This window comes from Nerophis ophidion, linkage group LG02 (assembly GCF_033978795.1).
Source record: "Nerophis ophidion isolate RoL-2023_Sa linkage group LG02, RoL_Noph_v1.0, whole genome shotgun sequence".
Lineage (NCBI taxonomy): Eukaryota > Metazoa > Chordata > Actinopteri > Syngnathiformes > Syngnathidae > Nerophis > Nerophis ophidion.
The window spans coordinates 57,173,212-57,304,902 of record NC_084612.1 but is presented as its reverse complement, the minus strand read 5'-3'; the positions used below and the strand labels follow the sequence as shown (position 1 = coordinate 57,304,902).

General features: G+C 39.6%; 1 protein-coding gene across 2 annotated transcripts; it reads right to left on the bottom strand.

Annotated features, from left to right (window-relative positions):
• Window positions 1–11,395: 11,395 nt before the first annotated feature.
• nckap1l (NCK associated protein 1 like) lies at window positions 11,396–95,096 on the bottom strand. Of its 2 annotated transcripts, XM_061887108.1 has the most exons (31): window positions 94,895–95,096; window positions 89,593–89,703; window positions 89,438–89,530; window positions 87,462–87,518; window positions 87,246–87,388; window positions 85,019–85,109; window positions 84,802–84,939; window positions 82,623–82,671; window positions 82,378–82,534; window positions 79,845–79,901; window positions 79,681–79,777; window positions 79,478–79,587; window positions 77,843–77,975; window positions 77,685–77,766; window positions 71,294–71,352; window positions 66,677–66,822; window positions 66,479–66,611; window positions 61,273–61,392; window positions 59,456–59,595; window positions 57,654–57,785; window positions 50,004–50,222; window positions 48,778–48,908; window positions 43,906–44,003; window positions 40,292–40,385; window positions 38,343–38,425; window positions 33,591–33,671; window positions 26,887–26,980; window positions 26,691–26,807; window positions 13,670–13,779; window positions 12,069–12,158; window positions 11,396–11,897 (listed from the first exon to the last, which is right to left on the bottom strand). In XM_061887108.1, exons 1-31 carry the CDS (start codon window positions 94,982–94,984, stop codon window positions 11,781–11,783), a joined length of 3,372 nt encoding a protein of 1,123 aa, XP_061743092.1. In that variant the 5' UTR covers window positions 94,985–95,096; the 3' UTR covers window positions 11,396–11,780. The 2 variants fall into 2 exon arrangements, with proteins under 2 accessions (XP_061743092.1, XP_061743100.1); XM_061887116.1 differs by lacking the exon at window positions 33,591–33,671.
• Window positions 95,097–131,691: the final 36,595 nt, after the last annotated feature.

Below are 131,691 nucleotides of genomic sequence, written 5' to 3'. Positions count from 1 at the left end.
ACAATTTCTCCATTAATTTGAGCGAGGATATAAGATTTGTGGATAATTATATTGATAGCGAAGGACTAGAAAAAAATAAAAAAATTAAATAAAATAATAAAGTTAAAAAAAAGGCGATTGCATTGGGACGAATTCAGATGTTTTTAGACACATTTACTAGGATAATTCTGGGAAATCCCTTATCTTTCTAGTGTGTTGCTAGTGTTTTAGTGAGATTAAATAGTACCTGATAGTCGGAGGGGTGTGTCCACGGGTGTCTTGAGGCCAGTGTCTGAAGGAAGTCGACGCCAGCTGCATGGACGGCGCAAACTCCAGAGATCTCCGGAAAGAGGCGACTTTTTAACACAATTTTCTCACCGAAACCTGCCGGTTGACAAGTGGTCGGGATCCATGTTCGCTTGACCGCTCTGATCCATAGTAAAGCTTCACTTCCGGGAATTTTACACAAGGAATCACCGTGTGTTTGTGTGGCTAAAGGCTAAAGCTTCCCAACTCCATCTTTCTACTTTGACTTCTCCAATATTAATTGAACAGATTGCAAAAGATTCGGCAACTCAGATGTCCAGAATACTGTTTAATTGCGTGTTGAAAAGAGACAACTTTTAGCCACAAATAGTGCTGCGCTAATATTTCCTGACAGTCCGTGATGTCACGCACTCCGCGACGTTTTCAACAAGAAACTCCACACAAAATTTAAAATTGCAATTTAGTAAACTAAAAAGGCCGTATTGGCATGTGTTGCAATGTTAATATTTCATCATTGATATATAAACTATCAGACTGCGTGGTCGGTAGTTGTGGGTTGCAGTAGGCCTCTAACCAATGTTGATTTAGGTTGCACCTTAAAATGAAAGGAAAACGAAGGGAGTAATTTGCTTTCATAAAAACGATAGCATTATGATATTATGGTTTGACAAATTGGTCCAAAAAGTATTTGACAAAATTGTTATTAAATACTTTTTGGTCCCATTTTCTTTTAACAAAATAAATCAAGTATTGTGAGTGTATCTTACCTTTCTGTATTTGTACCAGAAGTAGCAATAACACCCACAAACGCTGGCTTTCTCTAATAAAAATACCATGTTTGTTGTAAATACAGTTTAAAAAAAAAAAAGAAAAAAAGCTGGCTTCCGCTGGAGAGACATGTGTCTGCTAGTTTTAGCGCCCCCATTTCTCCCAGTGTGGCGAGTCAGATTACTGCTGAGGCATTGAACAATGTATCGCCCTCTACTTTGAGGCAGAGGTACTTGCTGCCTCATGGCCTGCCTGTTCCTCTTGGCATTAAGCACACGCCCCTCTCACGCACACACTCAATACACTTTGTGTGTAGCCCTGGAGGCAAAACCTGTGTCTGCCTCACTTCTGGTCTGCTGCATTATTTTGATCAGGAAACACAGAATTTCCGCGATTTTGACCATGAAAAGTATCCAAATATACAGGAACCTCACCAAAATCACATAGAAAGCATCGACCAAAATATAAATATTCAAACTTATTATATTGCTCTGTTTTTGAAGATCTCATAGTTAAACTTTTCAGCCCTCCTGGTGGCAAGGTGAGGCACTGAGGCACTGCCTCACTTGCCTCCCCTGACTGCACGTCACTGACATACAGCAATGTTAATATATGCTTACATGTCCCTTGGCAAGTTTGACTGCAATACGGCGCTTTTGGTAGCCATCCACAAGCTTTTGGCAAGCTTCTGTTTGAATTGTTGACCATTCCTCTCGACAAAATTGGTGCAGTTCAGCTAAATGTGTTGGTTTTCTGACATGGACTTGTTTCTTCAGCATTGTCCACACGTTTAAGTCAGGACTTTGGGAAGGCCATTCTAAAACCTTCATTCTTGTCATGTCTTGTAATCATGTTTTGTGTAGTTATGTTCTGTTTTGTTTAAGACTCATTTAGTTCCTGTTTGTGCACCTCCATTAGTTTGTTTTGGTTGCCATGGTTGCAAATTATGTTCACCTGTCTCTGATTAGTGTTCGGCCGCTCACTTGCTACCCGAGCACTAATCAGAGGCATTATTTAAGCCTGCCATCGCCGGTCAGTAGGCCTGGCGTCGTTGTTGTTGTTCCATGCTCGGTTCACTATGGTTATGTATCGCTCTGCTCATTTCCTTCCAAGTAAGTTTTGTTTATTCATGTTACGTTTAGCGAGTCTTTTGTTTCATATCCATACTTTTGCCTTTGTGGTAGTTTTTTTTTTTTAGCCAAGTTTGTTCTCCGCCAAATTTTGAGTACTTATGCAGATCCCAAATACAAATCAGCAGGTACCAGAAGGTAAGAAAAGTTTGTTTTCCATAATATTGTGAAACAATACGTCAGATAATGTCTGCTATTAGGTGCCATTTTTCGGTATTTATACACGCGTCATAATAATAATACTCCTATGTTTAATGCGCTGACAATCCATCAAGCGGTGTGGCTTCATAGCTTACCAAAGTCGTGCTAAAAAAAATTTTGACAGATTTTTTGATAGCTGTGTGTAATGTTCTATATTCTCAATTAGAGATGTCCAATAATATCGGGCTATTATTGGCCAATAAATGCTTTAAAATTTAATATGGGAAATTGTCGGTCTTGGTTTCAAAAAGTAAAATTTATGACTTTTTAAAACGCCGCTGTACGAAGTGGTACACAGACGTAGGGAGAAGTACAGAGCGCCAATAAACCTTAAAGGCACTGCCTTTGCGTGCCTGCCCAATCACATAATATCCATGGCTTTTCACACACACAAGTGAATGCAAAGCATACCTGCTCAACAGCCATACAGGTCACACTGAGGGTGGCCGTATAAACAACTTTAAAACTGTGACAAATATGCGCCACACTGTGAACCCAGACCAAACAAGAATGGCAAACACATTTCGGGAGAACATCCGCACCGTAACACAACAGAACATATATGCCGTACCATACCAACTTTATTTGTAAAGCCCTTTAAAAACAACCACAGTTGAATAACGAAGGGCTGCACACCACAAAGAAATAAAGGCAAAGGACAAACTAAAAAAAAAAAATATATATATATATAAAAAAATAACATTTAAAACAGAGGTAAAAAACACATTGAAATAGCAAATACAAATTACCATGATAACAATTTGTTAGATAAAAAGCAGTTATAAAGTTAAAAACAGTTAAAAAAGTTAAAAGTTAAAAACAGTTTAAAGTCTCATGCTGGTTTAAAACCCAGTGAATAAAAATGGGTTTTAAGAAGGGTCTTAAAAATAACCAAAGAAGGGGCCTGTCTCACATGGAGACAGGGAGATCGTTCCAGAATTTGGCACCCGCAACAGAGATATGTATAACATATAATCCCTTGCAGCACTAACTCTTCCGGGACGCTACAATATACACCCCCTGAAGCATGTTGAAAAAAATAATGCACTTTATGAATTCAATAATAAATATGGCAGTGCCATGTTGGCACTTTTTTCCACAACTTGAATTGATTTATTTCGGAAAACCTTGTTACATTGTTTAATGCAGTGGTTCTCAACCTTTTTTCAGTGATGTACTGTGAACATGTTTTTAATTCAAGTACCCCCTAATCAGAACAAAGCAATTTTGGTTGAAAAAAAGAGATAAATATGTAAAATACAACAGTATGTCATCAGTTACTGATTTATTAAATTGTATAACAGTGCAAAATATTGCTCATTTGTAGTGGTCTTTCTTGAACTATTTGGAAAAAAAGATATATAAATAACTAAAAACTTGTTGAAAAATAAACAAATGATTCAATTATAAATAAAGATTTCTACACATAGAAGTAATCATCAACTTAACGTGGCCTCTTTGGAGATTGTAATAGAGATCCATCTGGATTCATTAACTTAATTCTAAACATTTATTCACAAAAAAAGAAATATTTAAAATCAATATTAATTGGAACATATCCACAAAAAATCTAGCTGTCAACACTGAATATTGCATTGTTGTATTTCTTTTCACAGTTTATGAACTTACATTCATATTTGTCAAGGCAAGGACTGTGGTGAGGGTTGTTTTCCCGAGGTGCAAAAAGATTGGAGCGGAGACGGCGTGAAGGTAAGGACATGATTTAATCCAAACTCAAAACAGGAACAAACAAAAGGCGCTCACAAGGAGGTATAATAACTTGGCTGTGAAAAGAAAACTTGCGCTAAGGCCAAACTATGGAGATAAACTAAAACTTGCACAATGGCAGAACTATAACAACTAAAACGAAAACACTTACTGTGACCGAGAAAAGGGTATGAAAAAAGGCAGCCTGGATATCATGGGTTTGTCGAGGGTGATAGATGGTGTGTAGGAGGTGATGTCGTCAGGGTGACTACCTGGCAACTACAGGTTTAAATCATGCTGTGGTGATTAGTGAAAACAGGTGCGTGACATGGGGACAGGTGAAAACTAATGGGTTGGCATGGAAACAAAGCAAACACGGAAGTGCAAAAACGGGAAACAGTGGAGTCTTGAGCAAAACAGAACATAACTAAAAAAAACATGATCACAAGACATGACAATATCAATAAATATATTTATAAAGGATTTTTGAATTGTTGCTATTTTTAGAATATTTAAAAAAAATCTCACGTACACCTTGATATACCTTCAAGTACCCCCAGGGGTACGCTTACCCCCATTTGAGATCCACTGGTTTATTGTATTTCACAACAAAATTAGGCATAATAATCTATTAATTCCACGACTGTATATATCGGTATTGGTTGATATCGGACTCAGTAATTAAGATTTGGACAATATCGGAATATCGAATATCAGCAAATAAGCCATTATCGGACATCTCCATTCTTAATGGAACATTTAAAGTTTTGTTGTTGTTTACTGCCATCATATTGCAGTTGACACATATCCCTTATGTGTGACTGCCATCTACTGGTCACACTTACTATTACACCATGTACCAAATAAAATGTCTTCGAGGTCATTAAGCACAACTCGAATTATGCTTTACATTAGGTGTACCGGATTATAAGGTGCACTGTCTAGCTTTGAGAAAATGAAAGGATTTTAAGTGCGCCTTATAGCGAAGTGAAGTGAATTATATTTATATAGCGCTTTTTCTCAAGTGACTCAAAGCGCTTTACATAGTGAAACCCAATATCCAAGTTACATTTAAACCAGTGTGGGTGGCACTGGGAGCAGGTGGGTAAAGTGTCTTGCCCAAGGACACAACGGCAGTGACTAGGATGGCACAAGCGGGAATCGAACCTGCAACCCTCAAGTTGCTGGCACGGCCACTCTACCAACCGAGCTATGCCGCCCCGAAAAATATCATACACTTTTATACAGGGAAACCCAAACTCTTGGACCTATATGTATACCAAAAACTGGTGTTAAATGTACACTCATAGGGTACAATGTACACTGGGAATGTTGCTGTCTAAGCAGGCTTAATCAATTACTAATAACTCATCTCTGTCTTTAAAGCGGCACATTATCACCAGACCTATGTAAGCGTCAATATTTACCTTGATGTTGCAGAAAAAATACAAAATGTTTTTTAACCGATTTTCGAACTCTAAAAGGGTGAATTTGCCGATTTAAACGCCTTTCAATTGTTCGCTGTCGGAGCGTTACAATGAGAAGCTATCCGCCATTTTCTCAAAAACATTACACACACCAAGTCAAATCAGCTCTTTTATTTTCCGTTTTTTCGACTTTTTTCCATACCTTGGAGACATCATGCCTCGTCGGTGTGTTGTCGGAGTGTGTAACAACACGATCGGGGACAGATTCAAGTTGACTTACGTAGAGTGTGCACCGATTAGCACGGCATGCTAATAGATGCTAACATGCTATTTAGGCTAGCTGTATGTACATATTGCATCGTTATGCCTCATTTGTAGCTATATTTGCATCCAGCCTTTCCCTCCATCCATATTTAATGCCAAACAAACACATACCAATCGACGGATTCAAGTTGCACGAGTGTCAAAAGATGCAAAAGTCCCTTGTTTGGTCTGCACATTTTACCGACGACAGCTATGCTACGACAGATGGCACAGAGATGTGTGGATATCCTGCGACACTCAGAGCAGATGCATTTCCAACGATAAAGTCAACGTAATCACAAAGGTGAGTTTTGTTAATGTTATTGACTTATGTGCTAATCAAACATATTTGGTCACGGCATGACTGCCAGCTAATCAATGCCAACATGCTATTTAGGCTAGCTGTATGTACATTTATAGCTATATGTGCATGCAGCCTTTCCCTCCACCTACATTTAATGCCAAACAAACACTTACCAATCGACGGATTTAAGTTGCTCCAGTGGTCAAAAGATGCAATCGTTGGTTAGAAGGCGATCGCCGAATAGCTTCAATAGCTATTCGCTCAATAGCTTCAGTTTCATCTTCAATTTTGTTTTCGCTATCTGCCTCCACACTCCAACCATCCGTTTCAATACACGCGTAATCTGTTGAATCGCTTAAGCCACTGAAATCCGAGTCTGAATCCGAGCTAATGTCGCTATATCTTGCTGTGCTATCCGCCATGTTTGATGTATTGGCGTCACTATGTGATGTCACAGGAAGATGGACGGGTGGATTAACAGATAGCGAAAATCAGACACTTTAAAGCCTTTTTTCGGGATATTTCATGATGGGTAAAATTTTGAAAAAAACTTCGAAAAATAAAATAAGCCACTGGGAACTGATTTTTATTGGTTTTAACCATTCTTAAATTGTGATAATGTTCCCCTTTAAAAACACAGTCTTAGCAGTGCATGTTTTAATTTATACATGTTAGGTTCCACATAGTGGTGTTTTTTTTGTGTTTCTTCCACTATTGTTTCTGCAGCTCACACTCACTCACTGCCTCTGCTGCCAATCAACCGCTCCCTGTTCCCAGCTGCTCCTCATTTCACCTGTTCATCAGCCAGCCAATCCACATCTACCATTCATCCATCAGGGTGATACTTTTTCTGCCATGCTGTGTTGGAGCCTTGATAGACTTTACTTGATGTTGCTAGTGTAAAAACTACTTTCAGTTTTTATTATTTTTTTATTTTTTTACCTTTCAACTGTCCGTGTTTTGTAATCATCTGTATAGTGTGCAGCCTGGTCTTGGGAAAGGTTAGACAGAGGCCTCTGTACCCTACACATGCAGGACTTGTTGGTGTATAGAGAAACCAGGCTTAGTTGTGGCTGTCACCCTTGTAGGTTTTGGACTCCCTTTTTTGTCCAGAGTAGGTAGGTAGTAGTGTAGTCCCCATACCAATATTTTGGTACCGGTACCTTTTCTAAATAAAGAGGACCACAAAAAATGTCATTATTGGCTTTATTTTAACAACACATCTCAGGGTATATTAAACATATGTTTACTATTGCAAGTTTGTCCTTAAATGAAATAGTAAACATACAAGACAAATTGTCTTTTAGTAGTAAGTAAACAAACAAAGACAGCTAATATAATGAAGTAACATATTACGCCATTTTCTATTATATTATTTAGTCAAAATTACTAAAGACAAGTGGTAGAAAATACATTGGTTTTCTACTTGTTCATTTACTGTTAATATTTGCTTATGTTCTGTTATAACATGTTCTATCTTCACTTCTGTTAAAATGTAATAATAATGTATTTTTCTGTTATTTGGAAAATTAAGTAGTGTTGTCCCAATACCTAAATAATTGTGATGTTTTTCGGTACTTTTCAAAATTGAAGGGCCCACAAAAAGTGGCATTTTTGGCTGTAATAAAAAAAAAAAAACATCTTAGGGCACAGTTTGTCCTTAAAGGGGAACATTAGCACAATTTCAGAAGAGTTAAAACCAATAAAAATCAGTTCTTGTGGCCTATTTTATTTTTCAAATTTCTTTTCAAAATGTTACCCGCCCCGGTATATCCCTAAAAAAAGGCTTTAAAGTGCCTGAATTTCGCTATCTGTAAATCCACCCGTCCATTTCCCTGTGACGTCACATAGCGATTCCAATACAAACAATGGCGAATAGCACAGCAAGATATAGCGACATTAGCTCGGATTCAGACTCGGATTTCAGCGGTTTAAGCGATTCAACAGATTACGCATGTATTGAAACGGATGGTTGGAGTATGGAAGCAGTTAGCGAAAACTACATTGAAAAAGAAACTGAAACTATTGAGCGAATAGCTATTTGCTTTAGCATCGCCGGTAAAATGTGCAGACCAACCGATCAGGACTTTCGCATTGACACTGGATCAACTTAAATCTGTCGATTGGTAAGTGTTTGTTTCGCATTAAATGTGGGTGGAAGGAAACGCTGGATGTAAATATAGCTACAAATGTACATACAGGTAGCCTAAATAGCATGTTAGCATCGATTAGCTGGCAGACCAAATATGTCTGATTAGCACATAAGTCAATAACATCAACAACACTCACCTTTGTGATTTTGTTGACTGTATCGTTGGGAATGCATCTGCTTTGAGTGTCGCAGGATATCCAGACATTTTTGCCATATCTGTGCCATCTCTGTCGTAGCATCGCCGGTAAAAACCAAACGGGGCACTTTTGCATCTCTTGACACTGGAGCAACTTAAACCCGTCGATTGCTAGGTGTTTGTTTGGCATTAAATGCGGATGGAGGGAAAGGCTGGATGCAAATATAGCTACAAATGAGGCATAATGCTGCAATATGTACACACAGTTAGCCTAAATAGCATGTTAGCATCGATTAACATGCCGTGCTAATCGATGCACATTCTACGTAAATCAACTTGAATCCGTCCCTGATCGGGATTGTTATACCCTTCGACAACACACCGATGAGGCATGATGTCTCCAAGGTATCGGAAAACAGTCGAAAAAACTGAAAATAACAGAGCTGATTTGACTCAAAAATGGCGTTGAGTACCGATGTGACGTCACGTTCTGACGTCGTCGCTCAGAAAGGGATAAACCGAAAGGCGTTTAATTCGCCAAAATTCACCCATTTACAGTTCGGAAACCGGTTAAAAAAATATATGGTATTTTTTCTGCAACATCAAAGTATATATTGACGTTTACATAGGTCTGGTGATAATGTTCCCCTTTAAATAAAATAGTGAACATACAAGACAATCTGTCTTTTAGTAGTAAGTAAACAAACAAAGACTGCATACGTCAGCAGACTAATTAGGAGTAAGACATTGTGTCATTTATCAGGTCTATTATTTTGTCAACATTATTAAGGACAAATAGAAGAAAATTAATTATTAATCTACTTTTTCATTTACTGTTAAGATCTGCTTACTTTTATCTTTTAACATGTTCTATCTACACTTTTGTTAAAATGTAATAATCACTTATTCTCTTCTTTGATATTTTACATTAGTTTTGGATGATACCGCAAATGTTGGTATCGATACGATACCAAGTAGTTGCAGGATCATACACTGGTCATCATTTAAGTCTTCATGTGTCCAGGGACATATTTCCTGAATTTATAAACATAATATGAATTTTAAAAAAACGAATGAAGATGTTGTGATGGCAAAAAATATTCACGTAATCATAGGAGGATCGACTCGATAAACAATAGTACTTGGTATTCTTACAGTGGATGTCAGGTGTAGATCCACCCATTGCCTTTGTGTACATTTTGACACCGGTGAGCAACGATGTGTAGTGACGCATGTTAAGCTATTCCTCGTCCTTCATTGATAATGATACTTGTAAGAAACTTAACGCCATGGAGGACATGATCCCTAGATTTGGAGCCATCTGGGAACGTAACAATACAGTATATATATATATATATATATATATATATATATATATATATATATACACACACAAATATTTTAATTAATTTTTTAATTGTATAATTGTATTTTGATTTAAAGTGCATCACGTCCGTTGTGTCCTGAGCAAGACACTTCACCCTTGCTCCTGATGGGTGCTGGTTGGCGCCTTGCATGGCAGCTCCCTCCATCAGTGTGTGAATGTGTGTGTGAATGGGTAAATGTGGAAGTAGTGTCAAAGCGCTTTGAGTACCTTGAAGGTAGAAAAGCGCTATACAAGTACAACCCATTTATCATTTATTTTATCCTCCAGTTCATGGCTATTAAACTACATACACTATATTGCCAAAAGTATTTGGCAACCTGCCTTGACTCACATAGAGTTCAATATGATGTCGGTCCACCTTTTTGAAGCTAATGCAGCTTCAACTCTTCTGGGAAGGCTGTCCACAAGTTTGCGGAGTGTGTTTATAGGAAGTTTCCACCATTCTTCCAAAAGCGCATTTGTGAGGTCACACACTGATGTTGTTCGAGAAGGCCTGGCTCTCAGTCTCTGTTCTTTTTCATCCCAAAGGTGTTCTATCGGGTTCAGGTCAGGACTCTGTGCAGGCCAGTCAAGTTAATCTACACCAGACTCTGTCATCCATGTCTTTATGGACCTTGCTTTGTGCACTGGTGCTCAGTCATGCTGGAAGAGGAAGGGGGCCGCACCAAATTATTCTCACGATGTTGGGAGCATGAAATTGTTCAACATATTTTGGTATCCTGGAGCATTCTGAGTTCCTTTCACTGGAACTAAGGGGCCAAGCCCAACTCCTGAAAAACAACTCCACACAATAATTCCTCCTCCACCAAATTTCACATTTGGCACAAACCAGTACGAAATGTAACATTCTCCTGGCAACCTTTAAAGCCAGAATACAATGTTTAGGAGTAAGTAAATTTCATGACTCAATTTTTTGCACAGGTGGCATCCTATGACAGTTCTCACTGGAAATCACTAAAAGGGGCCCATTTTTTCACAAATGTTTGTCGAAACAGTCTCCATGCCTAAGTGCTTGATTTTATACACCTGTGGCCGGGCCAAGTGATTAGGACACCTGATTCTGAACATTTGGATGGGTAGCCAAATACTTTTAGCAATATAGTGTTACGTTTTGGATTGCATGGCTGCGCTGGTAGTGTTCCCTCCAAGGCAGAAAACAAGCTGGAAAGTTTCAGCTTTTAAAACATTAACACAGGACAAAAATACAAAAACTGAGAACGCTATCAAGTGTGGAGCTAAAAAATCCAAATGTCACCAAGGGTGAGAAACGAGGAACTAGTGAGCAGAAAAAAATCATGAGAGCACGGGGAAAAAACAGGAGAAGGTAAATGTTGCATGTAGCAAACATTGACCCTGCCACTAGTGCTGGGTGACAGAAAACTATAAAGGGGAGTGATCAACCAAAACACCTGGTGGGAACACTAATTGCTAAACCAAGACAGGTGAGGAGAATCAGTCTCCATGGAAACAGACAGTAAACAGGGAAAGATGGTGCACCCAGGAAACAGACTAAAACAGGAAAATATATATGTAGAGAGGAAACACCCCTTGTGTGGTGTTCGGGTCTGTGGGACCGTTTTTTATTTTTTATTATGTTGTCTTTGTAGCATATTCAACTTAATATAGGTTGAAAATGATTTGCAAATCATTGTATTTCGTTTGTATTTACATATAACACAATTTCCCAACTCATATGGAAACGGGGTTTGTACTTTTGCAATGACAATAAAGACCTACCTACCTACCTACGACTTGCTCAGTGTATACCGTCCCTTCCGCCCGAGTGTAGCTAGGATAGACTCCTGCGTGCACTAGTTTTGCTGGTGAAATATGAGTTAAAAAAAGAAATGAAAAAGCGATGCATGGTTTGAAACAATTACATTCGTAAATTAAGGTTCCACTTTAATTATTTTGATCATTAGAAACTGTTAACAATCCTGGATATTCTGAAATAAACTTAATGCACATTTAAAAACACATTATACGGTAAATCAAAGTTAAATGCAACAAGTGATGTCTTCACCCGAGGGTGATGATGATGGACCTGTACATTTCTCTGTAGGCGTTTCGGAGCAGGACGTATGGGAAGCAGCTCTCCAGCATGTCTTGGCTCAAGAAAGGAGACTCCTCCACAATCTAAACAGACAGCAAGTCATGTGCGGGTATAAAGATGGTGTTTTTTTCAAATAAACACAAAATAATGACGCCATCCATTGTTTTCCTTTGTTTACTATGTCTCTTTTTCCATAATTGTTGACTTTATCTTCCAAAGTTTTCTGTCTCAAGATCACATCAGAGTTAGCCTACCATGTGTAGAAGCAGGTAGATAGAATCTCGGTTTTTGTTCTCGGCTTTCTCCAAGTTTTGTCCCATCTGAAGCAGACAGGAAGACGCAAGCTGTGTGCGGGACAATGAAACACGGATTGGAACAACTCTGTGAAAACAACAATGCTTGATCTCTATCAGTGATTCAGGCACACTAGTTGTTTGTTCGATCGCAAAAAGCCACTGCCTGACCAGAGCTCAGAAAATCTGTACAGATTTTACGCAGCTTCCGTAGCAGAACCTACATGTTCTGTAACAGATTTTTCCCTCAGGCCATAAGACTCTTGAACGCATCACAACAAACCCCTAAATTCTCCTCCAAAAACAGATTTAGTCGTTGGAATATAAAGACAATATGACATACATCCGTAAACGTGGATACATTTGCAAAAGTACAATATATTTATCTGTACAGTAATCTATTTATATTTGCACCTTATTGCTCTTTTATCCTGCACTACAACGAGCTAATGCAGCATAATGTTGTTTTTATCTGTACTGTAGTAAAGTTAAAATTTGAATGACAATAAAAGGAAGTCTAGGTCCAAGTCTAAGTCTTGTTTCCAACATTCAGTAGCTAACAACTAACTCACAAGCGATTACACAAAGAGCTTCAAGCTGAGTTATTGCTGGTCGTAATTTTACGACACAGGATAAAGTGCAATAATATGAACAAACGTAAAGTAAAAAGACACTTTTTTTTCTATCCATCCATCCATCCATTTCCTACCGCTTATTCCTTTTTGGGGTCACGGGGGGTGCTGGCGCCTATCTCAGCTACAATCTTTTTTTTCTAAAATGAGATAAAGTTGTCTGTCCGAGACTTTTTGCCACATGTCAGAGCCTGGATACTATAGTTTTGCAAACAACCACTAAAACAGTTTTTAATATGTTTTAATATATTTTGTTGCTTTTTGATGCAGTACCGCCTGAGGGATCGAAGGTCCGTAATATCATCGCTTACATGCAGTGATTTCACCAGATTCTCTGAACCTTTTGATGATATTATGGACCGTAGATGGTGAAATCCCTACATTCCTTGCAATAGTTGGTTGAGAAACGTTGTTCTTACACTGTTGTACAATTTGTTCACGCATTTGTTGACATAGTGGTGACCCTCACGCCATCCTTGTTTGTGAATGACTGAGGATTTCATGGAAGCTGTTTTTATACCCAATCATGGCACCCACCCGCTCCCAATTAACCTGTCCACCTGTGGGATGTTCCATATAAGTCTTTGATGATCATTCCTCAACTTTCTCAATCTGCCAGCTTTTTTGAAACATGTTGCAGGCATCAAATTCCCCAAAAAAATAACAAAGTTTTCCATTTCGAACATTAATTATCTTGTCTTTGCAGTCAATTCAACTGAATAGAAGTTGAAAAGGATTTGCAAATCCTCGTATTCTGCTTTTATTTCCCATTTACACAACGTGCAAACTTCACTGGTTTTGGGGGTTTGTAGATGCCACTTAATCCGGAGTTTCTCTGGGTCAAAGGTCATATCTGTGAACCATTTTTTTTTTTTGACGAATGCATTTTTTTTTCAAGCAGCATATTCAAGCATGCTTATGACTACTCACCAGGAGGAACTCTTTGAGGTGCTGCTGTATGTTCTTGTTCTGCACGGTAAACATTGCAGCAGCCAGCTGGTTGATGGCCAATGCTAAAGAGTGGCAGTTATTGTTGAGGCCTGACGAAAAGGAAAACGTTAAAACACATTAACAACACAACATCTGTCACTTTAAGCAAAGAGGTTGTATTTTGTTTTTCTTTATCAATGATCCGTAACGCTTAGGAGGAAGCAGGCCGGACATATTTCCTTGTTTAGAGTTTGCCAGTGGAAACATTAAGTGCAAAATAACACTGTTTGCTACTTTGATAAAACAATTTGTTGCTCTTAATGTTTCCGTGGAGACTCAGCCAAATAGTTTGGGTCAACACAGGCCAACAGTCAAGGTGGTTTTCATTAGGCAGAATGCTCGAGGCCCAAAAGTATCAAAGGCACAGATGTTTAAAACCGACCCAGTTCTCAGGCTTTTCACACGCTCACAGGACCCACTCTTAGGTACACCTGCACAATCAAGCTGAAAATATGCTGGGACAAAAGAGTCACAAAGATACACCATATTGCCAAAAGTATTTGGTCACCTGCCTTGACTTTGATTGATTGATTGAAACTTTTATTTGTAGATGTGCACAGTACAGTACATATTCCGTACAATTGACCACTAAATGGTAACACCCGGATAAGTTGTTCAACTTGTTTAAGTCGGGGTCCACGTTAATCAATTCATGACTCGCATATAAACTTGAAGTGCCATCCTATGGAGTTGTCTAAAATGTTTTGGTATCCTGGATAATTCAAAGTTCCATTCACTGGATCTAAGGGGCTACGCCCAACTCCTGAAAAACAACCCCACATCATAATTCCTCCTCCACCAAATTTCACACTCGGCACAATGCAGTCCGAAATGTAGCCTTCTGCTGGCAACCTCCAAACCCAGACTGGTCCTTTAGATTGCCAGATGGAAAAGCGTGATTCATCAGTGCAGAGAAAGAGTCTCCACTGCTCGAGATTCCAGTGCTTTACACCGGTGGTCCCCAACCATGAATTAAAAATGATTCTGCGGCCCGGAAGAATTTTTAATTCATTTTTATTAAAAAAAAAAAATAATAAAAAAAAAAAAAATATATATATATATATATATATATATATATATATATATATATATATATATATATGTGTATATATATATATTTTTTTTCAATTAAATCAACATAAAAAACACAATATACACTTACAATTAGTGCACTAACCACAAAAACCTCACTTTTTCATGACAAAAACATCCCTTTTTCATGACAAAGAAAAAAAAAAAAAAAAAGGACCCCCTCCCCCCCGGGCCGCGGGACAAATTATTAAGCGTTGACCGGTCCGCGGATACTGCTTTACACCACTGCATCCCGCGCTTTGCATTAGTATGTGGGCTAATATGAAGGTCACATAAAGTTTGGAGCTCTGCACTATGCGCTTCAGCATCCGCTGACCCCTCTCTCTCAGATTACGTGGCCTACCACTTGGTGGCTGAGTTAATGTTGTTCCCAAACATTTCACTTTTCTTACAACAAAGATGACTTTGGAATATTTAGGAGAGAGGAAATTTCACGACAGGATTTGTTGCACAGGCAGCATCCAATGAAAGTTTCACGCTGGAAATCACAAATGTTTGTAGAAACAGTCTCCATGCCTAAGTGCTTGATTTGATACACTGGGTCAAGTGATTAGGGCACCTGATTGTCATCATTTGGATGGGTGGCCAATTACTTTTGGCAATATAGTGTATAAGAATGATGTTAATTAACGATAAAATGCAACTTTCAGAGATTAAGGGCATATTTTTCAGAGAAAAAAAGTTGTTGCAATGAGAAACAAATTGTATTATTAGAAGAAGAAAATGTAATTATTGTAAAAATAATAAAGACCTAAAATGAGAAATGTAACTTTGTAACATTGAAAGGATATTTTTATCTCAATGAAGCCTTGCAAGGAGAAAAAAGTTGGATTATTTTTGGGGAAAAAGTCAAATACTGAAGGGATAAGTCATAAATACAACTTTCAGAATAATAAAGTTGTATTTTTAAAAAGGAATAGATGCAAGGTTTTGTTCGGTGTGCTGTCGTGAGTGTTGATGTTATTGACTTATGTCGTAATGTTTTGAAAATAAATGTCACAAAGTTACCTGATTAAAGTCATGATAATTTACAAGAATGTAGACATTATGTTTTGAAAAAAATCTAAACTTTTTAACACAATGGTGCAAAACAAAATAAAATTGTGACAAGACTAAAGTATTTTTTATGCACATGGAATACAAGAGAAATTCTACTCGATCAAATTGACGTGGGCGAGAATATCTACTCAGTAGTCATTGTGGTGCTCGCACAAGTCTTGGGAATGGCTTCTGATGGCGCGGAGAGCATCCATGGGCTGGCCACATTCATGGCCGATGAGGAGGCAGGTTATGAGTGTCTGACAGATGCCCTTGTGCAAGGCAAGTAGACCGCTGTGCTGGATGTAGAGCTGACTGCAGAGCCAGAGGCGAGGAAGGAATCGGCATCCGACCCGCTTGAGGCGAGGCAGTAAGCAGCGTCTGAGCCAATTGAGGCGAGGCAGGAGTTGAGTGCAAAGCTGGAGGCGAGGCAGGAGATGACTCCAGAACTGGAGGCAAAGCAGGAGATGACTGCAGAGCTGGAGGCGAGGCAGGAGATGACAGCAGAACTGGAGGCGAGGCAGGAGCTGACTGCAGAACTGGAGGCGAGGCAGGAGCTGACTGCAGACCTGGAGGCGAGGCTGGAACTGACTGCAGAGCTGGAGGTGGTGGTCAGCCTGGGCGGGTTGCTAGAGGTGACGGATCTGCTGGACATAGGACAGGCACCGGAGGCCGTGGAGGAGGTGTCAGCCTGGCACGACGCAAGATTGGCGGTGGACACTGCGCAGGGGCTGTAGGCTTAGCTGGAGTCAAGACTGGTGGTGGTGGTTTGAGTCAGCGGCGAAGCTACTCAATACCTGCTAATCAATACCTTACGGTGACACTTGTCTATCCATTCAGCGCTGTACTCCTCCAGAGGAGTCGATGGCGCCCATGCTGGTGAAGCGACAGGCGGCGCTTTTGGATAGGATAGGATAAGATAGATCTTTATCGTCATTGCACAAGTACAACGAAATTTCATTTTCGGCACAGTCCCGCTAAGAGCAGACATATGTTACAGGGGGGACAAGACGAGACCGCCAACGGATCAGCCACATATGGCGCTCCTTAAAAAGGTGAGAAAAGGGTGACATTGGGAGAGGGGGGGAGTAAATAAAATATCAATCCAAGGCTAGACCCTCAGTAGGGGTCCAGACTGAGTCCAAGGAAAAAACCTCACATAGCATGGCACACATTAAACATGGTACGTATATCACATCAACTTGCAACAGAGGGAGGGGTGGGTTTGAGGGAACACCGCTGCCGCTATATAGCGCTGCTCAGCCATCCACAGCCCCAGAGGAATTAAGCGGTGGTGAAGGCGTTGATTCGAGGGTGGGGGTCGTGTGTGCATATATACCCAATTAACTTGCAGGAGGGAGGGCTGCTGCTGGAGAGAGCTGTACGTTCTCAGCTGCTACTCTTTGTTCCCACTCAGGAAGTGGAGCGTTTGACCCTCAACCTCGGTGTGAGAAGACACCAGGGGTGTGTGGGCTTTAGGTACCTGAGCTACAGAAACAGGAAGAGCCTGAGCTTGCGTCTTAGGGAGCGGAGCTTAAGTCTTAGGGGATGGAGCTTGAGTGTGGGGAGGCATAGACTGTTTTGCTGCCTTAGCCCTTAGAAAAATGTTCTGATAATCCACAATGGATAATTCAATGTCTCTTGTGGGAGGCTCACATAATGAATCACGAACAAAAGTGTTTGGAAATGCAGTATCTGTGTCTGCTGCACTGGTCAGAGAACAGGAGTCTTTGTTGGGCGTGACGTCACCTGTAACATGATGCCATCCAAGCGCGCCTGTGGAGTGACGTCATCAACGCGTTCAGTGTCCTGGCCAACAGCCCACAAGGTGAAATGTTTGGCAAAATCAGCAATGGGATTACCGAATATAGGCAGCTAGGAAGAAAAGGCTGTTTGTGGCGTGCTTCGATCTGGTGAGGCAACTTGAGGGGTCGGCTAGTCTTGGAAGTGAGTCAAAGATTTATGGACGGCTCACGTCTTGGTCGACGCGCAAGGGACAGCAGTGCGAGGATATCTTCGGGCCAATCAGAGTGGATGGGGACCAGAGCACCCTCAGAACCCCACATCAGATTCTCATTTACTTCGGTTAGAATAACGGAGAGTTTCTGCCCCCATCGCCTTCAGCACCAGCCAAGTCCCTTCTTGTCTAACACCTCCATGGCTTGCAGACAGATATTCTGACTGCAGGAACGTCCATGACAACTGTTGCCTGTGAATTGATTGATATATGATTTCACCCTGGGCTTCACCGTGGCAGAGGGGTTAGTGAGTCTCACAATACGAAGGTCCTGCAGTCTTGGGTTCAATCCCAGGCTCGGGATCTTTCTGTGTGGAGTTTGCATGTTCTCCCCGTGAATGCGTGGTTTCCCTCCGGGAACTCCGGCTTCCTCCCACTTCCAAAGACATGCACCTGGGGATAGGTTGATTGGCAACACTACAATTGGCCCTAGTGTGTGAATGTGAGTGTGAATGTTTTCTGTCTATCTGTGTTGGCCCTGCGATGAGGTGGCGACTTGTCCAGGGTGTACGCCGCCTTCCGCCCGATTGTAGCTGAGATAGGCGCCAGCGGCCCCCGCGACCCCAAAAGGGAATAAGCGGTAGAAAATGGATGGATGATTTCACCCTTTGTTGTCTCCAAAGGTGTTTCAGAGAATTTGGCAGAACATTCAACCGGCCTCACAACTACAAACCACGTCTGAACACAACACATCTTCCACATCTAGCATCTTCACCAGTTTGTTGTCGTGACCGACATGAGTGTGCAAACTCTCACATTCGATAGTGCCTGGCACGTTGTAGATGTTCTCTTGAAGATGAAGAGAACTTAGATGTATGTATTGCTTAATATTCACAACGCAACAAAAAGACGAGAGACAGCCCATATCTCAAATTACTCGTAATTTAATGTACTCATACGTTGAGGTACTACTGTATTATTTAATTATTGCAACATTGTGATGTTTTTCTTGTAATATGACAACAATATACTTCTTAAAAATCCTAGTGCATTTACATTTTGGTTTATTGCATTTTATTGTTTGTGAAGATTATGCTCAAGTTTATATACCTTCAGCGTAACAAAAGTACATTGGAGATCCCAAACATAGGATCAGATCAAGATATTACCCTTTTTTAAGGGATTAGATGCAATGCAGTAATTGCTTTTTTTCTTAAAATAAAAAAATATATAATGAAATGAAAATCATTTTTTATTAACACAATAGGATTATCAGATAAAAGTTGTACTGAAAGACAATTTTATTTTCATTAAAATGGAATTGTAATTATGAATGTAGTCCTAATTTTACTCGATTAAAGTCTTACATTAAAAAGAATGGACACGTGCCTCGAAAAAAGTAAACAATGCTAAACTGGTGTTTTTACCAAACCGATGTGACAATTAAGAAAAATATGCTGAAGACCAAAGTAATTGACCCATCTTATTTTTAATGCATCTAAAGGATGTACATTTTTGGGCTGCGAATCTTTGGGTGTCCCACGATTCGATTCAATATCGATTCTTGGGGTCACGATTCTATTGAAAATCGTTTTTTTTTTTTCAATTTAACCTGATTCTCGATTCAAAAACGATATTTTTCCGATTCAAAACGATTCTGTATTCATTCAATACATAGGATTTCAGCAGGATCTATCTACCCCAGTCTGCTGACATGCAAGCAGAGTAGTAGATTTTTGTAAAGAGCTTTGATCATTGTAAAGGACAATGTTTTATCAACTGATTGCAAAAATTTTAAATTGTTTTAACTATTAAACGAACCAAAAATATGACATATTATATATTTGTGAAAATATTGGACACAGTGTGTTGTCAAGCTTATGAGATGCGATGCAAGTGTAAGCCACTGTGACACTATTATTTTTATTCATTTATTTTTTATAAATATCTAATGCTAATGTCAATGAGGGATTTTTAATCACTGCTATGCTGAAATTATAACTAATATTGATACTGTTGTTGATAATATTCATTTTGGTTTGTTCTGTGTCGTGTTTGTGTCTCCTCTCAATTGCTCTGTTTATTGCAGTTCTGAGTGTTGCTGGGTCAGGTTTGGTTTTGGAATTGGATTGCATTGTTATGGTATTGCTGTGAATTGTTTATTTGGATTGAAAAAAAAACAAAAAAACTATTTTTTAAAAATAAGAATCGCGATTCAAATTCGAATCTATTAATTTTCCCACACCGCTAGTAAATATCACTATATGATGTGTCATTTTCTAAATAGTTTAAATCAGTCATCCATTTCCGAACACATGCTTCAATTGCATACCTAGTATGATGTTAATTTATTATTCCATAAAACCTTTTTCACAATTTTTTTTCTAAATTGTGTCCATACTTAAAACATGTATCCTCCAGTTGTGGCTAATATAATGCTTATTTCCAAAAGATATGTATTTTTAAGGATATCATATAAAAAAATGAATTCTGGGTATATTATATTGAAGTGAATTATATTTATATAACGCTTTTCTCTAGTGACTCAAAGCGCTTTACATAGTGAAATCCAATATCTAAGTTACATTTAAACCAGTGTGGGTGGCACTGGGATCAAGTGGGTAAAGTGTCTTGCCCAAGGACACAACGGCAGTGAATAGGATGACGGAAGCAGGGATCGAACCTGGAACCCTCAAGTTGCTGGCACGGCTACTCTACCAACCGAGTCATACCGCCAATAGATTGATATTGATCAACCAATTCTTATTAAGAGGGCTTTGTGGGTGGAAAGAGGTGCTCCCATTGGCTCCATTGTTATAATTAGGATAGTCTAGATTTTACTAAGGATTATTGACGAGTTAGACTGCATAAATAAAGAAAACATGTGTGTTCTTGTCTTACAAAAGGATTTTGAATGGTAAACAAAATTAAAAAGAAAGGTTCAGATCCCTGTTAATCATTTTTCTACAATTCTGTAAACGTGCTGATGCTCTGGCGGAAGTGACAAAATGAATGTATGTTGGGGAAATGGGAAAATGCAAATGTCAGCAAATATAGCTGGCATGCTAACTTTTGAAAAACTTGATTCAATCTCGACAATGGTAAACGCTAAGAGGCATGTGTATGTTGTAAAATTATCTTGTGATGAGCTTTATTATTTGGGTTATGGGGCCCGCTATGACTTGTTCTGGAATACAGCAAAGACTTACACGGCAAAACGTGTGGTTGGAAAAGCGTTCTCAAAGTACATCCGTACATGACAATTATGACAAAGTCCCGACAAAGAAAGAAAGCATTTGCTAAACTGAAATAGTCGTGATTGCTAACACAAAGCGGGTGCGGGAATAGTGCTCAAATGCAGACGTGAAAGTCCTGCAGGGAACAGAAAACAGTTATTAAAAACTACAAAATAAGAACACAGGACAGGAACTAAAACACTGCAAACAGAAAAAACCCAACAAACTCAAAATAAGGCATGGCCAGGCCGTCACAATTTCTGCACTGAATTTAATTTTAAACTGAATTTTTATACAATGATCTTGTTTCATTTAACATTTTTCTGCACTGATTTTTTTTCTAAGGGAAACATTATCACCAGACCCATGTAAGCGTCAATATATATACCTTGATGTTGCAGAAGAAAGACCATATACTTTTTTAACCGATTTCCGAACTCTAAATGGGTGAATTTTGACGAATTAAAAGTGTTTCTGTTTATCCCTCTCTGAGCGACGACGTCAGAACGTGACGTCACATCGGTACTCAAAGCCATTTTTCCCTACCACATCACACGCATCGAGTCAAATCAGCTCTGTTATTTTCAGTTTTTTCGACTATTTTCCGGTACCTCGTCGGTGTGTTGTCGGAGGGTGTAACAACACGATCAAGGACGGATTCAAATTGATTTACGTAGAATGTGCAGCGATTAGCACGGCATGCTAATCTATGCTAACATGCTATTTAGGCTAGCTGTGTACATATTGCAGCATTATGCCTCATTTGTAGCTATATTTACATCCAGCCTTTCCCTCCATCCACATTTAATGCCAAACAAACAAATACCAGTCAACGGATTTAAGTTGCTCCAGTGTCAAGGGATGCGAAAGTCCCTCGTTTGGTTTTTAGCGGCGATGCTACGACAGAGATGGCACAGAGATGGCAAGAATGTCTGGATATCCTGCGACACTCAAAGCAGATGCATTCCCAACGATAAAGTCAACAAAATCACAAAGGTGAGTGTTGTTGATTTTATTGACTTATGTGCTAATCAGACATATTTGGTCGCGGCATGACTGCCAGCTAATCGATGCTAACATGCTATTTAGGCTACCTGTATGTACATTTGAAACAATATTTACATCCAACGTTTCCTTCCACCCACATTTAATGCGAAACAAACACTTACCAATCAAAGGATTTAAGTTGATCCAGTGTCAATGCGAAAGTCCTGATCGCTTGGTCTGCACATTTTACCGGCGATGCTAAGACAGACAAACATGGCCGAATAGCGTCAATAGCTATTCGCTCAATAGCTTCAGTTTCTTCTTCAATTTCGTTTTCGCTATTTGCCTCCATATTCCAACCATCTGTTTCAATACATGCGTAATCTGTTGAATTGCTTAAGCCGCTGAAATCCGAGTCTGAATCCGAGCTAATGTCGGTATAATCTTGCTGTGCTATTCGCCATTGTTTGTATTGGAATCGCTATGTGACGTCACAGGGAAATGGACAGTGGCTTAGGCAAATAGCGAAAATCAAGCACTTTAAAGCTTTTTTTAGGGACATTCCGGGAAGGGTAAAATTTTGAAAAAAACTTCGAAAAATAAAATAAGCCACTGGGAACTGATTTTTATTGGTTTTAACCCTTCTGAAATTGTGATAATGTTCCCCTTTAACTCAATTTCTTTTGCACTTAATTTCTTATACTGATTTTGTTTTACACTGAATTTTTACAACTAAATTTTAAAACACTGGATTTTAAACACACACATTATGTGCTCCCACATTTATATTCTGTGAAATTATCAGCAATATTAGATTTATTTCACACAATGCAAATGCAAAAAATGTATATGCATAAATTCCGTTTGAAAAAAAAAGCTTTGTAAAAAAGGAAAAAAAATGACCTCCTCGGTTGGTAGAGCAGCTGTGCCAGCAACTTGAGGGTTGCAGGTTCGATCCCCGCTCCGGCCATTCTAGTCACTGCAGTTGTGTCATTGGGCAAGACATTTTACTCACCTGCTCCCAGTGCTACCCACACTGGTATATATGTAAAAATCAGATATTGTGTTTCACTATGTAAAGAGCTTTGAGTCATGAGAGAAAACGCGCTATATAAATATAATTCACTTCACTTCACTTCACTTCACTCACTTTCATCTATAATTTCATACTGAAATATTGCAATATCGTTCCTTGTAACATGACTGCAATATCCATCCATCCATTTTCTACCGCTTATTCCCTTTTGGGGTCGCGGGGGGCACTGGTGCCTATCTCAGCTACAATCAGGCGGAAGGCGGCGTACATCCTGGACAAGTCGCTACCTCATCGCAGGGCCAACACAGACAGACAGACAACATTCACACTCACATTCACACACTAGGGCCAATTTAGTGTTGCCAATCAACCTATCCCCAGGTGCATGTCTTTGGAAGTGGGAGGAAGCCACAGTACCCGGAGGGAACCCACGCAGTCACGGGGAGAACATGCAAACTCCACACAGAAAGATCCCGAGCCCGGGATTGAACCCAGGACTACTCAGGACCTTCGTATTGTGAGGCAGACGCACTAACCCCTCTTCCACCGTGGTGCCCTTGGAAATGTAAATATAAACGAAATACAATGATTTGCAAATCCTTTTCAACCCATATTCAGTTGAATATGCTACAAAGACAACATATTTGATGTTCAAACTGATAAACATTTTTTTTTTTGCAAATAATCATTAACTTTAGAATTTGATGCCAGCAACATGAGACAAAGAAGTTGGGAATGGTGGCAATAAATATTGATAATGTTGAGGAATGCTCATCAAACACTTATTTGGAACATCCCGCAGGTGTGCAGGCTAATTGGGAACAGGTGGGTGCCATGATTGGGTATAAAAACAGCTTCCTAAAAAATGCTCAGTCTTTCACAAGAAAGGATGGGGCAAGGTACACCCCGTTTTTCCACAACTGCGTGAGCAAATAGTCAAACAGTTTAAGAACAACGTTTCTCAAAGTGCAATTGCAAGAAATTTGGGGATTTCAACATCTACGGTCCATAATATCATCAAAAGGTTCAGAGAATCTGGAGAAATCACTCCCATAATGGCCGTAAACAAAAATTGAATGACCGTGACCTTCGATCCCTCAGACGGCAGTGTATCAAAAACCGACTTCAGTGTGTAAAGGATATCACCACATGGGCTCAGGAACACTTCAGAAAACCACTGTCACTAAATACAGTTCGCTGCTACATCTGTAAGTGCAAGTTAAAGCTCTACAATGCAAAGCAAAAGCCATTTGTCAACAACATCCAGAAATGCCGCCGGCTTCTTTGGGCCCGAGATCATCTAAGATGGACTGATGCAAAGTGGAAAAGTGTTCTGTGGTCTGACAAGTCCACATTTCAAATTTTTGGGGAAATATTCGAAACCGTGTCCTCCGGACCAAAGGGGAAGCGAACCATCCAGAGTGTTATAGACGCAAAGTTGAAAAGCCATTATCTGTAATGATATGGGGTGCATTGGTGCCCAAGGCATGGGTAACTTACACATCTGTGAAGGCACCATAAATGCTGAACGGTACATACAGGATTTGGAACAACATATGCTGCCATCTAAGCGCTGTCTTTGTCATGGTCGCCCCTGCTTTCAGCAAGACAATGCCAAGCCACATTCAGCACGTGTTACAACAGCGTGGCTTCGTAAAAAAAGAGTGAGGGTATTTTCCTGGCCCGCCTGCAGTCCAGACCTGTCTCCCATCGAAAATGTGTGGCGCATTATGAAGCGTAAAATACGACAGCGGAGACCCCGGACTGTTGAACGACTGAAGCTCCACATAAAAACAGGAATGGGAAAGAATTCTACTTTCAAAACTTCAACAAATAGTTTTGTCCATTCCCAAACGTTTATTGAGTGTTGTTAAAAGAAAAGGTGATGTAACACAGTGGCGAACATGTCCTTTCCCAACTACTTTGGCACGTGTTGCAGCCAAAAAATTCAAAGTTAGTTATTATTTGCAAAAAAAAAAAAAGTTTATGAGTTTGAACATCAAATATCTTGTCTTTGTGGTGCATTCAATTGAATATGGGTTGAAAAGTATTTGCAAATCATTGTATTCCGTTTATATTTACAACTAACACAATTTCCCAACTCATATGGAAACGGGGTTTTTATTTTATACGAAAAGACGTCATCCATGGTGCATTTCCTCGCGCTTGAGTCATTCAAGATGCACAAATGCGCTGGTGATGCAATCCATATCCTGGCGCACAGGTTTAAGTGTCGGTGTGCACATGTTCTTGGTGTCTAAATTGCAAATCAAAAAAGGGTGTTACAGATTATAGATGTGTGCTGCTGGTTTAACACATGGCACACAGCATGACAACATTAATGTCGAAAATATTACTCAATCACTTAAAATCCTTTCATTTTCTCAAAACTCAACAGTGCCCCTTATAACGTAGTGCGCCTAATGTACAGAATAATTTTAGTTGTGCTTACAGAACCACATAACTATTTTATTTGGTACATGGTGAAATGATAAGTGTGACCGGTAGATGGCAGTCACAAATAAGAGATATGTGTAGACTGCAATGTAATGGCAGTCACACATAAGAGATACGTGTAGACTGCGATATGACTCAGATAAACAACTCCAAAATTGTATAGGTTCCATTTAAAATATAGAACATTACCAACGGCGCTAAAAATATCTATCAAAAAGTTTTACTACCACTTTGGTAAGCAATGAAGCCACACCGCTTGATGTATTGTACTGTGCTTCATCATAGGAATATTATTATGGTGTGTGTATAAGGTAAGAGATATTTTTGTTTTGTTTTGCAGTATTATGCAAAAGCAACTTTTCCTACCTTCTGGTACCTGCTGATCTGTATTTGGGATCTGCATAAATCCTGAAAAATTGCGTGTGTCCGCCCTTGTAGTCTGTGTCAACGCCGTAGTCGATAAGCTTCTTCTTTCCTCTATCTTCTTGTTAGGTGACATTCATCGTACGCTGTTGCCATTTTTTGATATAAAGTAGTGTAAAGTTCTTATTTATATCGGTCAGTCAACTCGCCATGAAAGCGCTAAAACATACTGGTGTAGTGAGTTTATATTATTCACCCAAGGAACTTTGGTTATTAGAGAGTAATGGTCGGACAGTTTTTCATGGGACACATTTCCGGCGTTGTTGTTGTTTTTTGGATGAGGAGATGCTGCGCCGTTATTGATTGAAGTAAAGTCTGAATGTCATTTAAACAGTTAACGCCATCTTTTGACACTTCTTCCACACCTGTCCTTGCACGCTACACCGCTACAACAAAGATGGCGGGGAGAAGACGCTGTCGAAGGTAAGACACGTAAATAAGGCCCACAAAACGCCGCATCTGAGTGTCAGAAAGTGACTTGAAGATGGTCTGTAAAACATCATCCAAGCAACATTTTGACCAAAGAACCACAATTATAAGTTATATAAACCATAATAAAGAGTTTTACATTTAGAAAAAAAAAAAATATGACTCTTTTAATGCGCCTTATAATCCGGTGTGCCTTTTGTATGAAAATAGACCTGAATAGACCCGCTCATCGGCAGTGCGCCTTAGAATTCAGTGCGCCCTGTGGTCGGGAAAATACCATCAGCTTCTTATAGTATCAGTGATTACCTGCGTGCACGCGGCTGTAGGTGGAGTTTGGGTCGAGGGCCAAACCGGGCAGAGACACTGCGATGTAGACGAGCAACAAACATGACAGCTTGTACTCCTCTTCAACAGAAATATTATCTGTATATTTTAGGAATAGGGATTTTTTTTTAAACAAATGAACAGTGCACAGATGTATGACTCAAAGTTTGACGTTTACCTGTCTGCATGCTGCTGATGGCTGATACTAGGGCGGGATCAATGTCGCAACTCATACCCGCTGCAGTCGCCAGCTCGAAGACACTCAGAGTCACCTGGAATTACAATGAGGGCGTTAGCTCTGTTTAGCCTTTTACTGGTTGTGTAAGAGTTGTCCAGGTACAGATACAGATAGAGCTCCTATATCAAATAAAATGTATTATTATTATTATCATTAATATTATTATTGTTATGAACTTCCTGCCTTCTTAAGCCAGTACAAATCTGCGTAAGCGACTCATATCAACCTCTATGCTCTCTCTCTCTCTGTTTTCTCCTCCTCTGTGTTCATTGTGCGCTGTCCTGTGTTGTGTGTTCCAGCAGCCTTCCTCCGTCCCCAGGTTACGAGCTGTGTGCCTCGTCTCCCCGTGTTCCCCTCTGGTTCTCTGGCTGCCCTTCTTGGATCTCGACCTCCCGTCTGGACACAGACTTTTGGTGCCCCGCTATCTTATATATATATATATATCCATCCATCCATTTTCTACCGCTTATTCCCTCTTGGGGTCGCGGGGGCGCTGGCGCCTATCTCAGCTACAATCGGGCGGAAGGCGGGGTACACCCTGGACAAGTCGCCATCTCATCGCAGGGCCAACACAGATAGACAGACAACATTCACACTCACATTCACACATATATATATATATATATATATATATATATATATATATATATATATATATATATATATATATATTTATATATATATATATATATATATTAAATTATATGCTTCCTGCCTATTATCTGGACCTTCGAGCCTTCCTTGCCCCTTTTGGACTTCCGCACCTCGCTCAACACTACCGGTAACACAGCTAATATCTACTCATAGTCACACACCACACACATTTTGAATTAGTTCTATCACACTCCGTTTTCTTATATACATTTATTGTGCATATATATAAACAAATATAGAACAAAACAACGTCCCGGCTGTCTGTGCCGTTTTCGTCGCCTGAACACACGTAACATCAGATCCTCAATGTGAAGGAATATTTGGTAAGATGTCAGCTGGCAAGGGTGGCGAGGAACATGCTGGGTGGACTACGCTACAACCAACTAAGACCGTTATTACTACAGGTAAAAATGATTACCTATTATGGTAACTACTTAAAAGATGACTGCAATGCTGCATGTTATTGGAAAGTTATTTGCAGCTGGCCTTTTATGTTTAATTTATACAGTCATCCCAAAATGTTAAAAGAGCCATTATTGGACCAAAAATACAACAACAAAAAAATCTGTTTGGAGCCGCCAAAAAATTAAAATCCTTATATAAGTGTTATAATCAAGGCAACACATGAAGTAAGTGTCTATATTGGCTATATTAGCCTACTATCAAATGTTGACGCGAATCTTTGTTGGCAGAAATGTTGTATTTTATTTTTTATTCTACACATGTTTTCAACATTGGAAATCAGTCGTAAAAAGGAGGCTTCTTGCAGGATGTGATAAATTCTGGAAATTACTTGCTCAAAATGGCCAAAGGTTTAGATCTGTGTGTCCAAGTTTTCTTCTAATGGATTTATTACCATCTTTTCAAGCTTGGTAAGGTTTGCTGTGGTCTGGAACAACATGGCACACAAACAACTATCAAAAATGCAGATTTTCTTACAGATAATGTGTCATGAGACAAGCAAATATGAATTATTAAATACACAGAGGACATAAGTAAAGAAAATTAAATAAGCTCACATATACCTACAATAAAGGCATAATAATGTAATATGTACATATAGTTAGCCTAAATAGCATGTTAGCATCGATTATCTTGCAATCATGCATTGACCAAATATACCTCATAAGCACTCCAGCAAATCAATGAAATCAACAAAGCTCACCTTTGTGCATTCACGCACAAAATAAAATGTTTGGTAGACAAAATGAGACAAAGAAGAAGTGGTATAAAACATGTCTTTCTGTGGCAGCGAGAAAGTTGTACATGTAAACAAACTACGATGAGTTCAAGGATCGCTGAATTTAGTAGGACAAAACGGTGCTTGCCAAATACTCTCATCAGTGAATGGGATTTCTAACAATTAGGAATGTTTGTTTCATGTTTGTTTTCCTACAGAAAATATATTTAATCAAATAATTGTTTTTTTTCTTCATCTTTTTCCATTTTCACACATCTCTGAAAGAGGTCCAGGGAGCCACTAGGGCAGCGGTAAAGAGCCGCATGTGGCTCAAGACCCCAGTATACATCAGGCATCAAGGTACTTTAACTTTAAATATCGTGACTTCACTACATCGTGGATTGAAAAAAACTAAAAAAAAAGACATCTAAAAGAATGTATATTCTACATTGTTTTGGCCTGAATTAAGTTGTATTTATGTATTATGGGCCTGATCAATTAAGCGTGTGTGCAAGCCATAAAATTGCATGTGATCTACTAAGACTGTGTGAACAATAGCCCCTTATGTACAAACAAGTTGGCATGTTGTGTAAATGGTGAATAAAAACAGAATACAATGATTTGCAAATCCTTTTCAACCTATATTCAATTGAATAGACTGCAAAGACAAGATACTTAAAGTTTGAACTGGTAAACGTTGTTATTTTTTGCAAATATTAGCTCATTTGGAATTTGATGCCTGCAACATGTTTCAAAAAAAGCTGGCACAAGTGGCAAAAAGACTGAGAAAGTTGAGGGATGCTCATCAAACGCTTATTTGGAACATCTCACGGCTGAACAGGCTAATTGGGAACAGGCGGGTGCCATAATTGGATATAAAAGCAGCTTCCATGAAATGCTCAGTCATTCACAAAAAAGGATGGGGCAACGGTCACCACTTTGTCAACAAATGCATGAGCAAATTGTTTAAAAACAAAATTTTTTCAACCAGCTATTGCAAGGAATTTAGGGATTTCCCCATCTACGGTCTGTAATAGGTTCACAGAATCTGGAGAAATTACCAAAAACCTACAGTGCATGCCCGTAACCTTTGACCCCTCAGGTGGTACTGCATCAAAAACCGACATCAGTGTGTAAATGATATCACCACATGAGCTCAGGAACACTTTAGAAATCCATTGTCAGTAACTACAGTTGGTCGCTCAATCTGTAAGTGCACGATAAAACTCTACTATGCAAAGTGAAAGCCATTAATCAACAACACTCAGAAACGCCGCTGGCTTTGCTTAAACTGTACATCAAGCAAGAATGGTAAATAATTGCCCCTGTGCCAACTTTTTTGCAATGTGTTGCTGCCATTATATTCTAAGTGAATGATTATTTGCAAAACATAAACAAGTTCCTCTGTTTAAACTTTAAATATCTTGTCTTTGCAGGATATTAAATTTAATATAAAGTTGAAAAGGATTTGCAAATCATTATTTTGTATTTTTGTTTACCATTTACACAACGTGCCAACTTCACTGGTTTCGGGTTTTGTAAATGAGGTTTTTGCGACTGGCATTACGTGCCCTCCACATTCATGTTATCATACTCTCCAACCTGTGTGCGATGTTGAATGCAATCTATCGACAACTATTTTTAGCTCTCTCTAAGAAGGCGTTGGACCATCTGAAGAGCAACACATTCATGCGTCTGCAAGGATTGTGTTCCTATTTCTGGGTGATTAATAGAACTTTCAGCCTCCACGGAGCATCTTTTTGTGAATAAAGGACTTTGGTTTGGTCCTGGTGTTATTATTGTGTGCATTTTACTGCACTTTACTGGTTTATTTGTGGGTCATTGCATAGCTCTCTCAAAATAAACTTACATGTCTGTCTTGTGTCACCTTACATTCTGATAATACACATGTCGACCTACTCGTCATGTGTATTGGCTCATTTCCTAATTTCTCTCATTTTTTCCACAAACTGTTTTTTAAGCTCAAAATGGCTCATTTGAGTAGTAGGACAAAGCAACAGGAGTGAGTTTTTAACATAGAACTAGCAGACAAATAAAATGTAGCCACATAGCAATTACACATTACAGTGATTTAACAAAAATATTCCGGGTGCTAAAAAAATAAAAATAAAAAATACTATCCGGATCGGTATTTTACTCATGTCATTTTTAACTCCCTTCATGGTTTTGGAGAATCTATTTTTTTTTTTCAAACTATCATTTTTTTTTTTGTGCCCAATAACCTCTTTTTAAAATGTTCTATAATCATTTTAAAACCAGATAATATATTGAGAGAATCGGTTTGAAGTAAGAATTTATTCTAAATTGGATCGTGAGTTTTTGTAAGATTTACATTCCTTTGTTTTTGTATTTCAAAAATAGAAAAAACATTTAAAAAATATGAATGTCGTTAAAATATTATTGAATATCCAGAAAACAAATTCTCCCATGACCTGCAGTGGATCTGAATGATGCAACTTCCTGCCGACAATGTGACTTGTGGAATGTTGTGTTCCTGGGTTTCATGCAGGCCTAAACAACTGAACAACTAAAGTGGAAATCTGTTTGTTTTTGAAGAAAATTAATGTAAAATACAGTTCGCATAAGGTGTAACACAAATATGCAAAAGAAAAAGACAATTTCGGGATTGTAATTATTAATTTATTTCAAAATAACATTTGGGGAAAATCCAATAAATGCTATTTTTACAGTGTTTTAAGTTGTTTAAATCCTTTTTTTTAAATTGCCTTTAATAAATATGTGCAGGATACATAAAAAAATACTATAGGATTTTACTCTTGAAGAGCAGGGAAACCTGAGAAACAGGGTTGTAGGGATGGAATAGCCTGCGTTTTTTCCTGACCTAACGTTTATAGATATAGCCATCCATCAATTTTCACGGGGGGTCGCTGGAGCCTATCTCAGATGCATTTGGGCGGAAGGCGGTGTACACCCTGGACAAGTTGCCAACTCATTGCAGGTGTACATATTGGCCAAAACTTTGGACACAACTTCCCAGTGGCCCAGTGGTTAGAGTGTCCGCGCTGAGATTGGTAGTTTGTGAGTTCAAACCCCGGCCGAGTCATACCAAAGATTATAAAAACTGGGACCCATTCCCTCCCTGCTTGGCACTCAGCATCAAGGGGTTGGAATTGGGGGTTAAATCACCAAAAAATGATTCCCGGGCGTGGCCACCGCTGCTGCTCACTGCTCCCCTCAGCTCCCAGGGGGTGATCAAGGGTGATGGGTCAAATGCAGAGAATACTATTGTGTGTGTGACAATCATTGGTACTTTAACTTTAATTATTTTTTTTTTATTATTTTCAAGACTATTTACATCGAAGATTGTGACATCAAGTACTTAACAAAAAAGAAAAAATGTTTTATATTCTAGTTTCTACAAAATAGCCACCCTATGCTCTGATTACTGTTTTGCACATTCTCTGCATTATCTCCTTGAGCGTCAATAGGTAGTTACCTGAAAGGGTTTTCACTTCACAGGTGCCATAGCTATGATGCCTTTAGTGACAATCTACAATGTAGGTAGTCATGGAATTGACATGGGAAGGTGTGTGCAAAGTTTGTACTGAATATTAATATATATATATATATATATATATATATATATATATATATATATATATATATATATAAATATATATGTATGTATATATATATATATATATTTATATATATATATATACATATATATACGTATATATATATATATATATATATATATATATATATATATATACATATACATATATATATATATATATATATATATATATATATATATATATATATATATATATATATATATATATATATATATATATATATATATATATATATATATATAAATATATATGTATGTATATATATATATATATATTTATATATATATATATACATATATATACGTATATATATATATATATATATATATATATACATATACATATATATATATATATATATATATATATATATATATATATATATATATATATATATATATATATATATATATATATATATATGTATATGTATGTATGTGTGTGTGTGTGTATAAATATAATCAAAATATAATAAAAAAATCTCGTGATGATTGAGGGAACCCCTCATGAAACAGTTCTGTAGAGATGAAGTAGTCTTGTGATTTTTCCCACACATACATATATTGCGCTCTACCACGGTATCGAGCACTATTCTCTGGATGATCTAATTAAGACATATATATATATATATATATATATATATATATATATATATATATATATATATATATATATATATATATATATATATATATATATATATACATTGTCTATTATAATTTTATGACCAATGATTACAAATATTATGTAACATTGTGGTTTGAGAACTGTGTTGGACTTTTGAGGTTCTATTGTCATTTAGAGAGTATACATGTATTTTAGTGCCGATGTTGTTTCCTCTAATGTGGTCTCTCTCATGGAGGTTTGGGGGATTTTGCTGACGTTTTTGAGGTTATTCTGCCTTAAGCCGTGGCACGACTGCTGTGCCTTCACTCGGAGGCCAGACGTAAGCATGCGAGGGAGGGCATGGCGGGGAAGTTATTCACGTCACTGCACTCCACAGGGAGATAAGGAATTTTATTTGCCTGGTAATAGCGGGCACACAATTGTTTTCTTCTCCAATATGCTGTTCTTCGTCTCCCTACATTCTTAACCTTTCCTTATTCGGCGTGTCAAACATGCAGTAAAATACTTTGATCAAGCTAAATAATGTGCACAGTGAATACAAAGTGATGGGTTTTTTCTACCTTGATGTCTGTGTCAGGGGACACGCAGTCCTTCAGGCTTTCAATGGGGCCCATCAGGTAAGGGCAATGCTTTTGCAGCACCTATTAGACACGTTCCAAAGTTAGTAAATATGGTAGAAATCACACTATTCAAGCACTACACTGCAAAAACTGAAATCTAAGTAAGATTAAATTTCTCAAATAAGGGTGATAATTGCTTAATTTTAGTCTGATAAGATAATTCTTCTGACTAAGCAGATTTTATGTTAGGGTGTTTTACCTGTTTTAAGTGTTTTGGTCCTAAATGATCTCAGTAAGATATTAAAGCTCTTCGCTGAGACTGTATGACCTACATTGAGTAAAACATGCTTGAAACTAGAATATCAACTGTTGCAAAGCTGTGTCATCAACACTCACAGGTGAAAAACTACTTTTTCAAAGTATTAATTTCTTATTTCAAGCATGAAAATTAAATCATGATTTTGACACAATTGTGTCTTAAAATTGAATCAGATGACAGCCAAATGGACGTTGCTGTTTTATTTTTAATGAAAAATTAGAAAATAGGTACTCATATAGTAGTACAGTTGGCACAGTTCATTAAACGGACAGTTCATATTTAAACATTGAAAGGCCAACTGAAACCCACTACTACCCACCACGCAGTCTGATAGTTTATATATCAATGATGAAATATTAACATTGCAACACACGGCAATACTTTTTGGTTTACTAAATTGCAATTTTGAATTTCCCGGGAGTTTTTTCTTGAAAACGTCGCGTAATGATGACGTGTACGCTTGACGTCACGGGCTGTTAGTAAATATTAACGCTGTGCACACACACAGCTAAAAGTCGTCTGCTTTAACGGCATAATTACACAGTATTTTGGAGATCTGTGTTGCTGAATCCTTTGCAATTTGTTCAATTAAAATTGGAGAAGTCAAAGTAGAAAGATGGAGTTGGGAAGCTTTAGCCTTTAGCCACACAAACACACGGTGATTCCTTGTTTAAAATTCCCGGCGGTGAAACTTTACTATGGATCACAGCAGTCAAGCGAACATGGATCCCGACTGCATGTCAACCAGCAGGTTTTGGTGAGAAAATTGTGGTAAACAGTCCTTTCTTACCGGAGATCAGCTGAGCTTGTGCCGCCCATAAAGCTGATGTCGACTTCCCTGAGACACTGCGCGTCAACAACCGGCCGTGGACACACATCTCCGACTATCAGGTACTGTTAAACTCACTAAAACACTAGCAACACAATAGAAAGATAAGGGATTTCCCAGAATTATCCTAGTACGTGTGTCTAAAAACATCTGAATCCGTCCCAATGCAATTGCGTTTTGTTTTTTTGTTTTGTTTTTTTCTAGTCCGTCGCTATCAATATCCTCAAACATGAATCTTTTTATCCTCACTCAAATTAATGGGGAAATTGTCATTTTCTCGGTCCGAATAGCTGTTTTTGTTGGAGGCTCCCATTAAAAACAATGTGAGGATGTGAGGAGCCATCAACGGGTGACGTCATCGTCTGTGACTTCCGGTAGAGGCAGGGCTTTTCTGTTAGCGACCAAAAGTTGCAAACTTTATCGTGGATGTTCTCTACTAAATCCTTCCAGCAAAAATATGGCAATATCGCGAAATGATCAAGTATGACACATAGAATGGACCTGCAATCCCCGTTTAAATAAGAAAATCTAATTTCAGTAGGCCTTCAAATGTGACATTTCAAACAATTTTGAACAGAGATAGTTCAAGCACATTCATATAAATATTTCAAAATTACAATTTAAAACAATTTGACCGGGGGCCGGGCTTTATATATGTGCACTAATTGACTAAAAGAGCACGCACTTGGCGCGATGATGTCATGTTGTCGATGGAAAAATGTTTAGACCATATGATTTGCCTGAGCGGCTAGGAGACCCCGAGGATAACAAGCGGTTGCCTTGTTGCATTTCCATTAAGAACAATAAATGTGTTTTTAGTATAAGTTTGCTAGTTTCAAGAAATGTAATGCGGCGTGCATATCATGGTGTCAAGATAATGGCACTAGCGTTTACTTAATTTAAGAATATTTTTCAACATATTGACAAAAAAATGTTCTTTTTTCTTTTTGTACCTAGAAAAGTGCACTTGTTATTAGTGAGAATATACTTATTTTAAGGTATTCTGGGTTCATTTAGGTTAGCTAATTTTACTTGTTTTGGAAAGTCTTGACATGCCAAATTTTCTTGTTCTATTGGCAGATCATTTTGCTTAGGTCAAAAAAATACCCCTCATTTTTGTATTTTTTTTTCTCTTCACATAATATATGCAGCTTTTACACACACACATATATATAAGTGAATGCAAGTCATACTTGATCAACAGCCATACATGTCACACTGAGGGTGGCTTAACTAACTTAAAGGGGTTGGCTGAACAGCTATTAAGGTACGACACAATTGGCGCCCATGTTAACTACAAAACCGTAACTTAGAAGGGTGGGCTGAACAGCTATCAAGGTACGACGCAATCGGGGCCCATGTTAACTACAGAACCGTAAGTTAAAAGGGTTGGCTGAACAGCTATTAGGGTACGACGTAATCGGCGCCCATGTTAACTACAGAGCCGTGACTTCAAAGGGTTTGTTGAACAGCTATTAAGGTGCGACACAATCGGCGCCCATGTTAACTACAGAACCGTAACTTAGAAGGGTTGGCTGAACAGCTATTAAGGTACGATGAAATTGATTCCCACGTCAACTACAGAACCGTATCTTAAAAGGGTTGGCTGAACATTCTCGAAATTCAAAACTTCCCCTTTTCCAAGTTAAAAAAAAGTCCAGGATTTTCCAGAATTCCTGCTTTTCCAAAGCCTTATTTCGACCCTTTTTTCTGGCGACTACTCCTTCCACATTTTTCGACGCATTTCACCTGTTCTACCATCAAAACATTCCTTTTAATCAGAACTGGAAAAATTCCCAGGAATTCCGCAATACCATTCATCATTTCATCATGTTATTACTTCAACAATTCTCTACCGATTTAAGAAATTTAAACACCGACCATTTCAACTAATTCAGACCCTTCAAGTGTTTTTTTTATTAAAAACAAAAAATGACTCAATTCCTGCCCATGTTAACTACCGAACCATTATTTAAAAGGGTTGGCTGAACAGCTATTAAGGTACGACGCAATTGGCGCCCATGTTAACTCCAGAACTGTAACTTAAACGGGTTGGCTGAACATAACCACAACACCAGGGGGATTTCGACAAACCACGTCAAACCCAGATTCCGATCTAACAAAGGTCTTAACTTATCCTCCTTCAATGCCACATCAATATGGAATGCGCTCCCAACAGGTGTTAAAGAAAGTGCATTTCTATCCTCCTTCAAAAACTGCACTAAAAGAACACCTCCAGTCAACTTCATCTTGAACTTCAACCCTAAACTAACACTCTCCTCCCTCTGCATCCCACCTCCCCGGATTGTAAATAATCAAATGTAAATAATCAAATGAATGTACTTGTTCTTATGCATTCTGATCTCTCTATGTCCATTACTTGCTGTACATATCCTACGAAGTCAGACCTACACTGTTTCAATGTCCATTTCTCAGATGATGCAATTGTTGATGACTGAAGTGCTGATGTCAACCAAACCTTGGCAGTACATCCAACCGGCCTCACAACCGCAGACCATGTGCAACCACACGAGCCCAGGACATCCACATCTAGCAGGTGAACAAACCTCCATCATAGTCCTAGACCGGCCACCCAGACAGCTGCCAGTACAATTGGTTTGTATAACCAAAAAATGTTTACACAAACTGTGAGAAACCATTTCATGGATGCTCATCTGCATGCTTGTCTTCCTCATCGGGGTTTCGACCTGACTGCAGTTTGTCGTCGTAACCGACCTGAGTGGGCAAATGCTCGCATTCGATGGCATCTGTTACATTGGAGAGGTGTTCTCTTCATGAAGACACTTTTATTTTGTTAATGTGGTTATAAACAAGATCTACTTTGACGCCATTAAAGTGTGATTGGTTTAGGAAGGTTTCTTGACTTTTTGCAAATAAATAGTCCTGCGTACCGTCTTTACTTTCTGTTGAGCTTTTATGCCATCTTACTAAAGCAGCCACAGTAACAATCCACATTTTATGTTATAAATGCACAAACACGGAAGTAAAGCTCCTCCTCTCCGAAGAAGCCATGCATGTCAGCAGCGTTCGCTCCAATGACGCAGTTCATAAATTAGTCTTTTCTCGCCTGGAGAATGACTCGCCATGGCTTTGAATCTTATATTTCCATTATTTCCCCTGTATCTTTGTGCATTTCTGCTTGCTGTTTTCCAGCTTGTGGCTCAACAGCAACTGACGACATTATACTTCCTCAGGCTACCGAACGGCCCGGGGGTCAAAAAGGAGTCGCTGCTACATTATATTATTGCGTTAACTTTGAGAGCCCTAATTTTTAGACTCAAAAGTTGGTTTGTTGTGTTAAACTTTGACGTTCATTTTGATATCCAGATGATGTGCTTTTTAAATCAATGGTCATGTGTGGCCAAATGTTCAAATGGTAGACTGGTAGAGAGTACAGATTGAGGCATTTACCATCATGTTTGCAACAAAGTGTTTGCAATTAATATGAATGCTGTAATTTGTTGCCATTTTGGATACAATAAAATAAAGCTGTCTAATAAGGCAATGGTGGCATGAAATCAATGTAAAATATACTATTCTTATAATAGTTTAATTAGGTGAAGAGTGGCGTGGTAAACATGACCTCTTTCAGGCAGTCCTGTGTCATTGATCGGAAGGACAAGATGACGCCGATGATGGTCATCCTTTTCAACAGGTTCTCTCCTCCTGCGGTGAGGAAGAACCCAAAGTGAGATAAAGATTAAACATATTTTGGGCAATTGTGAAAATCGTTTTGGGAAGGCGCTTTTCCTGCCCCAAGAATACAAAACCCAAACGCAGTGAAGTTAGCACGTTGTCTAAATGGTAATTAAAAACATAATACAATGATTTGCAGAAACTTTTCAACTTATATTCAATTGAATAGACTGTAAAGACAAGATATTTAATGTTCAAACTGAGAAAAAATATATACATATACATATATCTTAAAATAATCATTAACTTAGAATTTAATGGAAGCAACACATTGCAAAAAAGTTGTCACAGGGGCATTTTTACCACTGTTTTACATGGGCTTTCCTTTTAACAACACTCAGTAAACGTTTGGGAACTGAGGAGACACATTTTTGAAGTGGAATTCTTTCCCATTTTTGCTTCATGTACAGCTTAAGTTGTTCAACGGTGTAGTATTTTAGGCTTCATAGCGCACCACACATTTTCAACGGGAGACAGGTCTGGACTACAGACAGGCCAGTCTAGTACCTGCACTCTTTTACTCTGAAGCCATGCTGTTGTAACACATGGCTTGGAATTGTCTTGGTGAAATAAGCAGGGGCGTCCATGATGACGTCGCTTAGATGGCAACATATGTTGCTTCAAAACCTGTATGTACATTTAAGCATTAATGGTGCCTTCCCAGATGTGTAATTTACCCATACACCCCCATAACATCACAGATGTTGGCTTTTCAACTTTGCGCCTATAACAATCGGGATGGTTCTTTTCCTCTTTGTTTCAGCAGACAAAACGTCCACAGTTTCCAAAAACAATTTGAATTGTGGACTCGTCAGACCAAAGAACACTTTTCCACTTTGGATCAGTCCATCAAAGATGAGCTCGGGCCCAGCAAAGCCGGCAGTGTTTCTGGGTGTTGTTGATACATGGCTTTGCCTTTGCATAGTAGAGTTTTAACTTGCACTTATAGATGAAGCGACAAACTGTAGTTATTGACAGTGGATTTCTGAAGTGTTCCTGAGCCCATGTGGTGATATCCTTTACACACGAATGTTGCTTTTTTGATGCAGTACTGCCTGAGGGATCAAAGGTCTGTAATAATATCGCTTACGTGCAGTGATTTCTCCAGATTCTCTGAACCGTTTGGTGATATTACGGACCGTAGATGGTGAAATCCCTAAATTCCTTGCAATAGCTCATTGAGAAATGTTGTTTTTAAACTGTTGGACAATTTGCTCACGCATTTGTTGACAAAAGGGTGACCCTTTCCACATACTTGTTTGTGAATGACCGAGCATTTCATGGAGGCTGCTTTTATACCCAATGATGGCATCTACCTGTTCCCAATTAGCCTGTTCACCTATAGTGTTTGATTAGCATTCCTCAACTTTCTCAGTCCTTTTTGCCACTAGTGCCAGCTTTTTTGAAAAATGTAGCAGGCATTAAACTCCAAATGAGCTAATACTTGCAAACATAATGATTATCAGTTCGAACGTTAAGTATCTTGTCTTTGCAGTCCATTCAATTGGATATAAGTTGAAAATTATTTGCAAATCATTGCATTCTGTTTTTATTTACCATTTACACAACATGCCAATTTCACTGGTTTTTTGGTGTTGTATTACATAGCACTGTGCCTGCAACTCAACAATTAGACTGTAGTTTTTTTGGTCGTCCTCCTACATCTTGTTGACAAGTCATCCCAAAGGAACGGAAGCTGCAGAAATGGTGACTAACTCCATCTTTTCTTCCATTTTCACTTCCAGTAAGGTGTCATCCCGAGGTCTCCCAGTATTTTTGTCTCCTTCCCCTTTCACTTTCCCTGCGCCTTACCTTATCTTATCTTCCTCCTCTCACCTGTCAGCCTCCTCCTCAGGTCGCTCGTTTCCTCCGCCTTATTATAGCTGCTCCTCATCTGCACCAGCACGTCCATGTTTTCTCTGACCAGTTTCTGGCAGGAGGAGAAAAAGTGATATAAGTTCCCATAACGGCAGGATGGTGCAGTTGTGACCCATGTGCAAAATGTATGACTTATGTCCATCATGTTGGAGGTGCCAACATGCAATACAAGAGGTTTGTCGGCACGTTTAGCCACTTTAAAGACGACCCGATTTCTTCTGGTGTCAAGCGAGGTATTATTTAAATAATTTTAAAACAATAGCAAATATAAATGTATCATTGTAATTGAGTTTTTGTTGTTGTTGCTGGAATCCAAAAAGATAAAAATGGCTACAGTTGTAAACTTCTTGCATTGTTTACATTGTTATAGGTTTTTTACTATAAAAAATTATTTATTTTGGAAACCTTAATTCAAAATGTTTTTTATTTGAAATTATTTTTGAATATATATTGGTACCGTCAAAGTGCAATATACATCATTCTTTATTTATATTTGTATTTTAATTTATTCATTTTGAACTTTCTTTTTGTACCTGGCTGAGTATATTTGTACTTTAAATTTGTTAATTTAGAATATATGTTTAGTACTAGAAAAGTGCTATATAATTATTTTACATATTTTCCTTTATTTTTCTTTTATTTAGAAAATGTATATAAATTAATATTTCCATTAATATCAATCAATCAATCAATGTTTCCTTATACAGCCCTAAATCACTAATGTCTCAAAGGGCTACACAAACCACAACACAAACCACTACGACATCCTCGGTAGGCCCACATAAGGGCAAGGAAAACTCATATATATAATAAATAAATTATATTATATTGTAATAAATTGATATTTCCATGTATATAAATGTATATGTCTTACTTATAATTTACATGTTTAATGTACCTGAAAAGTGCTATATAAAGCCCTCGGATATATAATATTTTGATTTTACATTTATTTGAAGAAAAAAAAAACAGTTTTGATTTTATTTGTTGTGGTAGAGGAGTTTGCGTGTCCCAATGATCCTAGGAGCAATGTTGTTCGGGCCTAATAGGGTTTCCCAAGGGGAACAGGTCCTAGGTGAGGGATCAGACAAAGAGCAGCTCGAAGACCTTTATGAAGAAGAGATATTGAGGATCCAGATTTCCCTCCCCCGGACTTGGGTCACTGGGGCCCCCTTCTGGAGCCAGGCTCGGAGGTGGGAAACGATGGCGAGCTCCTGGTGGCTGGGCCTGATCCAATGGGGCCCGGCCGGGCACAGCCCGAAGAGGCAACGTGGGTCCCCCCTCCAATGGGCTCACCACCCATAGCAGGGGCCATAGAGGTCGGGTGCGATGTGAGCTGGGCAGCAGCCGAAGGCAGGGCACTTGGCGGTCCAATCCTCGGCTACATACAGTAAGCTTGCTCTTGGGACGTGGAACGTCGCATCACTGGGGGAAAGGAGCCCGAGCTAGTGCGCGAAGTGGAGAAGTTCCGGCTGGATATAGTCTGACTCACTTCGACGCACAGCAAGGACTCTGGAACCACTTCTCTCGAGAGGGGCTGTGGTGTGGTCTTGGTTGACAAGACTCTGCAGCGTCGCATGGACATCGGGGGGTGTACCTCTGGATTGGCAGACGGGGGTGGTGGTCCCTCTCTTTAAGAAGGGGGACCGGAGGGTGTGTTCCAACTATCGTGGGATCACACTCCTCAGCCTTCCCGGTAAGGTTTATTCAGGTGTACTGGAGAGGAGGCTACGCCGGATTGTCAAACCTCAGATTCAGGAGGAACAGTGTGGTTTTCGTCCTGGTCGTGGAACTGTGGACCAGCTCTATGCTCTCGACAGGGTTCTTCAGGGAGTTTGCCCAACCAGTCTACATGTGCTTCATGGACTTGGAGAAGGCTTTCGACCGTGTCCCTCGGGAAGTTCTGTTGGGAGTGCTCAGAGAGTATGGAGTATCGGACTGTCTGATTGTGGTGGTTCACTCCCTGTACGATCAATGTCAGAGCTTGGTTTGCATTGCCGTTTCCAGTGAGGGTTGGACACCGCCAAGGCTGTCCTTTGTCACCGATTCTGTTCATAACTTTTATGGACAGAATTTCTAGGCGCAGTCAAGGCATTGAGGGGTTCCGTTTTGGTGGCTACAGAAATTAAGTCTCTGCTTTTTGCATATGATGTGGTCCGGATGGCTTCATCTGGCCGGGATCTTCAGCTCTCACTGGATCGGTTCGCAGCAGAGTGTGAAGCGACCAGAATGAGAATCAGCACCTCCAAGTCTGAGTCCATGGTTCTCGCCCGGAAAAGGGTGGAGTGCCATCTCTGGGTTGGGGAGGACACCCTTCCCCAAGTGGAGGACTTCAAGTACCTAGGAGTTTTGTTCACGAGTGAGGGAAGAGTGGATTGTGAGATCGACAGGCGGATCGGTGCGGCGTCTTCAGTAATGCGGACGTTGTATCGATCCGTTGTGGTGAAGAAGGAGGTGAGCCGGAAGGCAAAGCTCTCAATTTCCCCGTCAATCTACGCTCTCATCCTCACCTATGGTCATGAGCTTTGGATCATGACCGAAAGGACAAGATCTCGGGTACAAGCGGACGAAATTAGTTTCCTCCGCCGGGTGGCAGGGCTCTCCCTTAGGGATAGGGTGAGAAGCTCCGTCATCCGGGAGGAACCTCAAAGTAAAGCTGCTGCTCCTCCACATAGAGAGGAGCCAGATGAAGTGGTTCGGGCATCTGGTCAGAATGCCACCCAAACACCTCCCTAGGCAGGTGTTTAGGGCACGTCCAACCAGTAGGAGGCCATGGGGAAGACCCAGGATAAGTTGGGAAGACTATGTCTCATATATATATAGATACATATATATATATATGTAGGTGTGGGAAAAAATCACAAGACTACTTCATCTCTACAGATCTGTTTCATGAGGGGTTCCCTCAATCATCAGGAGATTTTTATATATATTTTATATATATATATATTTTATATATATATATATATATATATATATATATATATATATATTTATATATATTTTATATATATATATATATATATATATATATATATATATATATATATATATATATATATATATATATATATATTTTGTGCATTTTGTGATGTGTTTTTATTCTCATGTATTTATTTTGAAATTCATTGTTATACCTTAATATTTGTATTTTTACCTTAATGCATTAATTTAGAACACACTTTTAGTACTTGAAAGGTGCTACATAAATCATTTATATCTATGTTTTACATAGTTTTTCTTGTTTTGTTTTTTTTATTTTTAGAAAATTACAAATGTTTCCATTTTTTTACTTGTACTGTATTCTTAATCTTTTTAAAATCCATGTTCATGTACCTAAAAATTGCTTTATAAATTTATCAGATTAATTTCAAATGTATTTGGGAAACTTATTATTAAATACTTCTGATTTGATTGTAATACTACATCAATCATATCCATTATTTCTTTTTCTCTTTTTACCTGAAAATGGCAGCACTTAGAAAAATGTATGAAAACAATTTTTATGTTTTCTGTATTCATTTGATGTCGTGCATGCATACCTAATATCGTGGCTGGTGTGTGTATCATACCTTCAGCTCACTGACTTGAGAGGTGATGTGCCACATCAGGTTTTCGCTCAGGAACTTAACTCCGTATGAACCGAGTAGTTCAGCCAGAGCTTGTAATTCTGTCCAAAAATATTTCATATTAGTGGCAGATTCATATCACAGCAAATGGAGGCATTAATTATTTGAGTAATGTGGATATAAACTAATAATGATGGGTAGCAAGAGTGCAGCTTATCTCTATCGATAATAATACAGTTATTTATAGACGTGTATGGTTAGTGGACTGAAGGATGAGTCAGTAGAATGTAGGCACATACTCCAGCAGCTACATTTACACCAGCACATAGCGAGGCGGGTTTCCAAGGTACAGTGAGTGTGTGTTTGAATAGCATTTTAAGACCGTAGGTGAGCGTGTTCCGTGTTGCAATGAACTGTGGGCTAAAAGGGAGCCAAATGTATGTTGCACTATGTTGGCGGTGAGCGCACTTGGCAACAAGAAGCTAAAAGACATAAAGTATATTTCTGCAAAGATGTCGTGACTGCTCAATGTTTATAGTGGTTCTTTCTGCTTCAGCAAAACCGCTGTTTATTTTCACTTCCCGTCATTTTTGTGACAGCAAAGCCACAGTCTTACACTCTGATACAGTGTTTTTCAACCACATTAGTGCACCGTCAGATGTATTGTCTGGTGTGCCTATGTAGTTTCAAACATTTGGGTTCAAATATTTTTTTGTAAACCAGTAATTATAGTCTGCAAATTGCTAATTGCTTTGTAGATGACGGTTTGTTGTGATCACAATATGCAGACCACAGCGGGAGGCAGCATGCAGGTAAAAAAGCATCTAATGCTTAAACCAAAATTAAACAAAAGGTGAGTGGCCCTAAGAAAAGTCATTGAAGCTTAGGGATGGCTATGCAGAATGAAACTAAAACTGAACTGGCTGCAAAGTAAACAAAAACAGAATGCTGGACAACAGCAAAGACTTACAGCACGTGGAGCAGCAGACGGCGTCCACAAAGTGCATCCGTACATGACATGACAATCAAGCATGTCCCCACAAAAAAGGATAGTGTCCGCTAAACTTGAATAATCTTGATTGCGAAAACAAAGCAGGTGTGGGGACAAAAACAGGAAAAGCCACCAAAATAGGAGCGCAAAACAAGAACTAAAACACTACACACAGGGAGACCCCAAAAAACTCAAAATAAGTCAGAGCGTGATGTGACAGGTTGTGACAGTGCACCTACTTTGAGACAAGAGCTATAGTGATGCATGCTTGGTTATGCTTTAAAGTCATATCCAACAATCGCGACAAGGACGTTTTATTGTCTACTGAGTTTATTTTCTTAATGATGTCTGCTGGTAGTGCGCCTCTGCATTTTTTCAATGAAAAAAATGTGCCTTGGCTCAAAAATTTTTGAAAAACACTGGTCTGATGGACTCAAAGTATCACACAAATGCTGTATTATTCGTATTATTTAACAGTCATAAACTATTAGAAAATGTGCAGTGCATTAGACTCCAATACAGACTACGAAGTGTAATACATTAACCAAAACAAAGCAAAATGATATCTATTATCGACAAATATTTCTAGGCTAGTTATAAATTATAATTAAATTAATAAGATCACTATTTTTAAGCAGTATTTTTAATCTAAGGTATTTAAATGTTTTTGTACAGTACCCAAAACATGTAAATCACTCTATTATATTATCTACTAGTACAATCTTTGCTTTTAAATCAAACCTGAAATGTCGAAATATTACAATGCATTCCTGTAAATATTTCCCTTAATTTGACATGTTAGAAAAAATATATAACTATGATAATTAAAGGTAATTTATGAAGGTAATTTATTTACTTCCCCAGTTAAGGTCTGTTAAGTCCAGAAAAGGCTTTAACTTGATTATATACATATAAAATTACCCAGTCAGCAAATTTGACGGAGAATTCAGTTCAAAACATGTTTACGAGGGATGGAACCAATATGGAAAAAATTACTGGTCCCTGGGAATAAATACCAGTACCCAATGGTACCATTTGTCTCTACTTTTGTTTTGAACTTTTGAACTTTGCGCTTATAACAATTCGGATGGTTATTTTTCACTTTGTTCCGGAGGACACCACGTCTACAGTTTCCAAATATAATTTGAAATTTGGACTGGTCAGACCACAGAACACTTCTCCACTTTGCATCAGTCCATCTTAGGTGAGCTCGGGCCCAGCAAAGCCGGCGGAGTTTCTGGGTGTTGTTGATAAATGGGTTTTGCTTTGCGTATTAGAGTTTTAACTTGCACTTACAGATGTAGCGACCAACTGTAGTTACTGACAGTGGTTTTATGAAGTGTTCCTGAGCCCACATGGTGATATCCTTTACACACTGATGTCGGTTGTTGATGCAGTACCGCCTGAGCGATCAAAGGTCCTTAATATCGTCTTTTACGTGCAGTGATTTCTCCAGATCCTCAGAACCTTTTGATGATTTTACGGACCGTAGATGGTAAAATCCCTAAATGCTCATTGAGAGCTGTTGTCCTAAAACTGTTCGACAATTTGCTTACAAATTGGTGACCCTCGCCCCATCCTTGTTTGTGAATTACTCAACATTTCATGGAAGCTGCTTTTATACCCAATCATGGCACCCACTGGTTCCCAATTAGCCTGCACACCTGTGGGATGTTCCAAATAAGTGTTTGATGAGCATTCCTCAACTTTATCAGTATTTATTGCCACCTTTCCCAACTTCTTTGTCACGTTTTGCTGGCAGCACATTTCAAAGTTAATGATTATTTGCAAAAAAAATTTTTTTTTATCAGTTTGAATATCAAAAATGTTATTCATGCCTACTGAAACAATACTTTTTTAACATTTAACAGTGATTTTTTTTATGAAAACTGTGCTATCTAGTTGTTATATATTTATTTCTTACACTTCTGTGTCTAATTTACAAGTGTTATATAGTAGACTTTGCATGCAGTTGCAAATCCAAGACGTGAGATGCCAGTCGTGTGTAGACTACGGTGTCAGGAATCTTTCCTTGTCATAAGTCATTACCTTTGTTGAGTCCTAAAAAGTGTTTGCACCGTAAGTATTGTACTTGTTGTACACTTGACTGCACCAAAGATATGTGTTGTAGTTTCCATTACCAAATTTGAACGTGTCCAAATTTCCATTTAAAATTGCTAATCCTGATTTGTAGCATTCTGGTTGAGTCCGCTATCAGTGCTTGTTTCCTGGCCGAGCGCTGAATCTGTAGTCTGTAACCGGATGTGACGTCACGTGCAACAAATGTCAATAAATATCATACTGTTTGATTTTACGTTTGTAAATGAATCGGTTCCTAAAAAAGTGCGGAATATACAGGACTGTCTCAGAAAATTTGAATATTGTGATAAAGTCCTTTATTTTCCGTGATCAAACTAAAAACATGAAAATGTCATACATTCTCGATTCATTACACATCAACTGAAATATTGCAAGCCTTTTATTATTTTAATATTGCTGATTATGGCATACAGCTTAAGAAAACTCAAAAATTCTATCTCAAAAAATTTGAATATTTCCTCAGACCAAGTAAAAAAAAAGATTTATAACAGCAAAACAAAATCAAAATTTGAAAATGTCAATTAATGCACTCAGTACTTGGTTGGGAATCTTTTTGCACGGATTACTACATCAATGCGGCGTGGCATGGAGGCAATCGGCCTGTGGCATTGCTGAGGTGTTATGGATGCCCAGGATGCTTCAATAGCGGCCTTCAGCTCATTTGCATTATTGGGTCTAGTGTCTTTCAGCTTCTTCTTCACAATACCGCACAAATTCTCTATGGGGTTTAGGTCAGGAGAGTTGGCAGGCCAATCGAGGACAGTAATGCCATGGTCAGTATACCAGTTACTGGTGGTTTTGGCACTGTGAACAGGTGCCAGATCATGCTGGAAAACTAAATCATCATCTCCATAGAGCTTTACAAAAGATGGAAGCATGTACACAGCTGCATTGACTCTGGACTTGATGAAACACAGTGGACCAAAACCAGCAGCTGACATTGCTCCCCAAACCATTGCTGACTGAGGGAACTTCCGTTGTCTCGAGTTCAGGAGCGGCTTGACCATGGGAATACGGCTATTGAAGCTGTATCTGTTGAAAAGCTCTATGGAGATGAGGATTTCATTTTCCAGCATGATCTGGCACCTGTCCACAGTGCCAAAACCACCAGTAACTAGTGTACAGACCATGGCATTACTGTCCGCCATTGGCCTGCCAACTCCCCTGACCTGAACCTCATAGAGAATTTGTGGGGTATTGTGAAGAAGAAGCTGAAAGACACCAGGCCCAATAATGCAAATTAGCTAAAGGCCGCTATTGAAGCATCCTGGGCATCCATAACACCTCAGCAATGCCACAGGCTGATTGAATCCATGGCACGCCGTATTGATGCAGTAATCCGTGCAAAGGATTCCCAACTGAGTGCATTAATTGACATTTTCAAATGTCTGATTTTGTTTTGCTATTATAAATATTTTGTTTTTACTTGGTCCAAAGAAATATTCTAATTTTTAAAAAAAGGATTTTTGAGTTTTCTTAAGCTGTATGCCATAATCAGCAGTAGTAAAATAATAAAAGGCTTGCAATATTTCAGTTGATGTGTAATGAATCCATAATGTATGACATTTTCATATTTTTAGTTGCATTACAGAAAATAAAGGACTTTATCACATTATTCTAATTTTCTGAGACAGTCCTGTAGTATCCATCCTGAATGTTCTTCTTATTTGCATATGTTATGATGACAAAATGACCAAAGTCCTGATCTTTTTCAACTCCAACAAACAGGATGCAAGTTTTGAGAGGGATAATTGTTATATTTTTGAAGAAATTCTATTAGTAACCTGTCACATCCGAGAACTCCTCCGCACTGAAAGTGGGTTCGTTGTCAGACTTCTGATTGATAAAGCACAGCATGGCTGGAGAGTGCAGGATGAGGGAGTTGCTGGCCAGACGTAAGAGACTCTCCAGGTACCTGTGGTGCACAAAATACATAGGCATGTGTAACAGTTGTCAACAGCGTGGCTTCGTAGTAAAAGAGTGCGGGTACTAGACTGGCCTGCCTGTAGTCCAGATCTGTCTCCCATTGAAAATGTGTGGCGCATTATGAGGCCTAAAATTCCACAACGGAGACTGTTGAACAACAATAACTGTACATCAAGGAAGAATGGGAAATAATTCCACCTGAAAATCTTTTAAAATTGGTCTCCTCAGTTCCCAAACGTTTACCGAGTGTTGTTAAAAGGAAAGGCCATTTAACACAGTGGTAAAAATAACATTTCTCAGTTGAAACATTAAATATCTTGTCTTTGCAGTCTATTAATTTGAATATAAGTTGAAAATGATTTGCAAATGTATTCTGTTTTACTTACCTTTTACAGAATGTGCCAACGTCACTGCTTTTGAGTTTTGTATATTTTTTAAGCTTTTTGTGAAACCTATAAACAAACAGTAGCAGAATACTAAGCTATCCAATGTTTACTGTACTCACAGACAGCAATATTAAAATTACATCATTTAATTAGACATGAAAGCTGCACAATCAAGTCCTTACTTATTCACTCTGCAGCATGTGGTTACGTACCAAACAAAAAAATATATACCGTATTTCCTTGAATTGCCGCAGGGCATATAGTTTGCGCCTGCCTTGAATTACTGCCGGTTTAAACTCGCTTCCTAAAATAATTAGCGCATGCTTAGTATTGCCGCCTGGTCAAACTCGTGACTGTCATCATTTTCATAATGGAGGAGGCTGATTTTAATACCGGTAATTTGAAATTGCATAAAGGGAAGAAGATTAATAGCTGTTCAGTAGGATTTAAGGTCCAAGCTTACATCACACTCAAATTTTTACTGAATGCCTTTGGTAAGTGCCTGAGTGAGAAGAGGTTTTAAAATAATTAGCGCATACTTACTTTTACCGCATGCCTTTGGTAAGCACAGGACTGAGAGGAGGTTTTAAATGAATTAGCGCCCCGGCTGCAATTCAAGGAAATACGGTATATCTTATTTGAAACTTTGCCTCCTCCCTGTAGTCATTGAAGTACTCTACAGTATATAGTGGCCATACCAGCTTGTGTAAACGTGTGTGAGGGTCTGCGCACCCCTGGAGTCCAGGGGCTGCGTTTGCTCCAGTAGGACACTCCTCACCAGCCGGGACACGTCCACATTGACGTAGCTGGGGAGGCTGTGCAGGCTGGCTGTGTAAGCTCTTATCCCCGCCAGGAGCTCCGAGGGCCGAGCGATCTCCTGGGTGGTCTGGTTGTAATTGGCCATCTTCACGATGATCCTGGTGGGAGATAATAAGTCAGAATACGCCGCAAATAAATTACGGTGGTATTTCAACACTGAGGTGCAAATAACTGCAAAGTGTTGCTGAGGACTGATATTTTTTTTGGGTGACTCGGGGGGGGGGGATAATCATCCACGTACTCAGAAACATGAGGTTGCCAGGCACTAATCTAAATAACAGTTAACGCTGAAGTGAAGCAGAGCAAAAGGAGCGACGTGAATGATCGCTTTTTTAAGTGGGTGTAGCATGAAAAAATTGGAGGTTAAAGAATAGTAGAGGTAGTTAAAGAGCGCAGTAATGAAGGGGGCAGTTTACGAGAGACAAGATTCTGTAGCTTTCCAGGTTGTTCTCTATATCACATTATTTTGACAGTGTTGTATAAAACCCAGAACCGGTGAAGTTGGCACGTTGTGTAAATGGTAAATAAAAAACAGAATACAATGATTTGCAAATCCTTTTCAACTTGTATTCAATTACAAAGACCGCAAAGACAAGATATTTAATGTTCAAACCGGAAAATGTTATTTTTTGCAAATATTAGCTCATTTGGAATTTGATGCCTGCAACATGTTTCAAAAAAGCTGGCACAAGTGGCCAAAAAGACTGAGAAAGTTGAGGTATGCTCATCAAACACTTATTTAGAACATTCCACAGGTGAGCAGGCTGATGGGAACAGGTGGGTGCCATGATTGGGTATAAAAGCAGCTTCCATGAAATGCTCAGTCATTCACAAACAAGAATGGGGCAAGGGTCACCACTTTTTCAACAAAAGCGTGAGCAAATTTCCCATCAGTTTAAGAACAACATTTCTTAACTAGCTATTGCAAGGAATTTAAGGTTTGCACCATCTACGGTCCGTAATATCATCAAGAGATTCAGAGAATCTAGAGAAATCACTGCACATAAGCAATTATATTACGGACCTTCAATCTCTCAGGCGGTACCGCCTAAAAAAGCGACATCAGTGTATAAAGGACATCACCACATGGGCTCAGGAACACTTCAGAAAACCACTGTCAGTAACTACAGTTTGTCGCTACATCTATAAGTGTAAGTTAAACTCTACTATGCTAAGCGAAAGCCATTTAACAACAACACCCATAAACGCTTTGCTCGGCCCAAGCTCACATAAGATGGACTGATGCAAAGTGGAAAAGGGTTATGTGGTCTGACGAGTCCACATTTCAAATTGTTTTTAGAAACTGTGGACGTCGTGTCCTCTGGACCAAAGAGGAAAAGAACCATTGGCATTGTTATAGGCGCAAAGTTGAAAATCCAGCATCTGTGATGGTATGGGGGTGTATTTGTGCCCAAGGCATGGGTAAATCACACATCTGTGAAGGCACCATTAATGCTGAAAGGAACATGCAGATTTTGGAGCAACATATTTTGCCACCCTTGCTTATTTCAGCAAGACAATGCCAAGCCACATGGTACAACAGCGTGGCTTTATAATGAAATAGTGTGGGTACTGGACTGGCCTGCCTGAAGTCCAGACCTGTCTCTCTTTGAAAATGTGTGGCGCAAAATGGAGTCTAAAATACCACAACGGACTGTTGAACAACTTAAGCTGTACATCAAGCAAGAATGGGAAATAATTCCACCTGAAAAGCTTCAAAAATGTGTCTCCTCAGTTCCCAATCATTTACTGAGTGCTGTTAAAAGGAAAGACCATGTAACACAGTGGTAAAAATGCCCCTGTGACAACTTGTTTGCAATTTTTTTGCTGCCATTAAATTCTAAGTTAAAGATTATTTACCCAAAAAAAGTAAGTTTCTTAGTTCCAAAATTAAATATATTTTATTTGCAGTCTAGTCAATTCTGTTTTAATTTACCATTTACACAACGTGCCAACTTCACTAATTTTGGGTTTTGTACACAACAGAAACTATTTTTAGCGCACAGACGGTGTGCTGCGCGGGGTAGGTAAATTCATGTGTCCTGGAATGATCCAACCGCAAGCGAATGCATATTGAAATACATTTTCCATACAGGAGACACATGATAATATTACATTTCCTAAATAAAAATAATAATAGAAAAATAATAATCAATTGAATTTGTTTTAGAGAGGCAGTCCACTACCAATGTTGTTCAGTTTGATTTTACGTGAAATGGTAGGCAGTAGTAACATTGTAAAATAACTAAATGTTTTTATTTTTTTTTTTGTCCGGTCCAGCTTCTCAGGCAAATCATATAGGTGATGTAAATGCCCATATCAGCTGTTCAGATTTACTTTACAAAATAGAAGTGTAGGATACTTCTCTTGTTGCCTTATTTGAATTTGACTTTATTCAATCAATCAATCAATCAATGTTTACTTATATAGCCCTAAATCACTAGTGTCTCAAAGGGCTGCACAAACCACTACGACATCCTCGGTAGGCCCACATAAGGGCAAGGAAAACTCACACCCAGTGGGACATCGGTGACAATAATGACCCAGTGGGACGTCGGTGACAATGATGACTATGAGAACATGATACTGTGATACTGATGACTATGAAAACATATGAGAACATGATACTGTGAAAGATCAATCCATAATGGATCCAACACAGTCGCGAGAGTCCAGTCCAAAGCGGATCCAACACAGCAGCGAGAGTCCCGTTCACAGCGGAGCCAGTAGGAAACCATCCCAAGCGGAGGCTGATCAGCAGCGCAGAGATGTCCCCAGCCGATACACAGGCAAGCAGTACATGGCCACCGGATCGGACCGGACTCCCTCCACAAAGGAGAGTGGGACATAGAAGAAAAAGAAGAGAAACGGCAGATCAACTGGTCTAAAAAGGGAGTCTATTTAAAGGCTAGAGTATACAAATGAGTTTTAAGGTGAGACTTAAATGCTTCTACTGAGGTAGCATCTCGAACTGTTACCGGGAGGGCATTCCAGAGTACTGGAGCCCGAAATGAAAACGCTCTATAGCCCACAGACTTTTTTTGGGCTTTGGGAATCACTAATAAGCCGGAGTCCTTTGAACGCAGATTTTTTGCCGGGACATATGGTACAATACAATCGGCAAGATAGGATGGAGCTAGACCGTGTAGTATTTTATACGTAAGTAGTAAAACCTTAAAGTCACATCTTAAGTGCACAGGAAGCCAGTGCAGGTGAGCCAGTACAGGCGTAATGTGATCAAACTTTCTTGTTCTTGTCAAAAGTCTAGCAGTCGCATTTTGTACCAACTGTAATCTTTTAATGCTAGACATTAAATATAAATTAATTTAAATTTAAATTAAATTTAATTTAATTAATTTAATTTAAATTAAATATATTTATATTATCATTTGGTGCAGCTGGGCCGGAGGAGGAGGGGATAGAAAGAGAAAAAAAGAAAGACAGAGGGGGACATTTTGGGGATAAGAGAGGGATTAGACAGAGAGACAAAAACAACAACAGCAAATACAACAATAACAACAACAACAATAGAACAACACCAGCACATACAATATTTACAAATATGATCGTAAAAGTGATAGCAAATAAGCAGTTAGTGAAATAAATAATTTAGTAACGATAATGAGCATTTTTACACTAAAACTGGAGCAATACAAATACCAATAGAAAAAGCGCTATTGATCATGAACAAAACCAATAGTTTACCTCTATTATCAAAAATACAGTTGTACAAATGCAACAATACGTATACATAATGATAGCTAGAAAGATAATAAAAAAATAAATAAATAAATGAAATTTTAAAAAAAAGGAATACCGAAAGATGAAAGGGAAGAGAGAGAGGCAGCCTATATTAATCTTGTAGATTGTTATAGTAACCATGGGTTAAGCTCTGTCAATATGCCTTGTGTTACCCAGTTTAGCCTAGGGCAACAACGTTGATATATGTTTGATGAAACTTATAACTAAATTTGATAGCTGTCCCTAGTTTTATATCATTTTTACGAATTAAAAATATTACTACAATAGTAGTAGTAATATAATGTAGTAGAACTGGTAGTATGTCAGTGTATGACTGTCATGATCTGTGGCTTGGATCATGTTTCTGTTTTGTTCTGTTATTTTTGGACTCCCTTAGTTATACTCTAGCCTTTAAATAAACCCTTTTTGTTGCGATCTGTGACTCAGATCTTCACATGTTTATTTTTCCATCTTTGTTTCATTCTCTTCTGACCCACTTACTTCCTGTTTAGTCCGTTACCATGGTTACACATTGATTTCACCTGCTCCTCGTTTTCTACACACCTGGTTCTCCTTGATTTCTCCCTATATAAGCTTTCCTCTTTTCTTTGTTCACTCTCGGATCCTAATTTGCCCACGCGCAACAGTGACGACTCTCGACCTTCATCTTTGTATGTATATTCTCGCTAGCTTTTACGCTAAGCCATTTGTTTATTCCAGCTCACATGCTGATGAATTGTTTTTCTGTTTTTGGTTTGCCTTCTCTTTACAGCAGTGTTTTTGTTCCTAGCCTTTTGTTATTTAATAAATCCATTTATAACTTACCTTGTTGTGTTCATCGCTTCGACGCATCCCCGGAAGAACCAATCCGGCATTACAATGCCACACAAGCGTCACACTTTTTTTTTTAAACCAGTTGATCTGCCGTTTTTTTTCTTATTTCTCCTATGTCCCCCCCTCCCTTGTGGAGGGGGTTCGGTCCGGTGGCCATGGATGAAGTACTGGCTGTCCAAAATCGGGACCCAGGATGGACCGCTCGTCCAGAGTCGGGACCCAAAATGAACCGCTCGCCTATGCATCGGTTGAGGACATCTCTGCGCTGCTGACCCGCCTTCGCTTGGGATGGTTCCCTGCTGGCTCCACTTTGGATGGGACCCTCGCTACTATATTGAATCCACTTTGGACTTGATTCTCACGGTTACGTTAGATCCACTGTGGATGGGACTTTCACAATATCATGTTAGATCCGCTCGACATCCATTGCTTTCGGTCCCCTAGAAGGGGTGGGGGGGGTTGCCCACATATGTGGTCCTCTCCAAGGTTTCTCATAGTCATCATGGTCGACGTCCCACTGGGGTGAGTTTTTCCCTGGTCGACGTCCCACTGGGGTGAGTTTTTCCTTGCCCTTATGTGGGCCCTACCGAGGATGTCGTGGTTTGTGCAGCCCTTTGAGGCACTTGTGATTTAGGGCTATATAAATAAACATTGATTGATTGATTGATTGATTGATTAGTTCCTGTTTTGTGCACCTCCGGGTTTGTTTTGGCTTCTATGGGGATTCATTTGGTTCACCTGCCTCTGTTTAGTGGTCGGCACGCTCATTTGCAGTCTACCACTAATCAGGGAGCTATTTATTCACCTTTCCCGCCACGCTCAGTCTGGCTTCTTTGTTTACGTTAGTAGTTCTTGACTCCTAGTTCATGCTTCCTGAGCTAAGTGGTTGGTTACTTTAGCTTCCCGTGCGTTTGGCACATTTTTCCTTAAGTTTGTTTCCAGTTTGGCTACGATTTATGAGAAGTAAATCACGTTCATACCTGCAAATCCTGTCCGAAGTGGTCCGTTTGAATCCCGGGGGACCAAACCACGCAGCCAGCTGTAACCCCGCCGTAACAATGACATTATATTTATAAAATAATACATAGATAATTCATAAATATTTTTAAAATATATACTTACATATACATATTTCTGTTATAATTTTAATCAAATTAAATTATTTTTATCACTATTATCTTTAGTAGTTGTAATCTTTTATAATATGTATGTATTTCTTCTGTTACATGTTGTATAATGAGATTACAAGTTATTTTAGTTTTTGATTATGTCATACTGTTTTACTATTACTTATAGTAATACAGTATAGCGCAGGGGTCACCAACCTTTTTGAAACCAAGAGCTACTTGTTGGGTACTGATTAATGCGAAGGGCTACCAGTTTGATACACACTTAAATAAATTGCCAGAAATAGCTAATTTGCTTAATTTACCTTTAATAAATAAATCTATATATAGCAAAAAATGGGTATTTGTCAGTCATTCCGTAGTACATTTATTTTCTTTTACGGAAGGTTTTTTTGTAGAGAATAAGTGATTAAAAAAAAAACCTTAATCGAACGGTTTTAAAGAGGAGAAAACAGGAAAAAAAAAACGAAAATTGAATTTTGAAACATAGATTATCTTCTATTTTGACTCTCTGAAATTCAAAATTCAACCGAAAAAAAGATGAGAAAAACTAGCTAATTCACATCTTTTTGAAAATTTAAAAAAAATAATTGATGGAACATCATTAGTAATTTTTCCTAATTAAGATTAATTTTAGAATTTTGAAGACATGTTTTAAATAGGTTAAAATCCAATCTGCACTTTGTTAGAATACATAACAAATTGGACCAAGCTATATTTCCAACAAAGATAAATTCAAAAGACTTTCAAATAAGATTCAAATTTGATTCTAGATTTGCCAGAATAATTTTTGGGAATTTTAATCATAATAAGTTTGAAGGAATATTTCACAAATATTATTCGTCAAAAAAAACAGAAGTTAAAATGAAGAATTAAATTAAAATGTATTTATTATTCTTTACAATAAAAAAAATAAAATAAAAATACTTGAACATTGATTTAAATTGTCAGGAAAGAAGAGGAAGGAATTTAAAAGGTAAAAAAGAATATGTGTTTAAAAATCCTAAAATCATTTTTGAGGTTGTATTTTTTCTCTAAAGTAGTCTTTCTGAAAATTACAAAAAGCAAAGTAAAACAATAAATGAATTTATTTAAACAAGTGAAGACTAAGTCTTTAAAATGTTTTCTTGGATTTTTAAATTCTATTTGAGTTTTGTCTCTCTTAGAATTAAAAATGTCGAGCAAAGCGAGACCAGCTTGCTAGTAAATAAAAAAAATAAAAAAAATAGAGGCAGCACACTGGTTAGTGGTGCTATTTGGGCTATTTTTAGAACAGGCCAGCGGGCGACTATCAGGTCCTTACGGGCTACCTGGTGCCCACGGGCACCACGTTGGTGATCCCTGGTATAGTGTATGTATTTATTTATCCATCCTCATTCTATACAGCGTATCCTCAGCATCAGGGTCACAGGTAAGGTGGCTATGGACGAGAGGCAGCATACATCCGAGACTAGTCACCAACCAATGTCATTATACATCATTAAAATTATTCAAATAATATTTGTTTTATATTATTCTTCATTATCAATTGAGGGTACTTGTAATATATAAATATATTTGATTAGTTTTTCTATTACTAAAATACACTACTACTCAGTAGAATAATTCACTTTCGAGCAGCTGACACAGGGTCAGTTTTGAAATAAATGCACCGTTCACAATGCACTGAACTCTGAAACAGACACTGCAAGCCCCATAAAATATGTTTACATAATTCTAGTGTTTATCAATCAAAAGTCCACCCATCCACCCATCTAGTAAACCTTCAGGGGCTTAGTGCAGGGACCACATTCAACATCCGCTCGCTTCCCTGTGCACTCCACATACTCAGAAAGGCGTGTCTCCATGTGAGAAAGCAGGAACTCTGTGGGAAGGATAGTGTGCGCAAAGACCACGATGTCAGGGCACAGGCTGTAGGTGGAGCACATCTCACTCAGCATCAGATGCATCTTGTCCACACTGCAATCCAAAGAAAGAGCGGATGCAAGAAATTAATCGACTGATATTTAGATGATGTGGAAGTGGCATATGGAACTAAACACGTTAAGAGAAATACAGGGGTAATAAAAAACGATGAGCTATGCAAACAACCCAGGTTAAAAAAACTTAAGCTTTTTATAGAGGTTTCAAAAAGCCAATTAACCAATCAACATGATTTGATATTGTCAGATATTAGCAAAAAGAAAAACAAGCATGGCTAGCATGTAAAATATCTGATATAATCTCCGATGCAAGCAGTCCACAGCGTGTCTATTTGTTCAATGTTGGGCAGCCAGTTAACGTCTCAGAGCCTTTCTACTAAAGGTTTGATAGCACACACAATGCAATGTTCTAAACTTGTGCGCCAAGGTCTGTGTCTCTTTAGTTAGCAGAATGAAGAGCGCAATCTACGAAGGGCCGTTAGGGACATTATTTAGAATGACCTCTAACATACACGACTGAAATGCTCTCACGTAAACAACTGAAAAATTATTATCTCACACACGCTACTAAAATCCTTTCACTCACACTACTAAAATCCTCTCATACACATATTTGAAATGTTTGTCTCTCACAGACACTACTGAAAACCTCTCACATACACTAATGAAATGTTTCTCTCTCACACCCAGTGCAGAAACCTGTCACACACACTACTGAAGTTATTTTCAGTAGTGTATGTGAATGGATTTTAGTGGTGGGTGTGAGCGAAAAACAATTCAGTAGTGTGTGAGAGAATTTCAGAAGTGTGTATGGGAGTGTTTCAGTATTGTGCGTGAGAGAGACAAAAAACTGTTGTAAGTACAAGAGTGTTTCAGTGGTGTGTATAACAGTGTTTCAGTAGTGTATGTGAGTACAAAATAGCAGTGTGTGTGCGTGAGAATTTCAGTCGCGTGTGTTAGATAAATAATTTCAGCAGTGTGTGTGTGCGTTTGTGTGTGCGCGTGAGAGAGAGAGAGAGAGAGAGAGAGAGAGAGAGAGAGAGAGAGAGAGAGAGAGGGATAGGATTTCAATAGTGTGTGAGAGAAAAAAATCAGTAGTGTGTATGAAAGCATTTCAGTAGTGTGTATGAGAATGTTTCAGTAGTCCGTGTGAGAGAAAAAAAATCAGTAGTGTATATGAGTGTGTATACAGTAAGTGTTTCAGTAGTGTGTGTGAGAGAAAAAACATTTCAGTTGTTTATGTGAGAGCATGTCATTAGTGTGTATAAGAGTGTTTCAGTAGAGTGTATGAGAGTGTTTCAGTCGTATGTGTGAGAGAAAAACATTTCAGTTGTTTATGTGAGAGCATTTCAGTAGTGTATGTAAGAGGTAATTCTGAATAATGTACCGAATGGCCCCTCATATACATGTATTTCCACCAGGATACAGATACATTCAGGGGTACAGTTGCCTATTACTGTCTTACTCATGTGGAAGACTCTTCTGGTGGCAGCGTGTAAAAGAAACAAAAAGTGAATTCAAACCTTCGATCTGCTGACTGTGAGGCCAGCATGCAAACCACTCGGCCGCCATATAGCACAAAATAATCAATAACACTAAAAGTACAATCAACTATGGTAGAATTGAATCTTTATAACAACTTAATTCCACACTTTGAATAAATAAGACCTAATTAAAAGCTTCTCGTTAATTGGGAATAAAACTGACTTGGTGGTGATGCTGCGATTTTTCCTCAGGCTTTCAGCTCCTGGTTTTTCCTTGTGGACCTCTCCTTTCTTTGGCACAGCTTTCTTCTGCTTTTTGTGGCGAGCTGCACTGATGGCTTCAGCACAGTGTTTGGGCAGCAACTACACAACATGTGGATTTTTTTCATTATATGGTGTATTGTAAGCAGACTTTTGAATTGATACGCTACATTGCCAAAAGTATTTGGTCACCTGACTTGACTCACATATGAGCTTGAAGTGCCATTCCCTTTCTAACCAATTGGGTTCAATATGATTTGGGCCCAACTTTTGGAACCTATTACAGCTACAACTCTTTTAGGAAGGCTAGCCACAAGATTTCGGAGTGTGTTTATAGGAATTTTCCACCATTCTTCCGAAAGCTCATTAGTGAGGTCATACACTGATGTTGGTCGAGAAGGCCTGGCTCTCAGTCGGAGTTCTAATTCATCCCAAAGAGATTCTATCGGGTTCAGGTCAGGACTCTGTGCAGGCCAGTCAAGTTCATCCACAAAATACTCTATCATCCATGTGTTTATGGACCTTGCTTTGTGCACTGGTGCACAGTCATGTTGGAAGAGGAAGTGGCCCGCTCAGGACTGTTCCCACAAGGTTGGGGGCATGGAATTGTCCAAAATGTTTTAGAATCCTGAAGTACCGTATTTCCTTGAATTGCCGCCGGAGCGCTAATTAATTTAAAACCTCTTCTCACTCCTGTGCTTACCAAAGGCATGCGGTAAAAGTAAGTATGCGCTAATTATTTTAAAACCTCTTCTCACTCCGGCACTTACCAAAGGCATGCAGTAAAAATGTGGGCGTGATGTAAGCTTGGACCTTAAATCCTACTGAATAGCTCTTAATCTTTTTCCCTTTATGCGATTTCAAATTACCGGTATTGAAATCAGCCTCCTCCATTTTGAAAATAATGACAGGGGAAGTGTCACGAGATTGACCAGGCGGTAATACTAAGCATGCGCTAATTATTTTGCGAAGCGAGTTTGACCCGGCAGTAATTCAAGGCAGGCGCATACTATATGCCCTGCGGCAATTCAAATAAGGTATTCAAAGTTTCTTTCACTGGAACTAAGGGGTCAAGCCCAACTCCTGAAAAACAATCCCACACCAAAATTTCTCCTCCACCAAATTTCACACTCTGCCCAATGCAGTCCAAAATGTAACGTTCTGCTGGCAACCTCCAAACCCAGACTGGTTCATCAGATTGCCAGATGGAAAAATGTGATTCATCACTCCAGAGAAGGCGTCTCCACTGCTCTAGAGTCCAGTGGCGACGTGCTTTATACCACTGCATTGGATTTTGTAACGTATGGCTTGATTGCAGCTGCTGGGCCATGGAAACCCATTCCATGAAGCTTTTTGCGTACTGTACGTGGGCTAATTGGAAGGACACATGAGGTTTGAAGCTCTGTAGCAACTGACTGTGCAGAAAGTCTTTGCACTATGCTGACCTCTCTGTCAGTTTACGTGGCCTACCACTTGGCAGCTGAGTTGCTGTTGTTCCCAAACTTTTCACTTTTCTTATAATAAAGTTGATTTTGGAATATTTAGGGGCAACTAAATGCCACGACTGGATTTGTTGCAGAGGTGGCATCTTGTGAAAGTTCCACACTGGAAATCACTGAGAGTGGCCCATTCTTTCACAAATGTTTGTAGAAACAGTCTCCATGCTTAAGTGCTTGGTTTTATACACCTGCGATTAGGACAACTGAATTTCATCATTTGGATGGGTGACCAAATACTTTTGGCAATATAGCATATGTTGCTTGGAAGAATGGCACAGACCTGCTCGTCAAGGTTGCACTGCTCAGCACAAATCTCCAACATGACTGCACTGGTCTGCTTGGCTATGCGCTCCAGGAAGGTCACGCACATGCGCAGACTCATCTTCTCCACCGCCTCCTCCTGGACACAGAAGCAAGCGTGGAAAGTGTGAGTGAATAGAAAAACGCAGTCACTCCAGGAATTTGCGATGTTGGGATCGCTCAAATTACACATTTCGGCCAATCGCTTTTGTCTTCGAGTTGCGCTCTAACATCGAAATGTTATTCCTTGTTTGTTAATTGTGTAGAAAAAGAAGGAACAGAAATGTGTAACAATAAGTAATTTGTTATCGATCAAATGGCACAAAAGTTCCACAGCGCTAAGCCCTCTGGGTAATGTAAAATCAAAACTAGTGCTGTCAAATGAAACTGTTAAAAAATCGGATTAATTTGGATTGATCGTAATTAATCACAAGGCATCGCTCGCTTGCAGAATTGAAAGAGAATTTAAAAAAGACCAATCCTGAATGATACCAACACTTCCAATCTAATCTGATGGAGCTTCAGAAGTGATCAATACATCAATCAATCAATCAATGTTTAATGATATAGCCCTAAATCACGAGTGTCTCAAAGTGCTGCACAAGCCACTATGACATCCTCGGTTCAGATCCCACAAAAGGAAAGGAAAAACTCACAACCCAGTGGGATGTCAATGTGAATGACTATGAGAAACCTCGGAGAGGACCACAGAATAGTGTGCGAGTCCAGTCCATAGTGGATCTAGTTAATAGTGTGAGAGTCCAGTCCATAAAGGATCTATTCAATAGTATGAGAGTCCAGTCCATAGTGGATCTAACATAATAGTGAGAGACCAGTCCATAGTGGATTTAACATAATAGTGTGAGAGTCCACTCCATAGTGGATTTAAGCAAATAGTGTGAGAGTCCAGTCCATAGTGGATCTAACATAATAGTGAGAGTCCAGTCCATAATGGATCTAGTTAATAGTGTGAGAGTCCAGTTTATAGGGGATCTAACATAATAGTGAGAGACCAGTCCATAGTGGATTTAACATAATAGTGTGAGAGTCCACTCCATAGTGGATTTAACATAACCGTTTGAGAGTCCAGTCCATAGTGGATCTAACATTATAGTGAGAGTCCACTCCATAGTGGATGTAGCATAATAGTTAGAGTCCTGTCCATAATTGATCTAATATTATAGTGTGACAGTCCAGTCCATAGTGGATCTAACATAACTTTAAGAGTCCAGTCCATAGTGGATCTAGTTAATAGTGTGAGAGTCCAGTCCATAGTGGATCTAATTAACAGTGTGACTGTCCAGTCCAAAGTATTTCTAACATTATAGTGAGAGACCAGTCCATAGTGGATCTAGCATAATAGTGTGAGAGTCCAGTCCATAGTGGATCTAACAAAATAGTGTGAGAGTCCAGTCCATAGTGGATCTAACATTATAGTGTGACAGTCCAGTCCATAGTGGATCTAACATAATAGTGTGAGAGTCCAGTCCGTAGTGAATCTAATATTATAGTGTTAGAGTCCAGTCCATAGTGGATCAAACATAATATTGTGAGAGTTTAGTTCATAGTGGATCGAGCATAATAGTGTGAAAGTCCAGTCCGTAGTGGATCTAACATAATATTGTGAGAGTCCAGTCCATTGTGGATCTAACATAATAGTGTGAGAGTCCAGTCCTTAGTGGATCTAACATTATAGTAGTGTGAGAGTCCAGTCCATAGTGGATCTAACATAATAGTGTGAGAGTTTAGTTCATAGTGGATTTAACATAATAGTGTGAGAGTCCAGTCCATAGTGGATCTATCATAATAGTGAGAGTCCAGTCCATAGTGGATCTAACATAATAGTGTGAGAGTCCAGTCCATAGTGGATCTATCATAATAGTGAGAGTCCAGTCCATACCGGTTTTAACATAATAGTGTGAGAGTCCAGTCCATAGTGGATCTAACATTATAGTGAGGGTCCAGTCCATAGTGGATCCAGCATAATAGTGAGAGATTCCAGTCCGTAGTGGATCTAACATAATAGTGTGAGAGTTCAGTCCATAGAGAATCTAACATAATAGTGTAAGTGAGAGTACAGTCCATAGTGAATCTAACATTATAGTGCGAGAGTCCAATCCATAGTGGATCCAATGGATCTAACATAATAGTGGAAGTCCAGTCCATAGTGGGGCAGCAGGAGACCATCCCGAGCGAATGGGCGAAACTACCCAAAGATAGGTGAGCCAAACCTCTGGCATCGTATTTAAAAAAGACCTGAGACTGCAATTGGTGCCAAACGTCCATCAACAAAGAAATAAGAACAAATTGATTAAAAAAAACAAACTACTTTTTATATTGTCATTAATAGGTCTTATCTGTAGAATTTTGGAGACAAAACTACAGTATTTTTCGTACTTTAAGGCGCTTAAAATACTTAAATTTTCTCAGAAACCAACAGTGCGCAGTATAAACCGGTGCGCCAAATATACGGAATAATTATGGTTGTGTTAACCAACCTCAAAGCTAATCTAATGATAAGTGTGACCAGTAGATGGCAGTCACACATAAGAGATACACGTAGACTGCAAGATGATACCAGTAAAAAACACCAAACATTAAATGTCCCATTGAACATATAGAACATTACACACGGTGCTCAAAAATCAGTCAAAATGTTTTGTACAACTTTGATAAGGTATGACTACCGTAGTCGGACAAATTGTGCTTCAACATACAAATATTACTATCGTGTGTATAAGGACCGCATTGTCTCGCAATATTATGCAGAAACAACTTTTCTTACCCTCTGGTTTCTGCTGATGTGTATTTGAGATCTGCATCTGAAAATTTGCGCGGGTGCGCGATTGTAGTCCGTGTCTACACCTACAGTATGTTGATAAGCTTCTTCTTTTTCTTTATCTTCCTGTCATGGGACATTCATCCTCCGCTGTTGCCATTTTTAATATTAAGTAGTGTAAAGTTCTTACTTATATCTGTCAGTTAACTCGCCATTAAAGCGCTAAAACATACCGGTGTAGTGAGTTTACATTATTCACCCAAGGAACTTTAGTTATTAGAGAGTTCTGGTTGGACGGTTTGGATGGTTTATTGATCAGAGTAAAGTGTGAATGCCATTAAAGCAGTTAGCTCCATCTTTTGACACTTCTTCCACTCCCATCCTTGCACACTACACCGCTACAACAAAGATGACGGGTAGAAGGCGCTGTCGAAAGTGGGTCACGTAAATAAGACCCGGACACAAAAAGGCGCATCCTGAAGCGACTGTCTGAAAGCGGCTTCAAAATGATGTGTACAACATCCCCTATGCAACATTTTCACCAAAGAACCACCATTACATGTTATGTAGACCTCAAAGAAGTCTTTTACGTTTCAAAAAATAAAAATATAATTTGACTCCTTTAAAGCGCCTTTTGTATGAAAATAGACCTTAATAGAGCCGCTCATCGGCAGTGCGCCTTATAATCCGGTGTGCCCTATGGTCCAGAAAATACGGTAAATGTATTATATTTTGGAATAAGGGTGTAACATAACACAATGTGACCAAGTGAGGCGCTCCCAATACTTTCCGGATGCACCGTTCCTGTTATCAGTTGTACACACAGACTTAGTAGATCACACACAACACGCCCATTAATAGTACACACAATGTTACAGTTAGCACACGTTATTTAGCACTTGTTATTTTGATTTGAGTGAATCAGGCCATGAGTGTAAAACAAATAAGATCATTTCAGTTCAGTTCAGTTACGAACATGCATACGATGCAATGTAATGCTTCACATATTTCCATTTGGTTAATTATAGCACATCTGAAAAGGAGTAGGAAGAAGCTGAGCTTATTTACAGATGTTAGAAATGTCAGGTAGAGATGCTACCTCAGTAGAAACATTTAAGTCCCATCTTAAAACTCATTTTTATACTCTAGTCTTTAAATAGACCCCCTTTTTAGACCAGTTGATCTGCCATTTCTTATCTTTTCTCCTCTGCCCTGCTCCCCCTTGTAGAAGGGGCGGGCACAGATCCGTGGCCATGGATGAAGTGCTGGCTGTCCAGAGTCAGGACCCGGGGTGGACATCTCTGCACTGCTGACCTGTCTCAGGATGGTCTGCTGCTGGCCCCACTATGGACTTGACTCTCACTATTATGTTAGATCCACTATGGACTAGACTTTCACAATATTTTGCTAGACCCACTCGACGTCCATTGCATCCGGTCTCCCCTAGAAGGGGGAGGGGGGACACACACACACCTACAGTCCTCTCCAAGGTTTCTCATAGTCATTCACATTGACATCCCACTGGGTTGTGAGTTTTTCCTTGCCCTTATGTGGGATCCGAACCGAGGATGTGTCTTGTGAAGCCCTTTGAGACACTTGTGATTTAGGGCTATATAAATTAACATTGATTGATTGTTTTGATTGATTGATTGATTGATTTGACCTTGCCCCTTTTCAAACTATAGCATTTGTATCCCATTTCCTTGTTCTCTGTAACAGAACAGTGAATAAATGAATAATAAATAAATAATATGCCATAGTACTTAAACAAATATTAAAAACATAAATAATCTTAATCCAAAAAAAAATTATTCAAGATGTTCATCATAATTATTATGTCGTTTGGACAACTTCTTAAACTGAATTATATTGGTGCTTTGTTGGATTTCTTTGCTTAATTCATTCCATAATTTGATTCCACATACTGATATACTAAAGTGTTAAGTGTTGTACGTGCATAAAAATGTTTCAAAATTAAATTTTCCTCTAAGGTTATATGTCCTCTTTTGTTGAGAAGAATTGTTGTACATTCTTGGCTAGCAGGTTGCAGTTTGCCTTGTGCATCATTTTAGATGTCTGCAAATGCACCAAATATTTGAATTTAGTGCTGTCCTTTTTTTAACAGGATAAAAGTTGCAATACAAATTGATTATTTATCTTCAAATTCGATTTATTGCGTTTCAAATACCAATCAAGTATCAAGTATATATATATATATATATATATATATATATACATATATATATATATACATATATATATATATATATATATATATATATGTATATATATATATATATATATATATATATATATATATATATATATATATATATATATATATTCTTAGGAGATTTGAAGTTTCAAAGTCCATAGAGAATGGTTGACTGGTTGAGTGAACACTGACCTCTTCAGGACAGAGGGGGTGTCCACACTGGCTGAAGTGGGTGCAAACGGAAGGGAAGGCCATCAGGTAACTGTTCATAGTCATCTCCTCGCAGCTCTGGAAAAACATCTTCTCAAAGACTCGTGGGAAGAAACTAGTGAGACCAAACATAAAGTGTAAGTGGAGCAAAGAGTAGATTGGTAAAGAGTGCACACACACCAGAAAATAGACAAATCCGACGTCTCTTGAAGGAGTTCTTCAGTACTGTCCACCATCTTGGTGTGAAACTGAATCATGTTCATGACTTTGGCTAAATCCAGGTATTCCTTAATGGGCAGAGGGGCCTTGTTCACACTTGTGTAGGCCTACAACCAAGCATGGAAACACAATTAACACGATTTTTGCTGACATGGATTCCTCGCGGGGACACTGAAGTTGGTACCATAGGCACCGATCTACATTTCTGCCAGTGGTATTTTGGTATTTTTCGGTACTTTTCTAAATAAAGGGCACCACAAAAAATGTCTTTATTGGCTTTATTTTGACACAAAAAAAAACTTAGGGTACATTAAACATGTGTTTCTTATTGCAAGTGTGTCCTTAAATAAAATTGTGAACATACTAGACAACTTGTCTTTTAGTAGTAAGTAAACAAACAAAGGCTCCGTATTAGTCTGCTGACATATGCAGTAACATATATTGTGTCATTTATCTACCTATTATTTTTTTCAAAATTATTAACGACAAGTGGTAGAAAATGAATTATTAATCTACTTGTTCATTTACTGTTAATATCTGCTTACTTTATGTTTTAACATGTTCTATCTACACTTCTGGTAAAATGTAATAATCCCTTATTCTTCTCTTGTTAGATACTTTACATTAGTTTTGGATGATACCACACATTTGGGTATCGATCCGATACCAAGTAGTTACAGGATCATACATTGGTCATATTCAAAGTCCTCATGTGTCCAGGGACATATTTCCTGAGTTTATACATTTTAAAAACACGAAAGAGGAGTTTGTGATGTTAAAAAATAATGATGTAATCATAGTAGTATCGACTAGATACGCTATTGTACGTGGTATCATTACAGTGGATGTTTATATTGTAGCGTCCCGGAAGAGTTGGGGCTGCGGGGGATTCAGAGAAGGTGTTCTGTTGTGATTGTTATGTTGCGGTGCAAATATTCTTCCAAAATGTGTTTGTCATTGTTGTTTAGTGTGGGTTCACTATATGGCACATAAATATGAGTGTTGTTTAGTGTGGTTTCACTATATGGCACATATTTATGAGTGTTGTTTAGTGTGGTTTCACTATATGGCACATGTTTCTGACAGTGTTGTTTAGTGTGGTTTCATTATATGGCACATATTTATGACAGTGTTGTTTTAGTGTGGTTTCACTATATGGCACATGTTTATGACAGTGTTGTTTAGTGTGGTTTCACTATATGGCACATATTTATGACAGTGTTGTTTAGTGTGGTTTCACTATATGGCACATGTTTATGACAGTGTTGTTTAGTGTGGTTTCACTATATGGCACATGTTTATGACAGTATTGTTTAGTGTGGTTTCTCTATATGGCACATGTTTATGACAGTGTTGTTTATTGTGGTTTCACTACATGGCACATATTTATGACAGTGTTGTTTAGTGTGGTTTGACTATATGGCACATGTTTCTGAGTGTTGTTTAGTGTGGTTTCACTATATGGCACATGTTTATGACAGTGTTGTTTAGTGTGGTTTCACTATATGGCACATATTTATGAGTGTTGTTTAGTGCGGTTTCACTATATGGCACATATTTATGAGTGTTGTTTATTGTGGTTTCACTACATGGCACATATTTATGACAGTGTTGTTTAGTGTGGTTTGACTATATGGCACATGTTTCTGAGTGTTGTTTAGTGTGGTTTCACTATATGGCACATGTTTATGACAGTGTTGTTTAGTGTGGTTTCACTATATGGCACATATTTATGAGTGTCGTTTAGTGCGGTTTCACTATATGGCACATATTTATGAGTGTTGTTTAGTGCGGTTTCACTATATGGCACATATTTATGAGTGTTGTTTAGTGCGGTTTCACTATATGGCACATATTTATGAGTGTTGTTTAGTGTGGTTTCACTATAGGGCACATGTTTATGACAGTGTTAGCATCAGAGGTGGGTAGAGTAGCCAGAAATTGTACTCAAGTAAGAGTACTGTTACTCTAGAAATATATTACTCAAGTAAAAGTAAGGAGTAGTCACCCAAATATTTACTTGAGTAAAAGTAAAAAGTATGTTGTGAAAAAACTACTCAAGTACTGAGTAACTGATGAGTAACCTGTTCGTTTAATAATTACGGAAACAGATAATGCACAAAAACATAAAAATAGCAATGAGCAAATTCATAGCCAGGAATATCTCTTAAGCAACTAAAACAATAATATATATTAAATAATAATACATTGAAATAAAAAAATTGAGCCACAATTACTTAACAGCACCATAGGCTCAGTAGGCATTCATTGATTGATTGATTGATTGAAACTTGTATTAGTAGATTGCACAGTACAGTACATATTCCGTACAATTGACCACTAAATGGTAACACCCCAATAAGTTTTTCAACGTTAATCAATTACTTAATAAATGACCAAGTCGAGGTGATCTACCTCATATATACATACACACATATCATATATGTATATATATATATATATATATATATATATATATATATATATATATATATATATATATATATATATATATATATATATATACATATATATATATATATATATATATATATATATATATATATATACCTTTATATATACAGTATATAATTTATATTTATTTATTTTGCCGTTTTTGTTGACATATTAAAGGTGTTTTAATGAATATAAATGCATGTTTAACATATAAATTCCTATCTCTCATGAAGACAAGAATATAAGTTGGTGTATTACCTGATTCTGATGACTTGCATTGATTGGAATCAGACAGTAGTGCTGATAACGTCCACGTTTTCAAACGGAGGAGAAAAAAAAGTTCCTCTTTCCTGTCTAATACATCATGAAAGTCGTTGGTTTTTGGCATCTTATTTGTCCAGCTTCCATATTCATTTTTATACACTTAACAAGAAATACATTGGCGGCAAACTCCGTAGCTTGCTAGCTTGTTTGCTCTGGCTTTCAGAGACTCTTATTTTGTTAGCGCAGGCGCGATGGAGCGGCACTTTTATTGTGAAGACAGGAACTGTGCGATCAGTCTTTAGGCTTGTGACGGGAAATACGGTTGAAATAAAAAGTGTCTTTTTTCCTTTACACTTTTAATTGATTGGTTGATTGATTGAAACTTTTATTAGTAGATTGCACAGTACAGTACATATTCCGTACAGTTGACCACTAAATGGTAACACCCCAATAAGTTTTTCAACATGTCGGGTTCTACGTGTGACGGTCATGTGACTACCTGGCTCTGTTTGATTGGTCCAACATCACCAGTGACTGCATGTGATTGGTGAAACACAGGCTAGCGTAGTTCCTACTTTGAATGCGTGTCTGACAAAATCAAAACAAACAAAACGTGCATTAACAGATCGATAAAAAAAAAAAAGTAACGAGTAGCGACCTGATTGCAGACAAATGGAGCGGAGTAAAAGTAGAGTTTCTTCTCTATAAATATACTCAAGTAAAAGTAAAAGTATGTTGCATAAAAACTACTCGTAAAAGTACAATTCATCCCAAAAGTTACTCAAGTAGATGTAACGAAGTAAATGTAGCGCGTTACTACCCACCTCTGGTTAGCATTAGTGTGACATGTATGACTGTTGAGTAAGTATGCCCTTCATTCGCTCATGTGGTGTGTGTTAAAGTTAAGATAGTTGTGTCATTAGTTCATTATCGGGCACAATGAGATTTTGGTTAGAGTTTGGTAATTATAGACCAGGGGTCGGGAACCTTTTTGGCTGAGAGAGCCAAAAAGCCAAATATTTTAAAATATATTTCCGTAAGAGCCATATAATTTTTTTTTTTTAACACTGAACACAACTAAACATGTACATTTTTAAGTAAGACCAACATTTCTAGAGTATAACATGTCTCTTATTCTTTGTAATAACATTGTTATTCTGAAGCTAACTGTGGAGGGGGCGTGGCCTGCGGGCCTGCAGCGACAGGTGCGTAGAAGGCCCACCTGGGCCTTGTTATCTAATCACCTGTCGCTCTTTTATAAGCAGCAGTCAGGAGGAGAGACTGGGTTGGGGCTGGAAATACAATTGCTGGAAAGCAACTGAGAGACTTATTGAAAAATAAAACAATATTGTAACCCTGAAACAGGTTCTCATGTCGGTGCTCGGGGGTCTGAAGAACCCCCAGTAGGGCAAGCCCCACATTAAACAATAATAAATAAATAACTTCTTACCATTAACGAAACTTCTTGAACAGGTGCGGTAGAAAAACGGATGGATGGATTAAAAATGCATGAGAATGTTTTATAATTTTAACATTATTTTTAACACTGTGATTACAAGTGGATTTATTCATTACTTATCGTGTTAAGCAACGTCAGGTCAGATTTATCAGAGAGCCAGATGCAGTCATCAAAAGAGCCACATCTGGCTCTAGAGCCATAGGTTCCCTACCCCTGTTATAGACTATAGGATTTGTTGCTTTTTTATTACGTAAAATGGACCAAGCTTGCCACAAAATTAACAACAACAATATATATTTTTCCAAAATTATTTTTAAAATTGAAAGTTGCCATCAATCCCACGTGGGTGATTGGCATTGTCCGTGGGTGCGAGATTGGCGCCTATGCTTGGTACGTACCTGCAGCCTCAACCAGTCCAGTCTCACAGCTCTGAAGTCAAACTCCTCCTTCTTCTCCACTGTCAAAAAAATCCGAAAGCATCATCAGCATTTTCAGTGGCTCTGCCTTTGTAAGTGTAAACTCTGATGAAAATGCAAACCTCCCCCCTGCCATAACATGCCAATGGTAGAATCCATTAGTAAAATGTTAAAGTCTAAAATTGTTCTCTGTCATTCTCCATGAACCATCAATTTGCATATAATGAAGAGGATTGTCATTTTTTCGTGGTACAGTATTTACAGCAGTGGTGGGCCTAACATAACCAAAAATCATAATCCTAATTATAGATAAAATTATTTTTTTATTTTCTTTCCCAAATTATTCCCTAAATATCTAAAAGTATTCATATTCTCTTAATGTCATATTATGCTCCTTCCAGTGCTGTTGTTTTTAGGTTAAAGTTTGTATCCAATCAGAATGCAGCTACTTTATGTTGCCATGCTGTACCAAATCTGCCTTCAGAATCAACAATGTCTGTGCACTGTAGGTAAACAGGCACATACAGTTGATAGATACACCATATTGCCAAAAAGTATTTGGCCACCCATCCAAATGATAAGAATCAGGTGTCCTAATCACTTGGCCCGGCCACAGGTGTTTAAAATCAAGCACTTAAGCGTGGAGACTGTTTTTACAAACATTTGTGAAACAATGGGCCGCTCTCTGTAATGTCCAGTGTGGAACTGTGATAGGATGCCACCTGTGCAACAAATCCAGTCGTGAAATTTCCTTGCTCCTAAATATTCCAAAGTTAACTGACGGCTTTATTTTAAGGAAATGGAAGAGTTTGGCAAAAACAGCAACTCAGCCACCAACGGGTAGGCCACTTAACTGACTTCAGCGGATGCTAAAGCGCATAGTGCAAAGAGGTCGCTGACTTTCTGCACTGTCAGTTGCTACAGAACTCCAAACTTCATGTGGCCTTCCAATTAGCCCACGTACAGTACGCAGAGAGCCTTACGGAATGGGTTTCCATGGCCGAGCAGCTGCATCTAAGGCATACATCACCAAGTCCAATGCAAAGCGACGGCTGCAGTGGTGTAAAGCGTTCTCTGGAGTGATGAATCACACATTCATCTGGCAATCTGATGGACGAGTCTGGGTTTAGAGGTTGCCAGGAGAACACGACCTTACGGACTGCATTGTGCCAAGTGTGAAATTTGTTGAAGGAGGAATTATGGTGTGGGGTTGTTTTTCAGGAGCTGGGCTTGGCCCCTTAGTTCCTGTGAAAGGAACTTTAAATGCTCCAGGATACCAAAACATTTTTGGACAATTTCATGCTCACAACCTTGTGGGAACAGTTTGCAGGGGGCCGCTTCCTCTTCCAACATGACTGTGCACCAGTGCAGAGAGCAAAGTCCATAAAGACATGGATGACAGAGTCTGGTGTGGATGAAATTGACTGAGATAATTGCTAATTTAGTATATTTTCTTTTTCCCTAAAATATGTATTTTCAAAGAACATTTGTGTTTTCACAGCTTTGCCCTTTTTTTGTGTGTTTTATTTGCTTTTTCAATTAATGCCCAAGTGACATAGTAGTTTTGAAAAGGCTTCACTACAGTAGGAGATATTGAACATGTTTTTTTATTTTTTATTACCTATATTTTTACCTTTTCACACAAACTTTTGACACTACCTGGAATGTAAACATAAGACATATTAGATTAAATTGCATTAAAGCTGTCAATGTTGTATTTTGTTTATTGTTCACATGTTCAGTTCAGTTTCAGTTTATTTGGAACATGCATACAATACAATGTAATTTGTAACATATTTCCAGTTGTTTAATTACAACACGTCCGAACAGGAGCAGGAAGAAGCAGAGCTAATTTAATCCTACACCCTTTTCATACCGTAGCAATTTTATCCCATTTCCTTGTTCTCTGTAACATAGCAATGAACAAATAAACAAATTACAAATAATATACCATAGTAAGTAAACAAATATTAAATACATAATTAATTTTTGATTTATTTGTTTATTCCATTCCAACATGTAATTCCACATACGGATATAGTAAAGGTTTTAAGTGTTGTACGTGCATACGAATTTTTTAAATTAGATTTTCCTCTTTCTTATGTGATTCTTTATGGTAAAGCGCTATGTGATTCACTATGTAAAGCGCTTTGAGTCACTAGAGAAAAGCGCTATATAAATATAATTCACTTCACTTCACTATAACATCTTTAAATGACTTAAAACGATATTATTAATACTTTTAAGTCCCCCCTCAAAACTCATTTGTATGCTCTAGCCTTTAAATAGACTCCCTTTTTAGACCAGTTGATCTGCCATTTCGTTTCTTTTTCTCCTCTGTCCCACTCTCCCTTGTGGAGGGGGTCCGGTCCGTTGGCCATGGATGAAATACTGGCTGTCCAGAGTCGGGACCCAGGATGGACCGCTCGTCCAGAGTCGGGACCCAGGATGGACCACTCGCCTATGTATCGGCTGGGACATCCCTGCGCTGCTGATCCGCCTCCACTTGGGGTGGTTTCCTGCTGGCTCCACTGTGGACGGGACTCTCTCTGCTGTGTTGGATCCACTTTGGACTGATCTTTCACGGTTGTGTTGGATCCACTATGGATTGAACTTTCACAGTATCATGTTAGACCCGCTTGACATCCATTGCTTTCGGTTCCCCTAAAGAGGGGGTTGCCCACATATGAGGTCCTCTCCAAGGTTTCTCATAGTCGTCATTGTCACCGACGTCCCACTGGGTGTGAATTTTCCTTGCCCTTATGTGGGCCCTACCGAGGATGTCGTTGTGGTTTGTGTTGTGGTTTGTGCAGCCCTTTGGACACTACTGATTTAGGGCTCTATAAATAATAATTGATTGATCGACTTTATTTCTTGATATCAAATTGTAAACATACTTTGGTTGGTTGCGTCTTTCATGCACATAATCAGCCTCCAATACCAGAATCTTCTTTTGGTCACCAAATGTACTAGAATAATCTTTTAATTGGTAAATGAATCTCCGCAAAGTAGGAATTACCGAATATTATTAGAATATTTTTATAAGTAGCACATAACAAGGCTGCTTGTGACTTTCTAAATACCTTTTTCAACATTTAGAAAGCCCTTTAAACATGAAAAAAACCCCACATAGTCAACTTTACAAGGCGCAAACTTTGAAATGTGATGTAGTGAGGACCAACTTGACTACAATACACTCTAGGCTGCAGTCTGCCCCCGACTCGTTACTTATTAATACATTTCCATGGCAGGAATTTCACGGGAGCCATGACTGCCATGGCTCACATTGCAGCCTGTGATGTGCAGATGTGCAAATGTCTCCGACTTCTCAAAGCCCGGTGCACTGAATGATGAAGTCGGCTGAGCCAAGCTAAGGTAAGAAAGTTTTATACAGAAACTTGAGAAGACAACACACTCTCAGCATTTAGTATGTAGCACACTGCTCACACTTAGCAGTTTTCTCCAACCCACTCGACCATGCTGGTTTACGTGAATGAAAACCGCCGAAAGAAAACAGTCTTGGCCGTGCATTAAATGATCCAAAACCAGAACACGTTATCGTCATTGGGGGCAAAAGGAACACTAAGCCTAAGCATGAGTACTTTTTGAATGTACTTCCAAATTTTCCGGACTATAAGGCGCACTTAAAATCCTTTCATTTCATCAAAAATCGACAGTGCGCCTCATAACCCGGTGCGCCTAATGTACGGCATAATGGTTGGTGTAATGATAAGTGTGATCAGTAAATGGCAGTCACACATAAGAGATATGTGTAAACTGCAAGATGATGCCTGTAAACAACACCAAAACTTTAAATGTTACATTGAGAATATAGAACTTTACACACAGCGCTCAAAAATCGGTCAAAATGTTTTAGTACGACTTCCGTAAGCTATGAAGTTGCACCGATTTATGGTTTACCGGCGCATTAAACATACAAGCATATTTACGGTGTGTGTATAAGGACCGTAAAATGGTACCTACTAGCAGTCATAATATCTAGTGTTTTGTTTCGTAATAATATGCAAAATCAACTTTTCTTACCTTCTGGTACCTGCTGATCTGTATTTTGGATCTGCATAAGTCCTGAAAATGTGCGCGAGTCCGCCATTTGTAGTCCGTGGCGACAGCATAGTCATAAGCTTCTTCTATTTCTCTATCTTCTTGTTATGGGACATTCATCCTCCACTGTTCCCATTTCTGATATAAAGTAGTATAAAGTTCTTACTTATATCTGTCAGTAAACTCGCCATGAAAGCATTAAAACATACCGTTGTAGTGAGTTTACATTATTCACCCAAGGAACTTCAGTTATTAGAGAGTTCCGGTCGGACGGTTTGTCATGGGACACATTTCCGGCCTTGTTGTTGCACTAGTGAGCCACGGATGAGGAGATGCTGCTCCGTTATTGATTGAAGTAAAGTCTGAATGTCATTAAAACAGTTAGCGCCATCTTTTGACGCTTCTTCCACTCCTGTCCTTGCACGCTACACCGCTACAACACAGATGATGGAGAGAAGACGCTGTCGTAGGTGAGCCATGTAAATAAGACCGCCCACAAAACGGTGCATCCTAAAGCGACTGTCAGAAAGCGACTTGTAGAAGATCTATAAAACATCATTTGTGCAACATTTCGACCAAAGAACCATTACATGTTATGTAGACCACAAGGAAGTGTTTCACATTTAGAAAAACATTATAATAATATGACTCCTTTTATGCGCCCTATAATCCGGTGCGCCTTTTGTATGAAAATAGACCTGAATAGACCCGCTCATCGGCAGTGTGCCTTTTAATTCCGGTGTGCCCTCTGGTTCAAAAAATACGGTATTTTAATTTAAAGTAATGCATATTAGAGATGCAATCATCCTCAACCTTTAAGTCACATTGGGCCTGGGGTGTGTTCCCTGGTTCCGGCCTGGCGGGCCGACCCTTGGGTGGTCTAGCGGTCGGAGGTTGATGGGGTGACTGGGCTGGGGATGGGGTGCGGTTGGGACTGCGGGCGGCCGCCTTGGGTCGGGTGGGGGGCTGTCCCTCTTTTGGGTGGTTGGGCGGGGGGTTGCGCCCGGGGGGATGGACGGCTTGCCGCTCTCGGCCGGGGGTCGGCTCGTGCCCCTCTGACCTCGGGTCTCCTTGGGCTTCCTCCTTCGCTTGGGGCGCAGGGCCGGTTCTGCCCTGGGTCACCCTGCGTTGCGGCTGTGCGGGCCCACCTGGTGCCGGGTTCGGGGGGGCTGCTCTCCTCCCTTGTGGGGGCCCCGGCAGTGATGCCCTGCGAAAGTCCCCCTACATGGTCTAGCTCCATCCTATCTTGCTGATTATATTGTACCATATGTCCCGGCCAGAAATCTGCATTCAAAGTACTCCTGCTTATTAGTGATTGTCAGAGCCCAAAAAAAGTCTGCGGACTTTAAAGTGTTTTCTATTGGGGCTCCAGTACTCTGGAATGTTCTACCGGTAACAGTTAGAGACGCTACCTCAGAAGAAGCATTTAAGTCCCATCTTAAAACTCATTTGTATACGCTAGCGTTTAGATAGACCCCCATTTTAGACCAGTTGATCTGCATTCTCTCTTTTCTGCTCTGCCCCCTTTTGCTGCATGGAGAGGTTATCAGATGACCTCAGATAACGCGCCAGCTGTTCAAAGTCAGAACACAGGACGGACCACCATGTCTTTGCGCCGTGACGTGTCTACAAGCAAGAGGTTACCCACTATGGACTGGACTCTCACATTATTAACCGTATTTGAGCGGCATAAATTGCACCGGTCGCCTGGGGGACGGTACAGTAGGTACACACATCTGCGGTCCCCTCCAAGGTTACTTACTGCAACCAATGGGTTGAGTTTTTTCTTGCCCGGATTTGGGATCTGAGACACTCGTGATTAAGGGCTATATAAATAAACTTTGATTGATTGATTGATGACTGTGGACTTAAAATCATTATTATATTGGATGGCTTTCCTACCATGAGAATTTGGCCTTTGTGCCCTTGAGTGGTTCATGGCACCTAAGGCCAAGTGGTCTTGCCTCTAAAATGACGGAATTCTAGTCCTGGTCATTTTTAAAGACCGAAATCAGGCCACGAACCAAATCTTGTTTAAGGCTACTAAAAGCCTGGGCCCTGATGCAGGGTCAATATGAAACACCAACTGGTGGCAACAACTTCTCCCCAATCAAGTCAGAGCTTTTCATCCTTTCATTCACGTGACTTATTATGACGCTCATTTCAAGATAATGGTGCTTAATGAACCATACTCATGAAAAAAAAGCCCAGCAGATGGAGATTTTTAAAATAAAATCCACCAGTTATTTCCCTGATAGTTTATCTTTCAATATTCAGAGTCATCTTATATTTGGGTGAGTGCAATAATTACCTTGTTTCACTGAGAGCGCAGAAAGGGTCGAAACAAATGAACTCAGCAGAACTGATTCTTCTTCTGGACACACCTGCATTTTCTGTGGGGGAGAAAAAAGATGTCTTTACCCTGGAAATACTAATCATGTTGTTCTACACTCCCAGCCGTGGACACACCTGCATGGTGTCATTGAGGACCAAGGCATCAAACTGAGCCAGGTACTGTACGTAGTAGCGTCGGACTACGTCTTGGTATTTTCTCATGAGTCCTCTCAGTCGTTCCATGTGGAAGAGCAACTCCGCCATCTCACTTGAGAATCAGCCACAGGTGTGATTTTAGTTTTTAATTTAGAAAACCCAAAGCCAGTGAAGTTGACACGTTGTGTAAATGGTGAATAAAATCACAATTCAATGATTTGCGAATCCTTTTCAATGGAATAGACTGCAAAGACAAGATATTTAATGTTCCAACTGAGAAGTTTCTTTTTTTTTTGCAAATAATCATTAACTTAGAATTCAATAGCAGCAAAAAAGTTGTCACAGGCATTTTTACCACTGTGTTACATGGCCTTTCCTTTTAACAACACTCAGTAAACGTTTGGGAACTGAGGAGACATATTTTGAAATGGAATTATTACCCATTATTGCTTGATGTATAGCTTAAGTTGTTCAACAGCCCGGGGTCTCCGTTGTGGTATTTTAGGCTTCATAATGCACCAACAATTTTCAAACGGAGACAGGTCTGGACTTTTGACAGGCCAAGCTCTTTTACTACGAAGCCACGCTGTTGTAACACGTGGCTTGGCAGTCTTGCTGAAATAAGCAGGGGCGTCCATGATAACGTTGCATGGATGGCAATATATGTTGCTCCAAAACCTGTATGTACCCTTCAGCATTAATGGTACCTTCACAGACGAGTAAGTTACCCATACCCTGGGCACTGTGATGGGCGTGCTTTACAACTTTGCGCATATAAAAATCTTGGTGGTTCTGTTCCTCTTTGGTCCGGAGAACACAGTGTCCAAAATTTCCCCAAAAAAATTTCAAAATGTTGACTTGTCAGAGCACAGAACACTTTTACACTTTGCATCAGTCCATCTTAGACGAGCTCGAGCCCAGCGAAGCCGGTGGTGTTTCTGGGTGTTGTTGAGAAATGGCTTTGGCTTTTCATAGTAGAGTTTTAACTTGCACTTACAGATGTAACGACAAACTGTAGTGGTTTTCTGAAGTGTTCCCGAGGCCATGTGGTGAGATCCTTTACACACTGATGTCGTTTTTTGATGCACCACCGCCTGAGGGTTCGAAGGTCCGTAAAATCATCACTTATGTGCAGTGATTTCTCCAGATTCTCTGAACCGTTTGATGATATTACGGACGGTAGTTTGTGAAATCCCTAAATTCCTTGCAATAGCTCATTGAGAAATGTTGTCCTTAAACTGTTGGACGATTTGCCTGGGCATTTGTAGATAAAGTGGTGACCCTCACCCCATCCTTGTCTGTGAATGAATGAGCATTTCATGGAAGCTGCTTTTATACTCAATCATGGCACCCACCTGTTCCAAATTAGCCTGTTCACCTGTGGGATGTTCCAAATAAGTGTTTGATGAGCATTTTTCAAGTCTTTTTTGCCACTTGTGCCAATTCTTTTGAAACATGTTGCAGGCATCAAATTCCAAATGAGCTAATAGTTGCAAAAAATACCAAAGATTTTCAGTTTGATTGCTAAGTACCATTTACACAATGTGCCAACTTCACTGATTTCGGGTTTTGTATGTTACCACTTGTTTCTTGTTTTGAGCGTGCAATATCTACTTGTCAATGTAGTCCTCAAGTGTTTTCATTTTGGGCATGTTCTCGGAGTGTCGCACAAGCCACAGGACTTCATCACGGGAGAAGGTCAGGGCCATGAAGACAAAGAGAGCCTAAAACAGCAAAATGTCACAATAAGATTGGGACAAACTCTACTTTTACACTGTAACTGGAACCACCAAACACAACCCGATTAAACCGTGTACCTTTGGTCCCAGCAGCCCCGGTTCATCTTCCAGGACCATCACTAATTCCTTCAGGGCCCCTCGAAGGAAGTGTCGCCTCTCCCGGTGCAGAACCCCACTGTCAAAATCATACCTGACGTAAACCAGTGATCTATTTGAAGATGTCGAGCTTATTTGTACAGTACCTGTTGACTAAGACATGATCACGGCACTCCTTAATGTCTGCAACACGCTTGCTGTATCTGGAAAAAAAAAAATACTCTCATCACGACTTGCCTTAAACCAGGGGTCGGCAACCAAAAATGTTGAAAGAGCCATATTGGACCAGAAATACAAAAACAAATCCGTCTGGAGCCGCAAAAAAATTAAAGCCATATTACATACAAATAGTGTGTCATGAGATATCAATTGAATTAAGAGGACTTAAAGGAAACCAAATTAGCTCAAATATAGCTACAAATGAGGCTCCAGTACTCAGAATCGAGAAAGAGCCATCAATCTGTCAATCCTTTCCGTGTCCGGGCCAGGTAAGGTTCCCCGTGTTGAGTCAAATTAAGCCGCAGGCTCCACTCCTGGTAAATAGCATGTTAGCATCAATTGATTGATTGATACTTTTATTAGTAGATTGCCCAGTTCAGTATGTATTCCGTACAATTGACCACTAAATGGTAACACCCCAATAAGTTTTTCAGCTTGTTTAAGTCGGGGTCCACGTTAATCAACTCATGGTAGCTTAGCTTAGCTTGTAGTGACCAAATATGTCTGATTAGCACTCCACACAACTCAATAACATCAACAAAACTCACCTGTGTGCATTCATACACAACTTTAAAAGGTTGGTGGACAAAATGAGACGGATAAGAGGTGGCATAAACACGTCTTAGAAAGTTGGATAAAGTTATACATATAAACAAACTAGGGTGCGTTCAAGGACCGCAAAAATTAGTAGGACAAAACGACAAATACTCGAATCAGTGAAGCATGTTTAATATAAACATTAAACTGTGTTCTTTATAACAATTAGGGAGGTTTGTGTCATGTTTGTCCTCCTACAGAAACCATATATTTTTTTTAAATGTTTTTTTTCTCTCATCTTTTTCCATTTTTTATATATTTTTGAAAAAGCTCCAGAGAGCCACTAAGGCGGCGCTAAAGAGCCACATGCTGCTCTGGAGCTGTGGGTTGCCGACCCCCGCCTTAAACAGTACTATACCATATTGAAAAAAATATCTACTGTTGGCAGGAGCTCTGTGCTCGTGTGTCATCATTTTGTGTTTCTGATGTTTCCCTCATGTGTTTTGTTTGCCTTTTGGTTCGGGTTAGGGTTAGGGTTAAGGGTTAGGGTGCGACAAAGGCTGGCACTTTTGTAACTTCCGCAGTATTTTTTTTGGGATCTTCTGGATCTGCCTCCGGGGAGCCTTTTGGCCATGGAGACCAGCTGCTGGGTTTCTGCCACAACAGAGTCCGTTTGGAGGGACTAAAGGAAATGCGGATGAAGAGCCAGGTGCTGTGGAGTTGGTGCTGAGCGCCGGGACGGTCAAGTTTTACAGAGTCTTGGCTGAATGAGCAGGTATCAGACACCTCAGTCTTCTTGAATGCATCCTCGCTTATCCATGCAGACTGGACACTGGCCGAGGGTTGGTGGTGCGGCCGAGGGTGGAGGCGACCCTCTAGGTTGCTTTGTTGGGTCTGCTCCTGTCTCTGGCCATGCTCCCCCCACCCCAGTAGACGAAGGTGTGGGGCACCGCAGAGGGCCACCACAGTGTATTTGTTTTTTGTTTTTTGTGTTGTTCTTTTACTTTTGTGACAGTGCGTATAAATGGATGGTTTAATCAGCTCTGGTCTTTTAATGTATTTAATGTCCTTTGTGATGTTTGATGTTTCCCTCCTACACACATGCTTACGTGTGCTATGGCTATGAGATTTATTAATTTTTTTTAAGTTTGGACACTCTCTCCTGGGGACCAGGCTTAGACTGAATTTACCGGAAGGTGGCAGACCCGTCAGCAATCCTGTTCTGTTTACCTGTAATGTTCGTCTGAACTTTAATGGAATTGTGCTGAAAATCTTAATTTCCCCTCGGGGATTATTAAAGCACTTCGATGAGGTGGTGACTTGTCCAGGGGGTGCCTTCCGCCCGAATGCAGCTGAGATAGGCTCCAGCCCCCCCGCGACCCCAAAGGGAATAAGCGGTAGAAAATGGATGGGATGGATGGATGATTCTGATTCTGTTAGTGAAGTAAAGTGAATTATATTTATATAGCACTTTTGTGTATGGGGCGGCATAGCTCGGTTGGTAGAGCGGCCGTGCTAGCAACTTGAGGGTTGCAGGTTCGATTCCCGCTTCCGCCATCCTAGTCACTGCAGTTGTGTCCTCGGGCAAGACACTTTACCCACCTGCTCCCAGTCCCACCCACACTGGTTTAAATGTAACTTAGATATTGGGTTTCACTATGTAAAGCGCTTTGAGTCACTAGAGAAAAGCGCTATATAAATATAATTCACTTCAGAATTCACTTCACTTCTCTAGTGACTCAAAGCTTGCAGATTTTTACCTTTATGAACACATCATGAATATTGTATGACAAAACATATACTTGTGATAATATAAAATAAACAAGGTACGGTATAGTGCAGTACCTATTGAAATGTGTTTAAAAATGGAGGAGAATATATAGTGCAGTGCAGTGTATGTATTACTGTGGTGGATTTCCATACCCTTTGATGCTGTCAAAGAGGTCCTCTGAGACTTTGTGTATGCTCAGCATCTGGTCTCTGGTGAGGGTGACGTACAGGCCGCTCCGCAGAGCCATTTTCCACAGCTCTTGAGAGGCCTGGTTGCTGTTCAGGCTGCCATGGCACAAAAGGAAGCCGACTGCAGGGACAAAGGAGCGGGGGATATTTCTCCACATGTCGATAAAGCCGACCTCTCAAGAATGACACTAATGGAATTCATGACTTACTGAGGATCCAGCGCTCCATCACCTCCAAAGGCAGATATTCACATGCCATCTGTGAGAGGTGTGGAGTGGGTGGGGGGTTGGGTGGTACATCAGGGTTATTAACTGCCAACCATGATAAATCATAACAGCCTCCCATGTAACATGCACACAAAGAACGACACTTGAACAATTGAATTGTGTTGGTTCTATCCACTCGAGCATTCAAATGATGAGTTTTTGAGGATCCTTTCGGAAAAACTGTGCCGTCTCATGTATCATATTTCTTAGCAAACATTAACAGCGTGCCTGCAGGTCCATAGAGGCGAATAAACTGTGCCCCTCGTGTAAGAACATCTCCAGGCTGCATAAGAGTGACGAATAACGGCAGAAAAATAGAAAAAAAATGTTTGAGGAGGTGCAAAAAGGTGCTGAAGAAGGTGGTAGTGAAGAGGAGGACACATTTAGAGGAGATTTAGTTACACAACCCACCCACTCATCCATTCACCTACCTACCTACCTTTCAATTCATCCGTGTTTCTACCATACATCCAACATCCATCCACCTACCTGCCGGCATACCCAATTGATGTTTTTCCCAACCATCTATCCATTCATCCATCTACTTGCCTAATTACTGACTTACAAAACCAATGAATTTGGCACATATAAAACAGAATACAATGATTTGCAAATCCTTTTCAACTTATATTCAATCGAATGGACTGCAAAGACAAGATATTTATTGTTCCAACTGAGAAACATATATATTTTTTTTTTGCAAAAACTCATTAACTTAGAATGTAATGGCAGCAACACATTGCAAAAAAGGGGCATGTTTACCACTGTGTCACATGGCCTTCCTATTTCAGGAAACGTTTGGGAACGGAGGAGACACATTTTTTAAGTGGAATTATTTCCCATTCTTGCTTGATGTACAACTTAAGTTGTTTAACAGTCCAGGGTCTCCGTTGTGGTATTTTAGGCTTCATAATGCACCACATATTTTCAATGGGAGACAGGTCTGGACTACAGACAGGCCAGTCTAGTATTCGCATTCTTTTACGATGAAGCCACACTGTTGTAACACGTCCAGAATGTGGCTTGGCATTGTCTTGCTGAAATAAGCAGGGGCGTCCATGATAACGTTGCTTGGATGGTTACATATGTTACTCCAAAACCTGTACATACCTTTCAGCTTTAAAGATGCTTTCACAGATGTGTAAATTACCCTTGCTTTGGGCACTAATACACACCCATACCATCACAGATGCTGGCTTTTGAACTTTGCGCCTAGAACAATCTGGATGGTTCTTTCCTCCTTGGTCCTTAGGACACGACGTCCACAATTTCCAAAAACAATTTGAAATGTGGACTCGTCAGCCCAGAGAACACTTTTCCACTTTGCATCAGTCCATCTTAGATGTTTCTGGGTGTTGTGTATAAATGGCTTTGCATAGTAGAGTTTTTACTTGTATTTACAGACATAGCGGCGAACTGTAGTTACTGACAGTAATTTTCTGAAGCGATTCCGAGCCCATGTGGTGATATCCTTTACACACTGATGTCACCTTTTGATGCAGTACCGCCTGAGGGATCCAAGGTCATACATGCAGTGATTTCTCCAAATTTTCTCTAACCTTTGATGATATTTCGGACCGTCGATGTTGAAATGCATAAATTCCTTGCAATAGCTGGTCGAGAAATGTTGTTCTTAAACAATTTGCTCAGGCATTTGTTGACAAAGTGGTGACCCTCGCACCCATCCTTGTTTGTGAATGACTGAGCATTTCATGGAAGCTGCTTTTATACCCAATCATGGCACCCACCTGTTCCCAATTAGCCTGTTCACCTCTGGGATGTTCCAAATGAGTGTTTGATGAGCATTCCTCAACTTTTTCAGTCTTTTTGGAAACCTGTTGCAGGCATCAAATTCCAAATGAGCTAATATTTGCAGAGCATAACAATGTTTTCCAGTTTGAGGCCTATGTTTTGCAGTCTATTCAATTTAATACAGGTTGAAAAGGATTTGCAAATTCCTATTTCTGTTTTTATTTACGAATTACACAACGTGCCAACTTCACTTGTTTTGGGTTTTGTACTTACCTATCAGGCTACCTACCAATCAATTCATTATCTTGACTACATCCAACATTAGTTTGTAAAAAAAGGTTTAGTCTGTAGGTGAAGTAGCGAGACTCACAGTGTCACAGCAGACTGGATCCATCATGGTGGCTGGAGAGCTAAGCAGACTAAGAAGTTGGTTGCGTCGCCATTGTTCGGCTGGTAGGTTTCTCCTCGGGTAGATCATTCTCAGAGACAGCAGTGCTGCTGTCACTGCCTGGAGGGACACACAATCACCAAGGTTAACATTCATCTTGTAATGCCATTGAAGATGAAGTCGTTCAAACAGTCCCCACCTTGGTGTGAGGTCCGAACTCCACAGTGAGCTTCTTCCAGGGATGCTCACACTCCACAAGCATCTGGCTGAGGCGTGGGTATGAGGGGTCACTGCAGGGTGCAATAAAACACGCAACACATTAGATGTACAGTCGTGGTCAAAAGTTTACATACATTTGTTAAGAACATAATGTCATGGCTGTTTTGAGTTTCCAATAATTTCTACAACTTGTATATTTTTGTGATAGAGTGATTGGAGCACATACTTGTTAGTCTCAAAAAACATTCATGAAGTTTGGTTCTTTTATGGACTAAGTTACTTCAAGGGTGTATAGAGGCTCAACAATATTGAATAATTCACTAATATATCACTCCAGTCACGCCCCTTAGAGTGCTCTAATGAGCATATACCATGGACTGGAGTGACATATTGCTTTTATAAAACGGTTACAAATAAAGGCATTATGACATAGGAATACTCAATAAATTTTATTCAACCAGAAATACATATTATCCAATAAAATAGCCTCACTGTGGAAAAAATAGTCCCACCTATCCAGACGTTAGCTCCAAATTAGCACTGCATCTCGTCTTTTCCTACGCTTTTTTTCAGGTGAAAGTCAATGCTCAGTCCTCTTTACCATTGTTAACCCTCCCCGGAGGTGAAAGTTAACCTTCAACATGTGAATTCAACTACTTTAGTCCGTTTTTTAACATCGTAAAAACATCAGCTGTCTTTTACTACGGACCGTAACAGTCCATTGTCATGGATACATGACAACAACTTCCATTCATACCAGTCATGCGTGCCTGAGGCGGAGTGATAGCCTACGCTGTGATAAGGCTTTAGAATATTTAAACCACGGTTAACAGCCAATCAGATCGCCGGATTTCACCTTTCCGTTTTATTTTAAAAATTATTTTTTAGTTTCATGTATTTGTGGAGAAGTGAGCAACGGTTGGAAAATATCAATGTGGTGGAAATACAATAAACCCTCACTAGATGATCATGTGATTTTACAATGCTAAAATATAATTCATTAATATGAAGTATTATTCATATTTAGTAAAAGCCTTTTTGCTCAGGCAGTAAATGTACCATCAAGCTCTATGGTCATTTTCCTTAATGTACATGTCATGCATCAACATATTTTTGGCCAGCAGTTCATTTCTGTTACAGACCGGCGGAGGCATGTGTTTGGCTCTTTCAAATAGGAACAACCAGTGGACACTAATCTGCTTGTATTTCAGTATTAGTGACAAACATATTTACAGTACAAAAGCAGCAATAGAAAGAAGTAGATGAAGGGAAAAATTGTGAGTGATTTAAACACAAGTTGGGGAAAAGATTATTACAGTTCATTTATGTGTATTTACAATGTTGTATTGCATGAATGTATTTCTGATGTTGTTGATGGACAGTAGGTTATGTTAATTGACAGTATGATGCACGGTTGCACTACAGCCCTACACTAAAGAGTAAAGATGAGAACTCTTCCAAGTTGTCTCTTTTGCTTTCATTTTAGTTACTTTACCCTATAACATCTGCATGACGTGGAATTATGATTGCTAATGTAAAAAAAAAAAAAGTAAACTTTTAAATTGCTGCCTTAGAGCACTTTTGTGTCCCCACCAATCTCAAAATCAAACCTACTCCCTTGGCTGTATGTAGATGTGAACGACTTGTGTCGTGGGGTTCTTTTAGGACTGGTAAAATTGGAGCCAAGCGTAGTTGCCAGGTTTACAATATTATTTTATTCTTTGTTTTAAAGTCTCTTCGTTCCCTTTTTGTTTCTCTTTCTCTCTCTCGCCTTGCAGCTCTCCTCTCCAGCTTTTCAGCTCCCCCTCTGCGGTCCCCAACACTGTTAATAAAGAGAAAGGTGATTAGATAACTCGTTCCAGCTGAGGTATCCACTCACCTGTCATCTGCTTCACAGCAGGCTGCTGCACATGCCCTGCCCGCAGGTGACGCGTGGACCACGCCCCTTCCACAGTATACTCTTGACCCAGCAGTTTTCTCACATTTTCAGTACACCCATAAAAAATTCTTAAAAAAAGCAAACTTCATGAATGTTTTTTGTGACCAACAAGTATGTGCTCCAATCACTCTGTCACAAAAAAATAAGAGTTGTAGAAATGATTGTAATCTCAAGACAGCCATAAAATTATGTTCTTTACAAGTGTATGTAAACTTTTGACCACGACTGTATTCAGAAGAACCTTGCATCAGGACCCAGTTAGTCTCACCCGCTGCCCTTTATCATCTCATGAGCACAGTTGAACATGCCCACCAGAGCCTTCTTCTCATCAATGCGAGCGAGTGTGATGATGACTGAGGCGTACGTGACGATCAGGTCCAAGTAGCTCTTGGTGAAGTCAAAATTTACAGCCTAAAATCCACAATTCAACTTAGTCTTATTCAAAAGGACTTATTTGTAATACCGAGCAATAACCCGTACTTACAATATCAAAGAAGCACTGGCAGGCGTCTATGGTGTTCAGCAACTCGTAGACGTGGTCCTGCAGCAGATAGAAAGGACTTCAATAAAATGTGAATCGACAGTCACACAAATTATTTAATCCCTGGAAAAAAAAAAAAAAAAAAAAATGCTTGAATTAACCATCATGATGATTACTGCTATAGACTATCTCATGAATACAGACGATACCTCTACCTGGATGCAATCTCCATCATGACAATACTGGTGGAAGTGTAAAAAAAGGGCACCAAATATCATATTTGGTGGTGGGGGGGAACGTCAACTATTTTGCAAGTCAGGAAATGATCCACTCTATATGCAAATGTAACACCGGATAAAGATTAAATAGGAGGAAGGAGAGAGAAGCTGAAAATCGGTTTATTTATGTTTTTTTTTCCCCCAAAAAAGAAGTAATTATAAAGTATATAATTTGGTGGATGTAAAACAGAAAAGTAGCATAACATAAGCAGAGGACAACTACAAGTGCAAGCAAAAACTATGTTTAAAAGATGTCTGTGTGTCCCCTCCATTGTCATCCCATTGGGTTGAGTTTTTCCTTGCTCTGATGTGGGATCTGAGCCGATGGTGTCGTTGTGGCTTGTGCAGCCCTTTGAGACACTGGTGATTTGGGGCTATATAAGCAAAAATTGATTGACTGATTCATTGATAATTGTTTACATTTGTATTTTTTTACTAGGGACCCCTGCCCTAAATCATAGGCACTGAACCCTCCATTAAGTGCCATTTCTGTGAATACCCTTACGTACTGTATATAGGTTTTATTTAAAACATTTTCACACTCATTTTCTTCCTTTTTCATTCATCACTGAAAATGTTATTTATGATTACACATTCTGTACCTTTATTATTGATGGACTTAGACTTAGACTTTCTTTTATTATCATTCAAATTTGAACTTTACAGTACAGATAAGAACGGCATTTTGTTGCATTACCTCGTGGTGCAGGATAAAAGAGCAATAATGTCATGAGGGCAGTTCTCCTGATTTTTTTTCCTCCTGTTTTCCTACTCCTACCCTGTCATTAGTTGCAGGTGTGCTGCCAGTCATCCGAATCCACCTGTGCTAATCAACCACCAGACTTAAACCCTGGATCTCCACTCAGCCGGTGCCAGTTCGTCCGTTGCCTGCGGTACGCTCACTAACTTGCTGACTTTTATTTATTTTTTTATTTTTTATTTTATTTTGATTCCTCTTTATTGTTTTAATTGCTTTTTACCCTTTAAAATCGTTTTTAATCATATTTATATATTTTTATATTGTTTTTTTGTTTTTTTTCAGTCATTGGTGGAGCTAAGGATATTTGAATATTGTTTTTATTATTGTTGTGCAGCACTTTGGAAACATTTATGTTGTGTAAATGTGCTATACAAATAAAGTGGATTGGATTGGAGTGGATTGGATAACTCTGACCTTTGTCCTGAACCTTTTGTAATTCCTGTTTTTTCTATTTTCCTCAGGTGGAGAACAGACTTTTGAACCGGTTTTCCTGGAGCTGTTTTTTCGTTACAACTGACTTATTATCTCCAGTGTTTTTTTTTTTTTGTTATTAAATACAGATTTGTTACAGATATGCATTTGAATTCTTATTTTTTTAGAGGCCACAACAAATAAGGTGCAGGTATAAATAAATATAAATAGATAGCACTTTTGCATAAGCATTCATGTTTATGGATGTATGTTGTATTGTCTTTATATTCCAGCCAGTTAATCCGTTTTTGAGGGAATTGAGGGCATTATTATGATGCGTTCAAGAGTATAGAAACGTGTACAAATTTGACCAAATTTTTCACAAACAGAGTTGGGAGAAAATTCAATTCTACTTCCTTCGACTCCTTTTAGGACATGCTGAATTGTGCAAACACCTGATGCCTCTTAATGTAAACTCTTATGCATGTGTGTAGCATTTTCTCTGACCATGAAGAAAAAAGTCAAATTACCCTGAACTCAATGACGTCCAGAAAAGAGTCGTAGTAGCTGGTCGTGGCCTCCATCACTGCGGACTTTTGCTTTTGGATGCTGCTCAGGTTTTGCTGGAATGAGTCAGAGCAATGATGTTTTCCAAATAACATAAACAAAGAATCAAAATACTTACGATGTTTCCTCGGAAATCAATGTTTGGGAACTTTTTGTTGATATATTTGATGGCAGGCTCCATTGATTTTTCTGTAAGGATGGTTGGCCGGAGCTTGACGTCTGCACACAACTGCAACAAAGAATTTGCCAATTTTCAGATGAAACGGGTAACTGTTTAACTGCTAACTGTCGTGTTGCGGATTATTTTCTTTTTTTATCAGGGCAAAAATAAAAGCGGTAAAGCATGGGCAGCTGGAGCCTATCCCAGCTCACTTCACGCAAGAGGCAGGGTACCCTAGACTGGTTCCCAATCAGAGGTCAAATTAGAGTTCTGTGTTTCTTAACCAAAGGGCTATTGTTGGGCCACCAGCACGCTCTAGAGCAGGGGTCACCAAAGCGGTGCCCGCATGCACCAGGTAGCCCGTAAGGACCAGATGAGTAGCCCGCTGGCCTGATCTAAAAATAGCTCAAATAGCAGCACTTACCAGTGAGCTGCCTCTGTTTTTTAAATTGTATTTATTTACCAGCAAGCTGGTCTCGCTTTGCTCGACATTTATAATTCTGAGAGAAAAAAACTCAAATAGAATTTGAAAATCCCAGAAAATATTTTAAAGACTTGTTTTTCACTTGTTTAAATAAGTTCATTTATTTTTTTACTTTGCTTCTTATAACTTTCAGAAAGACAATTTTTGAGAAAAATTACAACCTTAAAAATTATTTTAGGATTTTTAAACACACATACCTTTTTACCTTTTAAATTCCTTCCTATTCTTTCCTGACAATTTAAATCATTGTTCAACTAAATATGTTTTTTTTATTGTAAAGAATAATAAATACACTTTAATTAAATTTTTCATTTTAGCTTCTGCTTTTTCGAAAAAGAATATTTGTGAAATATTTTTTCAAACTTATTATGATTAAAATAAAAAAAAAATATTCTGGCAAATCTAGAAAATCCGTAGAATCAAATTTAAATGTTATTTCAAAGTCTTTTGAATTTTGTAAATTTTTTTGTTCTGGAAAATCTAGAAGAAATAATGATTCGTCTTTGTTAGAAATATAGCTTGGTCCAATTTGTTAAATATCATAAGAAAGTGCAGATTGGATTTTAACCTATTTAAAACGTGTCATCAAAATTCTAAAATTAATATTAATCAGGAAAAATGACTAATGATGTTCCATAAATTATTTTTAAATATTTTCAAAAAGATTCGAATTAGCTAGTTTTTATCTTCATATTTTTCGGTTGAATTTTAAATTTTAAAGAGTCGAAATTGAAGATAAACTATGTTTCAAAATTAAACCGTCATTTTTTTCGTGTTTTCTCCTCTTTTAAACCATTATTAAGTGTTTTTTTCATCATTTATTCTCTACAAAAAACCTTCCGTAAAAGGAAAAAAAATGTACGACGGAATGACAGACAGAAATACCCATTTTTTATGTATATAGATTTTTTTATTAAAGGTAAATTGAGCAAATGAGCTATTTCTGGCAATTTATTTAAGTGTGTATCAAACTGGTAGCCCTTCGCATTAATCGGTACCCAAGAAGTAGCTCTTGGTTTCAAAAAGGTTGGTGACCCCTGCTCTAGAGGGCCATGACTTTATCACTCATACACTATATGGACAAAAGTATTTGGCCACCTGCCTTTACTCAAATATGAACTTCAAGTGCCATCACATGAAATTGTCCAAAATGTTCTTGTGTCCTGGATCATTTAAAGTTAATTTTACCCGAAACATAATTAAGCATTCTTTCACAAATGTTTGTAGAAACAGTCTCCATGCCTAAGTGCTTGATTTTATACACCGGTCTAAGTGATTAGGGCACCTGATTTTCATCATTTGGATGGGTGGTCAAATACTTTTGGCATTATAGTGTACATCCTGCACATTACAGACGTATTGGACATCACAAGCTTATTGCACATTGCGAACCATGCACCTGGCTTCTTTTTTTTTTTTGCAATACTTTTCCTTTGCATATTTTGTCACTAGATATGTCTCTTATGCACATATTTGTACTTTGCACACAATTTTCTGAAAAACAACCCCACACCATAGTTCCTCCTCCACCAAATTTCACACTCAAAGCAGTCCGAAATGTAGCGTTCTCATTGCAACCTCCAAACCCAGACTGGTCCATCAGATTGCCGGATGGAAAAGCATGACTCATCGCTCCAGAGAACACATCTCCACTGCTCAAGAGTCCAGTGGCGACGTGTTTCACACCACTGCATCCTACGCTTTGCATTGAACTTGGTGATACAAGGCTTGGATGCTGCTGCTCGGCCATGGAAATCAATTCCTTGAAGCTGTCTGCGTGCTGCACGTGGGATAATTGGAAGGTCACATAATGTTTGGAGCTCTGTAGCAACCGACTGTGCAGAAAGTCTTTGCACTATGCGATTTAGGATCCGCTGACCCCTCTCTGTCAGTTTATGTGGCCTACCACTTGGTGGCTGAATTGCTGTTGTTGCCAAACTCTTCACTTTTCTTATAATAAAGTTGACTTTGGAATATTTAGGACTGAGGAAATTTCACGACTAGATTTGTTGCAGAGGTGGCATCCTATGACAGTTCCATGCTGGAAATCACTGAGAGCGGCCCATTCTTTCACAAATGTTTGTAGATGCAGTCTCCACGCCTAAGTGCTTGATTTTATACACCTGTGGCCGGGCCAAGTGATAAGGACACCCGATTGTCATCATTTGGATGGGTGGCCAAATACTTTTGACAATATCTTAAATAACACTGCTTCAGCGCCACTTAGGCACTTTGTCCAGTTTACATCTGCTGTGACAACTAGAAACACACGAGCCTCCACCAGGGGGCAGTGTAGCGTACCCATAACATATTTTGCACAATCAGCCTTTTCATATAAAGCCATAAAGGAATTCAACGACCTCACAACAAACTTGAAAAGTTTAACAGATTCCTATTTATTTAAAATTGAAGTTAAAAAGTGGCTTTGGAGCAATCAAAGCTGTTTACACGGTCACTAAGGTGGGCACTAGTATGTTTGACGGATCAACTTAATGTGTATTATATTTATGCATGACAGCATTTTTGTTGTAAATTGTGAGTTAAAATATTGGTGTTTTTTTACAAATGATGACAGATGTGAACAAGAGCATGTGTCTTTGTGTGATGATGTATATGAAATGTGGTTGTATTGTATATTAAGTATGTGTACATGAAAGGGTATTTTATGACTTTTCTCAATTTGATTACGTGATATAGTATAATTGTTTTGTAATCATTTTAGTGCATGATTTTTGTATCCCTTTAATTTAGGTAGCCAGGGACTGCAGATTGAAATTAGCTATTTAGCTATAATCCAGTACAGAACAAATCTGCCTTTGAGCTTAATATTTATGTCAAAACCCCATTACCTGCATTGTTAGCCTTTTACCAGCAGTCTTTTATTATTAAGTATGCACATAAAAGAAAAATACATGTATGTTCTTGTCTCACATTGTGGATGATAAGAAAAACTAAATAAAAAAGTGGTGTTTTAATGCTGCTAGTTTTTTTTAGGAGCTATATCATTATTATACTGTTACTCCAATCAAAAAAAACAAAAAATCTTGAAACATGCATTTTCTTGTGATTGGATCATTCCATCACTTATACTGCATGTGTTTTATTGAACATCAGCACCTTCCAGAGCCTTCCGGCGCTATTTAATTGGCTCAGTTTTGTGCTGCAGGTTTTGATTGATTGATTAAAATGATTGATTGAACTGCTAAACAACAGCAGCGACACTGACTCCATTAACAACATATATATATATACATACATATATATATATATATATATATATATATATATATATATATATATATATATATATATATATATATATATATATATATATATATATATATATATATATATATATATATACCGTATTTTCCGCAGTATAAGGGGCACCGGATTATAAAGCGCATAGAATAGATGCTACAGTAGAGGCTGGGGTTACGTTATATATATATATATACATACATATATATATATATATATACATATACATACATATATATATATATATATATACATATATATATATATATATATATATATATATATATATATATATATATATATATATATATATATATATATATGTATGTATGTATATGTATATATATATATATATATGTATGTATATGTATATATATATATATATATGTATGTATATATATGTATATATATATATATATATATATATATATATATATATATATATATATATATATATATATATATGTATATATATGTATATATGTGTCTTAATTTGATCATCCAGAGAATAGTGCTCGATACCGTGGTAGAGCGCAATATATGTATGTGTGGGAAAAATCACAAGACTACTTCATCTCTACAGAACTGTTTCATGAGGGGTTCCCTCAATCATCAGGAAATGTTCTGATAATTGAGGGAACCCCTCATGAAACAGTTCTGTAGAGATGAAGTAGGCTTGAGATTGTTCCCACACATACATATATATATATATATATATATATATATATATATATATATATATATATATATATATATATATATATATATATATATAAATATATATATATATATATGTACATGTTAAACCTATATGTATCAACGGTAAGAAAATTAACAACAGATTTTCATTTGCAATGTTGACCAAGCGTAGGGGCAGTAGAGCTGTTGAAGTATGATGGTGATGATCTGTCATTATCTTTCATGGACAAAAAAATTTCCGAGCGTTAAACACACACGGAGAATGTCTGCAACTTGTGGACGACAACAAACAGCCCTTAGCAATGCTTCTTTCTATTATTATAATTATTAGTACTGCGACTTACAATAAAGTACATTACTAAGTACAATGAGTTTGTGATTTTTCAAATTTAAGTTCTGCTTAGGGCCCCCTTTAGATTATGACGACCGCACTTCTACTGTGACATGCCAGACCCAAAGGTGTGGCGCTGCTCATACAAAATGCATTTTGATCATTTTTAAAGTTTGTGACAACTGCAACTCGTGTTGACTAACATAAACCCGCTTCCTTGTTGCACTTCCTCATTTTTTGAGTACAACTATCAGACAGGAAGTGCAATATACACAACAAGCACAGGCACTTTAGTTGTATTTCTCTTGACTTGAAATGATCCCCAAAAACCACGTAGTCTGTCGGCTTTCGGTCCATAAATCATATACATTATATATTATATGCATATTTGCACAATTGAAGCGTTATGCAGGTAATAATATGTTTATAAGTCATGTTTTAAGCAGGCAGTACAGCATGAGGGCCTATGAAGATGCTTCCCTCACCTTCTTGATGTAGTTCATGCGTATCAACACGCCGTTTCCTCGCTCATTCAGGATGCTGAGTTTTTCCGCCAGTTTCTGATTGTACTCCATGGTGCCGTCACCTGTCCCTCCGTGTGAACCCGGGCCTCCTGGTACTGAGGAAACTGAACCCCCGGAAACAAGTGCGCCCGAGGCCTCCTTCCTGCCTGGGTCACATGAGGTCGTGGTCATGGTAGGTGGAGTTTGGTCTTAAAAAGGGTTTTGTTTGAGATGCAAGTATTTAGAAATTTGAGTTTCCCTACACTATCACCACTATGATTAACTGCGATTTCAGAAGATGAAATGTTTCTATTTTTAATTTATTTTTTTCTAAAATTGTACTATGTCACATGTTTTTTATGTCCATTTTTATTTACAAAGCATCAGACATGAATACAAAATTATTAGTTTTAGACATTTAACCCTCAGGGGAAAAAAGCTGTGATGTTTGTATTCACAGTAAATTCTTACTGGCCATCATTTGTGTTGTGTTGCTCTTCGTTTGTCATGTTAAATAAAACAAAGGTACTTAACAGATGTTGCCAAAAACTGGCAGCTGTTTAACAATACCAAAACAAGACAGATTATTGTATACTAACAAATTGTGTATATTGTATACATGATATAATATAATAATATATCAGTAAATATTATATACTGTACATATTATATGTAAAGTTAGGTGAGGAAAAAAAGAGGCTATATCATCCCTACAAGCCTGTTCCGCAGGTTTACCTGAGCAGGGAACAGGCTTGTCAGGATGAAATAGCCTCTGTTTTTTTTCTTGGCCTAACGTACATGTGTGTGTGTATATAATATACATATATATATATATATATATATATATATATATATATATATATATATATATATATATAGCTTGCTCCAACTCAAACTACTCGTTTAATCACAGCTGCTGCTAATAAAGGCGACAGGTGATTAGATCACAAGGCCCACCTGGGCCATCTACGTACTTGTCGCTGTCTCCGAGCCCGGTCCTGGTAACACTCCATGCCGCGGCAGGCCCGCAGGCCACTACCCCCTCCACAGCCACTTTTAAAGACATTCTTATTTCGCCAAAAAGGAGGGATTTTCTTTCCCCCCTCTAACACAGGAGCATGACATAGGAGCATATATATATATATATATATATATATATATATATATATATATCAATCAATCAATCAATGTTTACTTATATAGCCCTAAATCACTAGTGTCTCAAAGGGCTGCACAAACCACAACACAAACCACTACGACATCCTCGGTAGGCCCACATAAGGGCAAGGAAAACTCACACCCAGTGGGACGTCGGTGACAATGATGACTATGAGAACCTTGGAGAGGAGGAAAGCAATGGATGTCGAGCGGGTCTAACATGATACTGTGAAAGCTCAATCCATAATGGATCCAACACGGCCGCAAGAGTCCAGTCCAAAGCGGATCCAACACAGCAGCGAGAGTCCCGCTCACAGCGAAGCCAGCAGGAAACCATCCCAAGCGGAGGCGGATCAGCAGCGCAGAGATGTCCCCAGCCGTTACACAGGCAAGCAGTACATGGCCACCGGATTGGACCCGACCCCCTCCACAAGGGAGAGTGGGACATAGGAGAAAAAGAAAAGAAACGGCAGATGAACTGGTCTAAAAAAGGAGTCTATTTAAAGGCTAGAGTATACAAATGAGTTTTAAGGTGAGACTTAAATGCTTCTACTGAGGTGGCATCTCGAACTTTTACCGGGAGGGCATTCCAGAGTACTGGAGCCCGAAATGAAAACGCTCTATAGCCCGCAGACTTTTTTTGGGCTTTGGGAATCACTAATAGGCTGGAGTCCTTTGAACGCAGATTTCTTGCCGGGACATATGGTACAATACAATCGGCAAGATAGGATGGAGCTAGACCGTGTAGTATTTTATACGTAAGTAGTAAAACCTTAAAGTCACATCTTAAGTGCACAGGAAGCCAGTGCAGGTGAGCCAGTACAGGCGTAATGTGATCAAACTTTCTTGTTCTTGTCAAAAGTCTAGCAGCCGCATTTTGTACCAACTGTAATCTTTTAATGATAGACATGGGGAGACCCGAAAATAATACGTTACAGTAATTGAGGCGAGACGTAACAAACGCATGGATAATGCTCTGCGTCTTTAGTGGACAGAATGGAGCGAATTTTAGCGATATAACGGAGATGAAAGAAGGCTGTTTTGGTAACGCTTTTAATGTGTGACTCAAAGGAGAGAGTTGGGTCAAAGATAACACCCAGATTCTTTACCGAGTCGCCTTGTTTAATTGTTTGGTTGTCAAATGTTAGAGTTGTATTATTAAATAGAGGTCGGTGTCTAGCAGGACCGATAATCAGCATTTCCGTTTTTGTTGGCGTTGAGTTGCAAAAAGTTAGCGGACATCCATTGTTTAATTTCATTAAGACACGCCTCCAGCTGACTACAATCCGGCGTGTTGGTCAGCTTTAGGGGCATGTAGAGTTGGGTGTCATCAGCATAACAGTGAAAGCTAACACCATATTTGCGTATGATGTCACCTAGCGGCAGCATGTAGATGCTGAAGAGTGCAGGGCCAAGGTCCGAACCCTGGGGAACTCCACATGTTACCTTAACGTAGTCCGAGGTCACATTGTTATGGGAGACGCACTGCATCCTATCAGTAAGATAAGAGTTAAACCAAGACAGGGCTAAGTCCGACATACCAATTCGTGTTTTGATACGTTCTAATAAAATATTATGATCGACGGTATCGAAAGCAGCGCTAAGATCGAGGAGCAGCAACATAGAGAACGAATCAGAATCCATCGTTAGCAATAGATCATTAGTCATTTTTGCGAGGGCTGTCTCCGTGGAGTGATTTGCCCTGAAACCGGACTGAAAGGTTTCGCATAGATTGTTAGACGCTAAGTGTTCATTTAACTGCTCCGCAACAATTTTTTCGAGGATTTTTGAAATAAAGGGAAGGTGAGACACCGGTCGGTAGTTTACCATGAGGTCAGGATCGAGGTTAGGTCTTTTAAGAAGAGGATGAATAACCGCTTTTTTGAATGCTAAGGGAACAGTGCCCGAGGAAAGTGATAAGTTTGTAATATTTAGCACTGATGGACCTAATAATACAAAGAGCTCCTTGATCAGTTTCCCAGGAAGAGGGTCAAGTAAACATGTTGTTTGTTTTATTCCATTTACACGTTGTAACAATTCCTCTAATGTTATTTCCTCAAAACGAGAGAAACTATTTTGGAGGGCAGTACCCGCCGTACATACAGTCGTATCTGTGTTAATAGAACCCAGTTGCAGCTGGGACGCATTGTCTTTAATCTACTTTCTAATGACTTCAATTATCTTACTAAAGAATTGCATAAAGTGGGTGGAGCTACTGGAAGGAGTTCCTTGTTGGGTTAGCGATGCTACCGTACTAAACAAAAATTTAGGATCGTTTTTATTACGGTGGATGAGATTTGAGTAATATTTAGCTTTAGCTAAGGTAAGCATGCGTTTATAAGTTATTAAACTATCACTCCATGCTTGATGGTGCACCTCAAGTTTAGTCGTGCGCCATTTGCGTTCCAGCTTTCTACATAAAAATTTCTGAGCTGTAGTTTCTTCTGTAAACCACGGGGTACGCTTTTTTGGAGCCTTTTTTAACTTTAGCGGTGCTATGTTATCAATGGTTTCGCGCAGGGCGTCGTTAAAGTTGTTAGTGAGGTTATCACTAGAGCCCACATACTTTGGGAATGGTGCCATTACCGAGGGCAATAGGTCAGCAAGAGTTGTCGTTGTGGCCGTATTAATGTTGCGGCTGCTATAGCAGTTATTATTATTATTAGTTTGCCGAACATGCGTCTGAACCTCGAATTTTATAAGGTAATGATCGGACAATACTTTAGTACACGGGAGTATCGTAACTTTGGAAACGGTGATACCCCTGACAAGCACTAGGTCTATCGTATTACCGTTGCGATGCGTGGGTTCATTTATTATTTGTGTGAGACCACAGCTATCAAATGTAGCCTGTAGCGTTACGCACAGTGGGTCCGATGGGGTATTCATATGGATATTAATGTCCCCAATTATGATTATATTATCGGCGTGCGTCACTAGATCAGCAACGAACTCTGAGAATTCATTGATAAAGTCCGAATAGGGCCCTGGGGGGCGGTAGATAACAGCCAGGTGTAGAGGCAGCGGTGTGACAGACCTCATAGTAAGCACCTCAAACAATTTATATTTATTATTTATGTTAGGACTAAGGTTAAAGTTTCCATTGTATATTAGTGCAACCCCCCCACCCCTTTTAAGAGGACGGGCAATATGCGCATGTGTAAAGTTAGGAGGACATGCCTCATTTAGCGCAAACAAGTCGTTTGGTTTAAGCCAGGTTTCGCTGAGACCGATGACGTTAAGATTGTTGTCTCTGATGATATCATTAACTAACAACGTTTTGGGAGACAATGATCTTATGTTTAAAAAACCTATATTACAGGGAATTTTTGATCAAATTATCCATAGTAGCAATATTAATAATGTTGTGTTTATTATGCCCAGTGCATTTAGTATAATTACGACCATATCTAGGAATTGATAGGACTGGAATTTTCCGATTGTTTGTTTGTTGCTTTGATAAACTGCACGCATCATAGTTTGCCACCTCAGTAGAACACATTTCCAACTCTGAAACAATCAAAGCAGAAAAAACTTGTTCTAATTTAACTGACTACTTACCCAGACCATTTAAATCCAGCTTCAGGATGGAGGGAAGTGGTGTTCTGTGGGGATTAGCCTTCTGCTTTGTTTTTAGCCCCGCTCGATATCCGCGTTTCCGATCACACCGCTGGCGTCTGCTCCGTAGACGGCCCCCGCTGCTACTATACTCCCCTGCTTCACAGGCCGCTGGATGTAGCCGCCGAGGTATTCCCGTATATATATATATGTATATATATATATATATATATATATATATATATATATATATATATATATATATATATATGGTAATAAGCGGCAGAAAATGGATGGATGGATGGATGGATATAAATAGTAATGGGCAGAGTTATAATAACATTTATAATAACATATATATATATATATATGACATGAGGGCCTATGAAGATGCTTCCCTCACCTTCTTAATGAGTATATATACTGTATATACAGTATATACTCACTGTATATACTGTAAGTATATACAGTCGCGATCAAAAGTTTACATACAGTTGTAAAGAACATAATGTCTTGGCTGTCTTGAGTTTCCAATCATTTCTGCAACTCTTATTTTTTGTTATAGAGTAATTGGAACACAAATTTGTTGGTCACGAAAAAAATCATAAAGTTTGCTTCTTTTATGAATTTATTATGGCTCTAATGAAAATGTGAGCAAATCTGCCGGGTCAAAAATATACATTCAGTAATGTTAATAACATGGACAAAGATAAGACCTTCTAGAAGAAAGTTCTGTGGCCAAATGAAACAGAAATCGATCTGTTTGACCACAAAACCAAGCATTATGTTTGGAGGCATAATGGTGAGGCCTTCAATCCACGGAACACCAAACCTACCGTCAAGCATGGTGGTGGTAGTATTATGATCTGGGCCTGTTTTGCTGCCAATGAAACTGCTGCTTTACAGAGAGTAAATGGGACAATGAAAAAGGAGGATTACCTCCAAATTCTTCAGGACAAGCTATAATCATCAGCCCAGAGGTTGGGTCTTGGGCGCAGTTGGGTGTCCCAACAGGACAATGACCCCAAACACAAGTTAAAAGTGGTAAAGTAATGACTAAAACTCAGGTTTTGGAATGGCCTTCCCAAAGTCCTAACTTAAATGTGTGGACAATGCTGAAGAAACAAGTCCATGTGAGAAAACCAACAAATTTAGCTGATCTATATCAATTTCGTCAAGAGGAGTGGTCAAAAAAATTCAACCAGAAGCTTGTGGATGGCTACTAAAAGCGCCTTATTGCAATGAAACTTGCCAAGGGACATGTAAACATATAAATACATTTATAAAAGAACCAAACTTCATGAATGTTTTTTTTTTGTGACCAACAAGTATGTGCTCCAATCATTCTATCAAACAAAAATAAGAATTGTAGACAATATTGGAAACTCAAGACAGCCATGAAATTATGTTCCATACAAGTGTATGTAAACTTTTGATCGTGACTGTATGTAAATTAGTGGCAGGCACATTTATAATAATTTATACTTTTTACATATTTTAATCATTTTAAGCATACGTCGCCGTATTAATTTCACATACACAAAATGTTTGTGTTTCACTTCAACAACAAACATCAAGGGCCGGATTGACTAGGATCCAAATACCAGGCGGTAAACAGTGTGTGCAAACTAAAAAAAAAGAGAGTACTATTTGTGGGAGTGTTGCCTGCGATTTACCAAGACTGTGTGTGCAATTGAAAGTGGTGCAGACCGACCACCTTATTTATACGAGGATGTTGCGTGTACTATACGGAACATCACCACGTAAAAACCCTCATTTTCTGCACATTCATGTTGTCATGCTCCTATGTTAGAGGGGGAAAATAATCCATCCTTTTTGGCGAAATAAGAATGTCTATAAAAGTGGCTGTGGAGGGGGGCATGGCCTGCGGGCCTGCCGCGGAACAGGGTGTTGCCAGGACCGGCCTTGAAGACAGGTGGGCCTTGTTAGCTGATCACCTGTCGCATTTATTAGCAGCAGCCGTGATGAAACGAGTGATGAAACGAGTAGTTGGATTTGGAGGTGATGCTGGGCAGTCGCAGAAAAGACTTGTTACTGGGAAGCAAAAGTCTCGCACCTTGAGAACAAAATAAAACAGTGTTACACCCTGAATTCCTGGCAGTGTGTGGTGGTCTGAAGACCCCACTAGAAGGCAACCTCTACAGTGGCCTTCATTCTGCATAATGACATACAAACTGTGTGCTAACACACATATATTATTATGAATCATGTCAGAAAGTATCAGTCTGTGGGGAGAGTGGTTGAGGGAGAAAGATAAATTAAGTTTTACTTTTAGTTTTACATCACGAAGGAGGACCAAAGTCGATGAAGAAGGAAGCACTCCTTCGCTCTACTCACCTACTCAGTGGCCTTGTGGTTAGAGTGTCCGCCCTGAGATGGGTAGGTCGTGAGTTCAAACCCCTGCCGAGTCGTACCAAAGACTATAAAAATGGGAGCCATCACCTCCCTGCTTGGCACTCAGCATCAAGGGGTTGGAATTGGGGGTTAAATCATTAAAAATGATCCCTGGGCGTGGCCACCGCTGCTGCTCACTGCTCCCCTCACCTCCCAGGGGGTAGAACAAGGGGATAGGTCAAATGCAGAGGACAATCATTGGTACTTTTAACTTTTAAGTCTCTCTCAAGGCGTGATATCGCTGCTGTTTAGACTTAGTCCTGTTAGTTGTAGTCACCCTCTTCATTTTAGACAGCCTTAGAATTAAAAGATCTGGCAGGACTAATAGTCTACCTGAGGTTCCTCCCATGCTATACCATGTACTATTTTTATGAGCATTTGCAATGCAGTCTTGCATTGTATCTTTTTTTATTCTTATTTTTTTTACCCTGCTCATTGTAGAAAGGCTGCACTACGGTCAAGATGCAAAGAAATTCAAACTTATAGACTTGTTTTTAATGTAAGAAATATTTCAATGACATCAGAATCAGAATCAGAAATACTTTATTAATCCCCGAGGGGAAATTAAATGTTTCAGCACAATCCCATTCAAGATGAGACAAACATTACAGGGAGACAGAACAGGATCGCTGACGGGTTTGCCAACTTACGGCGCCCCTTACAAAAAAGGTGAGATACAGGTAAACAATGAGGAGGGACAAGGGGGGGCTGGGTGGGGGGGGGGGGGGGGGCGAGTTAAATCGGTCTAAGCCTGGGCCCCTGGAGAGGGAGTCTATTTAGGGAACTATTTAGGGAGTCTATCTGGGGAACTATTTAACTGGCCTCAACGAAATTGACAAGATCTTGGGTTTGGGGGAAACCTGCTTGGCGGTTGTTGTTGGACACACCACGGACTCTTGGGAGACGAAGGAGTGCCGCGTGCCTGGAGACCCCTTGCAGTCGAGGACGTGAAAATATCCACCTATTGGGAATTATTAAAACAGGACATCTGCTGATCGAGTAAGTACCCCAAAGCTGCCACAAATGATTGCAGGATGCGGGAAGAACTGTGAACACTCTTGAGGGGCGGCATGGCGTAGTGCAGGGGTGTCAAACTCAAATACAGAGTGGGCCAAAACTTAAAATGGAACAAAGCCGCGGGCCAAGGTTGAACAAATGAACGTTTTAAGAGGGATCCAAAAAAGTTTTGCATTGAATATTGAACAAGCAAGGCTTATACAACTTTATAGTGACATGCAAAGTCGAGTTTCAAATTATCCATCCAGCCATCCATTTTCTACCGCTTGTCTCTTCTGGGGTCGCTGCAGCCTATCTCAGCTGCATTCGGGCGGAAGGCAGCGTACACCCTGTACAAGTCGCCACCTCATCACAGGGCCAACACAGATAGAGAGACAACAAGCACACTAGGGCCAATTTAGTGTTTCCAATCAACCTATCAATAATGATTTAAAAATATCAATGACATATCAAATAAAATAAATAAATAAAAATTGGAGGGGGGGGGGGCAGGTTTGGTGGTAGCGGGGGTGTATATTATAGCATGCCGGAAGAGTTAGTGCTGCAAGGGGTTCTGGGTATTACATGTGTTACGGTGCAGATGTTCTCCCGGAATGTGTTTGTCATTCTTGTTTGGTGTGGCTTCACAGTGTGGCGTTTATTTGTAACAGTGTTAAAGTCGTTTATACGGCCACCCCCAGTGTGACCTGTATGGCTGTTGACCAACTATGCCTTGCATTCATTCGTGTCTGTTAAAGCCGCAGATATTATGTGACTGGGCCGGCACATTGTTTCTATGGCGGAAAAGCGGACGTGACAACAGGTTGTAGAGGACGCTAAAGGCAGGGCCTTCGAGGCACGCCCCCAATATTGTTGTCCGAGTGGAAATCGGGAGAAATTCGGAAGAATTGTTGCCCCGGGAGATTTACGGGAGGGGCAGTGAAATTTGTGAAGGTTGGCAAATGTGTTGTTACAGCGGCATCGCCCCTGTATAATACCGACGGGCCAGCTCTAATCTTAATTTGATATTACCTCAAGGGCCAAATGAAATCACACGGCAGGCCAAATTTGGCCCACTGGCCAGAGTTTGACACCCATGGCGTAGTGGGTAGAGCGGCCGGCCAGAAACCTGAGGGTTGCAAGTTTGCTTTCCACCTATTGACATCCAAAAAATCACTGCCGTTGTGTCCTTAGGCAGGACACTTCACCCTTTTCCCCCGGTGCCGCTCACACTGGTGAATGAATGATGAATGAATGATAGGTGGTGGTCGGGGGGGCCGTAGGCGCAAACTGGCAGCCACGCTTCCGCCAGTCTACCCCAGGGCAGCTGTGGCTACTAATGTAGCTTACCACCACCAGGTGTGCATGAAAGATTAGTTCCCACTTCTCTGTGAGCGCTTTGAGTGTCTAGAAAACCGCGATATGAATCTAAGTTATATATATATATATATATATATATATATATATATATATATATATATATATATATATATATATATATATATATATAAATAAGATCGGACTGTCTGACCTGCAGGATGAATTTGAGGACCAGTCAGAGACAATTTAGAGTGAAAAGCAAATTTTGTATTCACTTGCATACAAAACATTCTAACCTGGATTGTTTCCTTGGCTTCGAGACTCTCACGAAGGACAGTGCGGCAAAGACACAACAAACTCCCTTCTTTCTCTCATGGTCACACACCTGTTGTTGTTGGCTTTGGACTTATCGGCTACACAACATCAAGGCCGCGGTACAGAGACACGCAGCAGGCTTACACACTCACATGCATCCACCAAAATATACGCCACACACACATACCCCACCCCCAAATCCAACGCCCTCGACGCAAATTCCATAGGGGCGATGGAAAGATGGGCAGCGCCGGAGAGCTGCGGCCTACCACCATGACCCCCCACTCCCCCCCACTGTTGCTAGATATCTCGAGATTTATGTTGTAATATGTATATGTGCTTTGCTATGGAGGTTTTTTTTCCCACTCCAGACTGGGCCTCCTTAGGAGCCCAGTCTAGATTGTATTTTTTTACTCATCCTTCCCCAGCGTTTACCTTTTTCCCATCTTTTACGGGGTGCCTTATGGCAACCTATCTGCGTTCCTGTTCTGTAACCCTGTAAACTGTTTGTCTCATCTCGAACAGGTTTGTGTTGAAAACAACGTTTCGTTGTACTTGTGCAATGACAATAAAGACCTATCATATCCTTTCTTTTATTTATGTTATAATTAAGATCTAATGTCCCCACAGTAAAATATCCCTGTATTGTGTTGTATGTTGTGCCACTTTACCTTTACGTATTAATAATGGTTATGAGTGTGAATGTTGTCTGTCTATCTGTGTTGGCCCTGCGATGAGGTGGCGACTTGTCCATGGTGTACAATGCCTTCCGCCCGATTGTAGCTGATATAGGCACCAGCGACCCCAAAGGGAAATAATCGGCAGAAAATGGATGGATGGATATACAAATAAAGAGTAATGAGTGGAATACTAATTCATGTTCAAAAAAACATTACACTAGTCATGCCACTAGAGGGCAGAATTCACTAATGTATCTAAAGTTGTGCTGCAACGCCAACATCTGGGGAATAAACTGTGCTCTACTAAATGTGTTTTTGACATAAACAAATGTATAGTTTATCATTTCACATCAAATGTATTTTTTTTCCGTTGTGGTTATTTCTCAAGCAAAAATTATTACGTAATATTTGACAGACACAGTCCATGCTGATAATGTTATGTGTGTATAGGATTACACAATTTCTCAATATATTTATATGTATACATTGTAGGATAGGGACAAAGGAAAGCAATTAGTTCCTGCTCTATTTTTTTACCATATTGAGTTAGTTAGTGTGACTCTTCTTTGTCACATAAACGAGAAAGGTCACAGATATTTCAGCAGCTTTGTGTCACCTGTTTTTGTTCTTCCCCCCCCTTCTAAAGGCTTCTTTCAAATTCTTTTTGAGCAGGTTGAAGTCGGAAATGTTTCTCCAGCTATACAAACATGATTACTGTCTGAGGAATATTGCCACCTGTTTCTACTATATTTTAGTACAGGGGTGTCAAACGTAAGGCCCGCGAAAAGGTTTTATTCGGCCCGCGGGATGAGTTTGCCAAATATAAAAATCAACCAGAATTTTTTTAATGTAAGAAACTGCTTTTCTAAATGCGTCCACTCGATGTCGCAATAGCAATTATTTTGTATATGTGTAAATGGTGCATCAGTCGAGGAAAATGATCAAACTACATAAATAACTTCCTGTAATTTGATTTTAGATATTTTGTTTATCTTGATGGATTGAAAATTAACACCACTGATCAACATAATCACATAAATTATTCAGACAATATAAATAATGACAAAGTATACATACTGTTAAATGCAAAATGTTATTGTGAAAATAAAACAAAACAAACGACATTATGATTTGTACAATTTCAGAATGTGTTTGTTCTATTTTCAAACAAAGAAAACAATCTGAAGTTGTCTTTGTTTCTAAGTTATCGTGCTGTGATTTTACCAGTCCGGCCCACTTGGGAGTAGATTTTTCTCCATGTGGCCCCCTGAGCTAAAATTACTTTGACACCCCTGATATAAATAAAATAAGTCAAGGTTTCTCATGCTAGTGACAGAAAAAAAACATTTGTGAAGTGCTTCCAGCCTCGGCTAAAGTCCAGATATCAGATAAAACATGGAAATATCAAATTAATACAAGATAAACATACTGTACACTTTTTTTTATCAAATTTGGCAAATTATTCTTTTAATTACTTCATTATAGAGACACTGTACTTTTTTTTTAAAATGGCGCCTATTATTCACAATCCTTATGTAAGAAAATAACAAATTCTTCTTTTTTTATGCCTTCTAAATTGTAAAATATGGCAAGTAGGAGATGGCTAACAATGCAGCTAATAGGAGTACTCTATTGGACCCGTAAAGCACTCTAAAAACCTTCAAAAACTGCCAACAATACTCCGATTACATGTCCTGACCTGAATATTAACCAAGTATTAGCGATAGTGTTTTTATAAACACTAACAGTTGGTGAGCTGCTGCATCGCCTCTGAGTTGCCCATCCATCCATCCATCATCTTCCGCTTATCCGAGGTCGGGTCGCGGGGGCAGCAGCCTAAGCAGGGAAGCCCAGACTTCCCTATCTCCAGCCACTTCGTCTAGCTCTTCCCGGGGGATCCCGAGGCGTTCCCAGGCCAGCCGGGAGACATAGTCTTTCCAACGTGTCCTGGGTCTTCCCCGTGGCCTCCTACCAGCTGGACATGCCCTAAACACATCCCTAGGGAGGCGTTCGGGTGGCATCCTGACCAGATGCCCGAACCACCTCATCTGGCTCCTCTCGATGTGGAGGAGCAGCGGCTTTACGTTGAGCTCCTCCCGGATGGCAGAGCTTCTCACCCTATCTCTAAGGGAGAGCCCCGCCACCCGGCGGAGGAAACTCATTTCGGCCACTTGTACCCGTGATCTTATCCTTTCGGTCATGACCCAAAGCTCATGACCATAGGTGAGGATGGGAACGTAGATCGACCGGTAAATTGAGAGCTTTGCCTTCCGGCTCAGCTCCTTCTTCACCACAACGGATCGATACAACGTCCGCATTACTGAAGACGCCGCACCGATCCGCCTGTCGATCTCACGATCCACTCTTCCCCCACTCGTGAACAAGACTCCTAGGTACTTGAACTCCTCCACTTGGGGCAGGGTCTCCTCCCCAACCCGGAGATGGCACTCCACCCTTTTCCGGGCGAGAACCATGGACTCGGACTTGGAGGTGCTGATTCTCATTCCGGTCGCTTCACACTCGGCTGCGAACCGATCCAGTGAGAGCTGAAGATCCCGGCCAGATGAAGCCATCAGGACTACATCATCTGCAAAAAGCAGAGACCTAATCCCGTGGCCACCAAACCGGAACCCCTCAACGCCTTGACTGCGCCTAGAAATTCTGTCCATAAAAGTTATGAACAGAATCGGTGACAAAGGACAGCCTTGGCGGAGTCCAACCTTCACTGGAAACGTGTCCGACTTACTGCCAGCAATGCGGACCAAGCTCTGACACTGATCATACAGGGAGCGGACTGCCACAATAAGACATTCCGATACCCCATACTCTCTGAGCACTCCCCACAGGACTTCCCGAGGGACACGGTCGAATGCCTTCTCCAAGTCCACAAAGCACATGTAGACTGGTTGGGCAAACTCCCATGCACCCTCAAGAACCCTGCCGAGAGTATAGAGTTGGTCCACAGTTCCACGACCAGGACGAAAACCACACTGTTCCTCCTGAATCCGAGGTTCGACTATCCGGCGAAGCCTCCTCTCCAGTACACCTGAATAAACCTTACCGGGAAGGCGGAGGAGTGTGATCCCACGATAGTTGGAACACACCCTCCGGTCCCCCTTCTTAAAGAGAGGGACCACCACCCCGGTCTGCCAATCCAGAGGTACCGCCCCCGATGTCCACGCGATGCTGCAGAGTCTTGTCAACCAAGACAGCCCCACAGCATCCAGAGCCTTAAGGAACTCCGGGCGGATCTCATCCACCCCCGGGGCCTTGCCGCCGAGGAGCTTTTTAACTACCTCAGCGACCTCAGCCCCAGAAATAGGAGAGTCCACTACAGATTCCCCAGGCACCGCTTCCTCAAAGAAAGACGTGTTGGTGGGATTGAGGAGGTCTTCGAAGTATTCCCTCCACCGATCCACAACATCCGCAGTCGAAGTCAGCAGAACACCATCCGCACCATACACGGTGTTGATAGTGCACTGCTTCCCCTTCCTGAGGCGCCGTATGGTGGTCCAGAATCGCTTCGAAGCCGTCCGGAAGTCGTTTTCCATGGCTTCCCCGAACTCTTCCCATGTCCGAGTTTTTGCCTCTGCGACCGCTAAAGCTGCACACCGCTTGGCCCGTCGGTACCCGTCCACTGCCTCCGGAGTCCTATGAGCCAAAAGAACCCGATAGGACTCCTTCTTCAGCTTGACGGCATCCCTCACTGCTGGTGTCCACCAACGGGTTCTGGGATTACCGCCACGACAGGCACCAACAACCTTGCGGCCACAGCTCCAATCAGCCGCCTCGACAATAGAGGTTCGGAACATGGTCCACTCGGACTCAATGTCCCGCACCTCCCTCGTGACATGTTCAATGTTCTCCCGGAGGTGTGAATTGAAACTCTCTCTGACAGGAGACTCTGCCAGACGTTCCCAGCAGACCCTCACAAGGCGCTTGGGCCTGCCAGGTCTGTCCGGCATCCTCCCCCACCATCGCAGCCAACTCACCACCAGGTGGTGATCGGTAGAAAGCTCCGCCCCTCTCTTCACCCGAGTGTCCAAAACATAAGGCCGCAAATCCGATGACACAACTACAAAGTCGATCATGGAACTGCGGCCTAGGGTGTCCTGGTGCCAAGTGCACATATGGACACCCTTATGTTTAAACATGGTGTTTGTTATCGACAAACTGTGACGAGCACAAAAGTCCAATAACAAAACACCACTCGGGTTTAGATCCGGGCGACCATTCTTCCCAATCACGCCTCTCCAGGTTTCACTGTCGTTGCCAACATGAGCGTTGAAGTCTCCCAGTAGGACAAGGGAATCACCCGGAGGAGCACTTTCCAGTACTCCCTCGAGTGTACCCAAAAAGGGTGGGTATTCTGAACTGCTGTTTGGTGCGTAAGCACAAACAACAGTCAGGACCCGTCCCCCACCCGAAGGCGAAGGGAAGCTACCCTCTCGTCCACTGGGTTGAACTCAAACGTACAGGCTTTGAGCCGGGGGGCAACCAGAATTGCCACCCCAGCCCGTCGCCTCTCACTGCCGGCAACGCCAGAGTGGAAGAGGGTCCAGTCCCTCTCGAGAGAACTGGTTCCAGAGCCCTTGCTGTGCGTCGAGGTGAGTCCGACTATATCCAGCCGGAACTTCTCTACCTCGCGCACTAGCTCAGGCTCCTTCCCCCCCAGTGAGGTGACGTTCCACGTCCCAAGAGCTAGCTTCTGTAGCCGAGGATCGGACCGCCAAGTGCCCTGCCTTCGGCTGCCGCCCAGCTCACAATGCACCCGACCTCTATGGCCCCTCCTATGAGTGGTGAGCCCATTGGAGGGATGACCCACGTTGCCTCTTCGGGCTGTGCCCGACCGGGCCCCATGGGAACAGGCCCGACCACCAGGCGCTCGCCATCGTGCCCCAACTCCGGGCCTGGCTCCAGAGCGGGGCCCCGGTGACCCACGTCCGGGCGAGGGAAATCTGGGTTCATTTCGTTGTAATTCCATAGAAGTCTTTGAGCTGCTCTTTGTCTGATCACTCACCTAGGACCTGTTTGTCTTGGGAGACCCTACCAGGGGGCATGAAAACCCCCAGACAACATAGCTCCTAGGATCATTGGGACACGCAAACTCCTCTACCACGGTAAGGTAGCAGCTCAGAGAGGAGGCCTCTGAGTTGGTGAAAGTTAATTGCATCGCCGCAAATCCAGGTGGGAGGCATGATTTATAATCTAAAATGAACTTTCACCACGCCTCTGAGTTGGTGAAAGTTAATTTTAGATTATAAATCATGCCTCCCACCTGGATTTGCGGCGATGCACTTTACACCTGGGACATGGATGTTCATTAGAGACCAGAATGGTGTAAATGTGAATCTACCGCTTTGGTACAATTCTTATACCATCATTAATAAAACTGTGGTTAAAGTCAGATGCATTACTAAACCTCATCAGTTTGTTCAAATAAACTCTTTTAAACTCTTCAATGAATTAGTTGATCAATATAATATACCCAGATATATATTTTTATTTAGATGTAGTCTCTTTAAAACACGCTGTAAAAAAAAGCATATCCTCTGAAAGTACACAATATTGTCATAACTATTTGGCCACCCATCCGAATGATAAGAATCAGGTGTCCTAATCACTTGGCACGGTCACAGGTTTATAAAATCAAGCACTTAGGCATGGAGACTGTTTCTAAAAACATTAGTGAAAGAATGGGCCGCTCTCAGTGATTTCCAGCGTGGAACTATCATAGGATGCCATCTGTGCAACAAATCCAGTCATTAAATTTCCTCGCTCGTAAATATTCCAAAGTTAACTTTATTATAAGAAATTGAGAGCGTTTGAGAACAACAGCAACTCAGTGGTAGGCCATGTAAACTGACAGAGAGGGGTCAGCGGATGCCGAAGCTCATAGTAGAAAAAACTTTCAGTTGCTACAGACCTCCACACTTCATGTGACCTTCCAGTTAGCCCACGTGCAGTACGCACAGAGCTTCCTGGAATGAGTTTTCATGGCCAAGCAGCTATAGCTAAGAAATAAATCACCAAGTCCAATGCAAAGCGTGGTATGCAGTGGTCTAAAGTACGTCACCACTGGACTCTAGAGCAGTGAAGACGCCTTTTCTGGACTGATGAATCACGCTTTTCCATCTGGCAATCTGATGAACCTGTCCGGGTTTGGAGGTTGCCAGGAGAATGCTACATTTCGGACTGCATTGTGCTGAGTGTGAAATTTGGTGGAGGAGGAATTATGTTGTGGGGTTGTTGTTTTAAACATATATATATATATATATATATATATATATATATATATATATATATATATATGTATATATATATATATATATATATATATATATATATGTATATATATATATATATATATATATATATATATATATATATATATATATATATTTTATATATATATATATATATATATATTTATATATATTTTTTATTTTTATTTTATTTATTTATTTTTTTAAATTATTTTGTTTATTTTTTTTTGTTTCATTTTGGATCAGCATAAAACACAAAAGTCCTGTATATATATATATATATATATATATATATATATATATGTATATATATATATATATATATATATATATATATATATATATGTATACAGCCCAGACCCCAGCCAAACTTTTTTAACCCAATGCGGCCCCCGAGTCAAAAAGTTTGACGACAGCTGATTCATGCCTTCGTCTTATTTGAAGTGAAGTGAATTGTATTTATATCCCGCTTAAAAGCACTTTACATAGTAAAACCATACTTGCCAACCTTGAGAACTCAAGGTTAGGGGGGGCGTGGTTGGGGGCGTTGTTAAGAGTCAAGTATTTCATATATATATATATATATATATTTATATTAGGGGTGGGCAAATTAATGCGTTAATTACGAGTTAACTCATCAATCTATTAACGGCGACAATTATTTTATCGCACATTTGCGTATGTTGTTTACATGCTTTTATTTTGTTAACGCCTTTTCTTAACAAGATGGCGTCGCCCGGATGGGCTTCTGCGTCGAGGAGCTGTTGGTAAAGATGGAACATTCGGCAAAAAAACGGACAATTCTGCAAATTTCATGGCTGGCTTACAGCGTGGTCACTCCGGGATCACTTACGACCGCCAGACAATTCTGAATGTGGATAGATCGGGCCGTTTTGGACTGAATGACGCGTGCTTGCTAGCATGGGAATACTTTGCCGGCTACATCCAGCGGCCTGTGAAGCAGCGGAGTATATGTGTTGTCTGTCTATTTATGAATAATGCAGAAGAGGAGTGTTGTCTGAGTTCTTAATGTTTGCTTTCAGAGAGTGCATATCACAACATACAAGATGCCGTCATGGCGACACAACCTAGACCGGGCTACCGCGCATGCTCGCCACTCCTGTTGCATGCTGGGTAGGGTAGTTATTTTTTTCCCTGGCTCATAACATCACAATATAGTACCATGTATATGATGCGTTCAGTTTATCAAAGCACCAATCAAACAATCGGAAAATTCCCATCATGTCAATTCCTAGATATGGTCATAATTATTTTAAGTGCACTACGCAGAATAAACACAACATTATTAATATTGCTACTACGGATAATTTGATCAAAAATTCCCTAAAACAGCCCACTACCTATTATATGGGTTTTTTAAACATAAGATCGCTGATAGAAAAAATGTTTCTGCTGTTACCTCAGAAATTGCCTGTTCAGATGTTGTGATTGTGGCTCAGAGATTTGTATGTAGATTATATTATATTTTCCATAACAAACAGGATATCTTAAATACCCTGGCAGTGGCAATAAGCTTAAATGTTATTATTTACATTTTTTGAGTTGATTTTCATAAAATATGCTATTTAACTGGTACTGTTTAAGAGGGATTGATTTAAATTGTGTTTGCACAACAAATGTTTTGGCGCTTTTGTTCATGTGGGAGAATATTCCAATAAAGGTGCACTACACACTACTTTTGAATTCATTATTGGGCTTTGCGTATACAATGCAGTTAATTGGGATTAATCGGAGAAATGGTGCGATTAACTTTGATTAAAAATTTTAATCGTTGCCCAGCCCTAATTTATATATATATATAGAAAAGAAAGAATATATATATATATACATATATATATATATATATATATACATATATATATATATATATATATATATACATACATATATATATATATATATATATATATATATATACATATATATATATATATATATATATATATATATATATATATATATATATATATATACATATATATATATATACAGTATGTATAAGAAAGACTTGACTTTCAGTGAATTCTAGCTATATATGTTTATATTTATTTTATTACATATATATACATCTATATATATATATATATATATATATATATATATATATATATATATATATATCTATATATATATATATATATATATATATATATATATATAGATGGATAGATAGATAAAATAAATACTTGAATTTCAGTGTTCATTTATTTACACATATACACACACATAACACTCATCTACTCATTGTTGAGTTAAGGGTTGGATTGTCCATCCTTGTTCTATTACTATTTTTCCAACCATATGCATGTACAGTAGATGGCAGTATCGTCCTGTTTAGGAATGTGACAACATTTGTGTTTACGGCAGACGAACTGCTTTACGGTAGACAAAAACGTGACTGCTGTTGTTGTGTGTTGTTACTGCGCTGGAAGGACGTTAATGAAACTGCCTAACAGTAAACCCCCATGAGAAACCAAGAACTTGCCCTCGATCATTCTACAGTTATATTGTCATTGGGCAGACATGCTGTTTATATTGTGGGAAAGCGGACGTGAAAAGAGGCTTTCTTCAGTGTCACTAAGGTCCGCATGGAAGTGGGGGGGGCGTGGCTTCCAGCTCCGCCTGAATTTCGGGATTTTTTCATCAGAAAAATTGTCCCAGGAGGTTTTCGGGAGAGGCACTGAATTTCGGGGGTCTACCGGAAAATCCGGAAGGCTTGGCAAGTATGAGTAAAACCCAATATATCTAAGTTACAATTAAACTAGTGCCCATGGACACAACGGCGGCGACTAGAATGGCGGAAGCAGGAATCAAACCTGGAACCCTCAAGATGCTGGCATGTCGGCTCTACCAACTGAGCCATGCCACTGTTTAAAAATTAGATATTTGCATTGATAGTTAGTTAGTTAGTTGGTTAGTTAGTTAGTTAATTAGTTAGTTAGTTAGTTAGTTAGTTAGTTGGTTAGTTAGTTAGTTAGTTAGTTAGTTAGTTAGTTAGTTAGTTAGTTAGTTAGTTAGTTGTAAAACAAGGCACAATAAGACCAAAAAATGGTGCTAGTTGTTTTTCTAGAGGGGTTTGTGTTTGCATAGTCCTTAAAAAGTGGGTAGTTGTGTCCTTAGCTCTCACACACACACTGGTGGAATAGAAACACTCTCATTCACACTCGTAAATGTTTCATTACCTGTCAGGAAACATTGGACTTTGTTAATAAATTCACCTTGTTTTTGCATTTATTTTTGTTCTTGCACTAATTCCTTCCTTTTTTTTTTACTTGCTGTTTGAGCGCTGAGCTAGACCCTTGCTCTTGATAGGCAATCAGCAGACACACCTGTCACTGTTTGTCAATCAGAAGGGTCCTTATGCCACGCTGGTCCTTTGCTTCTGTTTGCTATGTGTGCACATGACCACTATTGTGCCAAAGTAGCTTATCGACAAATCCCGAAGCCAGTGAAGTTGGCACATTGTGTAAATGGTAAATACAAATAGAATACAATTAAATAGACTGCAAAGACAAGCTATTTCATGTTCGAACTAAGAAACTAATTTTTTTTTTGCAAATAGAAATTAACTTAGAATTTAATGGCAGCAACACATTGCAAACAAGTTGTCACAGGGGCATTTTTACCACTGTGTTACATGGCCTTTACTTTTAACAACAATCTGTAAACGCGCCACAAATTTTCAATGGGAGACAGGTCTGGACTTCAGGCAGGCCAGTGTAGTACCTGCACTCTTTACTATGAAGCCACGCTGTTGTAACGCGTGGCTTGGCTTTGTCTTGCTGAAATAAGCAGGGGCGTCCATGATAACGTTGCTTGGATGTCAACGTATGTTGCTCCAAAATCTGTAAGTACCCTTCAGCATTAATGGTGCCTTCACAGATGTGTAAGTTACCCATGGTTTGGGCACTAATACACCCCCATACCATCACAGATGCTGGCTTTTTAAAATTTGCGCCTGTAACATTTTGGATGGTTCTTTTCCTCTTTGTCCTCAGTTGCCAAATCAATTTAAATGTGGACTCGTCAGACCACAGAGCACTTTTCCACTTTGCATCAGTCCATCTTAGATGAGCTCGGGCCAAGCAAAGCCGGCGGCGTTTCTGGGTGCTGTTGATGAATGGGTTTCACTTTGTATAGTAGAGTTTTAACTTGCACTTACAGGTGTAGCGACAAACTTTATTTACTGACAGTGGTTTTCTGAAGTGTTCCTGTGGTGGTATCCTTTACACATTGATGTCGCTTTTTGATGCAGTACAGCCTGAAGGATCGAAGTTCCGTAATATCATCGCCTATGTGCAGTGATTTCACCAGATTCGCTGGACCTTTTGATGATATTACAGACCGTAGATGGTGAAATCCCTAAATTCCATGCAATAGCTTGTTGAGAAATGTTGTTCTTAAACAATTTGCTCGGGTATTTGTTCACAAAGTGTTGACCCTCGCCCCATCCTTGCCTGTGAATGACTGAGCATTTCATGGAAGCTGCTTTTTTTACCCAATCATGGCACCCACCTGTTCCCAATTAGCCTGTTCACCTGTGGGATGTTCCAAATAAGTATTTGATGATTAGTCCTCCACTCTCCCAGTCTTTTTTGCCTCTTATGCCAGCTTTTTTTTAAACATGCTGCAGGCATCAAATCTCAAATTACCTAATATTTGCAAATTAATTAAAGTTTCTCAATGTGAACATTAAGTATCTTGTCTTTGCAGTCTATTCAATTGAATATAAGTTGAAAAGGTTATGCAAATCATTGGCCCTGCGTTGAGGTGGCGACTTGTCCAGGGTGTACACTGCCTTCCCCCAGATTGTAGCTGAGATAGGCACCAGCGCCCCCTGCGACTCCAAAGGGAATAAGCAGTAGAAAATAAATGGATGGATGGATGCAAAGCATTGTATTTTGTTAATATTTAACATTTACACAACGTGCCAACTTCACTGGTTCTGGGTTTTGTACATTCTTCTTTTACCCTCTGCCATGTTGGATTTTTCCCATACCTCCACCACGCTGGTTCTCCCATGTCACCTCCTACTCTGTATCCCGGGGTCACGCCATCATCCGCCCTCTCTACACTACAGATCGGGCGCTGTGTGTAGATCCCCATTAGCCGTGGGGAGCCAATTTTATGCGACAAAGTGCATGTAGAATGTCAATAAATGACAAGGCACTTGACAATGCACTTCAACTGAAAGGAATGTTGAAATGATACGGAATCCATCAAATGAGAATACAACATTTTAGCCACTCTTACAGAGATCTGGAACGCTCAAGTATTTTTTCTTTTCTTGGAAGTTTGAGAAAAAGTGCCCCTGGCCAATGACATTCTGCACAGTAAGCCCGTGTAATTACGCATTTAAATGGTTAAGTAATCGAAGCGGTTAAAAGAGGTGGCATTCTTCTGTGACAAGTCGGGACACGGTGGAAGACAGTAACAGGAAAAAGACAAAGATATTTAATTAAAAAAACCAAAACGTTTACTACTTAGTGGAATGTACAGTATTTGATGTACGAGGAAACACACAAGGTCACATATTTACATGGCAGATGCTTATCATATTACCAGAACACACACTTTGTCAAGAACATAAATCATGAGCAGTTATATTTAAGGAACACTTTATGTACTTTAAAAAAAATAAAAAAAGATTTAAAAGGGGACTTGCACTTTTTGCGGAATTGTTTGCTTTGCATTCTAACTAATAAATAAACGCTACTAAGAGTCAGCTAACAATGGAAGTAAGAGAATTCACTCAATTCCACCTTTATAGCGCTGTAAAATGCATCCAAAAGCCTCTAAGAAGGTTTTAAATACATGCTGTAAGAATATATGTAATGTAGTAACATTCATAATAACATGTATTGTATACATGCTGTAAGTATAGGGACGGTGTGGCGCAGTGGAAGAGTGGCCATGTGCAACCCGAGGGTCCCTGGTTCAATCCCCACCTTAGTACCAACCTCGTCAAGTACATTGTTTCCTGAGAAAGACACTTCACCCTTGCTCCTGATGGGTGCTGGTCAGCGCCTTGCATGGCAGCTCCCTCCATCAGTGTGTGAATGTGTGTGTGAATGGGTGAATGTGGAAGTAGTGTCAAAGCGCTTTGAGTACTTAGAGGGTAGAAAAGTGCTATACAAGTACAACCCATTTATCATTTATTTATTTATATTACGTAATGTAGTAACATTCACAATAACATGTAATATTTACATGATGTAAGTATATACGTAATGTAGTAACATTCATAATAAGATGTATGTAGTAACATCTATAATAACATGTAATATATACGTAATGTAAGTATATATATCATCATCAACATCATCATCAATCTTTATTGCAGACGTTAAGATCATTAAACATATAAAAACACAATACAAAAAAATCCAAAACAAAAATACTAAAACATTAAAAAACAAAACAATAAAACAATAATATACATATATACGTATGTAATATATACATAATGTAAGTATGCATGTCATGTAGTAAGATCCATAATAACATGTAATATATACACAATATAAGTATATATGTAATTTAGTAACATTCATAATTACATGTAATATATACATGATGTAAGTATATATGTAATGTAGTAACATTCATAATAACTCGTAATATACAAATAATGTATTTATATATGTAATGTAGTAACATTCATGATATCATGTAATATATACATGCTGTAAGAATATAGATAGATAGATAGTACTCTATTGATTCCTTCAGGAGAGTTCCTTCAGGAAAATTAAAATTCCAGCAGCAGTGTACAGAGTTGAGATCAATTTAAAAAAAAAAAAGTCAAAAAGTAAATAATGGGGGTTTAAAAGGAAACAAAATAGAGAAATATTACAAAAAGAATAAAAACAATGGGAATAACAATATAACAGTAAAATAAGACTATAACAAGACAAAGTAGGCAGTAGTGACCATGTTATGAAAACGTATTGCACTGTTAATGTTTTGCATCCCCTGTCATCCTAATACCCCCCCCCCCCCCCCCCGTCCCAGAGAGGAGTTGTACAGTCTAATGGCGTGTATATATGTAATGTAGTAACATTCTTAATAACATGTATTATATACATGTTGTAAATATATATGTAACGTAGTAACATTCAAAATAACATGTAACATATACATGATGTAAGTATATATGTAATGTAGTAACATTCATAATAACATGTAACATATACATGATGTAAGTATATATGTCATGTAGTAACATCCATAATAACATAATATATACACAATGTAAGTATATTTGTCATGTAGTAACATCCATAATAACATGTAATATATACATAATGTAAATATGTATGTCATGTAGTAACAGGCACAGTCACAATACCATGTATTAATTAGATATTTTGCTCATTTTTAAGACTATGACGGCGCATTAATTTCACAGACAAACATGACAACGTTCACTTTTTCCTTCAACAACAATAACAACGACTACCAACAGACTTTGTGAGAGACAACAAAGTCTACTTTGGGACAAATGACGATCCAGAATTTACATTTCTGAGCCTGAACATAAGGAGGCTGAGTTACACATTTTAGATTTAGCTTTAGTGAAACACAAAGTATCATGTAGCAGTGTTGCTAAATGATAAACAAGAAATACTAACTACATACATCATAAAACAATCACATAATGTACAATGTCTGCTCTCACTAGGATACAGATTGATGGGGTGTTGATATCTTCCTATTTAGATGAAGAATTGATCACAACTTTGCCATCCCCGGGTATAAGTTGAATGTTCAAGCTGACCAACTTCTCGGTTTGTGCCTCTCACCTATCCAGGTGAGAGACATGATTTATAATCTAAAATGAACTTTTACCAACTTGGAGGCGATGCAGCCGCTCACCAACTCAGTATGTCAATACAGCCGCATGAGCTAGTTTGCTCTCTGTGATCACGGTGCCACAAAATATAAACCAATTTCTCGGTTTATGGCAACAACTTTTTACTATCCAGGTGAGATGCATGATTTCCATCCATCCATTTTTTACCGCTTGTCCATTTTGTGGTCGCAGGGGGGAGTGGGGGGAGGGGATGGCTGTAGCCTATCTCAGCAGCATTCGGGCGCACCCTGGACAAGTCGCCACCTTATCACAGAGAAACATGATTTATAATCTAGAATTAACTTTCACCAACTCAGAGGCGATGCACCAGCTCACCAGCTCAGTATGTCAATATAGCAGCATGATTTAGTAAATGCAAATGTTGGCTGATTTTGGATGTTTTTTTTTTCAAGTACTCCTATTAGACGCATTGATAGACACTTCCTACATTCCGGATTTTACGACTTGCATAAAAAAAATAAATAAATAAACACCTCCGAATCTGAGCCGCCCGATAAAAATCTAATTTTGCTGTCAAAGTTCGATAATGTTGAGGTTTTAATCAAAAAAGGAATGTTTAACTGCATGTGAAAATCGTATTAATATTTTTTTATAGCGTTTTAAAAAGTTATCTTCAAACAAATGAAGGCAATAATTAGTTTTTTAGTGCTTGTAAACAGTGTGGGTTTATGGTGGCGTCCTGGGCTTGACGTTAAAGTGCATCCGGCAGTGGAGGCTCTTCTATGGGGTCTTAGGGCACTATGAGTTAACCCCTTTACTACTGTTACCCCAGGTGGCCCTTGGCAAAGGCCTAGTACCTAAATGCCCCCTAGCCAGGGATACGGGGAAGACTTCAACGGCGGAGCAGGCGGAAGATGGTAGATTTAAGAACTGCCACAACGGCTGCAATGGCGGAGGAGGGCTGCAGCAGAAAAGGGTCCCCAGTCGTCTTAGACTCCATGCCACTAGACCAGGGGTGTCAAACTCAAATACAGAGTGGGCCAAAATTTTAAACCGAACAAAGCCGCGGGCCAAGGTTGAAGAAATTAACATTTTAATAGGGACCCAAACAAGTTTTGCATTGAATATTGAACAAGCAAGGCTTATATAACTTTACAGTGACATGCAAAATTGAGTTTCAAATAATAATAACAATAATTAAAACATATCAATGGCATAGCAGATAAAATGTAAAGAAAAATTGAATGCCTCTTTTCTATTTGCAGCCTTCTGAGGTAAATATCCAAATGAACTTTTTCTAAAGGCCAATAAAGTAAAATATTGAAAGTAAAATAACAATAAAGAATGAATCAAACATTCAAGCCTTGAAGTAAAAAGAGAAAGTGAATGAATAAAACTTTAATTATTGCTCAGTTTGCTACACTGATTTGCTTTAACAACACTTATACAACAGGGGCATCGCCAGACATATTTCACTGGGGCACGTGCCCCACTGTTGATCTGCAGTGCCCCAGTAAAAATGTCACCAATAAAAAAAAACGCTTCAGAGTTTTAAGTCTACATAACATAGACAACAGCGCACATACTACTTAGTATAATAATTGATTGCTACTGTATTCACTCCACGAAACAGTGAGCACATGGCTACTTAGTATGGTAATTTATTCATGTGTGGATCGAGACTTGGTTGAGAGGGAGAGAGAGAGGGGGGGGGGATTCGAATCACTGCGTCAGGTAGGTAACGTTAGCCAACAACAATTTGTTAATTACAAAATTTTGATTTTGATTTGACTCAAACTGTAACTCCTAAATGGATATAAGAAAGTTATTCGCCCGCAGCAGAGAAGAAGCGAGGAATGAGAGATGTAAGTGAAGTCCTAGCTAGCTAGGCAACATCATTGTCTTATGTTGATGCTAAGTTAGCTAACGTTATTCCTTGTATCAAGACAAACATATTCATTTGTTGTAGGAACTGTCGGGGGAATTTCCAATGAACATGAAACATAATGTTGGTTATTGTCTGCTGGTTCTGCATCAATGATGATTTGGAGTAAGCATGTGTGAGTTGAGTGTTTCTCAAATGGTTTATCTTCAGGAAGAAAAACATGTTTCCATATCATCAAGTTGTGAGCCAAATTTTAAAATCATTCAAGTTTATTTCACAGAAAAATAGCACAGTAGACTTGTCTTGTTAATCGGTGTGACTTTGACTAAAATAATCTTGTTTGTCACCAGAAAAATGGCTGCAGCTAAAGCATCTGGTTTTGTTTCCAGAAAAAATAGTAACATTTCTGTATTTGTTTTCAGAAAGATGGCTGAAAATATCGGGTTTTGTTGCCCCATTTAGATTTTTAAAAATATATATTTCCATGTCTGTCCTGAGTCCTCCTCCAACTTGTTAGTCGGTTTGTCTTTTGCTAAAATACTCACTAATTATCACGAGAAAAAGGGCTAAAAATATCTGGTTTTGTTGCCACAATTTGATTTTTTTCTCCCTAAACTTTTTTTTTTTTCATGCACACATCTGACTGCGACTCACTGAAAATGACACACAATCCACTTTTATGTCACGACCCAGCAGTTGGGAACCACTGGTCAACTGTATAACAGTTACTGTAATATTTCCATGTCTGTCCAGAGTGATTGACCACTTTGCAAAAATGAAAAGGAGATGTTACAGTTTACTTCTCAGAAAATGATTCCCTGAACAGACACACAACAGTTGTTCATTTATTCTACTACTGTGGCTTTATTGTTTTGTGTATATTTTACAGTTTTGTGTATCTGAAATAGGATTAGCCACATTGCCATAAATGGAAATTAAATAATATAAAAGAACCCAGAGATGTAGGAGTGCTTTATTTTTTGTTTTACTTTTGTAGATGTTAAATTTGCAGATGATTACTGCAATATATATTTCAAAAAGATTCATTGCTCTTCCTTTTTGCTTTTACCAGTAGCAGTTTAGAAGTCTGGAGTAAAAAAGTACACAAGTAGGTCAAATGCATTAGTTAATTTCAGGTGGTTAATCAAATATCCATACAACATAATCTGATATGATTTCATAGTTTAAAGCACTATTTATGTATTTTTTATGATAGATAAGTGCTAAAAATGTTTTTGCTTGCGCGCTTTGCACGCTCACATGAATTATTTGTGCCCCAGGTGTGCCCCAGTACAGTATTAGGTCTAGTGACGCCCCTGTTATACAACCTAATAGTGCAAAATCAACTTTCATAAAACAAACAAAAAAACATCACAGAAATAACATTTAAATAAAAAATTTAACGCCTCTTTTGTATTTGCAGCCTTCTGTAGTAAATATCAACATTAACTTTTTCCACTAGCTAATAAATTTGAAAATAAAATAACAATAAGGTGGTCGGGGTTGGTGGGTGGCGGGGTTCGGTGGTAGCGGGGGTGGATATTGTAGCGCCCCGGAAGAGTTAGTGCTGCAAGGGGTTCTGGGTATTTTTCCTGTTGTGTTTATGTTGTGTTTCGGTGCGGTTGTTCTCCCGAATTGTGTTTGTCATTGTTGTCTGGTCAGGGTTCACAGTGTGGCGCATATTTGTAACAGTGTTGAAGTTGTTTATACGGCCACTCTCAGTGTGACCTGTATGGCTGTTGATCAAATATGCTGGCATTCACTTTTGTGTGTGTGTGTGTACAAGCCGCATATATTATGTGACTTGGCCGGCATGCTGTATGTATAGAGGAAAAGCGGACGTAACGACAGGTTGTGGAGAACGCTAAAGGCAGTGCCTTTAAGGCACGACCCCAATATTGTTGTCCGGGGAGAAATTCGGGAGAATGGTTGCCCTGGGTGTCACACATATGGATCATGTTTTGTTTTGTCATGTTATGTTTTGATTTTGGACATTCAGTCACATTTTGCACTTCCTGGTTTTGTTTGTTTCCGTGCCAACTTATTAGTTGTCACCTGTCACGTCCCTGTTCTCAGCCTCACACCTGTTTTCACTAATGATCATAGCTATTTAAGTCACTCTTTTTCTTTTTCGGGGCGACATAGCTTGGTTGGTAGAGTGGCCGTGTCAGCAACTTGAGGGTTGCAGGTTCGATTCCCGCTTGTGCCATCCTAGTTACTGCCGTTGTGTCCTTGGGCAAGACACTTTACCCACCTGCTCCCAGTGCCACCCACACTGGTTGAAATGTAACTTAGATATTGGGTGTCACTATGTAAAGCGCTTTGAGTCACTTGAGAAAAGCGCTATATAAATATAATTCACACTCGCACACACGCTACCCATGCTGCACCTCCTTCACGCCCTCGTTTATCTGCTTCATGCCTTGCTACGCTGTTCATTTTGTTCAAGTAAGTCGTTGTTTATAGTTCATAGCCAATTGTTTTTGTGCAAAATCCTTTAGTTTATGTCCATCATTTCATGCCATTGAGCAGGTGTTTTTGTTTCATGTTTGTACTGTGTAGCCAAGTTTTGTACCTCCATTGTGAGCGCTTTTTGTTGTTTGTTTGTTTATTAAATAAATGTCATGTACTCACGTCCACGCCTCGCTCGTGCTGATCCTCATCTGCATCGAAGAAACAATCCATGTCCAAGCCTAGTTGTGACACTTGGAAATTTTGGGGAGGGGCACTCAACTTCGGAAGTCTCCCTGGAAAATCAGGAGGGTTGGCAAGTATGAGTATAAGCAGTGAATGCAGTGTTACAGCGGTACCGCCACTGTATAATACCGGCGGGCCAGCTCTAATGTTAATTTGATATTGCCTCAAGGGCCAAATGAAATTACATGGCGGGCCAGAGTTTGACACCCATGCACTAGACCCTGACCCGATTATGTCAAGGATCGTGTGGTGACTGTCTGTGCACCAGTCTCCCCATGTTATACAAAGTCACGCACAGGCATCCTCCGTAAAGGGATACACCCCTCCCGGGAAGATCGTCATACTCGTTTGAGTGACCGCCGATGATGATGATGATGATGAGGGGGGATTCTAATAAGAATAATAATTAAATAAATAATATTTTAGGCCTAATTGGGGCCACAAACAACATCTTGTTTAGGGTCCAGTGAGTCTGTGCAGCAGGAGAAATAACACCCATGTGGCGCTCGCAGTCTTGCACATTGTATTACCTGCCCAGGCTTCACGCAGCACACCAAAAAGAGCTCCAAAGGTGAAAATAGAGGTCAAGGGGGGAGAGGGAGTAAGTTTTTTTTTTTTTTGTTGTTGAAATATTCAGTCAGACATTAATCCTCTAGCCTGCCTGCCGACAGCGTGTTACACACTCTCGTCTGGGGAAGGAAAAGTGACCTGTAAAGTCTGCTTCTCAGGGGACGTCCAGGCAGCAAAAATGAAAGTGATGGCTGGAGCACGTTGATGAAATAATATGTGAAATGTGCTGCTTTGCTGCCTCGCAGATGGCCCAGTCATCAGCGCTCAGAGGTTTGCCAAAAAATAGAAGCTGTCATCTGATAGCTACATTCAGGCCTTAGCTTTGTGGCCACATTTTGGCCTTTGATTTTAGACTTAGACTCAGACTTCCTTTTATTCTCATTCAAATTCTAACTTTAAAGTACAGATAAGAACTATATTTTGTTACATTAGCTCATTGTAGTGCAGGATAAAACAGCAAGAAGGTACATATACCGTATGTCCTTGAATAGCTGCCGGGCATGTAATATGCACCTGCCTTGAATTACTGCCGGGTCGAACTCACTCCCTAAGCGCATGCTTACTTTTACCGCCGGGTCAAAGTCGTGATATCACGAGTGACGCTTTCCCTGTTGTCATTTCCAAAATGGCAGAGGAGGTTTTTTTTTTTGCTTTTACTATGTGTAAACCAGGGGTGTTGTTCCACAGCCATACAGATCACACTGATGTTGTGATATAAAACAACTTGTCTCTAACACTCTTACTAATATGTGCCACACTCTGTGAACCCACACCAAACACATTTCTGGAGAACATTGGCTGTGTAACACATTATAAACGCAACATAAGAATTAACCAGAATTCCAATGCATCCATGACTCTTGGCTATTTTATACACCCCGCTAGCACCAACCCCCCCCCCCCCCCCACCCCCCCCTCTCTCTCTCTTCTCCGTGCGCCGGTTGAGGTGGGCGGGGTTGGGGGCGCGTGTATAACACTGTATAGCCAAGAGAGATTGTAATAGGCGCAAAGTTTAAAAGCCAGACTCTGTGATGGTGTGGGGGTGTATTAGTGCCCAAGGCATGGGTAACTTACACATCTGTGAAGGCACCATTAATGCTGAAAGTTACATACAAGTTTTGGAGCAACATATGTTGCTATCCAAGCAACTTTATAATGGACGCCCCTGCTTATTTCAGCAAGACAATGCCAAGCCACGTGTTACTACAGTAAAAGAGTACGGGTACTAGACTGGCCTAGACTCTACTATGCAAAGCGAAAGCCCTTTATCAACAACAGCCAGAAACTGATTAACCTGGTTGTTTGCTTTTTCTGAGATGAATATAAACATTTTACCATATGTAGAACATAATATGTGTTAATTAATTCACTTCACAAGGTCAGAAAAAGTCATGTGACTGAATACAACCTTGTGTCCCTTCAGAAGATACTGAAATGGTTGCTAAAAAGTGAGAGGTGGACTTACTTTTGGGAGTATTTATTCTGTTTGCTGATTTTATATGGGCTGTGTCACTGATGCACATTTCTGCTGAAGTACAGCCAACATTAGAAAGTAGACTTTTAAAGCATCTTTCCCTGTTTTATGACAAAATAACCGCCATTGTTTAACTTAAAACATACGTTGCTCCAAAGCCTGCATCTACCTTTCAGCAGTAATGGTGCCTTGAAAAAATGTGTGAATAAATTTGTGAGCAGATTGTCGAACAGTTTAAGAACATTTTCTCAAAGAGGTATTGCAAGGAATTTAGGGATTTCACCATCTAAGGTCCGTAATATTATCAAAAGGTTCAGAGAATCTGGAGAAATCACTGCATGTAAGCGATGATATTACGGATCTTGGAGCCCTCAGGCGATACTGTCTCAAAAAACGACATCAGTGTGTAAAGGACATCACCACTTTGGCTCAGGAACACTTCAGAAAAATACTGTCAGTGACTATAATTTTTGTCCCTACATCTGTAAGTGCAAGTTAATACTCTACTGTGTAAAGCGAAAGCCACTCATCAACAACACCCAGAAACGCTGCCGGTTTTGCTGGGCCCGAGCTCATCTATGATGGACTGATGCAAAGTGGAAAAGTGTTCTGTAGTCTGACGAGTCCATATTACAAATAGTTTTTGGAAACTGTGGACGTTGTGTCCTCTGGACCAAAGAGGAAAATAACCATCCAGATTGTAATAGGCGCAAAGTTTAAAAGCCAGCATCCGTGAAATTATGGGGGTGTATTAGTGCCCAAGGTATGGGTAACTTACACATCTGTTAAGGGACTATTAATGCTGAAAGGTACATACAGGTTTTGGAGCAACATATGTTGCCATCCAAGCAACTTTATAATGGACGCCCCTGCTTATTTCAGCAAGACAATGCCAAGCCACGTGTTACAACAGTGTGGCTTTATAGTGTAAAAGAGTGCGGGTACTAGATTGGCCTAAACTCTACTAAGGAGAGCAAAAGCCATTTATCAACAACACCCAGAAACTAGTTAACTTGGTTGTTTGCTTTCTCCAAGATGAATATAAACCTTTTACCATATGTACAACATAATATGAGTTAATTAATTCACTTCACAAGGTCAGAAAAAGTCACATGACTGAATACAACCTAGTGTCCCTTGAGAAGATACTGAAATGGTTGCTAAAAATGTGAGGGGTGGACACACTTTTGGAAGTATTTACTCCGTTTGCTCATTTTATATGGGCTGTGTCACTGATGCACATTTCTGCTTAAGTACAGCCAACATTAGAAAGTAGCCTTTTAAAGTCTCGTTCCCTGTTTTATGACATAATAACCGCCGTAGTTTGACTTAAAACGAAAGCAAATTGCTCACAGACGCCGTGACCCAGAATAATAAACAGGCTCAGCTGGGCCCAAAAACTTCATATCCCATTTCAGTTTTGACTGAATTGCATCAACAATCATAATAAGACCTTATTTTACTCCAAAAAGTGACCCATTTCTACACATTGCAGCCTGGTATTCAAGGAAGTGCAGTTAGAACCGATCACAGCCAGAATCAGCTGATACCTCATAGGGATTGCAAGTGAGAGGAGCCGAGAGGAAAGAAGGCTCGGGAAGACGGCGAGAAAAGGAAACGAGGTGAGGAGGTGAAGGAGGCTGGAAGGACATTCTTTCACCGATGTGAATTTTCCACCCCGGGACTTTAAAACGTGGAATGTAGCGCGTGACTGACACGACAGTTTGCATTGTCAATGTATGTTTATGTTGCATTAGGGGAAGAAAAGAGGGTCGGGAAAAAAAAGATCAAAAGCTTCCATCAAGCCCCTCTAAAACCTTCTGCCTGCCAAAGGGTCTCGTCAGGAGAGAAGAATTATGGGATGTCAGAAGAAGGGAAAAAGCTGCTGCAGTGAAGCTTCCTTTGGTTTCAAATACAGTGACCACAAGTTGGCACTTTTAGTCATATTTACAGACCGGAGAACATATGTTTAACTTGAGGCTGTCATATTTAATGCATTAACTTATGTGATTAATCACAGGAAATATCCTGATACTGTAATCATGTAAAAACACAGATTTGTCAAAATACATTTTGTCCGCACATGCTGCTTTACTGTACCTTAAAAGGGACACATTATGATTTTTAAATTTTTTTATTTTTTTTACATTTGAAAAACTTCCCTGTGGTCTACATAACATGTACTGGTGGTTCTTTTGGTCACAATTATGCATAGATTATGTTCTAAAGATAATTTTCTATCAGAATCAGAATCAGGCATACTTTAATAATCCCAGAAGGGAAATTAAAGGCCTACTGAAATGAGATTTTCTTATTAAAACGGGGATACCAGGTCCATTCTATGTGTCATACTTGATCATTTTGCGGTATTGCCATATTTTTGCTGGAAGGATTTAGTAGAGAACATCGATGATAAAGTTCGCAACTTTCGGTGCTTAGAGAAAAGCCCTGCCTCTACCGGAAGTCGCAGACGATGACATCACCCGTGTGATGGCTCCTCACATCCTCATATTGTTTTTAATGGGAGCCTCCAACAAAAAGTGCTATTCGGACCGAGAAAACAACATTTTCCCCATTAAGTTAAATAAATAAAACACTCGATTGCATTGGGTCGGATTCCGATGTTTTTAGACACATCTACCAGGTTAATTCTGGGAAATCCCTTATCTTTCTATTGTGTTGCTAGTGTTTTAGTGAGTTAAATAGTACCTGATAGTCGGAAGGGGGTCTCCACGGGTGTCTTGACGCGCAATGTCTCAGGGGAGTCGACGGCAGCTATGGACGGCACAAGCTCAGCTTTTCTCCGGTAAGAACTGACTTTTCAACCACAATTTTCTCCTCGAAACCTTCTGGTTGACATTTGGTAGGGATCCATGTTGGCCTGACCGCGCTCTGATCCATAGGAAGGTTTCACCTCCAGGAATTTTAAACAAGGAATCACCGTGTGTTTGCGTGGCTAAAGGCTAAAGCTTCCCAACTCCATCTTTCGACTTTGACTTCTCTAATATTAATTGAACAAATTGCAAAAGATTCAGCAACACAGATGTTCAAAATACTGTATGATTATGCCGTAAAAGCAGACGACTTTTAGCTGTGTGTGTGTGCAGCGTTTATACTTCCTAAAAACTTGTGACGTCTTGCATACACGTCATCATTACACAACGTTTCCAAGACGAAATTCCCGGGAAATTTAAAATTGTAATTTAGTAAACTAAAAAGGCTGTATTGGCATGTGTTGCAATGTTAATATTTCATCATTGAGACTGCGTGGTTGGTAGTAGTGGGTTTCAGTGGGCCTTTAAGATTCTCAACACAATCCCATTCAAGATCAGAAAACACATTACAAGGAGACAGAACAGGATCGCTGACGGGTCTGCCAACTTCTGGCACCCATAATTTAAAAAAAAAACGTGAAAAAAACAGGTAAACGCCGGGAGCGGGGGGGTTAGAAAAAAAATAAAAAAATCAGTCCAAGCCTGGGCCTCTGGAGAAGAGGTTTAGACTGAGGCCAAGGGGAAAAAAACCCTTTGCCATAGCCTATATAAGCATGTGTGTAGGAGGGAAACATCAAAGAACACAAAGGACATTCCATCCATCCATCTTTTTCCGCTTATCCGAGGTCGGGTCGCGGGGGCAGCAGCTTAAGCAGGGAAGCCCAGATTTCCCCCTTTCCTGCACTTCTTCCAGCTCCTCTCGGGGGATCCTGAGGCGTTCCCAGGCCAGCCGGGAGACATAGTCAACCTAAAGTGTCCTTGGTCTATCCTGTGGTCGAAACACCTCCCTAGGGAGGCGTTCGGGTGGCATCCTGAGCAGATGCCCGAACTACCTCATCTGGCTCCTCTCTCCTCTCGATGTGGAAGCGTTTTGGCTTTACTCTGAGTTCCTCCAGGATGGCAGAGGTTCTCACCCTATCTCTAAGGGAGAGCCCCGCCACCCAGCGGGGGAAGCTAATTTTGGCCGCTTGTACCCGTGATCCTGTCCTTTCAGTCATAACCCAAAGCTCATGAGGATGGGAACGTAAGACGACCGGTAAATTTAGAGCTTTGCCTTCCGGCTCAGCTCATTCTTCACCACAACGAAACAATACATCGTTCGCATTACTGAAGACGGCGCACCGATCCTGTCATGTCTTGTGATCATGTTTTGTTTAGTTATGTTCTGTTTTGTTTAAGACGCCAGTGTTTCCTGTTTTTGCACTTCCTTGTTTGCTTTGTTTCCATGTCAACCCATTATTTTTCACCTTGTCCCCATGTCACGCACCTGTTTTCACTAATCACCACAGTATTATTTAAGCCACAGTTGCCAGGTAGTCAGCCTGGCGACATTACCATCTATCACCCTCGACAAACCCATGATATCCATGCTGCCATTTTTCATACTCTTTTCTCAGTCACAGTAAATGTTTTCGTTTTAGTTGTTCATAGTTGTGCCATTGTGCCAGTTTTAGTTTATGTCCATAGTTTTGCCTTAGCGCAAGTTTTGTTTTCACAGCCAAGTTGTTGTACCTCCTTGTGAGCGCCTTTCGTTTGTTTCCTTTTTTGAGTGTTAATTTTGCAGATGATGTGGTCCTGATGGCTTCATCTGGCCGGGATCTTCAGCTCTCACTGGATCGGTTCACAGCCAAGTGTGAAGCGACCGGAATGAGAATCAGCACCTCCAAGTCCGAGTCCATGGTTCTCGCCCGGAAAAGGGTAGAGTGATATCTCCGGGTTGGGTAGGAGATCCTGCCCCAAGTGGAGGAGATCAAGTACCTAGGAGTCTTGTTCACAAGTGGGTGAAGAGTGGATCGTGAGATCGACAGGCGGATAGGTGCGGCGTCTTCAGTAATGCAGACGTTGTACCGATCCGTTGTGGTGAAGAAGGAACTGAGCCGGAAGGCAAAGCTCTCAATTTACCGGTCGATCTACGTTCCCATCCTCACCTATGGTCATGAGCTTTGGGTCATGACCGAAAGGATAAGATCACGGGTTCAAGTGGCCGAAATGAGTTTCCTCCGCCGGGTGGGGGGGGCTCTCCTTTAAAAATAGGGTGAGAAGCTTTGCCATCCGAGAGGAGCTCAAAGTAAAGCCGCTGCTCCTCCACATCGAGAGGAGCCAAATGAGAAGGCTCGGGCATCTGGTCAGGATGCCACCCGAACGCCTCCCTAGGAAGGTGTTAAGGGCACGTCCAACCGCTAGGAGGCCACAGGGAAGACCCAGGACACGTTGGGAAGACTATGTCTCCCGGCTGGCCTGGGAACGCCTCGGGATCCCCCGGAAAGAGCTAGACGAAGTGGCTGGGGAGAAGGAAGTCTGGGCTTCCCTGCTTAGGCGACCCGACCTCGGATAAGCGGAAGAAGATGGATGGATGGATGGATGGAAATTAAATAATGTTTGTACCTTCGACCATCGTCCGATCCAGTCGCTTTGCACCTCGGGAAAACAAACCACACCACAGTCCACGCCTTGACAGATCCGCACTCTTCCCTCACTCGTGAACAAGACTCCGAGGTACTTGAACTCCTCCACTTGGGGTATGATCTCCTCCCCAACTTAGAGATGGCACTCCACGCTTTTCCGGGGGAGAGAGAACCAGGGACTTGGACTTGGAGGTGCTGTTTCCCATACAA

What these genes read in the sequence shown, in the direction of transcription:
- nckap1l (XM_061887108.1), bottom strand. Translation starts at nt 94,984, where the DNA reads ATGGAGTACAATCAGAAACTGGCGGAAAAACTCAGCATCCTGAATGAG. An exon ending in GCCAGTGCTTCTTTGATATT is followed by an intron (nt 87,389 to 87,461) that starts GTAAGTACGGGT and finishes TGTGGATTTTAG; the next exon opens with GCTGTAAATTTTGACTTCAC. An exon ending in TGGACTGGTTGAGGCTGCAG is followed by an intron (nt 66,823 to 71,293) that starts GTACGTACCAAG and finishes GCTTGGTTGTAG; the next exon opens with GCCTACACAAGTGTGAACAA.